This window comes from Tyto alba, unplaced genomic scaffold, assembly GCF_018691265.1.
Source record: "Tyto alba isolate M040663 unplaced genomic scaffold, T.alba_DEE_v4.0 Super-Scaffold_14, whole genome shotgun sequence".
NCBI lineage: Eukaryota > Metazoa > Chordata > Aves > Strigiformes > Tytonidae > Tyto > Tyto alba.
In genome coordinates this window covers 43461958-43602616 of record NW_024881276.1, presented here as the reverse complement: position 1 = coordinate 43602616, position 140659 = coordinate 43461958, and the positions used below count along the sequence as shown (strand labels likewise).

Sequence of the window (140659 nt, the reverse complement as noted above, 5' to 3'; positions counted from 1 at the left end):
ATGCTGCCGTTCAAAGGGATCTCAGCAGGCTGGAGAAATGGGTCAACAGGAGTCTCAAGAAGTTCAGCAAAGGGAAGTGCCCAGCTCTGTCCCTGGGCAGGAATAACCCCATGCACCAGTATCGGCCAGGGGCTGAGAGGCTGGAAAGCAGCTTTGCAAAGAAGGACCTGTGGGTCCTAGTGGACACCAAGTTGAACGTGAGCAGGCAGTGTGCCCATGGGGCAACAAAGGCCAACAGCTCCTGGGCTGCATTAGGAAGAGTATCACCAGCAGGTCAAGGGAGGTGATCCTTCCCCTCTGCTCAGCACTGGTGAGACACATCTGGAGTGGTGTCCAGTCCTGGGCTGCCCAGTACAAGACAGGCACGGGCTACTGGAACAAGTCCAGCAAAGGGCCAGAAAAATGATTAAGGGCTCGGAGTGTTTCTTACATGGGGAAAGGCTGAGAGGGCTGGGACTGTCCAGCCTGGAGAAGGGAAGGCTCAGGGGGATCTTATTAATGTGTATAAATACCTGATGGGGGTGCAGTGAAGGAGATGGAGCCAGACTCTTCTTTACGGTATATAGTGAAAGGACAAGAAGCAACAGGCACAAACTGAAACCCAAGGAGTTCTGTCCAAACATAAGAAAACAGTTTTGTTTTGCTTTGTTTTGTTTTGTTTTCCTTTTTTTACTGTGACCAGGGGTTGAACACTGGAACAGGTGTCCAGAGACATTGCAGAGTCTCCATTCATGAATATACTAAAAATCTGATTGGATACAGCCCTAAGCAACCTGCTCTAGTTGACCCTGCTTTGACCAGGGTTGGACTAGGCAATTCTCAGAGGTCCCTTCCCACCTCAATGATTTTGTGATTCTTGGGGACATTTTTACACATTCTTCCAAAGCATCCATGTGTGGCACCATCAGCAAGAGGGCACTGACTCGAGTCCCAGTTTGTACAGAAGTCCAAAGGAGGAATTTGCATTTTGATTTAAGGGAATGAGAGAAAGGTTGTCTGTTCCCTGTGTCTCTCTCACTTAGCAGAGACACCTCTACGTGTGCCAACTGATACCAAATTAGCATTTTACACATAACTAACTCTGGAAAGGCAAAAGGAAGTGGTGAAGAAAGCCCTGTGTGGTGTAAGCGCAGACCTTTCTGTAAGTACAGGTCTGGATACCTAATTAAGAATGCTCTCACTCAGGTATGCACTTTATCCATTTTTATTATTGTTAATGTTTTTCTATCATTATCTGGTTTTAATTACAGGTGGAGATGGATATGTAAATCATCCCCACTCTGACCTAATGATGAAGCAATTGCATTTTCTTTCCCGTACTGGGAGAGGACACAGATGAAGCCGGTGCCTCAAGCTGCAGCCCTGAGCACAAGGTAAGCCATTAGTTTCAAATGACCCATTTTGAAAGAACAGGGGACGGGGAGCTGGGGACCTGCCACAGGGAAGGGCTGCGGAAGGAGCTGGGAGCATGGCCTGGCAAGGGACAAGAGACATCGCTTGCTCCAAAGGCTGACTCCAGCTTCTGAAGAGGGAAACCGCCTGTCTTTGTGCATTTCCACAGAGTGTGGGGAAATGGGACTGGAATGAAAGACAGAGACTGTGTATCAAGAAGTGCTTTGCTTGATGCAGCTGATTTCTTCTCCACATTGAAATAACCCTCAAAAGCTAGGCAATGAGCAAACAGTATATCGGATTTTTCCATACAGGTATATTAACAGTGTGTATTTTTCTCAGCCTCTCAGGTAGACCCTCTCCTGTTCTATTTATCTCAACTTCCTTTTTTTCCCATTTGTACAGTCCTTGTCTGTCCGATAGGCCCCTGATATGTAGTTAAATGCTGCTCTCTGAAGGCATCTATAGGATCCTAAGAAATAAATAATTCTTTATTTTCAGTAGGTCAGGTTACTGCTGAAATGCAGGATTCCTCTCTTACTTTGGGGTGCAAAACCTGGAGCTCTGATTGTACTCCAACTTCAGGTTGTTCTGTGACAGAGTTGCTGGGGTTACCCTATAACAAAAGTAAGAAGGCAAACATTGTAAGGGTCATTTTAATGTGTACATAAAGTCTGACTGGTGTTTCCATACTGTTTCTCTATATCACAGAGCAGTAGTGGTCCAATCTTTCTATACTAACATCCAATAATTCTGGACTGAATTTGACGGCTGGCCTGATACTGGGATGTAACTGGTGCTGTGAGGGAGAGTAGCAACAGAGGCCATTATATCACTGCATCTGGATGTCATATAAATTTTCTTAATGACCTGTCACCAACAGTTGGCCTGAGTAACCAGGTGTTTTGAACTGGAATTGCAAAGCGCTGCCATGATGCTGGTATCAGCAAGTTCTGGCTGCAGAGGCATCAGCCTCTGTGTGCCACCTTCCGTGGAGCTGAAATGGCTTTTTGTGAGGGCTTTTCCAACAGAATCCAAGATGCTGTGACAACAGCTGTCTGCCACCATGACACCCAGACAAGGTAGCATACTCTCTCTCTGGGACCACTAGCTGCTGAGCAATCTGCATCCCAGCCCTGCCATCCTCACAGGACCTCTGCAGTAAAATAAAATGGCCTGAAGGTCTCTGGTGACGTTGCTGGAGCTTCTGCTATTATCCCAGATCTGAGGCTTCAGGAAGATGGAAGAATTTCTCCTTCCCAGAACAGTGTTTCTCATTAGCCCTAATTTCAGGCAAACAATTTTTGGATGAACTGGTATCCTTCAGCGGGACAATAATACCTTACATGTGCTCCTTTCAGGGCTGCCTGCTTTGTGCATTAGTCCTTCCTGCCCTGAAAGAAGAGATGTCTGTATTTACAGGTTTATCTAGACTCTAGACAGTGTTGTTGTATCCACATGGAGTAGCATACACTGAAACTTTAAAATGTGCCAGACTCCCTGCCTTTTTTTCCTTTAAGCCGTAGGGTGTTTCTGATTTGTTCTTTACTGTGCCCTCCTTAAAAGGGGGGAGTGTTGTGTTGCTGAAGTGGCAGCCTTGAGCAAGATGTGGTATGTGATTTCTCTCACCAGCTCTGGGGCTAAATGCCAGCATTCGGTACTCTGTCTTGCTCACCCCTCCTGTCCTTCTTTCCCTTCCTAAAAGTGGGGAGAAAATGCTGCCCCATCATTAACCCATATCCATTCAGGACAACAGGGCTTCTGCCTCAGTCTCCAGGAGAAGTGGAAGCAGCTCCTGCTGCTAGAGAGTCTTCAGCTGCAGCCCTGCAGAGGTGCCCCTCCTGCTGCTGAAGTATAAATCCCCAGTAGCTCTTTTAACCACCCTTCTCATACTACTTGAAAAATAACTTTCTCTTGTCATTAACGCTGATCTATAGCCGCATTAATGTGTGAAATCACTGGGTGTGAAAATAGTGTACTAACCACTACTTAATGTAATATTACCACAGTAATGTCTCTAAAAATATCTTGTCCACTTGATTGCTTTCATTGTGAACTAGAGATAATGTACCACTTACAGCTGATGATTAAAATTCATAAAGCTTTGGTTCTTAATTACAGCAACTTGCAATCAAAGTGAAATGTCAGATCCTGAATGTTGTTTATCTGTATACAAATTCACAAAAACAAGAAAATATACGGATCGTCTACACAACAAAGCTGAGCTGCTTTGCTTTAAGGTTAAGTAAAATAAATACCCAAGTGAGTATTTATTGAGACAGGTTGGAATTGGTGAGTGTGAGATCTTTGACACGGCACAACTCATCTCATATGAAATGCATGTCTTTGGGAATATTCAAACATTTAGATTATGGAAGAGATTTAGAAAATATATTGATGAAGATGGAAATGTAAACTTCATAGAAAACTGTTGTGTGTAGATGGAAGAAACTATTCAATGTGCTACGAATAGAAATTTTGCAATCCAGGCTCAAGGTTAAACCAATGACAGAGATATCTGAAAATGCTGAGATGGATTCCAATTGCCATGGGGAATTACCATGGTGGCTGGCAGGAGATGGTAGGGTCCTTGGTTTCAAACGTCAAAATAACGTAACTATAATCATGCTCTTGGTCAACAGTGGCACTGTAAACCAAAATCACATTATTTTGGGTGCTCTGCATTTCCAGAGCTCTGTTTTTTGGTTGGTTGGTTGGTTGGTTGTTTTTTTTTCAAGTTAATGCTAAGCCCTGAGGGTTTACAGTGCTCTGGGGTGTATCTTACCTTAAATTTACCAACATAAACTCTCAGCCCTAACTCCATGTCAGCATAGCTCCCTCACTTGCCTTTATTTTTTTTTGTTCTGGTATGTGAGATACAGGCATAACTAAGTGTAGAAACTACAGTTCTATTCCATTTATAGTCCTACTGGAGTTCTTCATTTGTTGTATCTGTCCTGTGCCAGTCTGGAAAAATCCAAACCAGAGGGAGCCAATTTCTCATAACATCAGTAAAACAAAGTAACATTAGAACAATAGGATCACTTCCTTGCTAAATCTGAGTAGCTCCATTTCTTTCTTCTGATTAAATGTCGCTTTGAAAGAGATCTGGCCCATTGTTTGGAAACTTCTTTAGAAAAGCTGTTTTTTTCCACAGGATGCTCCCACTGTCTACACACTTTTTGCCATTAGATTAAAAAAAAATCTTTGCATAAATGGGAAATCAAACCTTGACAATGGTATTCATTTTCCTAGGCTTTCCACACCCCATGTCCCTTCAGGTGTTACTCTTCCTGGTGGTTTTATTCATCTTTGCAGCAACACTGATGAGGAAAGTGCTCAATTTTAGAGCTGATCCAGTAATCCAAGCGTTACTCCTTTGGCAGTTTGTCTAGTAGACATTTACTATTTGCCCACCTCTGCTCCAGCTACACTGGCGAACGCTTTCAAAACAGGAAAGCCATTTCCTACACTGGCTTCATCATGCAGCTCTGATTCACTGTGACTTTACCCTGGCATGAAGTCTGTCCTGCTGGCTGTCGTGGCTTATGACAATTTTGTAGCTGTCTGCTGGTGTTTACACTCCCTGTTTATCGTGAACAGCATGGCTAGTTTGCAGCGGGAAGGATTTCTATGGCTGTGTGGCTTGGTGAGCTTCTTGGTACGTGCTCTCCTAATGTCAGACTTAGCCATCAGCAATTCCTAACAGCTCAGCACTTATGGGGTGCCCTGCTGTGACCGAAGCTCTCCTGCTCCGGCTGCTGCTGCAGCAAAAGCTGCTCTCCACGTGGACTATGCTTCAATTGGCGCGAGCCTGTTCCTTGTGCTCTTCTGTAACAGTTTCATGGGTGCCATCCAGAAGGCATACTCAGCCACAAGTAGAGCAGAAGCCTCTGAGCAACGCAGAGGCAAAGTAAGTCGCCTTCCCTCCCCACTTCTGCCCCATCACAACTTAAGCCTAACCCCTTTGCCCAGGGCATGGTATGAGCTTGCTGGGACGTTAGCTCTTTATAGCAGTTTCAAAAGGTCTCTCACTGAGTCCTGCTTGGAGCTTTCCCCTACTTAGTACCTGATCCCTGTTTCAGTGTAGAAGTTGGATGTGGCACAGTCCAGGCCAAAAAGGAACATTCTCATAATGAAAAAATACTGTCTCGTTCCTCCTCTTCACATCCCAGCCAGAAAACTAGTAGGAAATTTGATGCAAAGGTCCTGTTCATCTTTATGTTGCTGATAACTTGGCCCCTCACATCTCAAGCAACAGGTTTGCAATATATTATTTCCTGCAAAATCTGTAAGACAGTTACCCATCCTTTTTACTGCCAAATGCATTGTTTTATGTCAGGTGGCTTGCAGCTGCGAGCAGCATCTGTATGTACCCCCTAGCCTGCTTCAGAGCTCCTAGTCTACTTCCAGAGCCTGAACGAGTCCATTTGCAGGTAACTTGGGTATCCCTCCCCTCCCTGGCAGTGTGCACGCTGCACATACCTCTCTCAGCTTACTTTTCAGTCCCACTCTTGGGGCTGTTCATGGTCCCTGGGAAGTCTAGATGCTTCTCTTGGGATTTCACAGCTGTGGTAAGGATGTGAAAGGAGATACACGTAGCTAAGCTGTGTCTACACTGAGCACAGAGGTACAGATAAATCCCCCAATTTTCACAGTGCAGTTGCAGCAGGCAGAACCTGGCACAGCAGTGCAGAGACGGGTAACCAGGAGCTGCCTGGCTTGGGGGAGGAATCCAGGATTTTCTGAGCAACCTGAGCCCACCAAGGAACGTGTCCTCTAGAGGCAATGTCTGACAGCTATCCCACTCGCATGAAACACCACATGTCGAGGAATTTAATGTGAGCACAGCGGGCCAGGTTTGCATTTCGCCTGTTGCCTCTTCACACTTCCCGAATGCTGCAAAAAGGCCCAAGCGTCAAAGGGAAGGCAGCCCCTGGCAGTCATGCTTCGTGCCACTGGAAATCCTGCAGGCTCCCGCTGCCATATGCTGCAGGTTGCTCGAGGAGGGAAGGCTCTCTTGTGCCTCTCACGTTAGCCTTTTATTCCATGTAACAGGTTCGGGGCTGGCGATGACAGCTTTGCACCTAGGGGTAAGACAGTTAATTTAGATTGGGCACCTGTTGCTCCCTTGTCCTCTCAGGCTGAGGATAGAGCTCCTTTAAAGACTGTATTCGTTACCTACTCCATGAGCAAGAAATCAGACTGTGCAAAGGAGGCGAGGAGGTACAACATGTAAAAAACATGTCCTCCCACTCTCCCTTTTCTGCAGGATAGGCGATGTTTGACTTCACACTCAAGGAGGTAGCTGAGAAACCCTTCAGATGGTTAAACATTTCAAATGGTTTGGATGGGTAAATGTCCTAGATTTTTAAAATTTTGCAGAAGCACTCAAGTTACAAAGTGGACCATGAAATGTTTGTGGAGATGTTCTTACCCTCCTGCTGCTGACATCAGAACAAATAATGGGGCAAGGGAGGGGATGTGGGAATTTTAGGGTGACAGGAAAGTAAATGGGTGATGCTAGGTTTCAAACTGAATTTCTCATCCTTAGAAAGAACATACTACACTTGCCTGGTTCTGGTTTCCCTCGTTTCAGAGAATATTTCATTTCTGTGAAAATTTGGCATTTCAGTTTAATAGCGTTTATGTTTTGAGTGATGCTTTCTGTTTCAGAGGGCTGCGGTTCTGGTGACCCGGAGCTGAGGCTTGGGCTAACCGACGGTCACCGGGGAATCTGAAAGGGCAAATTGCCAGTGGTGGTAAATTACCATTTAGTAAAAGGAAAATGTGTATTCTAGAATACATAACACTGCTCCTCAATGATGCTCAGCTTCAACTTCTCATTCAGCAGCATGGACGTGAGTGATTTTTCTTTCACTCTGCAGTGAATATGATGTTAGTGAAAGGTCCTGGCCTGACCACCCTGGGAATTGAGCCCTGTGGAAGCCCTCAGCATAGAGGCAAAGGATCCTGGCTACAGGCTGTTCTTCTCATCCGGTTTCAATGATGGGAGAGGAAACAGAGTTTATACAAAACCTAGCCCAACCCCCAGAAACATCTTGCTTTGTTTATGTTCCAATCTAAGCCTGTGACTCTCGCTGTTCAGAAGAGCTATCCAGACATTTCTCCATCTGACTGACTTCACATCTATTCCTTGATCTCATCGAGAGATCTGGCTTTTAGCTCCCGCTCGTGACGTCCCACTTTTCTCTCTCTCTCGCTCTGCTCTCCAGCATCTGAAAGATCCCTGTATAACGTGATTATGCAACCATGCAAATGGACACGGTTCTTTTCATTTACTGCAAACCCCTCTTCGGGTCTCTTGTTACGAAAATAAAATCATCAGTGAGAGACACACTGTAGAAGGTAGCAGGAAGGGAGTTTTATGTGGCTGGGTTTGAATGCTTGAAGGTGGTATTAGAAATGAAATGACTATTTGAACTAAACCAGCGTGCCACCATCTCTCCACAGGAACCAGCATCAGTTAATAGACTCAGACAGTTTTCCCCCGAATCCTTCCCGCCTAGGAAACGGCAGATACTTGCCTTCCTGGTTGTTTTCCTCAGCTGGAAGTCCCCCCACTCCACGCCCAGCCCCGAGCTGCAGGGAAATTAGCTGTGTGGCTCTCCCAGAAGGCGGATTTGCACCCTCCCACGGTAAACAGGCAGTTGCCTTCTTCACTTCGCACCCAGGCGGGAAGGCCGCGGGGCCGGGGGGGGCAGTTAACCGCACAGGGGCTCCCAGCTCCCGGCCGAGGGCAACTGAGGGGGAGGAGGAGTGAGGCAGTCCCTTATACATGGGGGGGAAAAAAAAAAATAAAATACACAAAGCTTGTACTACTGTGTTAATGACTCAAGACACCTTGGCCACCTGTAAGTGAGGACGCCCCACTCCACCATGGTAGGAATGAGACCCGTTCAGTTCTGGTGGCCTTCGGCATCCCGGTGCCCAAATCCCCCCCTGGGGCCTCGTGGCCTTCACGCTGCGGGACGATGCCGTGGGCCGTCCCGGCGCTGCATGTGCTGAGGGCGAAGGTACAAGGCAGGCTGAGGCAAGCTGCAAGCTTGCGCCCGCCTTGCTGAGGCAGCCCCTTCCTCACCCTCCGGCAGCGGTGCTGCACTGCCAGCATACTGGAAGGGATACATTAGCGCTCTCGGAGCCTCTCCAGAAAAAGCTGTTTTTCGATTTCACTGCCCTTTGAGGAGGGTCTTATCTGTGCAAACAGTTCCCCTTATTGAGTAACCAGGGCCCCTCCATCCATCCAGTCCCCCTCACTGTGTAACCAGGGTTCCCTCCCAGATTCGGGCAGCAGTTTACAGCTCCCGTGTTACGAAAAAGCAGCGGGAGCTGCTCCCGGTGCGGGCGCCCGGGCAGAACAAGCTGCGGGGAGGGGGGGGGGGGGGGAGAGAACGGCGGAGAGCAGCGGGGCCCCTCACCACGGCTGCAGCGGCGGGTCGGGGGGGTGGCGCTGGGCCACCGGGGGGAATTTTGGAAAGGGGGGGGGGGGGCGGGGGGGGCAACAACGACAAGGGGCCGCGCCCCGCAGCCCCTCAGGGGGCTCCGCGCCGCGGCGGGGCCGGCAGGGGGCGGGCGCGGTCCCGCCGCTCGCGCGGCCGCCGGGCTGGGGCCTGCCCGCCCGCCGCCCTCACAGGCACCCCACACCCCGCCTCTCGCCGCACTTCCCTCCCTTTTTGTTTTTCCTTTTCCCTTCCAATTTCCCCCTCCTTTTTTTTTTTTTTTTTTTTTAATTATTTTTTTTTTTCCCCTTTTGGGGGGGATGCCGTTGTAGCCGCCTCTCCCCTTGGGTTGCGTTTGCCTCTCACTTTCCTCTCCGCCTGCCTCTCCATTTCCTCCCGCTCCCTCTGTCAGCTCCGTGTAGCCTGGCGTGTTGCTGTGTTTCTCTCCCCGCCACGCAGCCCTCCCTCTGTGCAGCTCTCTCCATGAAATGGAGCTGAACAATTGCACCAGAGCAGCTTTTTCTGTTACTGCCATATGTCCGTGCGCCGAGGCACCATTTCTCTTGCGGTATTTTGAATGCATTCGTGCTGGAAATACTAGGACAATAACAAAACTGTGAATTTCTGCCTGTGCCTTTTCGGATCGTAATGAGATTTGAAATCTAGTGTGAATGAGATTTGATGGATGGTTGTACTGATATTTTCAGCTGGTTTAGTTCAGAGTCATCCGAGATGCCCAGGCTGGATACCGGCGGGAGGAGCTTTCATGAAAGAGCACCGCCCTGAGTGTTACCTGCCATCCCAGCACCAAGAGAACATACCAAATCACTGAAGTGGCATCATCCTTTCTCTCTTTTTTTTTTTTCCTTTCCATTTTCTTTAGGAGATAGATACGGTTCTGCAGTCGAAGAACCTCTAGTAATTGCCCATGCCCTTAAATATGGAAAGATGGTGGCTGCCTTCCTCTGCAGGGTACCTGAAATGACAGTAGCTGTGATCAGTGTACGCTGCCCCATTCACCTTAATACGGTGTTAGCTGAGCCTGCCTCTCTAGCGCAGGACTCCCTCCTCCTGTCCCCTGATCTGTCCCCTTGAAATCCCTGCCGGAGCGCCCCGCAGGCTCAAGCCCTCTCACGCACGGAGGATGCACAGCCCTGTGTCCTTCCTCCTGGTAAAAAGGAGCTTTGAGACTGGGAGCTGTACTGCCCTGTGATTAATGTACACTCAGCCTCAAATACGCAGTGACAACAACTTAAATGTCAACATTCCTAGTTAATCCCTTGCGAACAAAATATGCCTGGAAAGAGATGGCTCTGCATAATCTCCAGTGAACAAGGTCTTATTTTAGCAGTACAAGCACTTGGGAGATTTCCCCAGTTTGACCAATGAAACTGAAAGATTGGCTTTGATAATCGCAGCTGTAAATGATGTGTTTGATCCCCTCAGTGAAGAGACCCACTGCATGTGGCAGAGCATGCTAACCCTCCTCTGCCCAAGCCCTCCTCCAGAGCAGCAGCAGGCTGGTCTTCCTGGGTGGTGTCTGTATGACAAGGGATGTGATTTCTGTTCTTTGATGTTTGCTGCTCTTCTCTCTGCTCAGTGAGATGTCCACAGACTCTTCCCGAGCTGCATTTTCCAGCCCAACAGCTAGCAATATTAAAAAGGAAGTTATAGGGGAAAACTGATTTTAATACCCTCTCTGGAGCGTTGGAGCAGGGACCACAGACATGCGGTGTTTGGATTCTGCTCTTTATGTGTCGAGGCCAGCCTCGCGCTTATCTCGGGGAGCCCAGGCAGACCCTGAGCGGTGTTCACGTCATCTCCCTGTGGCTGTTTTAAGCCTTCAGCGTAGGCGAAAGGCAGAGCACCCAAGGTGAGGAGACAAAGCTCCTCGCTGTTCAGATCACTCTGACGTTTTCAGCGCCCTGGCTCCCTGCAGGCAGGATAGCTGCGCTTCCGAGGCTGGCCCCCTCGGACACAGGACAGCAGCGTCCCCCCCAGCAGAATGCAGAGCCAGGGGGGCACCGACACAGGGCTTCTGGCCTGGGGTGGGTCAACGCCTGAGCTCTAGGCTCCGCGCAGAAACACAGTGGAAAAGGTGGTGGGCCATTCTTCTGGGGATCACCCCAATTTAACGCGCAGTCCTTGCATGTTATTTGTGTCTGTGGTGAGCAAGCATGTGTTGGGGAATTTTGCCGTTCTGCCTATGGTTTTCAATCACTGGTTTTCTGCACACCAGTATCACCTTACACTCGATGATAAAACGATAACCACTTTTTTCCCTTGCATTTTATGGGGTTTTTTTCCTTTTTTTTTCTCTTTGTCACTTTCTGAAGGATGTCTGAGGGGTGCTCTCCCCACCATTATTTCAGTCTCTCATTTCAGCCTGACTCCGTTCACGCTCTCTTTCTCACACTACCTCTCTTTTATTCTGCTTTGTTCTTCCACCACCACCTGTCACCAAAGCCTCTTCCTTCCCTACTGCATTATCTTCTAGAGACCCATCGATCTCCTTTTTCTCCATGTGTAATCTCTCCCTTCCATTATTTTCTAAAATATCTTCTCCGTCTCCCTCTTTCCCACTGCCTGACACTTGCCTGTGCCTTAGCCATCCCTCCCCAGCTCCCCGCCGTGGAAACACCCCCTCACTGAACTCGCAGTCACTCCACGCCTGTTGTATGCCACGACTGCGCAGCAATGCTTCCCTTTCGCAGCACTTCATCCCCTCTCGTGTTCACTCGCTGCCCCGCGAGGCCCAGCACAGATTTGCTTACGGGTGGAGCTACCCTCTTCTCTGAGAGTCCCTCCTGCAGCCTCTCCTCCCCCCAAGAAGTCCTTTCCCGAGGATGTATTTGCCCCCGTATTCCCCACTGCTCCTCTGCAGGGGCTCCCCGGGGCTGCAGTTGCTGTCCCTCTCCACCCAAGCTGCCTTCCTCTGCCTCTCCTGTTCCTTGCCTCTGGGGCTCCCAGCCCTGCTACAGCCCCCGTGCTGCTGGTTCTCTGGGCTCCGGTGGGGTGGCAATGCAAGGACCTTGTTGAGCTTAAGCCAACGTGCAAAGATGTGACTTCTGGGCAAGGATGGGCTCCCTAATTATTTAATAATGAGTCTAAGGTGCTTCAATCCAAACAACTGTTAGAGATGGCTTCACATAGCCCTGAGCCACCCTCTTTGCCATCTTGGTGTGCTGAAACAAGCGTGCAGCACGCTCAGGCTCTGGAGATAATTGCATATTTTTGAAGTCGCCATCCTTCTGCAGAACTTGTCGTGCTTCCATCCTTCCCTGCCCTCACCTTATTCCTGACTCTCTTCCCATCTACTGTGACTTTTCTATTTTTACTCTTGACAAAGGGTTGTGAGCTTAGAGGCTGCTCTTGTAGCTGGAGATGTAAAATGCCTGCTGTGTGGTGTTTGTAATGAAAGAACTGCTCCTGGAAATTAACTAATTCACAGACCTAACTAATTAACTCTGCAGCCGTGTGGAGCTGTGGAGGAGTGTCAGTATGGTTTCATTGCCGAGGGCACTGGGCTGGGGGAGAAGGAGAGAAGGGAGGAGGAGAGACCCGTGTCTGTGATCCCAGCTCTTCCCTGGCCCCTGCCACCATAAGCAAGTTGTTTCCCATCCCCGTCCCCCTTCCCCGTGCCCTTCCTCTCTTCTTCAGTCAAGCTGCCCAGGGCAGGAGCTGTTTCTCATTACGTCTATTCAGTGCCTTGTAGCAGGAGGCCTTGACGTTGGCCAGGATACCGATTGCTACTGTTGTGCAAAGAATAAATCCTGGAGAGACAAAGAATTGTGAAACCAGATAGCTCCAGATGTCAGTTTGTCCCTTTCTGGATTTTCTCCCTTTGCTACCTCTGCCTCCAGAAGAATGGCCGCATGGCTTTGACAAGGGCAGGTTGATTTCTCTGTGGTGGCACCACATCCCTTCTCTTCTCCTTCCCTCAGGCCCAAACCCAGTCCTCCCTGGAGCTAGTGAAGAGATTTGTGCAGAAATACACTGAAAGTGGACCGGGCTCTTCCTCCCTAAGCAGCATAGTTTTGACATCAGACCGCCAGTGTTTAGAGTATACCGGGAGCCAGACAAGGTCGCTCATACTATTTCAAGGCTGGATGTTTGATAGGAGAGGTTTCCCTCCATGCATCCTCCCACAGAGGTTCAGGACATCCACGCTACCTGCACTGGCTCACTCTCCCTTCCACGTGTGCCACTGGAGCTCCCTGGGGAGCTCCGCTGGGCACCTGTGCAGCAATCGCTGGCAGCACGTGGATGGGGCGAGCTGGGAGACTGCCAGGAGCTTCCCTGACCCACGGGAGGGTCACCCCCTCCTTCTGCCCACCGCCTGCCCCCGAGCAGGCACCACAGTAACTGCGGCTTTTCCTTGCTGGAACGGCAGTTAGGACTGGGGCTTGCTGAGTAATGCACAGCTCGGATGGGTTTCTGAGGCTCGGGGCAGCTAGAACGTGCAAATTAGGAAAACCCCGTTCCACTGAGTCCCAGCGGGTCGAGGCGGTGACAGCTGGGGATCAGGGATCGTGCCTGATGTTGTGGCTGCCTGTGCTCCCAGCCGGCACGCTGGGCTGAGCACTGCTGGGACCGCATCCAGCATGCGAGGAGGCAGAGGCGCTCGGGCTGGGGACCTGGAGTGAGGGGAGGAAGCAAAATAATTGCTGGATGCGGGAGGAGATATGTTCATCTCCTCGACTTAAGTGTGCCTTCCTGCAGGATTGCCGGGCTGTGCTTGCCGAATGTGAGCTCTGGCCACCAGGGACAACAGAGCTGGAACTTTTCTGGCGGTTGATGGAAACGCGAGGAGAAGGCTCAGAGCTGGGCGGTGCTCACGGAGGGGATGCACAACGATGACTGCCAGGCTGGGAGTATGTGAATGTGCGTGCTGAGGCATACCTGGCACTGGGGCAGGTGACAAAGCGTACCTGAGATCACTGTGGGATGAGCCCTCTGGATTCCCCCATCAGAAACAAAACTCCTGATGTCTCTCATGCCTCCTTTTGCTCCCCCTGGGTATTGCAAACATCTTGACACTGACGCAAAAGGTGGTGCAAGGATGTCTGTGCCAGAGAAGACCCAAGTCACGATGCCTGTGCAGCACCATGAAGCCCTGCAGGCTTCAAAGCTCTGGCCTTGGTCCCATGGAGCCATGGGTACCTTTTTGAAGCTGTTCACAAAGTAATAGGGGTAAGGCTTGTTACAGAAGGCACGCTGCTGAACTGAGGAAGCAGGACTAGTACTGGACCCAAGCTGACTCATGTCCTGCCAGCCCTGCTAGGCCTGTGTGTTCTGGTACAGAGTTAGCAGCAGCAGAGCTAACTCTCTGTACTGTGTAAGTGTCGGATGCTGCAGGACCACCCGGATCGGCTCTTCAGGGCACTGGCTGACCCACGAGATGTGTGAGGTGTATCTCTCCTAAGGATTGCCTTGTCACCAGGTGTCATCCCCATCACTGTAGAGATGTATCCAACTGTGATTCCCAAGTATCTTCGGACCTGCTCCTGGTTTGGCAACCCTGCCTTGCTTCACACGCATCACTCCAGTTATTGCTGTGGTTGGTGACTGTGAACCTGTAGAGAACCCAAAGTCAAATGGAAGTAACTGGAGCATTGAAAGCCTCCTCTTTGTAATTTCATCCTGCAGGACTTCACGCGTTTGTCAGAGCAGATGGTCGGAGGTCAACTATGAGGGCAGAGCCAGAGCTGAGGAGATGCAAGGATTAACAGAGCAAAACCACTATCTGTGATTCAAGACCACTTGTGCTTTCAAGTTCTGCTGGGCTACCAAGGCTGGAGGTGATGTCAGTCTCCTGTACCTGGCTCGCACATGATGTAGAGGCTGTGTTCCTTTTCACACTGGATCTGCCAGAGGTCTGGAAAATCAGGTCCTGCTCTGGTCCTTACTATGCCCACATAGGTAGGCTCCTTCTTTTGACCTGGCAGTGCTCAGCACCATGTGCCGTGTCAGCTTGGGTTTGGTCCCCAGCACCTCTGCAGTCCCTAGATGGTCTAGATACCAGCTCATGCTGAATCTGGAGCAGGTAGCTCAGGCTAACGACAGCAGAGAGCTATTACTGCAGCAGAGTTTTTTTCCAGCGACTGTGATTGTTAATTTGCCTGATAATGGGGCAGGAAACAATCATCAATAAAACACCAGTTAGCAGTTTGAAGTTTGAATTCCCCTACTGTCCCCACTCATGGCACCCAGCTTCTGTGCCCTCTTACTGTGGGTCCTAGCCGTACGCCCCAGCTTTGCTAGGTTTCTTTGGACCATCACACACACACAGGTACACGCCATTCCTCTGCCTCATCCCCGTCCCTGATCTGTTGTCCTGGCCTGATGTGTGCCCCTGAGCTTGCCCTGTGGCACTGCACCATCTCAGGGGCTTCCTTCGTGAAAGGTTGGGCTGGGGATCACTGGGGCTGGCAAGAGGGGACACAAGGGACCCTCCTACAGCACAGACCGTTCATCGCAGGTGACTTTGGAGCACCCTGCCCCGGCTCTGAGAGCAATTGGCTTAGCGCTTGAGCGCGATTGCTGGAAAACTGCTTTCCAGCACTGCACCTGAGACGGGCACAGCCCTGCCCGAAGCCCCAGCGCGCCCCTGCCCCGCGGAGCCCGGCCTGGGCAGCCGTGGCGGTGCCGGCCGCCGCTGCGAGCGCTGGGTGCAAGCAGGGGGAAGGCGGCCGGCTGCGCCCGCTGCACTGAGGGCCGGGAGCGGGAGGACTGGCAGCTCCAGCCCCGGCTCCACCGGCGGGGAGAGGGGCGTGTGTGCAGCTGCAGCATTGGGCAAGAGATGCTAATGGAAAACAGAAACAATTCAAGCTGCATGGTGGTGGGGGAAACACTAACAGCATTATGAGCCTGGAGCTTGTAGCAGTCCTGCTAGTGAAATCACTTTTTTTCCCCCCTTTTCTTTTTTTCATTAGGACGCAGAAGTTTTCCAGCTTGTTATACCGGGGCCAACAATATTCTTCAGTGTCAACAGGGTCTTGTGCAAGCCAACTTTTTTCCTGCTAAGCATGATCAAAGAAAGAAGAGCAGCATATTGTATCCCTTGCCCATGCGCTAGTCACTAGGGGCATCGCCTGTCTCCTGGGTCTGTGGGCAGGCAGGGGGTGCAGGGGGGTCCCTTGCAGGGCGGCAGCGGCTCTCCAGGGCGTGCTGTCCCTCTTTCCCAACAGAAGTCCCCAGGGCAAGCACGCTGCAAAAGGCACTGGTTGGAGAGAGAGGCTGGGAGGGCTGGAACGAGTCTTTTTTTTTTTTTTTCCTGTGGGAGGTGGCAGAGCACATTCTGGATAATCATTTCATGCTGCTTGAGAGTGGTGCGTAGTTTGGTTTCTCTTTGGTTGTGTTAATTGTGTGGTAAGGTGCCTAGAGCCTTCTACTGGCATCTTTATTTATTTAAATACAAATGAAGAAGGCATGAAATCAATTGTTCCTTTTTCTTTGCTCTCTCTTGTCTTATCATTGTTTCTATCGTGTACTCTTAGCTGTACCGGGCTTTTGCTTTTTCAGCTGAATCAGGTACACTACATGAGAGTCCCAGGCTGAATTTCCTGCAGACTCAGGGAGGCTGCACTGAGGAAGCACACCTTACATCACTGGCTTTCCCCTACTGCTGTTCACTTACATTTCAGGGCACTTCTTAACCTTATTTACTGGTCAAGGCTTTGGTCTGTGACCCCTTGCATGACTAACCCTCCCACAATGCAAAAATAAAGAAAAAAAAGCTGCACAGTATGGCATTCATTGAGACTAGAACACATTTTCTTACCCCTTCGGCTACTCTGGCTTTCATCTGGATAGGCTACCTCTATGTGACTTGGCTGGCCTCTCTGTTATTTTAACCTCTAGATCCTACAGCTAGAAGCAGAACCCAGGATTTCTGGGTTTGATCGTTCTTCTGCTATTTAGCAAATAGTTTGTAACCAAATGGCAAACTATGAGTCGAAGCCCTCTCTCCTCGCCAAACTCCATAAAAGATAATTACTCCAGGAGTTCAAGTGGTGGCATGTTTTGCGAGAGATCTGGAAGCCTAGTATGCAGCTTTTAGATAGAAGTTGTAATTGTGCTATGATACACCCCCCCCCTTTTTTTTTTCTCCCAACGATTTATTAAATTTGCACATTGAAAACTTGCTGGAAAACTGTGATGTCTGTCAGCGTGATGTCTGTTCATCACGGTGTGCCAGAGATCAAAATACCTATATGCTGATTTGGGGGCGTTTGTTATGTGTACGGACTGGTGAAATCAGAGGTGCGTGGTCCTGAGGGCTGAGGAGTCTGTGTCTACTGTCCCGTGGCAGTAGGAGGACAAAGGCTGACTCCGTCCTTCCCAGAGGTATGACTGTATGTCTGCACCATGCAGAGGTTGGCGCAAGGGACACTCTTCATTAGGGACCGGGTTCCCTCTCCTCGGAGTCTACACAGGATTTTCTTTTAAACTTTGACTCTTCTTTGTCTCTGGCGATATCTCCTACAGACGGATGCTGGCCTCTTTCCTTGCCCTAAATTCTGTTGTACTTACCTCATTACTCTCCTAATGATGAGCTGACAAATGCTTTTGCTTGATTTACTGGCGGTGTTACAGGTGTGTGGAACACTTGTCAGTACCTTGCTACTACATGTCTAATTTTTCCAATGGCTGGGTGTGCTAGCTTCCTTTGCAAAATGTCCCTGCGCATTTACCTGGTATTATTCCCCTCCCGTGGGCTTTATCACATACCTGCACCCAAAGCTTCCAGAACTGTGCCCTAGGATTTCCTCCTCTCCTCCAAAGAAAAAAAATCCGGCCCTACATGCAGGTGTTGATGTAACTGGCCTTCCGATAAGGAGAAGGGAGCAGAGGAATGACATGACGGAGCAGCCCTCCAGCTGGTTGCGGGTACTCTGGACCGAGGGTGGTCCGGCACCCACCCTGGGACAGGCAGCGGGGTGGTGTGCGTCCCTGCTCTTCCTACCCGTGCCAGGAGCTCCTGGCTGCCGCAGCCCAGGGCCCAGCTTTGCACCCCACCTCTCGCCTCTCATCTGTTGGCCTTTTTAAACCGGAGAAGGACGTTTTCACTGATCGAACCCCAGGAAACAGACCCTGCCACCACCTGCACGAGTGCATCGCTGAGATTGAGCAGAGGTTTAGAGATCTTGGAGCGAGGGAGCGGGGCGAGTGAGAGGTCTCCAGGCATCGCGCAGCAACGGAGCGGGAACTGCTCAGGAAGGGAGGAACATCAACATTTTGCGCACACATTTCTTCACCAGTTGGGCACAGCTCTTCTGCTCTTCTTCTGGTTGTGTTGCTAGGAGAGGAGCGCTCTGCCCTCTTCATGGCTATGAATAGCTCGCTCTTGTTTATTCAGCTCAGCTCCGCCTGCTGGTTACAACCACAACCGGCACCATCTCATTGTATGACACCACCATAAAACAATGCAACTGCAAGAGGAACAGTCCCTCCTCCGGCTGAGAAGACTTCAGGGTACCTCTCCAATGCACCGCTGCAGAGCCATCCTTCTCCTCTCACCACACTCCACAGCGCATGCTCTGCCTCCAGCAGAAAGGTCTAAAACCAGCCGAAGAGCACCCCGTCACCCCCAGAAACCCACGCTGAGAGGCAGGACCTGCAAATCAGGGCATGAGCTCAGAAATCTGCTTTGAAAATACATGCACAATCACTTCAGGGTCCTTTTCTGCTGTTCCACTGTTGGAGCCTTTCAAGAGCTAGAAAAGTTATTTTTCCCTTTTTTTAGTGAAGGCTGCATAAGCCCATGAATCCAAGATCAGGGACTTCAAGAAAAGTAACAGATGGCTTGAAATTTGGCAATAATGGGATTCCTGAGATTTTCTTAAGAATATTTTGTCTGAGGTCTGACCAGGAATGAAGCATTGATGGCAAGGGGATAAGAAGGGCTGTATTGACAATGGGAAAAACTAATGGGGCTGAGCAAAAGACTCTCCAAAGTGCTGCAAAACATGACCAAGCACAGCATTTCAGAACATCAACTCCAAGGGACAGAGGGACAGGCAGCAGTCGCAACCAGCCTACACATTATGAGACGGGATGCGTGCGTACGGGCAACCACAGAGAGCCATGCAAGTTCAGAGTAGCAGACTAGACACAAAACTCCCACCTTTCAGAACAGCCTGGGCACTCGACCGGGAGGAATAATTACTAGGTAAGGCAGAGCAGCATAGATCAGAAGAGATATGGATGGTTGCTGCACAGATGCAGATAATCCACCCCTTCCTTTTCAGCATCATGAGCTTCCACATACGCGTATTTCCCAGGACATCTCGTCTTTCTCCACCTGGGAATTTTGTTGGGATGAAATCTCAATACTGCATACATTTATCCAGAATTTCCACATGCCCATCAGGCCTTTCAGATAGCCAGGCGGCTGAACATCCAGAAATTCAGGATAGGTCGACTGCACACTGGGGAGGTGAACTGTATAGCACGCATGCACTATGTCTAACGAATCCAAAAATTGTCAGACCTGCTGTGCATATGCTGTGCAGATGATTTGCATATGTACAGTATGCCCAGCGCGCTCTAAAGGTTTCTGGTCTACCCTGCATGCACAGAACACCTATGTGGTGCAGGTGTATGTATTCCCGCTTGGGAAACAGGACAAACATAGAGGGTTTTTCACACATTCTCGATGCATTTGTAGAGAAGGGAACAGCTGAATGCTTCAGTGCAGTAGACAAGGAAACTTAGGTATATTCATATGTATGGAGGCTAGACTATCCTATTACATGCTACTTGTTTTACAGCAGCCACCTAAAGAATATAACTGAGGTTGGAGTCCTACTATACAAGATGCTGTACATGCACATAGTGAAAAGGTGTTATTTCCCTGCTCACCCCAGATATCTCCCATCATATAATCTAAATTAACTGAAGTGCAAGGAAGGGGCATGGTAATTTCTGCTTGACAGACGATGAGCCAAATAAAAGGAAGCTTTTAGTCTCCTAAAGTGGGACACAGGTGGATTTTAGACATCTGAGTGCAAATGATTACCCTGCAAACCCTTGTTCAGCTCATGCCTGCTGCTGGGTATGCTCAGACCCCTCAGGCCCCCCCCGATTTGACAGTGGGGCCCCATGGCTTTAGCAGCTCTGCTCCACACCTGCCTGGGAAAGCCTCCCGCTTGACAAGGCTAAGCACAACAGCAGCAGCAGGAGGAGCAGAACACAAAACGCCTCTTTGCCTGAAGGAGCACATCTCCAGCACGGGCTGTGTGCAAGCCCCCAGAGAAGATGATGCTTCTTTTTAAGGTGCAGTGTCCAAAGGGGTTAAAGCACCCATGGAGGATATGGAAGACCCAGGCTGCACTGCCTCCTCTGCCCCAGGGCTGCATCTCCCATGGATGTGTTCCAGCTCCTGAGCCGTTGGCTGTTTTGGAGAGAGGGGGCATGCTCACCTCTTCTGCCAAAGGCATTATTATTTTCTTAAAAGAGTTGTGGCTTCCCTGGGCGCACACACACACACACACACTGGAGAGGAAGCATCTGCAGGAATCGCCGGCCTGGCTGTTTGGGGTTTTGGTGGAGAGGAGGGGGAAGCCCATGCTCCAGTCCACTCTCAAGCAATTGCTTCTGACTTTTACCTCCTGTCTCTTTAAAATAAAATTCATAAACAGGCACTGGGCAAAGGGACCCATGTTTTCCTTCGTACATGGAGTGCCATGAGATCAATGAGATTAAACATGTGCTTACATGCTGTCCTGAATTGGGGCCATGAGGAGAGCAATGGGAAAGTAAACAGAAGAGAAACGTTATGGAAATGAAGGAAGAGGGAAAATCCACCCTGCCAAGAGCAGCAGCTCTCATCAGTTGCAAGAAGATATGGCCTCGCCCAGAGCTGATTAGGCATTAGGAAGTCCAAGGACTGGAGAAGAAGACCAAGTCATCTTCATCGAGGTTCAAAAATGACCTGAAAGGGCAAGATTTGGAGCAGTGGAGAAAGGCGATTTATCAGGCACAGCCGTTCCCAGAGAAGGTAAGTTCAGCCCTGGGTTGTTTTTCCCCACTAGGAGAATGTGGGTCCTTCAAATGGTCAGTGACAGTACAGAGAGGCTTTTGTTCTCCCTTAAAAGACTCGGAAATCTTGAGTTGGATGTTAGGCTCAGGAGATGTCTGAGCCTTGCTGCAGACCCTGCACAGCTGCTGCCCTACCTCCCGTTGTGGAGACTGCGGGAGATGAAGCTGGACGTGATGACCACTCTGCGTACAATCTGGCTTTGCTTTCGGCAGGAGGAGTGTGGCAGTCATCCTCTTCTGAGGCCCTGCAGTGCCAGCTCCCGGGACTCACCAAGGTGAGAGTCGTGTTGAGGGGAGCTCTTGGCAGCCTGCTCAGGCGGGTTGACTGACACCTTTGCCTAAGGCTTTGGTGAGAGTACGTTCTACCAACTCCCAAGTGCCTGACCGCAAATGGTTTGATTTGGTTTTCCTGCCTGTCAAATTCTAGACAGTGTGTTCTTCCGCCTTTTCATAATCTCCACATGGCCTTCAAGTCCTTTCACCCAGATCTAGTCGCGCTTACCCTGCTCTTCCAGCTGTGAAATATGTATGAGTGTCTCTGATTTTCCAGCCTTCTCTCCTGGCTTTCCTCTTCCCCTTCTCCCTTCTCCCCAGTCATTCTTGATCGCAGTCTTCCTTCCCTGCTTGACCTCTATTTCTCTTTTCTGGGAAGCACCTCATTTGCATCTGTCCTAGTATCCAAGCTACAAATTAGACCTGGTTAAAATTTCTCACAGTGAAACCCTGACTCGCATAAAACTTTTGAGTTTTGGAGGGATTGTAGGAGCTCTGTTTTTGGGAAGTGGCTTTTCTATTGAGCATTTGAGTCCAAAAATGTACGCTCTCCCTTCTGCTACAGGTTCAGAAAATGACCTTGGTTAGGTCACTTCATCTGCCGGAATCTGTTTTACCACTTGTTAAATTTAGATAAAAGTACTTGACTGGGTTAGTAAAATGTCTTTGAGATCATTGGATGAAGAAAGCTATCCAAGTGGTGATTACTATGATAATTATTTTTATTAAATGAAACCAGGTGATGCTTGTGCAACACTCTTCTGGGCTTTGCAAACCTTTTCCGCGGAGGCTCACAGGAGAAAACTTTCGTTGTCCCTGGACAGGGATGTGTTTTTTGAGACTGAGTTTTGTGGTTTTGTTATGAAACGTGTGACAGTCGGTCATGTGGTTTGCTTTCTGGGCTGACTGAACCCTGCTGAACCCATGCGTAAGGCAGCAACCGAGTTTAATCATTCACGTCGGCTATGTTTTGGTTTAGCTCTTGCTGGACAGAGAGAGCAAAAAACCTCTTAGCTGAACTCACCGAAAAAGCTTTGCTAAAAACATCCCTGCCAGCCTGAACTGAACACGGCCCGGCTGTTGGGCGAGACCCTTTCTGGGTGTCTTGGGTTGCTGGAGCTCGCCGTGCGGGGCGACTGCCAGGCTTGCCCCCTGGAGCACTAGGCCTCCGAGCTCATGGCGCCATGGGCTGCTAGAATTTTCGGGAGGGCTCGTTTTTCGCGATTCCTCTCCTCACCCTTCTCCCCTGCCTCCCGCCGCCCCGCTGCCGCGAGGCGGGCTGGGCGCTGTGGGGTGAACCCCAGACCCCCGGCCCCCGCGGCCGGGCCGACACCGCTCGGCCCGCGCCGTTATCTGCGCGGCCTCGCGGGAACCGGGGAGAATTCTCCGCCGGCTCCTCGGTCGAGGCGCGACCCTCGAGGAGCCGGAGTGCTGGAAGGCGCCGTTCGCGAGGGCGGACCCGCGGTGTTCACTTCGCGGGTTTTACCGCCCGCTCTCCCGCCGGAGGCCGGCGTGCGGGCCGGGGGAGGCTGCAAAGCCGGCACCCTCGGGGCCGGCGCCTGCCATTTTGCCGGGGAGGCGGCGGGCAGCCTCCTCCCGGCCCCCGCGCCCCGCCGGGTGCGAGAGGAGGCGGCGGCGAGGCCCGGCCCGCCCGCCTGTCACCGGAGTTGGGAGTTCGCATGGAGGAGGCCGGCGGAGGAGGAGGAGAAGGAGGAGGAGGAGGAGGGAGGAGGGAGGGAGGGAGGGAGGGGGACGTCTTGTTTGTGGCTTGTCAGCAGCCGCTGGAGACAAACCTCCATGTGTGAAAGCCGCTTGGCATGAATGCCTGGGCCGTACCAAGCGCCGCGGCGCCCGCGGGGGGAGGCCGCCCCGCCGCCCCGCCGCCCCGCGCAGACAATAGGCCCCGCAAGGGTTCCCCCTAAGTTGCCTTGATGCTGCCCTAGCGCCCGGCGAGCGCAGGCCGCGCCGCCGGCTGCCTCCCCGCTCCGCTCCCCGCCGCCGCCCCCCGGCATGCCGCTCCGCGCCTTCGCCGCCTGAGGCAGGTAAGCGCCGGCCCCGCCGCCCGCCCCGGCTCGGCCCCGCCGCCCCAGGGCTGCCGGCGGGGGGGGCCGATGGCTGGCGCCGCCGCCCCCGGGGCCGCCTCCCCGCCGCCGGCTCCCCCGGCGCGGCGCGGCCCGGCTGCCGGCGGCGGGGGGCGGCGTGTGCGCGCCGGCGTGTGTGGGAGCGGGAGCGGGAGCGGGAGCGGGAGCGGGAGCGGGAGCGGGAGCGGGAGCGGGAGCGGGAGCGGGAGCGGGAGCGGGAGCGCGGGGCTGCGTGTGCCGCAGTCACTGCCCGGATCCCCCGGCGGAAAGTTTTGCCGCGGTTCGGTCGGCGGCCGTCCCCGCCGCGCCGTGCCTCAGTTTCCCCACCGCCCCCCCCCACAGCGGCGGCGGCCCCGGGGCGGGGGGGGGGGGATCCCGGGAACAGCGCCGAGGTGGGGGGGAGAGCCGGGACCGAGCGCGGAAGGGACAAAAAGCGCCTTCCACCTGTTGGCTCCCGGCCCGGCGGCTTTTTTTTTTTTTTTTTTTTTTTTTTAAATTTTTTTGGGGGTGGTGGTGGGGGATAGCCGGGCCCCGCCCGCTGCCCTGCGCCGGGGTGAAGCCCCGCGGGGGCGACGGGCGGCCCGGGGGAGGATGGAAAGCCGGGGTCTTTTGTCACTCCTCCATCCCTCTGCCTCTGGAGCCGGGCAGACCCGGGAAGTCTGCCGCGGGGATGGGAGGTGTTTAGTTGTTTGGTTTTTGGTTTTTTGTTTTTTTTTTTTTTTTTTCTCCTTCCTGGATGTTAGGAGATTAAATGAGATGTATTTACAGTTGCCGTTTATCAGCAAGTAAATATCTAGCTCGGCGTGAGAGCAGCAATGTGGAGCCTGCTTGCTTGGCTTGCTTGCTGGAGGTTTTGTGGCTGTTAACCTACTGTTGGTGAGGTGAGAATATGCAAGAGCAAAAAAAAAAAAAGAAATAAAGGCAGAGGGGAGAGAAACCCTGATCCTCACGCCCGGCCTCATTACAGCATCGGCACTGGGTTTGGTTAAAATTGGAGGGTTATTTTTTCCTTTTGGCGTGAGACGCAGAAAGCCTCCCAGTACGCTAGGTGCATCCTCACGAGGTCTTTTAAGTTTGTCATCTGCCATCATCTAAGTTTTATTGATTCTAGTTGCTTTGTTAAAAAATAACCTACAAGAGAATCTGAGCTGCACAAATGTTCGTCATCCTAATGTCCTGACACAACCTATGCAAGGCTGGAGCCGAAAGAGGGGGAGAGAGTGAGGATATGTGCTTTCCCAGTCAGGGCTGGGAGGAGAGCATCATGTGTTGAGGAATATGAGCAGGAATGGGAGATGGGGGAGGGAGTCTAAATTGTCCTGAGACCCTATTCAATCCAGCAAGGAAGATGGAGGATCTTGCTGCTGCAAAAAAAATGTACGGCAGAAATCCCAGCCAGCTTCCCTTTGACTTGTTACCTCCCTTCAAAAAAAAAATAAATAATCAGAAAAAGAATCAAAGCAAAACCCCATGATTTGCTGTAAGGTTTTCCACAATGCCTTTATCCCGTACGCTTTACAGTCAGAGAGTCCAGTGATGGAGGTATGTGAGAAGCAGGGAGAAAGACTCTGAGGTTTATCGTCACAGGAGGGGGAGAAGTATCAGATCATGTTTGAGAGGAGACTTGTCAGGCAGCGAGGTAGGGAGAAAAAATGCCTGTTCCAGGCAGCTGGACCTGGGGAGGAGGCGGCGGCTCCAGCACCTACGGTTCTGATGCCGGGTGGAAAACCTGTGGAGGGAGGATGTAGACAGATGGGCAAGCAGGGAGGAAGGATGTCCGAGGAAGACCTTGGACCATCTCCTTGGAGGGCTTTAAAAAGGGGGAATTTTGAACTGAATCAGGACACGAGCAAGGGTGGAGCGTAGCTAAGCTGAGTGTGATGGAGCAGGACTTTTTGGCAGGGAAGAAAACGGAGGTTGAGTTTTCTGACTCGGCAGAGTTTGTGGCAGTTAGTAGGGGGAAGAGATCTTTGTAGCCAGCTCAAGGGGTGGTGGCGACTTGGGCAAGGATTGCAGCTGAGGGGATGGGGAGAGAGCATGTGGCTTGCCTTTTCCATAGATGGTTTCTCTGGTAGGGGGATCTTCTGTTAAAATGTCTTTTGTAAATTTCTGTTAATTATGTTGGAATCTGGCAACAGCAAGGACAAAATAACCATCCCTTGTGAAAATATGTACGGGGATGAAATAAAGCTTTATCCTGAATGCCTCTGCGCACCCAGCCCCTCCACATGCACGGAAACAGCAAGTTCATGCAAACACACCGGCTTGTGTAGCACATTCTTCCTCCTGAGGGGCAACGTGCACGTCTTGCAAGCATGGTTACTGCACAGACACGGCCCAATTCTTGTGTTTTCCTCAGCTTATTCTATTAGCCTGGTAGCGGTAGTATTTGACAGCCAACTTTGCAATGGCACAAATTACGATGTGAGGTGGCAAAGGCTTAAAACCAGTACGTTCCGTGTTTTAGCTTTTCTGTTCACGGCAGCGTTCCCGTGACAGAGCAGGCACATACCACAGACATCGCACGCACAAGCGACGCCATAAAAATGTTATGCACATACACATGCAGAGGGCTGATCTCGGGTCGAACATCCTCGAAGTCGCTCCCTTTGGGAAGAAGCTGAAGTGGCGCCTGCTTGCAGGCAGAGCTCGCACGCTGCTCCCGCACACGCAGATCACATGCGTGCGTGCTCCACCTTCCCTCTCCGGGATCACCTGTTTGAATTCCAGCCGGGCTGGCAGCGTGGGGAAGTTTTGCACCCCCACTGGATGGGGATTTGATGCCCTTTCTGTTCCAGCTTGGTGCTGGACAGGCTTGAGCCACAAAAGCTTAACAACAGGGAACACTAATGAGCCCCCGCTTGGCATGCTGAGAAGAAAGGCCAAGGGCTGAGCGGGCATAAAAACAGTGGCGTGGAGCCCCCTGGCCAGAGCCTGAGCCTCGGCATGAGGGCTGGGGAGGGAGCGGAGTCTCCGGAGTCGGGAACAAGACGGCAGCACTGCAGCAAAGGCGCGAGAGGAGACCATGTTGGGGGGAGGAGAGCAGGCTGCTGTTTCCACATCATCTGAAAACTCAACCTGCTGTCAGGACAGAAGGAAGGCTTGTGCATATTTTATGTCACTTTTCTCCTTCTAGGACAAGCTGCTGATCTGATCAGCTACGCGCTTTAAAATCCTCGACGCGCCGATCAGCGAGTATGACTGGAGGCCAGTAACCAGCCTTGGCCTCCTGCCTCCGCTCCTTTGTGGACAGTCGGTTGCATCCCATGCCGCCCTTCCCCGGAGAGCGCGTGCACAATTAAACCCTGCACGCCGCTCCTCAACTACGGCATGGGATGTGACTAGCTGCATGGAGACGGGGACAGAAAATGGCAACGTGTCAGGGCCCGGGGAGGGGGGGGGAGGCGGGGAGGGGAGTTGGCCATTTCTTATGCTGTTTGCTGATGTCTAGAAGGAGACTAAATGGGTAAATCGGTTTTCCTTTGAACTGGTTGTGCTTTGCCCCAGTCAGCTGCTCTTGCCTCCGAGATTTTCAGCAGCAGCTCAGGAGTCAGTGGGGCTGGCAGTAAATAAAATCTATTTCACTCCTTCAGCCTGGATTTTGTGGTGATGAGGGCTGTCAGACAAGAGGATTTCTCCTCAGCAGTTATTCGGTGCTGCTCCTGCGTGGCAGAGGCACTCGAGCCACCGACATTGCTCCTACCCACTGGAGATGCGTGCCCCCACTGGAGATGCTCCCTGCCCTACACCTAAGGGTGCGGGCATCTTGGGCATTGTAGTTTTGGTAACAGTCTCGTACACACAAACACATTATTCCTGTGTCCTATAAGCAAACCCACTGCCCTTTTTGGGACACATGGGGAAGCAAATTTATTTGCTCAGTGATGCAAAGTTATGTACTTAACTGTTGGAGTTAACATCACCCCTGCTTTATCCGTCGCTTGTCCCATTTGAGAAATGGTGGTCCTGGACAGGGAGGTCTCGGACACGGTGGTCTTGCAGAACTTGAGTTCCTGACACTGATTTGACAGGCAGCCTTAGGCAAATTGCTTTAAAGCTCAGGTCGATTTTCCTCCTGAAAAATCCGTAAAATGGGGGTGATGCTTGCCCGCCTCCCAGGAAGGAGCAGCACACCGAACTGCTGTGAAGTGCCGCGTGCTTCTGTGCAGACACTACGGCGGGCTCGCGCACCATCGCACGAACAAAGCGTGCGGTTTTGCACCGAGCGTGACTCATGCTATGATAAATTTTGCTAGAAGTATGCGCACACTCGGCGCTCTGTTGGACAGTGAATTCTGTTTTGTCCTTCCAGCAGAAAACAGCGCAACTTGCCAGTGACATGGACTGTACATGTATTCCCATAACAACAATATTACAAACATATGGTAAACCTGGTATAACAACTGCTGTCCGTGTCTCCACGCAAAACAAGGAGCCGATTAACAAAAACTTGAGGCTGTCTGAGGCTGTATCTCCCCAGACTGTGATCTCACCAGCTTTCCCAAGCTAACCGCAACCTGGTCACTGCTCGGATTGTAAACTTGGGGTGGGGGAGAGCAGTTTGCAGGAATAGCTATTTGTGATTCAGTCCGCTTCCCTCTGACTCAGTACTGAACCATCCCTCGGTAGGGTGTTTGGGGATAGTTCGCTTGGGACGTCGCGCATCACTTTAGTTCTTGGAGGAAATTCTGCAGTATAACTGAGTTTTGTCTCGGCATCTTTTGTGAAAACAAAACCCTAAAACCTAGTTCTGACTATTAAAGACGCCATGGTAATTTTTGCCAAAAGAAGGGGGGGGGGGCGGGGGTGGTCTTAGCCCTGGGCACTTTGCCAGGCTCGAGCTCAGGAAATTGCAGTCTATCTAGGTAAAACTCCCCTATAGTTTAAATGAAAAAAAGTATTCATCTCTTACTGTCTTAAAGGGTTAGCGCTGTGTTTCTTTGGAGCCTTAAACAGACAGTACATTCTCGCTGGAGAGGTGGTTACAGTCGCTTGCTGGGAGAAGAATTTTTTATGCAAAAACTGGGGCCTTTTTGCATTTTTGGGACGCTTCTAATTGCAAAATGCTGTATACATTTTAGGTTATTGCAAGGCTTGAGTGACTATGTGGATCAACATACAAATACAAGTGCAAGGAGATATGCTGGTGTGGTGTTTGCGCAGGGGGCGGGCAGCTAGCAAATACATGTTTTTTCTGTAGCAGAAAAATAAGGACCAGTTTTTCAGTCTTGCGCGTGTGCATCTGGGGGCTGGATTTTGTATGTTTAGCAGCAATTGCTTTTGTAAGCTGCTGCTAAGGCACGTAACTGGCCATGTGCAATTGCAGTAATGGAATGTGAAAATGCAACTACACACAGACCTGTAATCTTGCATGCAAAATACTGCTGGTCTAGTTCTCCAGGTACAAAAAATGGTCTGAGGTGGTACCTGCCTTTCCATTTAACTGTGTTCACCTGCATTTTTCAGGTGGCAGCTGTGTGCATGGAGTGCTGAATGATTATCCTTGCTATTTTTGCTCAAAGAAGAAGCAGGAAATTAAATCGTTACTAGTGATGGGGGCACGTGTCCTCCTAAGCACAGAATGAAGTTGGGTGGGGGGTTGCAATGATAATTTCATAACTCTTTGAAATCCCGGGGAAATGCATGGGTGAGGAAGGAGAGCGAAGAGGTGAGCTTCTCTTCTCACTACAGATGAGGAGCAGTGAACCATTGAGTTGGTCAGTGGTGTCAGGATCTGGCCTTGCCTTCTGCCAAATCCGGTCCTTTCAGGGCCACCCGAAACAGAATGTGCAACCGGGCACAGATGGATGCAGGGCTGAATTTCGACACCGGTGAGGGTGTCTTTGGATATTCCAGCCCAGGGCAATGCAGGACACCACCACCACCACCACCACCCCCCCCCCCAACCCCCCCGAATTGCAGAACAGGTTTCCTCCTCCTCACTCAGCCATGAGTCTCAGCCCTGCCCTGGGGAGGCGGGGTGTCGGGGGAATAGCTCACTTTCTCCTGCCACTTCACTCTCCGGCTTCTCTGGTGACAGCGATAACAAAGGGCTGCTCCGCATTAGGTGATATGGATCTCTCCTCAGCCCACTGAACCTGAGTCCCACGGGCTTCTCGGTAGCCCTTGGGGCTTGGGTGTCACTGCCTGCTCACTGCCTGGGGTGGCCTGGGACAGTCCCCCTGGAGACTGAGGGCTGCACCTTCTCCATGAGGTCTAGGAGCACAGATTTTTTCCTACTGAAAACCATGATTATATTTTGGGGTTATTTCTTGCCATCCCGGGTCCTTGACTGCAGTCCCTTCCATTTTGCATGCTGCTCTTTGTAATTGAATCTATTGATGTATATTTAATCCACTTGGCACCATGGTTCGTAACTAGGCACTGCTTCCCAGCCTTCTGTCACTTGTTTTCACAATTACCATCTTTAAGTTAGGGTGGATGCCTGCCGCTCAGCTTTTTGCCCGATTGCGATACTGTCTTGGAGGACCTGTGCTCGACAGTCAGGTCCACTGTCGGCACAGCTCCTGTCCTTTGATCTGGATGTCAGCCAGGTGTGTAAGACTTGGGTAATGGAAGCTAAGCCTGTTGGGTTTAATTCTCTCCTCTGCCACTGACTTGCTGTGTGTGATCACCAGCAAGTCCTTTAACCCCGGATAGCCTCAGCTGATTTATCTACTCCAGAAAGGTGTTGTAATGTTTAATTATTGCCAGCTCTTCAGAAACCCTCGGGGGAAAAAAAAAAATGCGTTTTATTCAGAAATGTGTCTGACCTCCCTGGCCTTTCTAAGCTGTCTTGGTGGTGCTAGGAGATATTCTCTTTCCTCCCTTAATAATGTTTCTTCAATTTTTCATCTGTATGTTCACCCACTCTCTCAGCTGCATGTAAAAATGCCAAGCTGTCTGAAGTCATGGAAATATTTTTATAAACTTGACAGCCACGACAAACATTCCTCCTCGGCAATAAACAAACAAGGTACACAACCTGCCATTAACATCAGTTTATAGCAGAGAGGCCTTCGTCACTCATTGATGAGGGAATCCTAGACAATTACTGCACTAGCAAGCCATAAAGTAGTGTTGTCTGAGGTTAGGAAAATACTGGATTTTTTGGGTTCCTGTGTGCAGTGAGTAACTGGGAAGCTCTGTTTGCCCATGTGTGTACGGGAGTGCAAGCAGGCACCACGTATTTGGTTTATTCAGGGCTCTTACAAACTATATTTGGCTTGGGCGTACGTGGCATTGGGGGGGCTTGGTGTTTGTACGCACAAAAAGACTTTTCTGGAGTGGCAGTTGAAACATAAAGGTGGTACAAACTAAACTGGATAAATATTAGACACCTAAAAAATAAAAAGCTGCAAATGAAAGGTGTTAGTGAGTGCTGCGGGAGCAGAGCCCCCGGGAGCACAGCCTCTCGCACACCCCTCTTAGGTTTTCCTTGCAGCTGGCTGTAAGCTGGTAGGGTTGGCACGTACCTGCACCCACACTGCATTGTCTTCTGCCTGTGGGTAATTCTTCACTTAAGCACTCAGACAGTGCTTGTTTTGGTGCGTTCTAGGTTAATTTACTCTGTACACGTTTAAATCTGTATCTCCAGAGACTTTGGTGCTGGCGAAAAAGAGCAGGTCCCGCTCTTTTTCCTATGGTACTTTGGGTTATCTCTTGTTCTTCTAGCAGGCCCTCTTTCTACCATCTTTTGAGTAGTGAGCTCTCTCCGGTGTGCTCATGAGAAGGAAATCAAGACTGTTCTACACCTCTGTCTTTGACAGAAGAGTCTAAGTAGGGAGCTAAGCTCCTTTCTACCATCTCACTCATTCACTGCCTTTCTCAGTCTCTGCGCCTTAGTTCCTCCCTTCTTAAAATGAGGATGACAACTCTTCACTCTGCTTCCACAAAACCTTTGAAAGCTAAGGAGAAAAACATGCAGAGTTTTCGACTTCCTTCTCCGGGAGACCATAAATCCATCTCCTCTCCCTCTCTTCTCCTCTCCTTTCTCTCCTCTCCTCTCATTTTGAGAGTTCTTATTATATTCTGTCCCTCTAGGTCTCCTCTACTTCCACCGCTCTCGCAATCTGTCTCTCTCTGCTGTTTCCACATCCCCTTCTATTTGCAGCTCCCTTCCTTCTGTTCATGTCATTTTCTTCTCTCACCCTGTATCTTCTACCCTCCCCCACTATTCATGCACCGCACACTTCCTATCGCCTCTCTCCAGTTTCTCCCCAAAATTCCTCCCTTACGTGGCTCTCTGCTGCAGACCCCTTTTGTTGTCCCCGGCTGCGTGTCCCTGCGGCCTGGCTGCACAGGGGGTGCCGGCGGGGCTGGCTGGCCAGGGCCCGAGTGAGAAGGGCAGGGGGTGGCATCGGCCGGCCAGCCCCCCGCCGCCGGCCGGGGCCTGCAGGGAGCAAGGTGAGGTTCCCTCTGCTTGCCTGCTGCTGCCTTGGGATGGGGCTGCCTTGGGTTTTGTTCTGAGCTGTCGCACGGTTGTCGCTTCAACGTCCGAGTACTCTATTTATGGCGGGGGGCCTGGTGAAGTCTGTAGTCTCAAATTTTGTCTCCTGGTGTCACACCTCACCTCCATGGACACGGCCTCATGACTTGTTCTGGTCCTGGCCCTGGCCCGTTGTCCTACTCCCATTCACCCAGCTTCCCCCTGGCTCTAGACACTCTGCCCTGAAAATGTGGGTTTTGTTCTGCCTGGCTGCTTGGAGACATCTGTGGTTGTCAAGAGGAGGGTGACTGTTCCCCTGCGTTGCTCCTGGCTGAGTTCAGGGTCCCATGCTCTGCCAGGGTAAGCCGTGATGGAAGGGGGAGAGGACTGGCCCCAGATATCTGGGGAGGCCTCCGCATCTTGTTGGAGAGTTGCATTGAGCCAGCGAGCCAGTGCCCAGTGGGTCAGGATTGCTGCGCTTGGTTCCTGGGAGACCTGTGCTTAGCAGGGGACGAGAGCTGCTCTTTGGATGGGACAGGGGCAGCAGGGTCACTGCGTTAGGGACAACCCCTCTCCCATCTGCCTGAGAGAGCCACCTGATCCCACGAAAAGGCCATCCCACTATCTGATGTGGGATAGAGTTTCCTCCAAGTCAGCCAGAGTGGATGCAGCCTATTTAACCACCTCCCTGCAGGGACAGGATTTTGGCTGCAGGGATCCTGGCCAGCAGCAATAGTTGAAAGGTGATGGTTTTTTTGGATATCACTTCATGGACTCTGTTTTGCCTCCTACAACGGGGACATGTGGCGTGGAAGAGTCCTTTCCCCAGGGCAGGGAGAGGTGGCTGCCGCTAGGCTGGTGGGAGAGCTGGCCAAATCAGCGCTCATCAGGTGTTGCTGACGGCAAGGCACAGAGAGGTCACGCAGATGGCTGTGCGTTGAAGTTCAGCCAGTGTCCTACAGGACAGGGCATGGTGACTTTCTGGCCTCCAGAAGAGTTTAGCTCTGTTTCTGAGTAGCACCACATTTGCCCCTGCCAGGCATGACTCAGTCACAGGCTCATAAAAGTCACGAGCCTCAGCTCTCCTAACCAGACAGTTCCTGATTTCTCCCTTCTGTCTCTGCAACAGACTGACTCTTCCTTACCTGCCGAGGTGGTACCCCTCGCGCTCCATGCAAGGTGCCATAGACCTTTTCCCATTTTTCCCACAGCCACTTCTCTCCCTCTCCATACCTGCTTCACCTGTTTTACCTGCTCTTTCCCTCCCGCTCTGCCTCTGGGCTAGGTCTCTCACCAGACTCTTTCCAAAATTGTGTTCCTCTGCCTTGTTTGCCTTCCCATCTGGCTTCCTTGTCTCTCTGGTCACTCCATGAGCTGTCGGCAGCTAGGGGAGAAGGGCTGTTGTAAAAGCGGGGCAGAGACCAGAGGGTGTTTGGGAGAGCAGAGGGGGAAGGCAGGGTATTACCAGGTCATGGTCTATCTTTTGCTGGTGTCTCTGGCCTCTCCCCAGTATATGCTGTTAGCAGCATGGCAGAAGTCCCCTTCCCCGAGAAGAGTGTTTTCCCATTGCTTCTACTTCACTATCAGCAAGCTCCTGAAAGGTTAATGAAGTCATTCACTGCAAAGAGAAAAAGCACGTCTTCCTGTGTTTTGCATAAATTAATCTTGGGAGATTATGGAGCAGCCCGTGTACAGGGCACGGAACATGCAGCTATGTCCTTGGGTCTTGTCACCCACAATGCAGCTCTGGGAGTATCATGCAGGTGATGCTGTCCACTCCAGTGCTTGAGATCAGCTTTGGTTAAAATTTAGGTAAAAAGCTGTGGCCTCCCCACCCATCTTTATTCATGTTTCTTGTGTCTAATGGGGATTGGGAAGGAGGTACCCAGGAGTGCCCACAGGCCTCCCCTTCCTCCCACTGCGGTGGATCCTCGTTTCCCACAGATCCTCTTTAGAAAATGCCCTGTATCAGGTTTCATTCCCACTGGATTTTTTCTGTCTGAGAAGTATGGAAAAAATCATTCAATTGGTTTTGAATCACATGAGTGGGAGCAGGCACCAACCCCAGAAGGTAAGTGTTCTGACCTTTACTGCACACAGATAACTGAAAATAATAACAAATAAATACATCTTGTTTCTAAACCTTAGGCTTAGGGATGCATCCCTCCCTTATGCAACAAGAGCCTGAGCCAGGGCTCTTGAGAGGGTTGAGGATACGAACCTGGCAGCTGCTTGCAGTAAGCAGCAGCCCCTTTGCTTTCCTTTTGGAATTACAGCCGGTAGCAGCCCAGATATTCAGGATGGGAGGGGACAGTGCCAGTGTCCCCTCTCTCCTGCCATCTTGCTGCTGGGACTCTGGGTGTTTTCCTGTGCTAGCGCTCCAGGAGAACAAGAGTTTGATTATTTCTGGCCTGTGCCTGCTTCCTTGCACTTTCAGCCTCTTCACATACAGTGTTGACCATGTAGGGCCACACAGGGCTGGCCACCAACCGGACCCAGAATAAATCCCAGAGCATGGGATTTGCTCTGAAAAAAAATTATTAAAACCCCCAAATCGGTGAGTGTTTGAAAATAACCGAGGGAACCTGTCTGGAAGGAGGACATACTGAGCTGTGACTCACAGTAGGCTCCCCAGTTGTGGGTCTTACGTCACTGGCTCAAATCTCCATCATCCCCCGCAGGTGCCCCTGGGGAGGTCCATCTGAGACGGCCTCTCTTTGCAGGCCACTGGTGACAGTAAATATTTGTACACTGCATAGTGAGGTGCTGATAGGGGACTGGGGACCCGTTGTGCTTTGTGCGGTCCAGACACCAGAAAAAGACAGTCCCTGTCCTGAAGTATTTATTGTAGTCCCAAATTAGAGCATTCGTGGTGCTTTCGGTAGTGGCTGTGACCTGATGTTCCTCCACCAGGACGTTGCTTCCTTTCTCTCCTCTATTACGTAGGGAGCTTGTTTGCTTGGTTTCTGCCATCCAAACCACTGTCGGCTGAAGAGACGCCTGTATGCAGAGCTTGGGGAGGATGTTAGGAGGTTTCTGGCACTCTGTCAGTGTAAAGCATCTTATTTATTAGAGTCTAATGCCCAGCTGGGATGCACTTCTGATCTAAAGCTACTGAATTCTTGCCTTTTAACGCTAAAGATGCCATTCAGAGAGGCCCCCTGGGCCCAATGTGTGCTTCTGCTGAACACTGCCCTGTTCATATATCTACCACTGTCTTGCTCAGACTTTGGGTTCGGTGATTTTGTTTCCATGAGAAGATCTCCTCCAAATCACCTCTTCCTGCAGGCGTTCCAGCAGATACCCAAATAAATATGATTCAGTAGGCTGTGGGCTACTGTACTGCAGCGCATGGAAGCATGTGCATTTTCAGCATGCAACCTGATATGTGTATGGATGCTTCCATTCGTGTTTGCTAGTGTATTTGGGCTGGAGGAGGTAGCTGTGAAGGCCTTGGCAACTGGGAAGAAAAGAATGACAAGCTTGCCAGGGGAGGGAGAGAGTTTGGTAGCCGAGATGAGGATTGGGTAACAACTGGAGGGGGAGATCGGATTTAGGATCCATGTTGCTCACTTAAGAAAATAGGAGAAGTAGTACATTGTTTATTGGGGATTGTGTTATTCCTGTGCATTATTTATTAATCTTCTGCTAATGGTACTGCATAAAGAAGTGGCACTTCTACAGAAATTTCACAGACAACTGGGGGATCAGTTCCAGGAGGTATTGTAACCGGGTCAGGTTGGTGTAGGGAATCCTGCTGGGCTCAGTTTTGACAGGCTTTGGAAAAGAGAAGAATGTTCAGGAGGCATTTGAAGGGGAGAAAGGCGGGGTGTATGTGACTCACCAGGGAACAGTGATCACTGTGAGGATAAAGGGGCAGGCTGGAAGAAGACCTGGAGGCAGTGGTGAATTCCTGGGGTCAGCGGCTTCAGGATTCCAGCCTGAAGTACAAGAAAGCATAAGAAAATTAAGTATTTAGGAGGAAGCTTTAGGAGAAATCAAGGCAGCTGGTGAAAGAAGGCCAAAAGTAGAGAGAAAGCGGGTTTTACTACATGCTGCGCCTTGAAGTGGATCCTGGGAGGCTTGAATTTGAGGCAGGAGTTGGAAGAAGGGATCTACAGAAAGAAGTGGCCTGTGCAGTGGACGTGACTAAACCATTCTTGACTTTGCAGTACTGTACGATAGCACAGACCCGCCAGTTTGCAGCTTCAGCAGACGTGCCAGGCTAAGCGGAGGTGTCGAGGCTCTGACCACCCAGGAACAGAACGCCGCGTAGGTTTGTCAAGTTCGTAGCGCAGACGGATGCGTGTCAGGATGGGTGCTCCCAGCCAGTTCTTAGATACTAGTTCTTCCTTGCATTTGAAAGATGTCCGGTCACTTTGAGAGGTGGGACTGGTATTTTCATACGTGGAATTCTTCTTTCAGTCAGCATGAAAGCGAAACCGGCAAATACTGTAGAGGAAATCATGCTACTGGTGCAGACCATCTTTGGGTGAGAAGTAACTGTTGAAATCCTGGGCAACCCATAGTCTCCAAAATACCCAGACAAAAATGCAGTGCTCCGAGGTTTTGTTTTTAAGCTTTGTTTTCACCCACCAGTTCAATCATGTCAACATTAGGTGGGGAACACCCTACCTACTGCCTGCCTGCGACTGTTTCCATAAGCCAAGGTCGGGTCTAAATGGCATCTCTTCTACCTGAGAATCTCAGTGCTGGGCTGGTGCAGAAATTTTGGGGTTAGGGGAGAGGAAGAGAATCTGCAACATAAACCCATAAACCTCATGGGCTGTCCTTTGTTTTTCCAACTGCAGTGGAAATCCAACTTTGTTAGACGCAGACAGGCTTTGCAAGGAACTCCGTTATCTACTCAGCCTCCTCCCTCAGCCATCCCATACAGCACAGTCGAGCCACTGTTACTAAACAGCGTTGGTGTGCAGTTTCTAATTATGCGCCGCATTGATGCAAATCATGCAACAAGTGCACACGGCTATCGGCGTGCTTGGGAAATTATTTTTTTTTGTAAGTTACTGTAAGTCATAACACTGCACAGCACCCTGCAGCAAACCTCCTTATTCTGTGCAGCAATCGTGGCAGTACAGGTAGCGCCAAGTGTACTCTGAAGCTGTAACCGTGGCGGTGCGGGAGCGGCCAGCGGGTGTGGAATGAAGCCGGCGGTGGTGGGTCACAGCTCTGTTAATCCACTGTGTCTGTTAGCCCAGAAGGTGACTTGGGCCAACCAACTGAAAGGCCTTCAGAGAGCGTTCCTCTACTCTGGGAAAATCTGAGATCATCTGAGATCTGCGACTTGAGTTTTAACGGGGCTTATTCTTCGGGGGAGGGACAGTCCATTTCAAAAGCAAAGTGGTGATGAGTTCAGGAATGATAAAATCACCCTTGGATTTTTTTTGTATGTGTGAACTCCTAGAAGTCATCTATGTTAGTATAAATGAGATCATTTGGCCTAATTAGTTCCAAGCTTAATTAGCAGTAATTATCCCAACATGGGAGTAATACCCGAGTAGGAAGTACTGAGTCCTCGATTAGATAGATCTCTAATTGGTGTTACAATATTGTAATTAAAGCATGCTTATACGCCTCTGCCTCTGCAAGTGATTTGTTTTATGTCTGATTAAACAGGGAGTCCGGCAGCCTCAAGGAGGCCAGGACATCACCACTGATTGAAACAGCGTATTATTCTTTGTTATAGGAAAGAAATGATGAATCACATATACTAGGAAACACTGGGGGCCAAATTAATCCTTTGAGTAATTGCTACTGGAGTTAGGGAAATTACAACACGGGTGAATTTGGCCTCAAGTGCATAAACTCTATCTGTATATCACACAGTTAAACAAATACTCATTTGAATGTGCAGTCTGGCAATTACACCATCAGACAAATGCAAGTAACTTAATCTGCATTTGCGATCACTGGATTGCACGGGTGAGTTTGTTTGGCTGCTGGGTGATCCTTATTAGATTGCACATTCTACTCAGATTTTGCAGGAGGTGGTGCTGTGTGTCCCAGTGTCCCGGGATGCGCTGCACCCCAGAGCACTCAGCAGAGTTTCAGATGGCTGCTGCTGGCTGCAGCGTCCTCTCCTTGTGGGGCTGAGACCCGAAAGGTACCGCCAGGGTCACCAGGAGCTCCTTCCAAATGGCAGAGATGGGCAGATAAAGCGTCCTCTTTTCATCCAGCACTGTCACCTTTATTCTAGCCCATCTGTCCCTCCCTAGCAGAAGACACTTCAGGAAAGCAGGTAAACAGTCATTTTTTGAAGAAGTTTAAGAAAAAGAGTGAAACGGGAACTTTCTGAAATTAGTCAGCTTCAAAACACCAAAGCTTCCTATGTCTTTTTAAGAAACCACCTCCTTAGGAGTTGGCAAGTGCTCTGCTTTATTACTTATCTGTTCGCTACATGAGTGGGCGACTGTACTTCCTGATTTGGTTCTTCAATATAGAGAGATCATCAGCATAGGTCTGTAGAGGACAGTAACTCCTCGCCTACGGAAAGTAACAAATAGGAATAAGGATGCATGTATCTTCTGGCTGTCACAAAGGATTTCAAAGCACATTGGAGTCATACCCGAAGTAAAACGTCAGCTTATTTCCATTTTACAGCTGCAGAAACTGAGGCACAAATCAGTTACTTCTCTTGCTGTAGCTCCTAGAGCTGGTGTGGAAGGCAACACCAGGAATGCGGTGCAGATCGCATCACCTTCTGCTTCACCCACAAACCCATCTTTCTTTTCCAAGTGGGAGAGTCCAGAAAGAGGGAAGTGTCCTGAGCAAGGAAATAAAATATACAAAATTCTGTGGAAGCAATATTAGGGATAAGAATCGAAACACCCCATATGCAGGAATTCAGAGCAAGAGTTTCCATAGCAGCATTGCTTGGCCATATTGTATATACACTATTTTGCATTGCTTTCATGATGTCAAAGGCATATTCTAATATCTGTGTGTGCAATATGTCTGAATCAGAGTTGCTATGAAACTTAAGGCTGAATTACACCACGGAGGCATATTCTTGTGTGGTGCTGGGAGGAAATAATAGAACTAGGTTTTGTTAGGATTTTTCTCCAGTGATACATTTTTCTTAGAAAATTGCTGATTTGCCAAAACTGTTGCTATTTTTGGGAAAAGTTGATTCCTGTTTCATGTCCCATCTTGAAAAAAAATGGAGAAAAGTTTTGAAGCTGTCAAAATGAAGTGCTTCAAGAAGTTAGAATGAAATGTTGCATTTAATTCATTTGGTCATAATTTCTAGTCTTGAAAGTTTTGAAAACTATTTTTTTTTCCCCTGATCAGATATAGAACAATGATTTGAAATCTCTGAAAAACCTGAAGGAATAAAAAGCATTCCCCTTCACCCTACATAGTCCCAAACTGTCCTGGGAGTGGGGGGGCGACAAGGGAGCGACTGTATCACGCGACACCATGCGTGGCTGCCCGGTGCGTTGCAGTGGCAGCAGTGGGAGAGGTTACCTCCCCAGTACCTCTCTGCCTACCGGGTATAGGCAGTTGTAAGGTAGAAAATAAATGCCTGTGCATTACTGCTCAAATCTTTCACAAGGCCCAACTCTCTCTAAAAAACCCCAGCATCACCTGGGTACCATAAGGTTAAGCTTCTGGACCAGGAGGGTTTGGGGTGGGAGGCACTGTCTCTCGCACGGTTAAACCTCGATTCTGCAGATGATGGGATTTCAGTGGGGGGGGAGGCGGCACCGCTCCCTAGCTGACACCCCACATTAGGGGTGGTGGGACCTGTCCTTCTTGCCTCCGTATGCAGGGGCAGAGGGCCTCCTGTGTGGCAGCACAGCTCTTCCCTGCGTTCGCCCCCCTCTGCCCACTGCTTTCAGCAGCTCGTCCATGCTCTGAAGCTCTTTCGGGGAGAAGGAGGGATGTTGTGCCCCCGGCTGGGAAGGAGTGCTCGCACTCATGGAAAAGCCCTGTGAGTTGGTTTGGCGTCACTCTTCCTGCTGGCAGCAATGTCTCCTCACTGCCAGCATTCCCAAATGTTGGTGTAGCCTGTATGCCAACGTCTGCCTTCTCCCTGCTCCCTCATGTTGCAATTGCTAATTTCTGTGCCCGTGTCTGAGGAGCTGTAGTTTAGACTTGCTTTGCCATGCATTGAAGCCATTCTTGTTTAGGAAAGAAACTGCAAAAGGGGTGTGAGAGAGAGGAAAAAAAGAAGAGAGCTTTTTTTTCCTATGTGGCAGCAATGGATGCTGGGTATTAGAGAGAGACGAGCTAACAAACATCTGAATGAGTGGAAGAGACTCCTAACCCAAAGGGAGGAGTTGTGGTTTAGGTTAAAGCCACAAAGGAAGTGAAGGAGGTTACCACTTTCCTGTCTGTGGGCAGGAGGTTCTCCTTGTGCTCATTTGAAGGCTTAGCTCGAGCTCATTCTTCCCTAGGAACATACTCATCTGTGTACTTCTTGAAAAGCATTCGATCTGGTGTCTGATCTTGGGAGTGACAAACATCCCCTTTATCCACAGAAATCAGCAGGAGCTGGGAGCTAAAGGATTGGGAATCACAGTCTAATTTATGGAGCCAGATATTCTAAAGTCTTGTTAAGCCACGTGTCTTGTTTGGTGCTACAGCATGTAGCATATTTCTCCTTGCCTCTTCCTCCTGCTGATTCCACTCGGATATTTTGTTGTAAATATCCATACCTCTGGGGCCTGCTGGCTACCAGCAGCTTGTTCCCGAGTGATTGGCAAATTGCGTAGCCATCCAGCCTGGATCTAGCAGTCTCCCGAGCTGATACAGGGCAGATTCTCAATGCCATCGGGTTCCTACCAGCATGGCCTGTGATCAGTATTTTCCTTGATTTTCACTGCCTGCTTTTCTTTTAATGACTCAGAGGCTCTAGCTGTATGTAGTCAAAAAGTTTGTTGTCTCTGCTCTATAGCTTCACTCTTCATCTGCGAGAAGAGAGTGAGCGGTTAGCCCTGGTGTGCTGCAGAAGGCGTGCCAGGAGGGAAATGAAAGAATACAGGATTGTTCTTACAAGAGCGAGCCGTGTCCTGAGACTGAGGAGTGCCGGCGTGCAGGCTGGCTGTCTTAACCCGAGCTATCAACTGGCGACTGCACACTTAGAACCGCTGTCGGTGACAGTGACTTTAGTATGTGCTGCCAGGGCCTTCTGATCACTGTGCGCTACTGTACAGGAAAAGAGCATCTGAAAGATGCTCCCTGAAGAGCTGTTATGTGGTCTCTAACCCTCCATTAACAGCTCACCTTAGCCCCTAACCCTGGCCTCGGGATACAGCAGAGTCATTTCGTTTACCAGGTGTGAAAATCATACTTTGCCATGTGAGGATGATTGCTCTATCAGGTGTATTACAGTATCTGTGGGGGTTTTATTTTTTTTTTTATTTTTAAAAAGGCTTTGTTAGAACTAAAGATATCATTAAAGATTTATATGTGGCAAATGTGTCCTTTTTTTGCAGAGTGTTTCCTTTTAGAGACCTTCACGATATTGATTTCAAGTAGATTTTCCTCCACTGTTTTAAAACATTTCCTTTGCCTATGGATTTTCAACATTACTTACTGGATCTGTGTGCGGTGCGTTCCCCAGACTCTATTATCAAGCCAAAGTCCCTTACTGCTAGCCTTCAGGGACCACTTCTGAAGCTGGAAAGACCATTCATTTGCTGTGTTCACTCAGTCCTGAGCAACTATCTGGCCTTACATCCTTCTTACTCCAGGATGCACGCTGTCACCTAACTGAGCCCTGGGTCTGCTTTCAGCGTGTGCCAGTGGATCTCAAACCTAGTTTGGTAAGAGCCTCGAGCTGCCCCTTGCTTGGAGTGAGCGATGTTTGTTTGGATGTTTTAGATGTAAAGGGGAAACAAGCTTTATGATGGGGAAGTCAAGAAGCTGGAGTGGTAAGCAGCTGAAATTGTAAGGTCATTTGGTTTTGGTATCAGCATTTTATTGCTCAAACTCATCCTTGTGGCCATTAGAGTGGGGTGTGGGGTTTGTTTTTGGAGAGGGCAGAGGACTCGCTCGGCAGGGAGGCCGGGAGTGCTGACACAGCACAGAGGAGCGAGGTACCGCTGCTCTCTCAAGGGGGAGTGCCTGTGAGGAGCAGGCTGAGGTCTGCCAGCCATGGCTCTGCCTCAGGATGAGGGATCCGTGTTCTGCTGGTGGGTGAAAGAGCTCCGTGACAGCCAGCTGAAGGTGTCAGTTCAGCCATCTTTTGGTGGATTATGTGTGTAAGATGTTGAAGACTTGGATTCAGACCTTAAAGCATCTGGCTTACGGTATCTGGCTTTGCTTACTGTAGTGTTATAGCCTTAGGGCCACAGAAAGTGCAGCTTTATCGAAATTGTTGGAGTTGTGCTTGCTTATGGCAGCAGGGAGCTGGGGACATGTTTTTTTGGAACGTGTTGCCAGGATCATAAACCCTTTTCTTTGAGAGATGCTTTTTAAGGATGGCTCGAGTAAGTGCCTGGGAAACATTGTCCTAATGGAAACAAGACGTGGAAGTGATCAGGTCTCAGAACAACTCTTCTTTCTTCCCCACATCTGTGACTTTCAGAGTCCACCATCTTAAGGCTCAGTCCTTCTCTCCTTCCTCATTGCCATCAAATCTTGGTTTTGAACATCATCTGTACCACCAAGAGCTGGGACACCGTGGGGGACGCTGCAGTCTCTGCACATAGGGACCTGGATGAGGAAGCCAGCGGACTTGCATGGGACCCAGGCAGCCTGAAGTTGTGTTACTGGACAAAGCAGCAGCAGTCTTTGTTACCTGATTCTTACGTGGAAGGTACCTGTGCTTCAGCATTTAAATGTTTACAAGAGATTTGTGCCACAGTCTTTGTTGCTGGATACTCATATAAAACCAATTACCAAAAATGCAAGTGGTTCTTAAAGACACTGTAGCCAGAGTATTACCTGCATTCCTGGGATGCTGGCTGGCCTGCTGGCATTCATTTTGTCTTAGTTTGACAGAAAGGACAGGCAAAAGGTACAGGTTGTGGGTAGGAACAACCCACCTTGTAAGCAAGCCAAGGCACAGAGGATGTATCCCATCAGAGTTACATCACCAAGGCAGGTCCCCTATGCAGCACCATCTTGCATGTTAAATGGATGCTCCAAAATATAAGGATGTAGACAGAAAATAAACATTCAGTCCTGGGTGTCTCTCAGGACCTGCTAGGTAGGTATTGTAAGCAGATGTATTCATGCTAGGGAATAAACAGATACGATTTAAAATAAGCTGGCAGGTTTCGTGCTCAGATGGACTAGGAACATTCATGCAGTCTGTTATTGCGGTTCAGCTGTGAGAGGCCAACACCTTCAGCAGAGAGGGACTAGCAAAATGTTTGGGCAGAAGTATGTCCAGTCATGACATCTGTTGCTAAAGTCCATTAATGGTCCAGAGTTTCCACCATAAAAGTGCACAAGTAAAAATTCAGAAGAACTAGAGTGAAGCATTTACGTAGCTAAGACAAAACTCTTGAGTGCCCTCTAATAATGAAGACTCCTGGTTTTGTTGGTATTGTGCTCTATCATCTAGGATCTTGCAGATCTGAAAGCTGCCAATTACTGGCGGAAGAAAGTCAGCACTACTCTGATGATAAGTCTAAAGAGCAAGGGGGAAATCTGCTTGTTTTCTTTGGAGGGATCTCACTGTTTTATGTAATCTTTGTACAGCACCTGTAAATCAGTGACTGGTACTTTTGAAATGTATTTCCTTCATCAAATCTATTTGAAACAACAGGTAGCACCTATCCATTCAGTCTAAGCTCCCTTGACATTTTTAAATGACAGATAATGAAAACTGTCTTCATTATAACTCAAGCAATTTCATCAGACTGTCACCAGCAAACAATGGCAAATTAAAGACAGAACAATCCTCAACTCTACTCTCCTAGGTACCTGTGCGAGAATACCCGAGGTCTTTTCCACAGCTTCTAGGAATTATAAGAGGTGATTTTTCAGGTGGGAAGGGTTCTGGTATGCAAGGCACTAAAGGCCAACAGGGACATGTTAAAATCTGTCTGGAAACCAGTGGTCAGACGGCTTAAAAATGGAACACAAATGTGAGAATGATCGTGAGTGAGAGACATGGCTTATCTAACAGAGTGCTGAGTTCTGCACTGCCTTCAGTTTATGAATGGATTTAGAGCATGGTGCCAAACAGAGCATATTGCAGTTGTCTAATCCTTAGGTGACAGAGGCAAGCAAGATAGTAGACAGAGCTGCATCCAAGAGGACTCATCAGAACAGCCCAGCCAGCCTGGCATTATTGCTACCTGATCTGCGGGAATCGGTCCAGGCCCCTGAGTCTGAACTGCCAAAGGGAAACGTAGCCCAAGGAGCAGCTGTGGAGGTGCGGTGCTCGCTTGTCTCACCCTGCCTGTCTCTCCCCAGCCAACACTGCTTCAGGCTTGCCCAGGCTGAGTGTCAATCACCCAGGTCCTTCCCTCCTCTCCCCCTGCCCCAGCCCCCCTTCCCCCCCCCAAATTCATAGACTTAACCAACCTACCACCTGCAGTTAGAGAGCAGAAGGGAGACAGAGGGCAGAAGGGACATCTCACCATAAAATATCATTTATATGAGATGGCCGCGGTACGGAAGAGGCTAGCACCAGGGAGTGAATTACAGGCGTCTAGAGAAGAGGGAGGCTGTGGCAGAGAGAGGGTTGGTGTTGGAGGACACGGGGAGCAAAATAACTGAGATAGAGCATGTAGATAAATAGTTAGAAATAGCTGCAGTGGTGTGGTTTGGAAGGAAAATCAGTCACTACTTCAGTCACTGGTGGTGTTCAGTTTAGGGAGCTGAGTGGTAAATTACAGGCAGGTTAGGACTCCAGGAACATCTGTGACCCTGTGAAATGCTGGAGAGAGAAAAGTTGCAGTAACAGTGAGTAAGATTCAGACCCTCATCTATCTGAGCATGAGTATCTCAAGGTGAAATAACAGAAGGAGAGGAGGCGGGAATATTGATTTCTGCCTCACAAAACAGACAACAACGCCTACTTTTTCATAGCAAGAATTTAACCATTCGCTTTAATGGGCCAGTCTGCAGTACAGTGGGGGCTTGGTTTCTTCTTCCTGTGCAATCTAGAGGGGAAATCATGCTGAAGTTATTTTTATTTTACGGCAGCCTTGCAGGAGAGACACGAGCAAAATTTCACCCTCGAACACCTGTGTGCTGAGTGTAGGGGCAGCTGTAGTCCGTGAGCGTAACCTGCCTGTGCTGCCGCCCCGGTGTGCAGCAGGCAGGTACCCTGAGCAGCCGGATGCTGGAGGAGCAGAGCTGGAAGGCACGAAAAGCCCGTTATGCCAAGAGAGCTGTTGTATGTGTTGGCGACAGGTGATTTCTTCTGTTTGTCCTTCTATTTATCCTGTGAGAAAGATGCTCCTAAGGAATGTTGCTTTCTTCAGCGGGTCATGGCTTTCTCAGAAATAATCCTTCGGCAATGAAATTTCATTCGGTTGGTTTTGCACCACGGCAGTGCACAGGTGTGTGCCTTGGTGCTGTGGGGCAGGCATTATGGAGAACGTCGCTGTTCAGGCGGGCTTGCTGTCTTGGACTTGGGCTTGTGCAGGTGGGCTTGCTTGCTGTCTTGGACTGGACTCAGCAGGTGGCTGAATGGAAGCAGGAGGTGCGTTTGGCAGTTTTCTGAGCTGCTGCCATGACTTTTCTCATTGAAGTCAAAGATGGTCATACACATACAAAGGGACTGTGAAGCCATGGTTGAGAATCCTAAAAGGCTCAAAGGTCAGGCAATTCCACGACCAAATTCTCCTGGCAGCACCACACCACTCAGTGTGTGTTAGTGGTTCCCTGTAAAACATGGGGACTGTAATGGGAGCAGTGTTCCTGGGAAAACATTGATTTTGGAGTCTTCTATATGCCAAAAGTTCCCACCTTTGTTTAGTATGAATTCATATTTTTTTGTGTGTTGCATAAGCATATGTTTCCCCAGATTCTGTTTACCTGATTTCCCTTCTGATTCAGTATCTCTTCTCTCCTCCTTCCTCTGCTCCTATTTTTTAATCATAGGAGATAAAGCTGAGCATTTATCTCTATGGCTGCGTGGTATTTGCCTCATACCTGCTTATTGACTTGAGATGACTTTCTAAATAGGGCAAGAGCTTCCTGCAATTGGAATGTTATTATACGTGGGATTTGTTCATCACGTCAGAGTTTTGATGTGGGATGATATCTTGATCAACTAGAAGGCTCTCTGGAGATCCAGAAGAGTATTCTAACCATCAGCCTAGTTCCATGCTCCAGCCCAAACGTGATAAAGGCTCAGGTTGTTTGGCTGTTCATGTGCGAATAGGAAAACACAAGATCAACCATTTCTCTTTTTGGTGTAGATAGGAAAAGTGGTGAGAGCAAGGCCTTCCTTGCCCAGCTGGATTTGTCGCCATCTGTATGCTGTTGGTGGAGAGTGATGTTGTGCAGCCAGTGCTGGTCAGGTCCATCACCCAGTCTCCTTCCCGACAGAGCTCTGTGCACTGTGCAGCCAGCGAGGTGGTAGAAATCAGCATAGGTGAGCTACAGGTGGTCTTACGCCAGCAGTGGGCGCAGAGGTAGGGGCATGTGTATGTGTGGTTTGGGGGAGGGGGGGGCATGGAGGGTGTGTACGTGGATACTGACATTGATACGGGTATATATGCATTTTCCTGCTCTGTGAGTCCGTGAAGTCCCACACAAGTCAGGGTGCAGAGGGACTGTTCACCCAAACCAAGTTACGAATGTTCTGCGCTGTTTGCAGGACCAAGGTTTGGCACAGCTGGGGAGACTCAGGGTAACGTCTGATACCAAAAGACACTGACCTAGAAAGCAAGCCATGATGATCTCTCCACCTACCCCAGGCCTGATTTCCTAATCTTTTAGGAATGATTTACAATAAATAAAAGACTTTCTGAAAGAAGGGTTTTTTTCCCAGTGAGTAGTGGATGTTAAACTACCTTTCCTGGTGGTCCTTTCCCATCTCTTTCACACTGTCCAGCCTTAGACTTCAGTCTGCAGACAGATTCATGAAGGCGGCTCCCCTGCACCCATGCAGAGAGGTGACGGCAGTATGCAAACTGTAATCACCTGGATCTTACAGAAATGGGTTGTTTCCTTTCGAGAACGCTCATTAGAGCATGCAGCCATGTAAAACTCAAAGCTCATAAGAAAAATATTTCATAGAGTCTGATCTCTTGTCCTGCAACTCCTCCGATCATTTACACCGGAGCAAAAAGAGGGCAGAACCCCTCTCAAATCTGAAGCAAACAAAGCAAAACATCCTCCCAGGGATGTTTGTTTTTCACTTCCAACAGCGACAGCACTTTACACCCATTTCGCGCAGGTGTACATGAATGCAGGAGTCAGGAGGCATTATAGAGAGCAAAGCTCTTAAGGAGTTAGTGGAGCTTCCCTGCTGGAAGTTTATAATCACACTGAAAGGGGGAAATCTTGCCTTAGCAGACAGGAAGTATGTGATGCAATTTCAGCGCAGAGTTGCTAGAGATAAAATAGCCTCTAAACTGAAAAAAAAAAAAAATGTAGGGAACACTTTGCATGGCCCACATGTGCCATGTCAAAGCTAATAGCAAGGGATCCTTTGATGGCAGAAGCAGTGGCGTGTTGGCTACGGATGCTCCTGGTGACTACATCCTTTACCTGCAGAAGCAGCAGACATCCCTGATCCTGGGTATAGTGACCGTTGGCAGGTTCTTCTTAATGGTGACAGATTTTCTTGAGGGAAGATTTTTAAGCATTAATGACTGAAAAGGCTCAATCTGCTGCTGCATTTGAGGTGAGACTTGTTTCATGTGGAACGGCTGTGTGGTTGGGGGAGAGGATCCGCTTCAGAGAGTGGATGGTCAGGAGCAGGGTGTAACTTCAGAAGAGGGTAATGCCTCCAGCCTTCACACTCTAAGGCTCCATGTCGCCATTTAGCCTGCCCTCAATCCCATCTTCAAAAGTTCCTGTTCCTCAGATGTTTCCACCTCCTCCAGTTGTGCCAGTTCAGCTGCTTGTGGGGATGAAATCTACATCGGAGCTGGTCTGGCATTAAGGATTTGTGCTTGTTAGTAAGGCTTTTTAAAAAAGCTGGATCTTTTAAACAGCTCACCTATGAGTGTGGCTACATAAATAGTTTAACTGGCACAAGTGAGCGGCAATAACTGTGAGAGAGTGCGGCAGGATTCTCTTAAACTGGGTCTGCTGCAGATGGAATAGTGAAACAGAGCCACAGCCCTACACGCTCTTAATGTTATTTGCATGAGTAGCTCCATTGTGTTTCAGTGGGACTCTACTTACACATGTAAAATAAAGTGTTTGCAGGGCCAGGCCCTTAAAGAGAATAAAAGCTGCGATTGGGGTGTGCCATGCTCTGAACCATATGTAGAAAGTGTAATGCAAATGTATTTTGCTGGCTGGCCTATCTCGTCTGATCTGTCTGCTCTGCAGAACTGGAGCTCCTGTGGCAACTTTCCTTAGGCTTGGTTTGCTCTAATGGAAGAGGACCCTGCTTTTGAATAGAAAGGCTGATCTTCTGTCCCTGATGCAGCCAGGGAGTTGTGAGAAGAGTGTACGCAGTGTGGTGAGAGCTGTAATGTTTCCAAGATGTTCTTGGATTTGCTGGAGTGCTCTAAAGAGCCGGGACAGCTGGATTCTCTGGGGCAGCTTTTACGAGCTTGGCCAAGGGAGGGCAAAGGCCCCAGTACAGGGGGGGGATGCTCTCGAGGTTGGCAGTGGTGGTCCTGTGGTCTGGGGCTCCGCTACCTGAAATCCTGCTGTACGACCTGTCATTGCAGTTAAGATAATTTGGGAGCCTGTTGTTGTCAGTTCCCATGGTAAAACCCTTCAAGAACAGCAGGAAGGATTTCTCAGCTGAGAATCCCTGCCTTGGGAATTCACTGCTCGTGGCAGTTTGTTGTGGCAGATTCCCACAGGTGGTGGGTGAAGTAGCAGCTTAACTCTTGAGAGTGAAGCAAAACACCTTGATAGTTGCTATCCGGAGCCCCAAAGAGAGGAAGGAAGAGACATAAAGCCGTTGGAGGGGAGAGGCTTGGTGTGGTTATTTGAGACCGCTGCCTGCAGAGTTGCACAGTCATTTATAACTGTTTGAAATGTGGGGGGATGGGGTCGGGGGGATGGGAGGGGAGTTGGAGGAACCACAGCATCTGCAAACTAGTAGCATTTTAGTCTCCTTTTCCCTGGTCTAACTCCTTAAGGGACAAGACAGCGAAGTACAGGGTCGGAGGAGGGAGGAGAACAAAAAAGGCAGTCCGCTAACACCTCATATTTTACTGCTGCTGTTGCACGCATCAGGATTGAAGTGCAGGGTAGGATTTTCAAAGGTACCTTCAGGAAACGGAAGTTGGGTGCCTGGCTTAGGCTCCTCAGAAAAATCTCAGCCTCCACTGCCCAGGGGAAACAAACTGCCTTTTAAGCAAACCACGACGGATCCCTGATGTTGAGAAGAGCGGGACTGGGTCTTCTGTCGAAAGCACTGCGAGGCCTATCTGTTCCTTACATCGTGTTTTGCTGCCTGGCTGGTCTACTCTGTACAGCTGCTGCTGTTGCAACCTTTCCTGGGCTCGAGTCCGCCGAGCTCTGTCTGGTGTGGGATGCATGAAGGAGGGGGGAAGTTGTAGGTGTTGCATTAAAAAAGGCCCGCATCAATGTAAAGATAGAGAAGGTAAAGGAGCGAGCTGAACTGGTGGCAGCAAAGGTGGTGGTTCCAGTGGAGCTGATCAGCTAGGTTTCACCAATGCTTCGGCTTTAGCAAGTGCTGCCATGATCCTTGGAAAGGTACGGGGTGGGCTAGCGTCAGCAGGATGAGTTGGAAGGACTGGCCAGAGACTACTGGGACTAACGGATTCCACCTTCAGGACATGGATCCCAGGAACTTGTAGCCTGAGGGACTTCTCTGGAAAATGCAACAGAGAGAAGCAAGAGGCATCAGTGGGCTGAAAGTCCCTCCAGCAGGAAATGTTTAGGGGATCTGGTCTGCACATCAGAAGGGACTGAAAATTTGCTGTTAAGAAATATCCCCCCTCAAGGAAGAGTATCTGCCTGGGGGAAGAGGTGTGACTTAGCTGGTGTTGCAGTGCTCAGGAATCTATGAAGAGTTCTTTAACAGTGTTACCAAGTGGGCATGGACAAGGCAAGGAGAAGAGAGGGACAAAAAGAAGAAAAGCCCCTTAGGGATTGAGGGCTGAGCAGAGAGAGGAGGTGGTTTTATCTGCCAGAGCAACGGCCAGTGTGAATGATCAGTGGTGAAAGGGTCTTCTTCTGAAGACCTGGGTTATTTAAAAGTGGGAGTTGGGCAGGGTAAAGAGTGGGTCGTTTCAGGATAAAGAGGCAGGACACTCTCTGCATTTCTATTCACTTATGTTGTATTGGCAAAACAGGTTATTCAGGCATCGCGGATATGCAAAAATGATCAGTCTGCTCTCTCTCGTTAGACTGCAGCAGTTGTGTGCATCCGAGTGCCACCGGTGGTTTGGAAAGCTCTTGCTTACAATCCGCAAGATCGCCCATTTTAAGAACATTTTGTGGAGGTGAAGGAGAAGGATTAGTGGATGTTGAAAGCGCTCTTTTCACAGAGTAAGTCGCAGGCTGAAAAGGGCGGGGGATTGCTACAAATCTTCAAAACTCTTAACTGCCAGCCGGTTTCAAACTGCGTTGTCGTTTAATCCCCCAAACACGGAGCATTTATTCAGGATAGGGCCCTTGAGCATATTTAGGAGTTGATAGGTTGTGTCTGTTTGTCATTACTATCTGGTTCCTCCCTGTTCAGTTGCAAGCTGCTGCTTAACCCAGTGCTTTCTCCCATCAGAAAAGGCCCTCAGATCTCTGAGAGCAGCTCCATCAACCCGCTGGCAGCTGATGGGCAGTCGAGTTGCTCAGCCACCAGGTAGGAGAAACGTGCTTCTCCTCCAGAAGTTCCCTCACGCTTTCTTCCTGCCTTGCCGGTGGCCAGCCGTCCCCTTCCTTCTTCAGAAATACGTGGAAGGGAAATTCCACGCTTGGTGTCCAGCGGGCCGAGCGAACTCGCTCCTCCAGAATGGTCCTGCCCACCTGCCCGCCGGCGCCTCCGGGCTGTGCCGTGCCCCCCCTTCGGGGTGACGGCTGCCGCCCGCTGCCCGGTGCCCGGTGCCCGGTGCCCGGTGCCCGCCTCGCCTGCCCGGTGCGCAGCAGCCCCCGCCCCGAGCAGCTGGCGCCAGCCGCGGGGCTGAGGCGGCGGCCCCCCAGCGAAGGTGCCGTGGCACAGGCTGCCCGGGCAGCCGCGGTGCCTCTGGGCAGGAGGGTGCCGAGGCGGGCAGGCAGGGGCACCCACCCGCCTTCCCGCAGCCCCACGCCGGGGGCCGTGCGCGGCCTCAGGGCTCGGCGCCGGGCGCCCCCCCCCCCCCCCATTTCCGTTAGGGGTGCCGTGAGGGGGGTGGGGGGGGGGGGTGGGCCCCCGCGCGCCGCCTGAGGGGAGCGCGAGGTGCTCGCGCGCCGCCGGGAGGGGCGGGGCGGGGGGCGCTGGCTCCCGCGCTGACAGGGGCCCGCGCTCCGACCCCTCCCCGGGCGCCTCCCCTGCGGCTGCGGGCACCGGGGGCACGCGCAGCCTCCCCCCCCCCCCCCCCCAGCCGCCCCGCCGCCGCGGCTCCGCCCGGGGAGCGTGAGGCGCGGGGGCTCTCGGCGGAGGGGAGTATGTGGAGGGGGTGGGGGGGGAGAGGGAAATAGGAAATAGCGCGCGGGAGGGGCGGTCCCTTTAAGAAGCGCCGTGGGCGCGCGGTCTCTTTAAAAAGGGAGGAGGAGGTGGGGCCGCCCCGAGGCGGGGGACAGGCTATGGTAATGGCGGGGGCGGTGCCGCGGCGAGCGGGGAGGGGTGGGAGGTGCTTCCCGCGGGCCGGGAGGGGGGGGCGCGCTCGCCGCGGCGGGCCTGTTCCTTTAAGGGCCCGGCTGGTACCACTGTGTAGGCGAAGGCGGGAGGAGAGCGTGTGCGAGGGGGAAGGGATGCAGTCTCCGCCCCCTCGCCGAGGAGGGCGGGGCGGGGGGCCGGGCGAGACCACTGCCCGGAACGGGGAGTAAGAGGCGGTCCCGCCGGCGGAGTGAGTAGGGGACAGTACCATTCCCGGGGCGGGGCGCGAGCGACGGGCGGTACCATTCCTCTCTCCGGGTTGCGGGACGCGGCGGGAGGGGGGGGGGGGAGGTGGGAAGCGGGGAGGGGGGGTGTGTGAAAACGGTGTGGGGGGGGAAAAAAAAGAGGGGGGGAAACGGGGGGGGGGGGGAAGCGGGTGAGAGGGGCTGCGATGGGCGGTACCATGTGTGCGGGAAGGAGGGGGGGGGGAGGCGCTGGCGGACAATGGAGCCTGTGTGTGTTTGCGGGAGGGGGAAGGACCCGCCGTCGCCGGGGGGAGACGCTGCGCCGCCCCCTCCCGCCCGGGGCTGAGAGGAGCCTCGACCCCGCCCCTCCCCCACGGCCCGGCGGTGAGTGAGGGGGGGAGGCGGCGCGGCGGGCACCGGGCGCCCACCGGCACCGGCCGCCGCCCGCCCAAAGTTTGAGAGTTGGGGGAGCCCTGAGGGCGGCGGGGGGGGCCGGTGTGGGGGGGGGGGGGGGTGTGTGGGGAGGGGGGGGGGGGGGGGGGGGTCGCCGCCGGCGGCTGAGGGCAGCGCTGCCCCCGGGACGGCGGCGCCCCGGCGGCTCTGCTGGCGGCCCCCGGGGCTCTGCTCGGCTCCGTGGCGTGCCCCGGGGGCTGCGCTGCGCTGCGTGGAGGGGTGTGGGGTGTCCCGGGGGCGTGCTGCGGGGCGGGGGGTGGGGGATGCTCTGAGGTGCCGGGGGGTGCCCCGGGGCTGCGCCCTGTGGGGTGCAGGAGGTGAGCCCCAAATGGAGGGGGGGGGGCCCTCCGTCATGCGGGGGGCACCCGGGGGCTGCCTTCTGTGGAGGGGTGTGTGGGGGTGCAGTGGGTGCCCGGGAGCCCCTCTCTGGAGGGGAATGTGGGGTGCAGGGGGTGCCATTGGGCTGTTGCCTGTGGAGTGTCGTTTGGGGTGCAGGGGAAGCCCTGGAGGTCGTGCTGCACGGAGGGGCGCGTGGAGCGCTTCGCGTTGCGTTGTGGTGCTTTTTGGAGGGGTGTATGGGTTGCCCTGGCTTGCATGGCGATGCCAGGGAGGCTGTGCTGTGGATGGATGCGTGGGGCGTCCGGGGTCGTGCTGCGGTGCGTGGGGTGCCCCAAGAGCTGTGCTTACACGGAGGGGCGCGTGGGATGGCCTGTGGTGCCGGGCTCCTGCTGGGTGGAGAGATGTGCGGGGTGCCCCAGGTTGGGCTGGGGTGCATGGGGTGGCCACGTTGCTGTGCCGTGGGGGGTGCCCTGGGTTGTGCTGCAGGCGCTGGGTGCTCGCGTGGCCGTGCTGTGTGGCAGGGTGTGGGGTGCTGTGGGCTGCAGCACTAGGGTGCTGTGTGGTCGGGTGTGTGGAGTGCCCTAGGGGCTGCGCTGTGTGGAGAGGACGGTGTTGGGTGGGTGAGAGGGGTGGTTCTGAGTTTTTAACCCCACTGAGGGATTGGGACACAGGGGCTGCAACGCCAGGACTAGGCTGTTGGGGTTGGTGGCGTGGGCTGTCCTAGGAGAAAGAAGCTGGTGCAAGTGGGGCGAGAGAGCTGGGTGTGTGGACGCTGCGGTGGAGCTGAAGTGAGGGGCTGGGGCACAAAGGTCTATGGTATGGATGTAGGGAGTAGGGTGTGAGGTGAAGCGTGCAGCGAGGGGATGGGAGGTGGTACGTGGGACACTAGAACATTTGGGATGTGCTGTGAGGAAGGGATGGGAGCCTTTGTTGCAGGAAGAGCTGAAATACAGGTGTCTGCAGAAAGAGGTGTGGAGAGGTAGATGAAGAAATGCGGAGTATGAGGTATGCTGGGGAGAAATAAGTTGAAACACAACGGGATGGATGTAGTGATGGGAGGATGTGAGGAGCTGGGACTTGAGTGATTGGGAGAAAGAGATATGGGAATGGGATGGTGGTATAGGGAAGCACTGGGTGCCAGAATATGGGGTAAGAAGTGCTTTCAGCACGAGGGAGGTGGTGCACGTGATTGCAAAGGGAATTGTAGGGGTCCAGAGCTGGGAAGCATGTAGTGTCAACCTGGTATGTGGGATAGGTGTGCGAGAGGAGCTTGTGGGATACTAAGAGTGTGGGAGAGGCCCTTGTATATAGGGGTTTTGGGGAAGAGCAGGGGAAATGTGTTTATTTGGAAGTATTTCTACTAGGTAGAGAAGAGGCACTGTGCATGTGTGCATGAGAGGGAGTCTGTGCCCTGGCCTACTGCAAAGGGGTGTATGGGAGGCTGTCAGTGGGATGAGAGGCTAAAGCTATAGAGATACAGCAAGTTCGTGAGGTTAAGGGTTGGACGATGAAGAAGACCCCCAACACTGGAGACCCTAAATGCTTAGGGAAATGATGGGACAGGTGGATGCATACAAGCAGCAAGCCTTGACTTCTAGGATGAGAGAGAACACCCTACGTTTCTGTTGTCCAACTTTATGTCCCTGAGGCCACTGTGTGGGTGACTCTATGTTGGGACTAGAAGGGCCTTCAACGACTGAATGTTTGGGATGTGGAAGGTGAATGTTACTCTGGGAAGGTAGACAAAGCACGAGGACACAGATGGGAAGAATCCAATGTGACAGTCAATTGTGGGTTGTTCTTTGGGTGTAAAATATTAAGGTGGGATAATTACCTGGTTAGTGGCTTAATAGTAAACAAAGTGAGAGATCAGGAAATGATCATGCAGCAAAGAAAGTAAGTATGAAATAATAAGTGGCAATAGGGAGCTGATTGTGGAACAGCTTAAAGCCTGCCAATGTGAAAAGGGAAGATTCCTTTATTCTCCAGATGTCAAATCTAACTCGAGCTCTAAAGCTGGTCTGGAAGTAACCATGGACCTCACTTTCTGGGAGAGGAGCATCAGATTTTTTAGCTCTTACCTTTTAAAGTAACATCTTCTTAGTTTGGACGTTAGCCTCACTGACTTTGGGGCAGAGAAAAGGTTGTGCCAAGTCAAGTTTGTCTTATTAAGCCTCCCTCTTGATGACTAGTTGCTCTACTGTCAATATATGGCTGGAGGAAGTGATGGAGACCGTTCTTTCAGTTTTGAGGGGTTCCAGTAACATTTTTATTTTCCTTGAAAGTATTTTGTCCTCGATTTCTCTGTGAAAAGCTCACACAGACATCATAGGATCCTCTGAAACATCCTTAAATGTATCAAGCTTTTAAAGCAGGAGGAAAAAAAAAGTGATGTAGATTTTTTTTTTTCTTCTGTCTTGTTGAAAGATAATATTTGGTCAGCGATTGCTCAAAATATTACAGAAACAAGTGTTGGAAAGCTAGGCAAAGCATTACATGAAATCAAATTAAAAAATAAAATCATAGGGTATGGAGTGAAAGAATTAACATAGCTAAACAGCTTTATTCCTGTCTGCCTTTTGTTTACATCTCTCCTGCTTTATATTAGGGCTGTAATGCCCGAATGCAGTCTACAGTGGGGTGTTACAGGTGTTGACTTGGTGAAGTTAGAGGCTAACACACAGTTGTTTTGTGTTCATCCTGTGCTTGCTGCAGAGCTGGACTAGCAGAAATGCACATGCCCATATCCCATAGCAGACTGGTCTGCTTTCTCCTGGGAATCACAGGAGTTGCTTTGGTGAGATATTATAGCCGTTTTGGACAAGTTGGCATGATGGCTCTGCTGTGTGCTGTTGTGATTTTCTTTTTTTATTTTTTTTTTTTTAACAGTGATCTCTAAAGAGATTATTTTTAATGAATGTGTCCTTTTTTCTTACTCAGAGCATAAAAATGGCTCAAGGGCTCATATTCTTTCCCTGTCTCCCTTGCTGGCCCCTCCTCAAACAACAAAAGAAAGGCAGCTTTCTTTTTTTAAGTTGGAGTTAGCAACGATGTCAGTTTTGGGATTTTGGAATTTTCCCGGTGGGGTGGGGTGGGTATTTTTGTTGATCTGTTTTTTGGGTTGTGGGTGTTGTTTTTTTTTTTTTTTTTTTTTTTTTTTTTTTTTTGTGGAGAGGGGTCTGGAGATCTTGGGTCTCGCAGCACTGTTGTGAACTCTTAACACCTTAATTGAAGGGGTGGAGATGCTGAATCACTAACAAAGACCTCCTTTATCCAAAATGTTAATCAATCATTGACGTTAAATAAGTGTGAACAAAACCAAACAAAAAACCCCCCACCCTAAACAAGTTTTTGTCTAAGTCCCCCTCCCATTCAGCTGCTCATCTTTGGTCAGGTTAACATCAGAACTTCTTTTGGGGATGCATTTTGTGTGTGTGTATACGTAGTTGGTTTTGGCAGTATTTGGTAGAAGTTCTGTTGCTGAATTCCCAGTACAGTTTTCCCAATACAGATTACTTAGCTTGTAGATGCAATGAAGATGTTTGGGGAGAAACTGCAGTCTCTTCTGGTGTGAGGGAAGTAGCTAGACTATGACCGTACTGTTGTAACCACCTCTTTGTGGGCTAGGGGTTTGCGTCTAGGTGTCTTAGGTTTTTGTGGTTTTGGGGAGATGTTTTGCTTTCCTCTCTTGTGATCAGTTAATTTGTTTATTGGTCAACACAGTCTTCTAAGCTAGGCAGGACCTGAATTTTAATGTGAAAGAAAAGAAATAGGTTTCTGTTCATACAACCAGAAATTTTGTAGATCTCTTTTGTATATTATACATACAAAGGGTGTGGACTCTTTCTTCCCTGTGCTTCTCCCCCTCCCTCCCCCCCATCTTGCATTTCATCCTTACAGTTCGTGTACTTGGATTGTTTTCAGTTAGGGTTAGTCTACAGCCAGAGAAACTACATTTGTCACTGAATGTCCAAATATAGAAACTAAGGCAACTATAAGTCACAAGGCTAAAATATTCATATACAGCAGCTTTTCTGAACAGTTAAGATGTTTGAGGTGGAATGGAGTACCTTTGATCCATATTTGCTAGCTATTCAAAGGCTTGCTACTCTGTAATATGTTGACTTCCCAGGCCTATTTCTACATGTATCTTTCTAGATTTTTTTTTTCTCTCTCTTGAGTTTCTGACATGCTGTGTCAATTCTGTTGCCTTACAAACTGGTTTAGGATTTTTTTTTTTTTTTAATGAATTCAATGGGAAAAAAAAAAAACAAAAACACACAACCAAACCCAAACCACAACAACTTTATCCTGTGGAGCAGTTTACACTCAAGTGAGTATTCAAACTGCCCATCTTAAGTGTCAGCTCTGCTGCCTAGCAGGGCTTGATCTCTTCTAGAATTTTACCAGAATTTCATCAGAGCAATGCAGGCAGCCTTCATAAAATCCTTCTATCTAGTTCGTGTGGCCTTGGACTTCACAGAAATCTCCGTGCCTCAGTAAGGTCTGTGGTCTGTTTACATAGATATGAAGTCCTTTAACCCAGCAAGATTTGCTGTGGGCTTGGATTTCCTGCTTACATGCTCTGCTGGAGTCCCTCTAGCCTTCCTGCTGGCAAAATGAAGGTGTTAACTCAGGTTCTTACAGCAATTTGTGAATGGAAGGAGATTTCACTGGTGAACTTTTGTCTGAGCGCTGCTCTGCCTATTGTATTTAACATAGTTTTCCCCCCTGTATCAGGGACCTTATTCATAATTAGGACTTCTGGATAATCTTGAAGAACTCTAGAAAAAAAACCCATCTGTTGTTAAGTTTCTGAAGAGTTGCCTTTAAGACTGTGAGGTCTTACAAACTAGTTAACAACAATAGCAAAACATAAGGTGAATATTTTAATGTGTGCTGAATCCAAATTAACTGTTCCAGTGTTGACTTCAATCTGAGCATTATCCATATTTTTGAAGCAGGGTTGTACTTTGTGACTATACCCTTACCTGTAGGCCTGGCTGCCTTCTGTTTGTATGTGGTGAGCATTTCTTTTGGTGCTGGAGCTGGTTTTTGAGGAGTCCTCAGCATTGCCTGTTTTGACACTGCACCACCCCTCTGTGTGTGCTGGTACTGCTGCTGGAGCGGCTGGATGCTGAAATGGATCAAGGAACTGATCTGGATTAGAAGTAGCCTGGCAAAAAAAATGATTATATTTAGCCTGCATCAGGTTGCCAGTCTGGTTCACTGTTTGGCCACGCGAACGGGCACATCAGACAGTGTGGTGCAGGGGTGGAAGTAAATATTGGTAGCAGCAGTTTTTTAAGCTGGTGTTGCTGCCAAAAGGAATGCTCATCTAACTATACCCCTAAGAGTCTGCTAAACTTGCTAAATGTTATTTACACCTATTTGTTACAGCTTCCCTTGCCTGAGAACAGTTTCTTCAGCTTACCTTGTTCTTTTTGCCAAAAATGTTTCTCATCTCTGAACATAAATGCAATGTATAAAAAGAGAAACCTTCTTTAAGAAGCTTTAAATGGGGTAAAAAGGAGAATATGGTGGTTTAGCTATGGAAAAGTTTCTGCTGCTTCAAGACTGTCTGATGATACAGAACATGTAGTGTAAATCGATGGTAGACTATTTAGTATGGTTGCAATTAAGCAGTGAAACTCATGCTGTGAGAATCATCAGGAGCAAGAATCCAACAAGAGTTAAAAAGGATCAGATGTCTCTAGGAATATGAAGAATATTCAGTTATCATAATCAGTGACAGTAGAAATTTTCGAAGAGGTATTAAGCCTGTGGTCTAAACCTTGATTTTTATTCTGCTCTAACAGATGTGCTTCTATGTTGGGCAACAGAGGTTGTGCCTGGGTTTGCTGTGGGGTTCTCGCATACTCCTCTGGAAACTCGATTGCAGCCAGTGTGTGAGATGTGCCATTCAACTGCATAAAGCTTCTGGCTGGATCCTGGTGACCCATCCTGAAACCTGGTCTGAGCTACCAAACTGTGGCTATTGTGAAAAGCAAACTGTTGCTACCTGACTTTCTTCTTACCTGCTCTTCGGCTGAGTCAGGTCTCGGTGCTCTGTTTTTGATCTACTTTGACAACACTCACTGAATTTATTTTAAAGACTGTTATGAACTTGCAGTTTACTGTATCTGAAGAATGAATGTTATCTCTTTGGAGTAGGTAGACGTGCTCCAAGATACCTTTTTTTCAGACAGACTTAAAAGCAGAGGTGAGCTTTTCCTTGTTTGGCCTCTGAGAAGGAGCTTGTGGAATAGGGAAGGGAGATGAAAAGTGGAACTGTTAAGGTAGTTGGCTTGTTTGTTTGTTTTTAAAGCTTAGGCAAAATCAATTAAATCTTTTTGAAGGAAGGAAAATGGAAAGTATGTTTTACCAGTGACATAATTTCTTTGAACAAAGCCGAGCTGAGATGTGGTAGAACAATGTCCTCTGAGAGTTCACTGAAAATTGGGTGCTGTCGTCATGAAAACAATACTGATTTTAAGTGCTCCTTACTGGTACAATCTATGGCAAAAAGAGTGTATGATCCATGCAATAATTTAACTGCATATAGAATTGTGGGAGAGCTTGCAGCTTTCTGTATTGGGTTTGGAGCAGTTGTGACTCGGGCACGGGTAGCCGTACAGCTGCCTGCTCAGCTCCCAGCGTTTGCAGTTACTCTGAGCTGGACATCCTGTTCTCATGGCTGTTTGGCTTCCGAAGAAAGCAGTGCCACTGTATTTTTGCTACTTGGCTTTCTGGCGGGGCTGTCTGCGTAGTAGCAGAGCAGGGGGGCTTTAAATCGCTGACCCATCTTGTCACCGGATGGTCTCCATGTGCCTGTTGTTGTCCTCTGTGCCTTCTGAACAAAGGGGTGCAGGTATCTGTTTTACCTTATCAGTAGGGCAGCTGGGGCCCATGGGCTTTTTTAAAACCAGGTTAGGTTGGATTTGGTGGTGAACTTGAGAACAGAACCTGGCTCTTAACGTGCCTGTGATTTAGCTACTCGACCACCTTACTTACGCTCTACAATTGCTCTAAATCTTTAAGTCTGCTTGTGTATGTTACATGAAGCCATCTTTGCTACCTTTGCAGTGTGTACACAATTATGCAAAACCTGAAGGAAAATTCTGGTTTAGTGCTTCACTGGTAAAAACACTGGGTAAGATCAAGCAGTAGACCTTTTTTCAGTTGCTCAGAGCTATGCTTTCTGCATTTTGCTAAAACTGACTTCTTCAGGTGTCTTATATCACTGTTCCACTGCCTGTGAAATGGCAGTATTTTATCAACGTACAAATCTGGTTTTGTTTGAGGATTGATTAGAAGTGTATTTGCAGGGTAATAGAAAACAAAGCTGTAGCCTGTTGAGGTGAGCAGCCACAGCTTCTACAGTGAGAGCTGTTACGATGGAGAGTTTAGGCAGTCTTAGTAGGGAGAAACTCTTGGAACTTTTGCTAGTGGAATTGAAGTTTTCCACCACATTTTATATGTATGTATGAGAAGGGAGTAGAGAGCTTCAGACCAAAATGGCTTGACAGCTTGTTAGCAAGAAAATGCTTTCTTCTGTCTCTTAAAAAAATTATATATATATATATATATATATATATATCTTTTAACCTTCTTGTGGTTGGGGATGGAAAGTTGAAACTGTCAGGCAAATAGCCACCATCCAGCAGAAATGCTTCTGAATGTTCTTGTGAAAGCTAGCTTTGATTTGACAGTTAAGAGTCTTTGAAAATAGCACTCTGTTTATACAGTACGGTAAATACTTTGAAGTACGGTAAGCTTTGCTGTACGTGCGTGGCTAACTAGAAGAATATTAAACATGTACATCTTCTGTTGGGTGAGGGAGGATCCTGCAGCAATTGGAATTGCAGGCTCTTCATACTTTTATAAGATTGTGTCAAAGCAGTAGATTTGATAATAGACCTGATTATACAGTTGCTTAATTTCTTGTCAAAATAACACTTTTACATGCAATGTTTTGAGATCTTTTAGGTGACCTCATGTTATTTATCAAATGTCAGTTTTTCATCCCAACAGCTTTGATATAATCATGTAGCATCGTGGAGCACTGTGTACATGCAGTCTTTGCTGGCTGGAGTTCTTTGAAGTGCCTTACTCCTGAGAAGAGTCATTGCTTTGTTGAAGATCCTACATTCAAGGACTAGGAAACCAGTGTACAGAAGCACTGCGCTGCGTTGCTAAAGGTCGTGCTAGATTTAACATGCCTAACGTGGGCCTAAAAGGAAAGAAATGAGAGGTTCAGTGCACCAGGAATGCATACCCCTTGACACGCATCTTACCCAGTGGTAAGCTGCGTGGGGTATAGTAGTAATTCTTCAGCTCTGCTCCTGTGGGAATGCCTGGTTTGCAGTGCTGAGCTCCCCAGGTGCCAGCGCCTGGTGCTGTAAAGCAGCAGGAGGGCTCGTGTGAGGGAGAAGAGCAGCAGGATGGCTGGTGGTGACAGTCCTGAGCAAAAACTGGTCTCGGAGGCAGTGCTGGAAGGTAGCAATGCTTGGGAGAGCCTGGAAAACCTGATCGTTTGGAATGAGGGAGAGAGAGAGAGAGCAGACACCCGTTAAGGTGAAGGTTAACATGAAGGGAGGTGCGTGGGCCACCCTCAGCAATTCTGGGAGGTGTCGTATGTGATGTCCCCTTACAGCATATTGGGGAATTACTGCTTGCTGTAGCACTGGGTTTTCCTCTGTGGAGGTCTGTCCTGTACTGACCCATTCCAGCCCCATTTAGATTATGAAAATTGACAAGATTGCAGCCTGAGGAATTATGCCTGCGGACTCTTTCTTATCTTTCATTCTGGAAGCCTAGTGAAAGGATGCTGAAATGAAAAGAAAAAGAGCGCTTTTTTTTTTTTTGTGCAGAACTGATATGTGGCTTATTTATCCCAAACCTTCTGCTTAAACAGTGTGGTGTTACTACATGTTGAAGAACAAACTGGTGTCTCTTCAGTCCTGTCTTCCCATCCATTATTTCTACATTGTTTTCTTCTTTTTTTTTTTTTTTTTTCCCCCCTTCTCCCTCTCCACAGATTAGTTTCTGAAGAATGGAATGCTGGCAAGCTTGGTACAGGTGTCTCTTACCTATGGTTGTTCATGCTGATGTCCCTATTTAAATTTTAGAAACAATAAACCCGGAGAAGTAAGGGAGATCACCTCTGGTTCCGAACACATTGCCTACTTCCTGAAAAGCAGATGAAGTTTTGACAGAAGGCAAAGCTATGAAAGCACCCTGCGGAAAGCTCTGACGTTATCCACCGGACTCCTGCATGTGATGCTGGGGCTGTTAACTGCTAACATGATGTAGTAAGCTGCAGAAGCCTTGTCATATGTTAGGGAAATACTGTTAAAATATTTCTTGAGAAATCCCTTACTGCTAGAGCTTTTGATCTTTATCAGTGTTAAGAATAGCAGGAACCCTAGAGCAGACAGGCTGCTGCTCAGGTAAGTGACGCTCCACGAAAAGTGCTAAAAACTCCAGTCGTAGGGTACATGGACTGCTCCCAGCATTGCTAACATAGGTGGAGCTGAACTGATGTTGGCAGCTGTGCTGGAGCACGCCGAGGCTGAGCTGAGGTCAGCGTGATGTCATGGCGCGCTACGGGTTACGGGACAGAGTGCCTGACGCCCTGGCAGCAGTCTGCCTGACCTGCACCTGCAAATGCAACCAGTGCTGGCAAGCTGAAATGGTGTGAGCAGCAAGGGGAAGCATTCATAGCATTCCTGTGCAAAAGCACATAGTTGTAGCTTAGGCTTTGCTTTTTCTTTGGTTTTTTTTTTTTTTTTTTTTTTTTTTCCCCAAACTGATCTCTGGAACTGTCAGAATTTGCCAATATGTTGTTCTAGTCCCAGGTGGACCAAGTCATTCAGGTTTTGTTGAATTTTTTTTCTTTTTTTTTTTTTTTTTTCCCTACATAATAGCAGCTGAGAAATTGAAAGGGACTTTAAGTGTCTGGTTGTGTATACCTTGAATCTGCTCAACAGTGTCCATAAGTGTCTGTCTCCTCCATTACTTTGGGGAAGGAGTTGTGGAAAGAGTTGTACAAAATCAGCAATTGTCTAGGACAGCTGTTCATCACTGTTGTATTAAAAACACACTGAAATGTTTTTAGATGCACTAAAAATAAAGTTTAATGGACATACAGTTGTCTCTGTGACAAAAAGTGTTAGTGTTCCAGTTCTTAAAAGTGATTGTTATGAGTGTAGTGAACAATGTGCCTGTTGCAAAAGATTATTTTAGAATGGTTTCTGTAAATACCTAAAAAGAATAATTAATTAAACAGCTTTTACATCATGGCTGCTGTTGGTTATCCGTGTGCTTTTCAGAAGGAGGAAGAAGGAGAATAGTCAGTGGAGATACCATTGTCTGAGAGCAGGGGATGGTTACATGAGAAGTGTCATAAAACGCTTTGTTCTCTGAGCCTTTGGGTTTGTATTGTGCTTTGTCAGTGTCTTGACTACACTTTTTAAGGATGGAGAGCAAAAAGTTGGAAATTCTGTGACTGTCCCTGTTTTGAATGGGCTTCCGGAGGGACTGATTCTTTGGGAAATGTCGGTGATAGTGATAGGGGCTGGGGGGGAGGGTGTGGGAAGCGTGGGAGAAAGAGTATCTGCACGGTCTTACTCAAGATATGTGGACAGACAGGCACAGGTAGGCTCAGCAGAGCTCCGTTTAGATGACCGTGCACATGCTGAATTTGCACGGGGGTGATGAGGTATATTCTTACAGTTTCTGTGAGGTTTATCCCATGATCCTAAGTTCTTTAATTTGAGCTAATTGAAGGAACTTCTCTTTCTTGTAATGGCATAGGGTCTTGCCTGCTCTTTCCCTGTCAACGTCCTTGTAGGTCATTGAGGTGTTAATTTTAAGTGAGCCTATCTTTTTACCCTTTCTCTGTGCTTCAAGGGATGAAGGTAGTTGTGGGCAATAACCTGCCCTTGCTTTAGAGGTTGAGAGGTGCATGCACATCGTGTGTACAAGAAGAGTTGTTTTCTCTGTAGAGGTTGTAATGAGCCTGGTGAAGATTGTGTAGTCCCCACATTTATGTAGCAGAATGAGTTTAGGTGACAAATTCTTGATTCTTCTTTTGATTGAGAGTCACTTCTAGTACAATACCCTGAGCAAAGACGTTAATGCTGTGCAGGCTTGGGAGTAGCAGTGATTTCTCTGACATGCCTAAGGAGGAATTCTTGGCTTTGGGAAACCATGAGGACTTTGCATATGGCATCATTTTTTACTGCCAAGACAAATGTAGAAAAGTCCATACTGTTTCAGTGTAAGTTAGGACCATCTAGAAATTGGTGACTGGCTGTGAGTTGCTATCTAATCAGCTTAATATTTACAAGTTAGCTACTGAGGTTGAGAAAGTTATTTGTAAGTGAATGGGATATGTGCCTTGCTAGGGAATGACAGAACATGGTATTTTCCACAAATCAACAGCTGTTTTGGGTGGAGTATGGTCAGTGTACGGTATGAGGTACCATTGGTGCAAGTGGCAGAGGGAGCACATGAGCAAATCAGCTGAAAGTCTGCTGTGTGATAACTGTGTAGTCTGATTAAAGGACAAGGTCTGCAAACCCTGCAACGGAAAGAGCCGGCACAGTCGGTGGTCAGGCCATCTACTGATGACTTGCTTGGACAAGCAGAGTTGTCTTGTATCGACATTATCAATATGCATGTCTTTAGCTCCAGCAGTTCTTTAGGTACCTGATGTTTTTTCTGCCCCTGTTTAAGAAAGAGTAGAGGGACCCGGCAGGAGAAGGATGCCAGTGTGTTTCAACAACCAGCTTAAGCCTATCTGTGCCTGTGCCATCAGCAGCTGCTGCCTCCTTTGTGCCAGCGCCAGTGAGCATGTGGCCACCTGGCTGGCTGAAACAGGAAGCTAGTCTTGTGAAAACTAATCACATCTTCTAGAGTTAGTTTTCATCTGGGTCACAAGTGCTAGCCGTGGTTGGAAGGGGTAGAGTTGGACAGAGTTAGGCTGGTTGAAATTGATTCCCTGGGTCCAGCGCACACTTGGTGTACAGGTGAGGCAGCGTTTTTGATAAACCTGTCTGAACAGTGGTGGGTCCAATACTAGTTGTGTTACAGGCACATGCTTTATGCATTCATGGGAAAGGATGAGGAGGACACCTTTTGCTAAGAGGTGGGGGCAGATTTAAAGGTGTAGTGCAAAGCCCTTAGTAGGAGCCGTATCCAGAAACTGGGACTGGTTCAAGGGATTGAAGGGTGTCCTGTACCCCTGTATCCTCAAGTGTCGGGGGAAGATGTGTGGGGTGTAGAATACTCATGTCAATTTATCTATTTGCTTTTACTTGTTTATGATCTTAAGGGAGTCTGACGGTTCAATAAAAGCACTGAATAACACTTCCTGCATCCTCCTTGTTTCCCAGTTGCACTCTTTATCAATGAGGTGTGTAATCAAGTACTTTATTAAACAGCAGCTTATTAAAAAGTAACATGCAGTTCAGCTAAGTGTTCAAAATAAGCATATGCTTAACAAAACTGGTAAGTGCAGCAGGTGGTGAAAACCAGCAGTAGCTCTTGGAGTGTCTTGGGTGTCATGGAGTTGCCTTTTGCCAGTGCAGCTCTTTTCCCTCTTACATGGTTGGGTGAGAATTGGAGAAATAGGATGTGCCTTTCCCAGTAAAATTGCACTGAAGGAGAGCATCGGTTGATTCATTGCCTTACCCCACCTCTCTGGTCACACGGGGAATCCACTGGTGGATGCACATGCAGATGTTTGCATCCTAGTGGCTGTCAAGATGAGCGGTTGCTCAAACAGCTCCTGCTGCTGGTGCTGCTGCTCTTGGTCCCTCCTGAAGCTGCTGCTCTTCCCAGAGCAGTCTCCTACTCCTCTCTCTCTCCTTTCTTGCCCACTCCACTGTCAAAGCTACAATCCAGGGTGCTGGCTCAGCTTGCGTTCAGAGCTATCATTTGTTTTCTGTGGCAGCAGGTCTCCAGCCTTTTTTCTTTTTCCATTCTGATTTTGGACTTCTCACCACCCTCAGTCCAGCACAGACTGAAAGTCTCAGAAAGGCCATGGGGAAAAAAGAAGTGTGCTCTTTCTTGTTCACACAGAAAGAGGTTTCTTGCCTTTAATGCTTCATGTCACAGTAAGGCCACAAGTTTGGTACTTTTATCTATTTGGTATGCCTTTATTTCATCTCTCCACATTCTCCATCTCAAAGAGGGAGAAAAGACTGAACTGAATCAGTGATAGCTGCAGCTGTTCCTGCTGAAGCAGCCATAATGCTGTCCAAGTACCTGACCACTTGTCACTATCAAGCTTCTGCAGCCTAAGGGCATAAAGGAGTAATAAGCTAGTCTGGATGTTTCTTTTTTCCTCCTGTTTCCAGTATAGCAGTGTGGTGGCTAGTTCATAGAAGTACAGGGATGGTTCATGAATACTTTACCAAAAGGTAAACTGAGACGTGCCTTTGTGTCTTGTTGGTTACTCTGTGGTAGCTGCTTCTGTACACGCTCTGACCCTTTTGCTCTTAAATTCACCATGAAGCAAGCTGTCTTGGGCCAACTGCAGGCTAAAACCATGCAGCTGAGCAGCAGAGTTGGTAAACTAGGGGGTGGAATTACATTGCAATAACCATCTGGGGCACTTTAAAGATGGATCCTGTCTGATCATTTGTGTCCCTCTTGCTGTCCTGAACTATGGTCTGTAAGGCTGCCCTGCTCCAGTGCTTTGCCACGTTGGACTTGAATATTTCAAGCAATAGAGCTCCAACTGTTTGCCCTGACAGATTCTCTCCATCCTGATGTGTGCTGGTGTTGACATGTTTTCCCTTCCAAGGGAAAAGGTGATTTCTGTCCCTGCTTTGCTAGAGGTATGTCGTCATTGGCACTGGCATGGCTTAGCCGGTATTGTTTCATTGGGTGGGGGAATGGGGAGAGGAGATATAACTGGGTAATTGGATTCAGGGGTGATTGTGCTGCTGTGGTAGGTTTTACTGGATGAAGCAGCTTGTTGCGGTAGGTGTTTGTTTCAGCTTCTGTCTGCAGGTGTGACTTGGCTAGATAAGGATGGTCTATCACCTTGATGATTTCATTGTTTGATTTGGCTGGACTGGGTGGAGAATGTAGCTGCATTGTTTGGGACTAGTTTTTGTAGTTTTGTTGAAGTGGATTACATGGCAGCACATTGCTATGTTATTAAGGTGAAGCTGCAGTAGATAATAGTTGGAGAATGTTGGAGGGAAGAGAATGTGCACAGGGTTTCACAATGCGTAACTAATTGAGCGTCGCAACAGCTCCTGTGTTCCTGTTGGGAGATCTGGTCAGCAGAATGCATTGGGATTACACAGAAAACCTCTGGTAGCAATTTCAGTTTGCAGTCGTACTTAAACTGCAAGGCTGTCCATGCTGTGTAAATAGCTGAGAGTGCTCCAAGAGACCATGCTGGTCCTGCCAGTGTGAATGTTGTCTGGATTCATACTGTTTTTGCAGCCTTTCCAGTTTTCACAGTGGGTGAGCGAGAAGCTGGCAGGTAGCTGCTCTGTTTTTCTTTACTGACATCAAATTTACCACTAAGCCATTCCTCAGAGCCCACGTTTCCTTGTATTACTGAACTTTCGGGTACTTAAACTTGCTTTAACATGTAAGTGAACATTAATTGTTGCAGAGTTGTCTCCATTACTCAAAGTGTGGCTGATCAGTTCCTGGGCCATGAGCTCTTTTGGCCTTACAGGAAATAACCGTAGTGCGAGATGGGGCCAACCCCTCTATCTTAAGCAAACTTACCGTGTATCTTAGTTGGGAAGGTTTGCAGTTGGATTCCCTTCTCCCTGTAGTGTAGCACAATGACGTGAAGTAGGAACTGCCAGAACAGTAGATAGGGCTTCTTCCTTCTAAAACCTGGTTTTCCCCTAGATGCGATTACCTGGCTTTACCTGATGCTTGGTGTTTTTATTTACATGTTGTCTGGCTGTGGAGGAGGTTGTATATATGAAGGACGGGGGTTTGGCAGAAGTTGCTGGGCACATAGTGAGGGGAAGGTGAGCCTTTGAAGAGAGATGGGTGCAGAGAAGGGGAGGTTACATGTCTGAGCTTTGTGCCAGCTTCTCTAAGCACAGATGAGCTCATGGGAATCCAGCTGGCTCAAATGTGGGAGTGCTAAAGCAGGTCTGACCTATTTCCCCTCCATGTGCAGCATGCATCTCCATACTCTTTCAGTCTGATGGTGGCTTTTTTTGGTGCTGACAAATCTTGCCAGTCTGAGCAGAGGCTTCCCCTTGTCAGTGGTTCAGAGCGAGTTTTGATTCCTGCTTTTGTGGCTTGATGCTTGCCTGTGCATTCTTGTTGGTGAAACTCTTCCTCTCTCTTTTTTTCCAGGTGATCTTTCCTTGCGAGACGAGTGGTTTGCAACTCATGGCCTCCACAATGAGTACTGCCGTGTCGTGACACCAGGGGTCTTGGTAAGCTACTTGTTGGAAGGGCGAGGACCTATCGTAACTCCATAAATGTGGGTGTGTCTCTTTTGTCTCTGCAATTGAGGTTTGAAGCCATTTTAAGCCATCCAAATTGTAAGTTGCAACCAAGTGGGATGAGGCTACGTTTCACCTGTTCTCACCTCCTCCTTTGAGCTTGCAGTGGCCCTGATGTGGTTACATGATCAACCAGATCAGGGGACTAATCCAGCTGAATAGAGATTTCTGCTGCTTCCCTTGGGTTAATTCCCATTCAGATCTTTCCCTGATGTGGTCAGGGGAGAGGTGGTGAGAATGAGTAGCCAGTTGAACCATCCCTTTTCCCTGTAGCCGTTGCCTGGCATACCTTAAAGCAATCCTGAAAATACAGCCTGGGATGTAGCTTGCCAAAATGTTTTGAAAATTGGCTTGACCATTCACTGTCAGTGACCCTACCTCTAATTTTAGAGCAATGATAAAGGCTTTGCTATAGCAGGCAGACTCCAGCTGCAAAAATACATTTCTCTAGAGCTTTTCCATTATTGAACCCTAGATTCCCAGGCATACATATGTTAGAAGTGCATTTAGAAAAATCATGAGGCATTCCATTTCACATTATAAAAGATGGTACATTCCCAGTGTGCAGAAATGAGAAGCCGAGGAAGTTGAGTTGCCGTTGTTCCACCAATGAATATATTGATGTATCCTTTATAGCTCTCTCTGGTAAGAAGAAATTTAAACTGAGATTGGAAAATACAGTTCCCTTGCAGAGCGCATCAATTCTAATAGATGGAGGATACATGTATATAGGGTAATAAAAAAGTAGGGTTAAAAAATTGGAGGTTTCGCCCCCCCCCCCCCCCCCCCCATGAAGTACTTTAAAGTTTGGTGATGTCAGAAATATTGTGCAGCCAGTGTGATCCTGATTCTTCGTGTTTTCTCACTGCACTGTGCAAGGCTAGGAGTCTGATAAAATTCTCATAATAAAAAGTAACATGATAATGCATAAATATCAAAAGTGGAAAAGCGGAGAATGAAACAATTAGAATGCTTAAGGTCATCACACAGGCATCTGCATTGTGCTTTTAGCATTGAGCTTTGTTCACTTTAATGCTATTGTTTCTCTTTTTTTTTATCTGAAATTCACCATATTTTCAGTCATGCCCTCACCTTAAGTGAGGACCCCCAAGTATCACTGAGTTTCACTAACTTTTACAGATGCATAGATCTGTTTTGAAAAGCAGAGTTAGGTGCTGTTGATAATGTTACAGTTTCGTTGTCAAAACAGACATAAGAGCCAAATTTGCATGCAAAGATGGTACAGTTCAGATACTTGTGAAGATGTTCTCTCTTGTCTTTAATGTATTGGTATAGCACCAGCTCCAATTACAGCATGGTAGTAGTGACAATAGTAGTAGAGTAACTCCAACATTGTTCTCAAAAATAGTGGGATAACCAGTTGATACTTCCAGAAGCATGTGTCTCAGACTGAAGTTCATGTTATTGTGCCTAATAGGAGGCATTAAAAATGAGAACTTTACTGCAGAAGCATTCCCCACATTACTGGGTTTGTGCAACAGAGTGGAGGTGAGAATAGGGAGCAGGATGATTTCTCTGGCTCATGAAGGAGGCATGTGGTATGGAGGAGAATTTTGGGAGGTGATGTAGAGCTTTATGGGACAACTGCAGTGTGGAACAGTATCCATGTTAAGGTACAGCAGTGCAAAGTCACTAAAAAGCGTAATGGCACAACCTCACAAGATTAATTTGGGGAACTGGAAAGCCATGGTGCTCAATACTGCAAATTCTGATAACTCTCCTTGGCCGGAGGTGGTCATATAGTGCCCGTGTTTCTTAATCCTCTGGTGTCAGCATGTAAGTAAACCAATTTTTGTTTTATAATGCAGTTTGAGCAGTAGTTTCTTCATAAAATTCAAGACACTCCCAGTCTGGTGAGATTTGTTTCATTTGATATACACAAGAAGAAACTGCTTCTTTGGTGCTGAGAAAGAATACTGGGAATATTTACATTTGAATAATATTTAACTAGCAATGCTTAATACATTAACAATAAATCTTGGTTAGATTCTAAATTAAGTGGATTTGCATCTGAGTAGGTGAGATGAACAGGAGAGATTTTGTTGAAACATAAACAAGACAGAAATTTGTTCCAAAATAGTTTAGCCCAAAGGACGTAAACAGTAATGTTCAATAGTTTCCTCCTCCAGAAATAGTTTCATGTGCCTTATTGCCTGCGTCATACATATTGTTTCTTAGAAAGAAACTGAAAAAGTGCCTTTTAAAAAAAAATCAAATGTCTTACTAGTCTCTATACTGTTGCTGAACAAATTTAGTAGGGTAGGTCTCTAGTGATCTTTCGGCCTTTCAAATAGATATAATGGGTGACTAATCTGGAATTTTTGGAGTAATCACAGCATAGCTGGTTGCTTACAGGTGGTCAAGAAGGCATTTTATTTTATTTTCCTCCCTTTGTGCAAACCTTAGCACACATCATTGAACATATGTCTAGTTATATTGGACCAAGGAGACAGAAAAGATTTGAGCAGTTTATGTTCTTAAGAAATATCAGATTATGGCCATTCACAGGGGAATTCTGGATAGCTAAGTCATGTTGGGGATTTGTAATTTTGGCTTCCTACTGACTGTCTGTGAGGTGTCTTCAAGCTGAGCACAGATGCGGATTCAAAGTGTCCAGATATGAAGCGCTTCCCTGTTTTGTTGACTCCAGAGTGATTTGCTTTGAATAAAGGGAAGGTGGCCTCACTGCCTGCAAACTGACTGGCCAGCCAGGGCTGTCTCCGGTTTGAAATACACAGGTGTGCTGAGCCATCTGAAAACTTTTCTCCTGTGTCTTCTCAGTAATGGGGGAAGAATTGCCGTTTACTGCTTCACACCAGACACATCTGCTTGGGAAGTCTCTCACTGGTTTTCTGTTCTCTTCTTGTGGGCCGGTTTTAGCAGTGTGCCCTGGAGATGCGAGACTTCCCCTGGGCAGCAGGAGGCACGCGTCTAGAGAATGCTGGAGCTGCAGGAGGGAAGCACCCAGTGCAAAACCAGCGAGGAGCAAAGAGAAAAAAGGCAAGCGGGCAGCCAGCATTGAGAGAAGCGGGTGGCAGAAAGGGCTTCGACGCTGCCTCTGGCGGCACGCTCTCCAGAGGAACTTGACGAGAGCCCATCTGCGTGCGTGTGGGACTGTGAGCTCAGGATTTCTGTCAATGCATTCCAGTAACCCCAAAGTGAGGAACTCCCCGTCAGGCAACACACAGAGGTAAGGAGAGGAGCCCGCAGTTAGCTGCTCTGGATTGGTGCATGATGCTGTCCTGCTCTGCTGCAGGAGTAGCCAAGGACTGGTGCATGTGACTTACTGGTCCTCCCTTGTGCTCCCATCGGACCTGCCGAGTACCTGAGCACTGGCTGCACAGTGCTGACGAGCCTCCACATTTGCTAGGCTCGGGGTGAGCTGAAAGCTGTCAGCCCGTGAGGTGCGAGTGCTCCATTCCTCACGCCCTCCTCCCTCGTGTCTGAATAGGCTGTAGGAGAGTAAACATGCTGTTTCTATTTTTTTTTTCTTTTTTTTTTTTTTCCCCCCAATTCTAATTATCCATTTCCCTGAGGGATAGTTGGGCAGCAGAAGGTCTCTCTGCCTGTGCTTTCACACAAAATGCTTCCTCCATATTACTGGCCTGAACAGCCTGGAGAACTGATCAGCTGTGCACTGAGATCCTCTGCATCATTCACCTGCCAGTGCAGCAGGTCAGCATCTCTCCTCTGCTGATTGGGAAGGAGAAAAATAGGGAAGTGAAGCAGTGTCTAGGGACTCACGATGGTCTGATTGACAGCATTCTTGGGTTTGCTTATTTACTCCTAGAGGTCATCTGGAGCTTAAGAGTAATTCAGAGGCAGTGCCACTGAGTCAGATGCCTGTCCAGAGGAAGAAACGGCTTGTGCGGATCCCGCAGTGAGGATGCTAGCAAGTGCTGCCTGTTGGAAGTGGTAGTGATGATGGGAAAACACAATGCAGAAGATGCGCTAGCAATGGAGTAACTGCAGGGTGAGGGGGAAGGGGTGGCTAATACCTCTGCAAAACCCAGAGGAGAAAAATATTTTTAGGATGCAATTTGCTGAATGGAAGAGGGAAGGAAAGGCTAAATCTCCTTTGGCAAATTAAAGAAGCTTCATCTGCCCTGTTTTGCAGGAGTGTGCAGGGAGATGGTATCCTTCTCTTTCCTTATTCAGAGGCAGGTTGTAGCTGGTTTAATTGTTTTCACGGTCAGAGGTTTGTGTTTTCCTGGCAGCTCGCCCCAATGTATGATGAATGCTGCAGTAATGCTGGGTTTTCCTTGTGCTCCCTGTAGAACTGGATAGGGAGGTGCAAGGGAGGAGGTGGGGGGGTTCTGCTCTGTTCAGAGCTGCAGCATATAGTTGGGGTCCAGGAGAGTGGTGAGGTGAACTTTATTGTGCCTTGTTTGTTTACTCTGAGCTGGTCTTGGTGTGAGGCGCTTCTCTGTGCACATAGAAACCGTTGTCTTTATTGACAGAAGCCCCAGAGGTAGGTCCTCATGTGACAGCAGTTCCTGGGATCTGGCAGGTCTGTTGCTTGCCCTGGTGCCTTCTTGAGCAATGAGATCCCATCTTGGATAATAACCCTTTCAGGGCATGTTCAAAAAAGCACCTGCATGACTCTAAGCTTGCAGGCATTTTTTATTTGTCAGCAATTGTCTTAGCTTGCAAAGGTGGCAGTGGTTGTTTCTGCTTCTCTCTAATCTGTTCCTACAGGGTTGAATGAATCAATGGTGTGATTTGTCACTTTTTTTTTTTCCTTTTCCTTTCTTTGCTCTGTCCCCAGTAGCCCCAAATCAAAGCAGGAGGTGATGGTCCGTCCCCCTACAGTGATGTCCCCGTCTGGCAACCCCCAGCTGGATTCCAAATTTTCCAACCAGGGCAAACAAGGGGGCTCCACCAGCCAATCCCAGCCCTCTCCCTGTGACCCCAAAAGTGGAGGTCACCCCCCCAAAGTGCTCCCTGGCCCAGGTGGGAGCATGGGGCTGAAGAACGGGGCTGGAAATGGTGCCAAGGGGAAGGGGAAGAGAGAGAGGAGCATTTCGGCAGACTCTTTTGAGCAGAGGGAAGCTGGGACTCCTAATGACGACCCTGAAATCAAAGGTACGTTTGCCAGGGTTCGTGTGCAAGTGCAGACAATTAGTCTGAGTTCTCTGAGATGGAGAATCGCTATGCAAGTGTTAGCGAAACATTTATTTGTCTGATGTTCTCTAAGTTCCAGCCAATGAAGTCTAAAGGTCTTGAGAGCAGGCGAAGAGGAGAGATTGTCATAGCTGGCATCGGTAAACGTCCTGTTCATGCTAAGCTAAAGTGCAGACCTGACTCTGGTGGGAAAGTTTCTTTGTAACTCTGAAACTCCCCCAGAGGATTTGAAAGTACAAATGCAACCTGTTGGTTTCCTTCTGGCCTTTGGCCTTTCAGGAACTGCTCTGTTGTAACTGGAGGTTTGAACAATATGCAAGCCTGTTTTGTCAACACAGATACATAACACATAGCACCCTGACTGGTAACACAAGCCAGAGAGTTGGGCTTTCTGTGTTCTGTTCCTGGCTCCAACATTACCTCTGTGAAGCAGTGTAAAAACAGACTAGATGTGCAGTTGTCCATCGTTCCTTTACTGTCCATTTGCTAGGTCACCTGGTTAAGGTGGCTGAAGGAAAAAAAATTAAAGTTTTGCACAGAGGGTTCTTGGGCACAGACATATTTATGCTTGTTCGTTTTAGTGTGTAGTTTTCCTGCTATTCTGCGTGGCCATTAGAAAATTCAGAAGGATCAGCTCTGGGAACTGCCACTTGCCTTGGAAAGGGACACGATGAGTTTTCTTCCAGAGGTTGCCTGAAGGGCAGCATGGCATTAGAGGGAAGATGCATGGTGTAATTAAAGAATTGCCTTTCGTGGTGCTTGAGGGAGAAGTGGGAAATTTCAGAGGAGGAAAAGCTCTGACCAGTTTCCAGAAATGGTTTCCGAAGAGCTCCCAAGGCAGTGATTCCCCTCTTTTCCTCTTTCTCCCCTTCCAGACTGCAATTCTGCTGATCATGTGAAGTCCCAGGAGTCTCAGCACACAACACACTCCATGACTCCTTCAAGTGCTTCAGCCCCAAGGTCTTCCACACCTTCCCATGGCCTGTCTGCCGCTTTGGAGCCAGCAAGTGGGCAGAAGACTCCATCCAAAGTGGTTTACGTCTTTTCTACTGAGATGGCCAACAAGTAAGTAGGTAGATGCCTGAATGTCTTCAGGGAGCAGGGCTTATATTTGTGCTCCCTTTTTAAGAGATTCTCAAGTGCGCTTTCTCTATCAAGTGTGTTCTTGTAGCAAAAGGTCATTACTTATTTTGAGGGATGCTGAAGGGGCTGAACTGGAGAATGTCATTACCTCTTGCCCTCTGAGAAGTGATTTTTAATTTTTTTTTTATTCCTCCAAGGTGTGGGTTTGGTTTTTTTGGCAAATGCAGCTTGATATTGTTTTGCAATCCATGCAGTGAGTAGCAGCCAGGATGGCTTAAACTGAGACATGAACCCTGAATGCTGATGAGTTCGTAGATGTAAGCATTTTTCTTTTGCTACTCATCTGGAGTGAAATATGTGTGGTTAAGTCTTTCTCCCTTCTGCCAGCCGAAGGATAGAAGGGAGGGCGGTAAGGAAAAATTGATTCTTAGCTTTGACTGGATATGTGCATCTATCTGTCTGTCTTTGCAGGGCTGCAGAAGCTGTGCTGAAGGGACAGGTGGAAACCATCGTGTCCTTTCATATCCAGAACATCTCAAACAGCAAGGCAGAACGAAACACTGTACCCTTGGTAGGGAATACCTGCATGTGGGTGGGAAGGGAAATGGTAAACGTGCTTGTGTGTGTCTGATTCAGAGAGGTGGATGATTATTCACACTCTGAAATAAGTTTTAGGGTGGAAGAGAGAGAGGGGGAGACAGTTGTTGTTTTAGCCTTCTGCAAATAAAGGTCTCGGATCATCCAGAGACGAGCTTGAGTCTTGCAGTATTTGGATAGTATATTTCTGACCCACTGCTCATGCAGAGCTAGCACAGAAGCAAGGGGTACCTGCTGTAATGCTTGAGCAAAACAGGTTTCTGCGTACCCCAGATGCTGCTCTAATTGCTGCATGAAGGCTACCCTTCCTTGCAAGGTGTGGGCTGGAGGGGTTGAGACACAGGGCGTTTCATTTGCACTGCTGCTTTTGTGACACGGCTGTAAGAAGAGCGAGTGACAGCATGTGGCTTTCTCTTGCAGAACCCCCAGATCACTGCACTTCGGACTGAACCCAAGCCCCTGCCGCAGCCCCAGCCCCCCGCTGCCCAGGACCAGAACCCTTCCCAGAACGCCAAAATGCAGCCGACTCCACCCGTGTCAGCGCCGGTTTCCAAATCCACTGGCCCCCCGTGTCCCATAGATCAGGACAGTCCCAGTGTGGAAAGCAAAGTGATGTCTGTGGGCAGCCCTGCCAACTCTACCCCGTTGCAGACAGAAGGATTTGGGCAGAGTTCAACCCCAAATAATCGAGCAGTTAGCCCAGTTTCCCAAGGTAGCAATAGCTCCGCTGCAGACCCCAAAGGTCCTCCCCAGCAGGTGTCTGGTGGGGACCCATCCAGTTTGGGCGAGAATCCAGATGGACTGTCACAGGAGCAGCTGGAGCATCGAGAGCGCTCGTTGCAGACCCTGAGAGACATACAGCGCATGCTCTTCCCTGATGAGAAGGAGTTTGCGGGAGGGCAAAGTGGGGGGCCACCCCCAAATGCTGGGGTGCTGGATGGTCCCCAAAAGAAACCTGAAGGGCCGATACAGGCCATGATGGCTCAATCCCAAAGTTTAGGCAAAGGGTCAGGGTCTCGGACAGATGGAGGGGCTCCGTTTGGCCCTCAAGGACACAGGGACATGCCTTTTTCCCCAGACGAAATGGGGCCACCACCAATGAACTCCCAGTCAGGACCCATAGGCCCAGACCACCTGGACCACATGACTCCTGAGCAGGTGGCCTGGCTCAAGCTGCAGCAGGAGTTTTACGAGGAGAAGAGAAGAAAGCAAGAGCAGGTGGTTGTGCAGCAGTGTTCCCTGCAGGACATGATGGTCCATCAGCATGGGCCCCGTGGGGTAGTCCGAGGCCCTCCTCCTCCCTACCAGATGACCCCTGGGGAGGGCTGGGGACCTGGGGGTCCAGAGCCCTTCCCTGAAGGCATGAACATGTCGCACTCTCTGCCCCCCAGGGGCATGGCCCCTCATCCCAACGTGCCCGGGAGCCAGATGCGCCTGCCTGGTTTTGCAGGAATGATGAACCCTGACATGGAGGGCCCCAGTGTCCCGAATCCCGCCTCCCGGCCTGGGCTTTCGGGAGTTAGTTGGCCAGATGATGTGCCAAAAATCCCAGATGGCCGAAACTTCCCTCCCGGCCAGGGCGTCTTCAGCGGCCCTGGCCGAGGGGAGCGGTTCCCCAATCCGCAGGGCCTGCCCGAAGAGCTCTACCAGCAGCAGCTGGCTGAGAAACAGATGGGCCTCCCTCCTGGCCTGAACATGGAAGGCATCAGGCCTGGCATGGAGATAAACAGAATGATGCCCTCCCAGAGACACATGGAGCCTGGGAACAACCCCATCTTCCCTCGCATGCCAGTGGAAGGGCCAATGAGCCCCTCCAGGGGGGACTTCCCAAAAGGAATACCCCCACAAATGGCCTCTAGCAGGGAGCTGGAGTTCGGGATGGGCCCTGGCAGCATGAAGGGGGACATGGGCATGAATGTCAGCATGGGCACCAACCCACCCCTGGTCCCTCAGAAGCTGAGGGAGGCAGGAGTCGGGCCGGAAGAGATGATGAAACTGCGGCCCGGCGTCTCGGAGATGCTCTCCTCTCAGCAGAAAATGGTGCCGCTGCCGTTTGGGGAGCACCCGCAGCAGGAGTATGGCATGGGTCCCAGGCCTTTCCTTCCCATGTCTCAGGGCCCAGGAGTCGGTCTCCGAAATCTCAGAGAACAGATTGGGTCTGACCAAAGGACTAACAACCGGCTCAGCCACATGCCGCCACTACCTCTCAATCCCGCCAGTAACCCTAATAGCCTCAACACTGCTCCCCCTGCGCAGCGCAGCCTCGGCCGCAAGCCCTTGGACATCTCTGCAGCCGGTCAGGTGCATTCGCCAGGAATCAACCCCCTGAAGTCCCCCACGATGCGCCAGGTCCAGTCTCCCATGATGGGGTCTCCCTCGGGGAACCTCAAGTCCCCTCAGACGCCCTCCCAGCTGGCAGGAATGCTTGCGGGCCCCACTGCCGCAGCTGCCGCTGCCTCCATTAAGTCCCCCCCTGTCTTGGGGTCTGCTGCTGCTTCTCCTGTCCACCTCAAGTCTCCGTCTCTCCCTGCACCTTCTCCCGGATGGACTTCATCTCCAAAGCCTCCTTTGCAGAGCCCTGGGATTCCCCCGAACCACAAGGCATCTCTCACCATGTCTTCTCCAGCCATGCTGGGGAACGTAGAGTCGGGTGAGTGCTGCCTCTGCTAGCTGGATTGGGCTCTTTGGTTTGCGTCGGGTTACCCTGGGGTGTGCCACAAGTTGCTTGCAGGGTGGCAGAAGCGAGACATTGCTTTGCCCCTGTGAGGGGGGCTCTGCAGAGGGCCTGGTGGGTGGCTACGTGAGTGGAGCGCAAGTACTTTTCCTCCTCCTCCTCCTCTTGTATTTGTGGGTTTGCACCGTAACTCCTGTGTGTCGAGGTGAGGGCTGGTCACTCGGAGGACATGAAAGTGAAAGGGTGGGGTCAAGGGGTGTGACGAGATGTGGAGTACTGATGGGAGAAATCTCTCCTCGGATGGGTTTTTGGGTGTTCTGCCGTAGTTCCTGGTGGTTCTAGCTTTGTGAAGATCTTGCTGATGTCACGAAAACACCTTGAGATAAAAGGCTCCTACAAAGGCGTGCTGAGCATAGTTAGACAGTTGCGTATCTAGGTATGGTTAGTGCTTTCTAGGTTTGCCACTACAGACAGGGAGGTGTGCTAACATTTGTTCAGGCTTGATCTATTTTGGAGAGAGCTAAACGCCACCGTATGTAGCGTTCGGTGGCGTGCTGGATCCGTTCCACGCCCGGGACCTCGGGGTGCAGCTGCTGGTGCTACCCTCCCCGCCCCTGAACATCCCTGGGCTGTTGGCAGACGCCTCTGCCCTCTCCTTCCCGCTGCCCAGCCCTCCCGGAGCTCACCCTGGCGCACATCGGGGCCTCCCAAAGCCCCGGCGGCCGCTGGGCCCTGGAGCGGAGCCCTTTGCCCACGTTGCCCTCTAGTGCCGCTGTGGCTACAGCGCGGTGCCCGGCCCTGGGGGTGGCCGGCCCTGGGGGTGGCCGGCCCTGGGGGTACCCGGCCCTGGGGGTACCCGGCCCTGGGGGTGGCCGGCCCTGGGGGTACCCAGCCCTGGGGGTGGCCGGCCCTGGGGGTACCCGGCCCTGGGGGTACCCAGCCCTGGGGGTACCTGCTGGAGCAGGGCCAGCAGCCGGTGGGTAACCCCTCACACCAGCTGCCGCCCCGGGCTCTGTGCTTGGCAAGGGCCAAGCCTGGGTGTTGGTGTCACTCGGGGCTGCTGAGGCCCTGCCCGGCGTGAGCCCAAGCGCCTCCAGGTCAGAACCTGGAGTGCTTTAGTCCGTGCTTGATGTTCTCCTTAACGAATGTTTTTACGTGCAGCTCTTCCGAAGCATGAATGTGTTGGCATTGCAGGGTTTTTGTATTCTCTGTTCTCCTTTTTCTTGTCGGAGGGGGGGTGGGGAGGCTGAGGAATGTGCGGTGAATTTTTAGTGACTACAGCTTCAGTTTAGCATCTTTCCTTCACACGTGGTCTGAGTAGCATGAAATTCACCTGTGAAGAACAAAGGAGTTTGGAAGTGCAGTTATTTCTAGTTTTGGGAGAGCAAAGGATGATGTTAAGCTAATAGGTGCAGAGAAGGCTTCTTTAACTGGAATGAGCAATAAATACATGCACATAAAACCTGAAATGAAACATAAACAGGAAGTTTTACTTGTTGCTGCTGATCGAGCTTGTCAGAGATCTGCTCGCATGTCTCAGCATAGTACCTGCTACAGCTTTTGTTGTGCTGCCCGTGTCTTCTGTGCTTGTTTACCTCCTAAAGAAAAAGGGAAAAGAGTTACAGTTGACATTTGGTGAGTGCAGGAACAATTAATTGACTATAGATTCTGATTTTTATGGCTAGACCTGGTACTTAAGTCTGTCTTCAGTGTATGGAAGTTGAATAGTAGGATTCTCAGACTTAAGTGCTAATTACTCGTAGGGATTTGTAGAGACTCAAGATAGTTCCAGTGGAAGTGCCGAATCCAGGATAACAAGTGTTAACCATCTTGACCAATAGGCTTATTTGTCTGGTTACCTTTTGCAGACATTGACTGAATTAGTCAGATGGTCTCTTGCAGTAAAAGGGATTTCTAGTTTTTAAAATTTCTCGGAGAAAAGGATGGGATTTAAGGAAAAGATAGTAAGAAGGGAAAAAAATTAAAGTGTTTTTTTTCTCTCGTTTTCTTTTCTTTTTTTTTTTTTTCCCTAAGGTGGTCCACCTCCTTCCACAGTCAGCCAGTCTGCTCCTGTGACTCTCCCTGGAAATCTTCCCTCTAGCAGTCCTTACACAATGCCTCCAGAGCCGACCCTCTCCCAGAATCCCCTCTCCATTATGATGTCCAGGATGTCCAAATTTGCCATGCCCAGCTCTACACCGCTCTATCATGATGCCATCAAAACTGTGGCCAGCTCGGACGATGACTCCCCTCCAGCGCGCTCCCCAAACTTGCCACCTATGAACAGCGTACCAGGTAAGAAACTCAAAGGACCAGAAGCCCAAGCTATCAGTCAATACAGTGAGGATGCTTTTTATAGCAGCTTCATCAGGTGAAGATAGGGAAAAAACTTGAAGAATATATAGCCAGGGGTTGTTTTTGAGGAAGGCAGTTGCAAATCTCTAAAATGGAGAGACGGAAATCCTCCTTGCAACCATTTTTTTTTTCTGTCCAGAAAGTGCCTGTTCTTCAGAAAGTGTCTAATCTGGAAAACCCTTATGTATTGGAGAGATTTCCATTTAGGCAGACTGGAATTACATGTGTGAGTGAAGGCTGCTCATGGGAATAAGGGTCAGACCTACAACATGTTTTCCAGAGGAAACCATTCTTCCCCTGTCTTAAGGCAGTGCCGTAGAAGCTTCACAGGTTTTTTTTGGTTCAGTGGGTTTTTTTTTTTTTGGACACTGATTCAATCATCTGGTCTTTTCCTGGGTTTTGTGTATTGCCTTTGTTATAGAAGAGAATGTTAGAGTGCTTTCTCAAAAGGTACATCTTTTCATATAGGGAGTGTGCAATGGCAGGTGACCTCAGCCAGAACTGAGGAAAAGTGTCCGGGTCCCTACCTGAGAGTTAAAGGAAACGTAAAATAAAACATTGTCCTTTGGGGCTGTCTTGTGGGTGAGCATGTTTATATGAGAAATCCAATCCCTGCTGATAGCTTAATATTCATGGGTGCACATTTAGTACGAAAGTAGGCTGTAGCCCATTCACACAGTTGAAAGAGGGGATGAGTGGATGTTTCATGAGAGTGGCAATTGGTAATGAATTCCTGATGAGTTTACCTGTAGCTTTGCTGTTTGTTTCACGCAGTAATGATCAGAGTGACTGAATATACCTGGGGAAGCTGGCTAATTGAATAAATTTTTGATGATAGCTCATTAACCTCATTGATCGCCACCTCCTAGTCTTACAAGGGTTACCTGATTTATCACTTCTTGAGTTTTGAAAGGAGATTCAGTCACTTCCCAGTGGACGAGTGTCCATATGCTGATAATCTGTCACAGACATGTTTGCTACTGCCTGTGTCATCTAGCCTGCCAGGGAAGTAGTAAAGGTATGGGCTGGATTGAGATCCTACTTACAGAGCAGGCTTTAGTCATTTTTTGATCCAGCAGTGACAAGCTTAGAGAGGCAGCTGTGCAGGTGGCATCAATTTTCTGGTTAAAATCACATTTTCCAGAGCCACTACTGATACTGGTTTGTTTTTTGCCTTTTTTTTTTTTTTTTAAACTAGCATTGATTTTTTTTTTTTTTTTTGTATGTGTGCGTGCGGACTTGGTAACCTTGCGGAAAGCTCTCTGATAGCTTTATTGATTATTATTGTCCGTTATCTAAATGTGATTCCTTATTTCTTCCCTAGGAATGGGCATTAATTCTCAGAATCCTCGAATTTCAGGTCCAAACCCAGTGGGTCCAATGCCAACTCTTAGCCCAATGGGAATGACCCAGCCTCTTTCCCATAACAACCAGATGCCCTCTCCAAATGCTATGGGACCCAATATACCTCCTCACGGGGTCCCCGTGGGACCCGGCCTGATGTCACACAACCCGATGATGGGGCACGGTTCCCAGGAGTCTCCAATGGTACCTCAAGGACGCCTGGGCTTCCCACAGGGGTTCCCTCCCGTACAGTCCCCTCCACAGCAGGTGCCATTTCCACACAACGGGCCCAGCGGTGGACAAGGCAACTTCCCAGCGGGAATGGGCTTCCACGGAGAAGGACCCCTGGGGCGTCCTACCAACCTGCCCCAAAGTTCGACAGATCCAGCACTTTGCAAGACTGGAGGCCCTGGCGGTCCAGACTCCTTCACTGTTCTTGGAAACAATATGCCTTCGGTTTTCACTGATCCAGAGCTGCAGGAGGTGATCCGTCCTGGAGCCACGGGAATACCCGAGTTCGACCTGTCCCGGATTATCCCGTCGGAGAAGCCTAGCCAGACACTACAGTATTTCCCTCGTGGGGAGGTGCCAGGCCGCAAGCAGCCGCAGGGTCCTGGGCCGGGGTTCTCCCACATGCAGGGGATGATAGGAGAGCAGACCCCGAGGATGGGACTAACGTTGCCTGGCATGGGGGGCCCCGGGCCGGTGGGAACTCCGGATATCCCTCTCGGGACGGCTCCGGCCATGCCCGGCCATAACCCGATGAGACCGCCTGCCTTCCTGCAGCAAGGCATGATGGGGCCGCACCACCGCATGATGTCACCAGCACAAACGGCGATGCCTGGCCAGCCCGCGCTAATGAGCAACCCCGTGGCCGCCGTGGGCATGATCCCAGGCAAGGACCGAGCCCCCGCGGGGCTGTACAGCCACCCGGGCCCCGTAGGGTCACCGGGCATGATGATGTCAATGCAGGGCATGATGGGACCCCAACAAAACATCATGATTCCCCCCCAGATGAGGCCCCGAGGTATGGCTGCTGACGTTGGCATGGGAGGATTTAGCCAAGGCCCTGGAAACCCAGGGAACATGATGTTTTAAGCTGCTACCGTAAGACTGGATGTTCTGATCCTTGTCAAGATGAGATTCCAAGTCCTGAGGGCTTTTTCGGGAGCTTCAGGAGTACCGTTTGGCCATGCAATAGGTGAAAAGAGACCAGAGGATGCTTTGGGAAATCTCGAATGTATGGAATTACCTGAAAAAAAAAAAAAAAAAAAAAATTATTCATTTTAACAGGTTGGTTTTTTTTTAAGATTTATTTTTTAAAAATTATTTTTGTGGACTTGGGTATCCCGTGACGGCACCTGCTTTGAGAATCTGTAGCTGTATTTTGAGAATTGCCATTTGTCACAAGTTGCACCATTCTCTGTATGTTTACGTCCTTCGGACTGGCTTCTCCCAGGACTCTCGGTTATTTTTGGGGTTTTTTGTGTACTGTACTATATTGTAAAAGGGATTTTAGCAGAGACTTTAGTCTTTGGGGTGAGAGGAGAATGGGATTCTAGGCTGTTTACTTTAGGTGGAGAATCCATCTTCAGAACTTCGGACTATTTTCCTTCAACTCCAATGTATAGAAAAACCAAACTACGACCTCAGAGCAGAGTATTAATGAAAAGCACAAAAAGGAACTTAAGTTCGGTGAGGGGAATCTTTTAAAAGAAATAAATAATAAGTTAAGGACATATTTTTCAAATTATGGCGTGCTGTCCAGCACCTTCTGTCTCTCCCTCCCACTCTTTATTAAATAGGCTTCTCTCTCTCTCTCTCCGTCCCCCTTCTGTCTCCTCCTATGGCAGCTGCAATACATTGTGTTATTTTGGGGAGTAAATCTAGGAGAGCCTCTCCTCATGTGGGGACTCTTCCCACTTTTAGGAAGGGGCTGGACTTGGACACTGTTACATCCTACAGTAGTCTCTCTCACTGTTTCCTATTCTCCTTTTCTTAGAAACCCCAAGTGATTTTATTAATGTGGGAGTGGAACAGACACTAAAAGTTATCCAGGATTTTTTTTGTGGTTATTTTTTTTTTTTTTCCTCCCCAGCGTAAAACGTTCTGTGTAACCTCCATTAAATTTGGTACAAAACCACTCGCCAGGGCTGTGGTGTCAGAAAAATAAAATATATTGTTTCTTACAAAAATGAACTGTTGTCTTTATCCAGTCCAGTTGTTTCAGTGTGCATCACACAGCTGGCCAGATGACTGTTTGCTCTTCCTTACTATCACAGCTGGCCTAGAGGCCAGGTGGGGTAGGCTTTTGCAGCTCCTAAAAGTCTGGTCTGTAGGCAGCTGTGTGCTCCTTGCAAGGCACTTCTGTTCGTTTAATCCTGAACTGAGCTTGTTTTCCCTTGGAGTGAGGTCTTATTTCAGAACGCCCTAGGGACAACAGTTACGGTCTGTCTTCCTCCGTTTGTTGACGGTCAAGGAATAGATGAAACTTGTCTCCGTCACTTCCTCCTGGTGTGTGTTTGCAGCACTACAAGGTATGTGGGTTTTGAGCTTTCCCTGAGCAGCAGCGCCTGCCTGCTGAGCGCCGGCGTCCAGCACTGTGCGGGGCGCTGGGGTTGTGTGTCCCCGCGGGGCCTTTGGATTGGGTAGGGCCTCTGACAGCCGGCACTCAGAGGCCGAAATAGCAGGGAACGGATGGACTTAAATAACAAAGGTGAGAGAGAAATTGTCAGTGAGCAGATTTTTATCGAGACAACCCTGCTGGGTAAATTGTTGCTTTGCCGCAGTTTTCATCGATCGCTTCCTAATCCCCTGTCTTTTCAGACTTGCCTTTTGAGAGAATTTCAGCAAGAAGGTTTTATGTTTTTTCTATGAGGAGTGAGAGACTGGATGCTGAAGCATGGTTTGCTCCAGGAACAGCACTCCTGGAGAAGACCAGGATGAGCCAGAGGTGGATCTGTAGGGCAGGGTGTGGGCTCTGCTGCTGGCTGCTCTGTGGTCCCCAGCACTGTGTATGGAGTGTGTAATCTCTGTTCTTCCTTCCACTTACTGTTACTTGAAATGATTTCAATGAGTAGTTTCCTCAAAGGGCTGGCTATTGTGGAGAATGAGTACCTTTAATATGCTTGTGCGTGATAGTACTTCAGAGTTAACTGATCCTTAGCAGGTGGAAAAAGAATTGCTGCCGGCCAGCTAACCAAAGTTTTGCTGCTAGTATTACAAAATGAGTGAAGCCGTGCGCAATTGGGGGCACACAAGCCTCAGAGCCTTCTATTGCCTGCTTCCAAATTCACCTTTGTGCTGTCATGCAAATTTGCAATGAATTTGGGTGAGAATTACTCTTCTGACAAAGTGTAGGATGTATGTTGTGGTGCTTCCCTCTAACAAGACAAGCAGCGTGCCTGAAGCATGGGCTTGTCAAGATTTTAGAAAGAGTTGACAATGACACAGTAAGTGTTATTTCTGCAGAGTGGAGTTACTTCTTCTTTAAATGGTTGCACAGCTCCCTTTTGAGGACCTTGCAGGGGAATTGTCACAGTGCAACTTCTAAGTGTTGCCACTTCTGCCATGCCTCCTGACTTTTTTACCATGCTGAAGAAAGCGAACTTCTTGATCAACATAGAAACCTGGAGGGTTTGGGGTTTTTTAACAATCTTTCTCAGTGCCTCCCGTGCCTGTTGAGGTATTTTGAGTAGCAAAGGATTTGGATTGACTGTGACTTATTCTAGAAAAAAATAGCGTAGGGGATGCACTGTTTCAAAGACATTCGATAGTGAAAGGATACATTTTAAAGATGCTGGATAATTAAGGATCCTTCTGTGTCCATCTACCTTAAGATGCTGGCATTTCGGTATCTTAACAAGATTTTTCTTACAGAAAATGCAGAAGACATGGATTATCCTGAGGCCATATAGGTGCACTTAACCTCAGTGGCGTTGCCTGGTTCGCACCAGCTGATGGACGAGAGATGCTAATGCCTTAGCTGGCTCCGGTCGGAAAAACAGCTCAGTAGATACAGACTGAACTTCTTTTGTTTTGCTCTGATTCCACTTCTCCCTTTTTTGCTTCGCAAATGAAAAAGCTTTCTAGCTGCCAGCCTTGCAAATTTACCTTGGGATCTGTAAGTCAGGCTCTGTTCTCTCCTGCTTATTTATAATCAATAGTAACTGTGACTCAGCTCTGGTAGTCATGGTGCAGTTGAAGACAGAAAGTGGGGTTGCCATTTTTAGTTTTCCTCCCTTCCCCCTCTTTTTTTTAAAAAAAAAAAAAAAAAAAAAACCAACAAACTTTCAAATCATCCTCCTCCACCTTTGTTTGAAAGAATGAAATAGACTTTATTCATACATGCTTGGCTGCTCTTCCTCTCTAGTAACATGGGAGGAAACAGTCTGCTGTTCAAATTATCTCATCCCAGATGGCTGCGCAGCCGGAGTGCAGAGAGACTTAAAAGGTAAACCCAGCAGATGGTGAACTTCTGAAACGTAAAGTAATGCGCCTGCTAAATCAAAAGTTTAAGATATTTGAAATCTGTTTGTTTTAAAGTAGTAGACTCTTGCAAACAGGTCATCTGTGAAGTACACTGGCAAATTCAAGCACCATCCAGATAAACTCGAGCTTTATACCTGTATCATGGCCTAGCTAATCTACCAAAGAACATGACAAGCAAGTAACCAGCCTTACAAGTTGAGTCCTGACCTCCTAGTGGTATCTAATGGGTAACATTTCAGAAGACAGACCAATATGTGGAGATCTAATCTGTATCAGTCTTGGCTGGGATTTGAATGCTGGTGGTGCTTCTGGTACAATACATGTATCCTGTCTTGGAGTACATGTGGGTGTCCAACTCCTCCAGAGGGTAAGTGTGAATCCTAAACATGCTGCTTAGACTGTTGGAATGCATCATTTGTTGTGCTATAGTGTTGGGGCTATTACAAATATGGTATACACAGAGCTTAATTTTGTGGTGCTTGGTATACTGACCGTCTGCTCTTCCGGTTTTCACTCTGGTGGCAGAAAAGGTTACATTTCATTCGTGGTGCTCTTCTGCACTCACAGTGGTGAATGCTTTCCTTGTGCAGCCTTGTCAGGCTGTTGGCTGAAACCCATTCCCTATCTTGATACTTCTTGAGGAGAAATGATCCATGTTTGATAGAGGCCTGTATTTAGTAGAGCACACTTCACTGTACTGATTGGTAGTAATTCTTAACCTAAAAAAAGGTAAGCTGTCTTGCATGCGTGCTGGGTCATCTTTCCTGCGAGGTGACCTCTGACTGAAAGTTTTTTTCAGTTTTCAGCCAGTCCGTGTCGTTTCCACTCATTTCTGGTAATGCTGTTTGTTGTGGCAGATGCGTAACACCTAGCTTTAACCTTAAGCAGAAAGAGCACGGTAAAGTGCATTATCAGGAGTGTTCTTCAGGCCTTAAAAAGACCCAAACTGCTAGCTTTATTATGTTGAGTTTTTTGACCCCAAAAATTCTCTTCATCTGCTTTTGACTTTGAACCAGCGAACCTTTTGTGCTGAGAGATGTAGGTCTTCATGACTCGTTGCGTACTCAGGTTTTAAGCTTATGGTTGTTTTTTTTTTGAGTTGGATCACGAGGCAGGAAAGAAAAGTGATGCTGTTTTGTCTGGGATACTGGAAACTTTAGAAGAGGATGCTTTACATGAGGAGAAAACAAAACCCTAAATTTAAGTTGACATCTATCCTGCCAATTACCTACTATATTAACGTTGTCTTAAATGAAACATACTATATGAGGATAGGTTTCCAATGCAAAATGAAAAAAAGAGTCTTTAATGTTGAAGTTGACCAACCTGCATTAACTACAACAGACTAAACTAGCAAGAGAGGCAGACTAACTTGGTTTAGCAGCTCCAGCTCAAGTTTGAGGACACTTGAGGTCGGACACGTTAGCTGCTCGTGTCAGCAGTTCTCATATTAACAGCCCAGGGTAAGAAAGTTTTGGATTTCTTTTTCTGTCCTTTGGGATTTGTGTCTTTCCCAGTTCTTGCAAAGAGTCAGCCTATTCATGTAAATGCACTGGTTCCTTGGGAAATTGTTGGTTTCTGGAAGTTTTTATTCCATGTTCCCAGAAATTCCTCGGCTCTTCCATGCTGTGTGTGCAGTTCAGCACTTCCCACTTACCTCTGTCCTTTGATCTTAAAACTCTTCCACTGTCCCACGAATCCTCTTCTGAAACCATTGTTTATGCTAGTTGTAATCAGAAGTAACTCCTGCATTCTGTGGGCCATGACTACCGTGGGGTTGCTCAGTGGGATGAGACCGGTGCATGGCCCAACCACTTCCACGCTGAGAGGAGGGGTAATGCTGGAGCGGGGCTCACAGGGTGCTGCAGAAGACCTGTAAGAGGCAATGATGAAGTAACCTGTTCCCAGCAGAGGCTTCTTCCTAGCCACTGCCAAGAAGCTGGCCTGTTTTTCTGAGTTCTTCTGCTGTTACTGAAATGCGTATTATCCTACCTAGTGCGATACGATTATTTTAATGGTGTGAATGCAGGGCCCTTTAACAATCTCAGGTGTACTAGGACAGCTTGCGCTGCCGAGCTCTGTGGGTCTTGACTGTGTTGCAATTTTTAACATGGTTGCTGGTCAGTTTTGTTGGGAGGTGCTCCTACCTCTCGTGTAGGAGAAGGTATGTGAATTCCCCTTTGTCTACTGGTACGGCCAAACCTTCTGATGCTGTTCCCCAGTACCCCTTTCCCAAGCAGTCTGTGCCTCACAAATAACTTGCAATCGTATGCCTCATGGTTCCATCACCATTCTCCAAATACTTTATACTGTGCATAAGAGAGAGCTTGATTAGAGCAGAACACACTGTTCTTAAGCAAGGTAGGCCATTGATTTTTATATAATGGCATTATGTTTTCAGGCTGTATAAAAACTTGGCGGAAAATAACAATGTTTTGTTTGCTTTTTTGACAGCTTCTAATAGCAGTTCAGTGAGACCTCCAGCAATGTATTTAGTATTCAAATTATTCTGTTCACTGTGCGTGGTGTCAACATGTAATTGTGGTGGGGGCAGGCTAATGAAAGAGTAGAGGTAAATCCAGCCCACGCTTCTCAGGGAGAAGGTACTGTACTGCCTCCAGTCACATATCTGTCAATGGCTTGCATTAACATCACTGCAGTCTGTTTTCACCGAGTGAGAAGGGGTAATGCAGAACCAAAACTACAGTGCCATTTTAGTAAGTGGTGCCCCTATTTTAGCCTTCACATATCCCAAAGAAAGTAGGTCAGGATCCAAGTTTTATTTACAGATTGAAAAATGGGGATTTTTGGCAACATAGTGATCCTTAGTACTGTCCTGCAGGAAGAAGCGTCATCATCTCAGCTAGAGGTACTTCTCTGGGCTATGCTGGGGTATTCCTGTTTCAGCAAGTGCAAAACAGATACAGTGCTGCCCAGAGCTGAAGTCAATAGCAGCGCCCTCAACTTCCTTGCACATGAAACAGAGTTCACCAGGAGTGCATGTTCTTCTACTTGGCCCACTGCGGTCGTTTTGCATGTTCGCAGCAGAATTTCCATAATTACAGGAGTACTGGGAAGAGGTTTGGAGGCCTTCTGTCCCTTTGGAGAGGTTTTGTGTGCACAAAAATGCCCTCGAGAAGATGGGGTAGCTAAATGCTGTGCCATTTGGGAGGTTCATCTGTCTGCAGAGCAACCCTCCAACATGACAAAAGAAAGGCAAAGGCACAGTGGCTTCTGCAGTTCGCCATACATAAAAGCCATCATTATGTCAAAGCTCTCCAGTCAGGTAGCACAGATCATCCCACAGTCCCAGCATTTGAAGAACAGGTTATGTTTTTTCTTGTATTCCTGAAGCAGCAGGGCAATTTAAACAGGTCTGTTCTCTCCCGTGCTGTTTTCAGCCTCTCCATGCTTTTGTGTGGCTACCTCAGAAGTGAACTGGTGCCATTCTGTTACGTGGGTTCTTTCATCTTGCTGCTAGCAGTAGAAGGTGACACTGTGCCACCCTGTGTCTGGTAGGAAAAAGTCGTCTCATCCAAAATACCTTTAGAATAGAGAAGACTGGCAGGAATATAAAGAAAAATACTCAAGGATTGTGACAATAAAATAATTTTAATTTAATTTTAACTTGATTATGACTCAGTTTGCTGATTCTCCTCCATTTGAGAGCACAAGTTATTGTACTCCTCTGGACTAACTGAGTACTGTGAAAGAACTTCTAGAAATTCTTTGAGTGGGCAGAGGCCTTCTTTACATCCTTTTACCACTTGCTCCTGCAAAGGCAAAGAGAGAAAATCACAGATCTTGTGTAGTGCCAAAGCCTTTTTTTTGCTGATACTGCTGCATTCTGTGGCAGGGAAATATGCTAGTCGAGGCAATGACGCAGAGTCAGAGGTTCAGAGTCTTTGCCTAAACTCACCCTAGATCAATAGCCAGCTCAACAGAAATCTTGGCTACCATGGATGTACTCTAGGTGTCTTTACTCTGTTATCTGGCTTGACAGCAGGCTTGGAACAAGTCTTGTTTCACAGCTTTACATGTGTGCGTGGCAAAACCAAAAGCCCAAGGTCTGTAAGATGGACTTCCCCTGGGGTCTTACCTCTCCATGGTAAGATGTGTGAACAAACCACTCTTTAGACTGCCGGTGCTGATACAGTTCCAGGGTCACATCTGCAGCATAAGGTGGCCACTTGTGATCAAAGGTGCCCAGTGCCACCAGGAGAGGAATAAGGGTAATGTCATGAGAAGCATAGAGAATGAGCTTTCTGATAAAAAGGGGGAAAAAAAAATAAACACAAACACAAAACAAAACACAAAACCTAAAATATTAGCTCATGTTCCTCTATGGATAGCCAGTAGCACTCAAGTTTTTTCTAGCAGATGAGCACTTATTCTCTTTACCCCACACATTCGACATCTTTCTGAACCAGCTTTTCACACCAACAGCGAGTCAGAATTTGTAACAATTAGAGGAAGATATCTGCCCTGTACCTGGCCTTCTCAGCTGGCGTCGAGGGATCCACTGCATCTGTAATGTTCTTCTGTAAGGTATAGAAAAGGAGACCAATACTCATCCGAAGAACTTCTCTATAAAAGAAGGAGAAATAAATCTACTAGTTTTTAAATTTTCAAATTAAAGAATTTCAAACACCTGGGAACCTGCTTTTCCCTTACAAATTGATAACCTATTGAGTGTAGTTAAGAACTATTAAATGTAATTCCGGTGGTTACTTTTTACTTGAGCAGTTGCATAGTCACCACAGAGATTCCAATGTGATTGCAGATTGGGAGGGAGAGGTGTTAACAAGGAGTCTTATGAGGTGTGGCCCACATAAAGGGAAATCTAGAAACACCTGATGTTCTCCATGCTATTTTGTTTCCCTGGTGATGATTTTTGGATGCAGGGTTTTCAGGTAGGGAGGATGACTAGTTGGCTGCAAAACTGCAACTGAAGTGGTTGGAGTCTTTGGGAAGGGGAAGGGTGGGATTCAGGAAGGTGGCAGCTATTTTCAAAAATTAGGTTTTGTCCCTGTCTTTGAACAAAGAGGAGGTCTTCAGACAACTTCTGGTATGAAGAAACTCCCTCTACCTAATGAATACATCAGTGAAAATGGAGGATGAGTGTGACTGGCTCTCCCAGGTGTTGTAGGACTGGGGGAAATCAGTCTTTTGGTACCCGAGATCTCTAATGCAAGTCAAAGAAAAGGTGAGGGGCAACTGCCCTAACAAAAAAGGCAGTCCTGTATCACCACCTGAGAAGAGCTGGTGAATATGGGAGCTGCAAATGAATCTGAAAGGAAAATGGCTGCTAGGCTGGCAACTTGGCCACCTCTACAAACAACTGTGGAGGAGGTAATTAACTGCATGTAGCAGCAGATTCTCTTGCAAGTAGCTACATGTGTGCAGGGCCTGGCATCACCTTCTCCTCCCTCTAGCACCACCCCTCCTCAGCCCAGCTGTGCAGGTGCCATCCCTGGGATAAAATGCCCAGGTTGGAATTCAGATTGTAGTGGTGCATCTACAAAGGCAGCCTTGGTGCTCAGGCTGGCAGTATCTCTTACTCCCCTCTGCTTTTGCCTTTGACACAGGTTCACTTACACAACTGTGGCAGCTGAGGCATTCACTGCCTTCCTCAGTGGCTTACTACTGTTCCTTGGAGACTCCTCTCTCCACAACCGTCAGCAAAACAGGCTGTAAGCCCACATCTTGGCCTCTTCAGTGCAGACTTACTTTTCCTAGCTCGTGTTCCTGACTCAAGACGCTGAACTCTACACTGAGATGGCTGAGGCACAAACCTTGTGAGGGGGATGCAGCAGATCAGAAAGGACTTCTGTCTGCCCCAGTAAGCTGGTGTAGCTCATCCACCCTGGTGAAGCCTAAGACAACTGCTAAGGCTGGAGGGATGGATACAGGCACTCACCTTGAACTGTCTTCCAGAAGGAAAAGCAGCGAGTCAACACAGCGACGCTCAACTGTCTGCTGGAAGTTCTTCAGCACGGGGCAGCTTGGCAAATTGTGCACCTGGAAGGAGAAGATGTAGCGTAACAATAGGGTTTGACCCTTTCTGAACCCAGCCTGAAGACACGTGGACAACTGCCCACAGAAAACAGCTGTTCATGTCACAGCATTTGTACTACGGTATTGTACCACGGTATTCAGGTGAGGAGTTCTAGGATGGTTTTAAACATACAGACTTGCTCCGTGTACCCAAAGGACGGATGTTTGTTCTCAAGGATGTATTTCTATGTGAAGGGAGTGTGATGCCTCGAGCTATTCAACCGACAGCCAGACCAGTTATGATTAGCTCCAGGAAAAAAAAGTTACTAAGAGGGTTACAAATATGCTCAGCTCCCAGTAGCAGAAGCAGTCTGTCTCATGGGTAGTAGGCTGGAACCAAGATTAAGATGACTCTGTTAGGTGCTGACTGCCTAAAAAGGGAAAGCACTCTGTAATGGGGTAAGCAAGGCCCGACTGGTCTCTTAGATCTGCTTCACTACACTTAGAAGAGATACTGGATTTCAAGGTAAGCACATAAATATTGGAGATCAGTCTTCATCCACCGTAGAACAAGGCTGGCACCACAGCTGGCTTTTTAAAAAGGCCATGCTATTTCTATAAACTTTCTGGATTGCATAGAAAGGTACTGGGGTACCCACTGGTATCAGTGGGTGTTGGCCCTGTGGTTTCTTCCATATGCGTGGTAAATCAATGTTTCTTTCTGTGGCAGTGCAACAGAACTGCTCGGCTCACCTGCTCAGCAAGAATGTTATCAAGGAGGAGGAAAAAATCCACAGACTTATCACCACCAATACCCATCTTCTCTTTAATTGTTTTCCAGTCATCAGAGATACCTGGCTGTTGCAAAGCATTCTTCAACTTATGCCTGTCAGGAAATTAAGAAAACAAATCAAAACCTTTTCACACATCAGACTTTCTATCTTGTTTTGTTTTGTTCTGTTTTGTTTTGTTTTGTTTTTTCCATGACCCCAGTCCAGTGGAGTTGTCTCACATCAGTGAGGGGTAGAAGAGAAGCACCACAGAGTAGTGAGGGATTCCTGATATTGGGGAGTCTAAGTTGCAGAGCAGACAGTGTGTCTAGATGTCAACGATCAGAGCGGGTTATCTGCTGTCACAGAGGCGGGGATAAAAATTAAGGTGAGATGTGAACACCTCAGAAGTGGTTCCCATAAGCAAGGCCTGTGTATCAGTTAACAGATCTGGTTGTACTGGAACAGTACAAGTCTGTCTTCGGGGAGTAGCCTTTAACTGCCTCATGAAAGAAGAGAAGGTAGAAGCTTTGAACTGATTGCTGTAGGGTGTGGGAAAAGGGAAGCACCTAGATACTCACTTGTAGCTTAAATTCACCTCTTGCTTTGTTAGAAACCATTTGCCTCTTTACACTGTTTAAAATTTTATTTTAAAACGTTTAGCTGAGATTATCCCTGCTAGCCATGTACTTCAAGCAAGATACATTGCATAGGTTTTGTTTTCTTTGACCCTGATCTGTTGAGGAGGAGGTGGGAATTTTAAATTTGCTTTTTATATTTTTAGGAACAGTTCTAGTTTCTGTTTGAAATTAAATGTGCTAGAAGTTCTGGCATAGGTAGCCTGTAAGATGAAGCAGTGCTTCTTACTGCAGCTTAAAAAAAATTCCACCTTGACATGGTCACAAGATGCTCAGTTGGTGGGCTGGCAGGGAGGAAGAGCTTGCAGTTTACAACCTTTTTGGATAGCTGATGCTACTAGAGGAGGCTGAATGTACTGCTTCTGTGGGCTATCACCTCACCCTGTCAAGAACAATCCTTTGCCTGCAGAGTCAAGTATTACATAATGAATTTTTATTTTACAAGTGAATTCTGACAACTCTTGAATTTTGGACAAAGATATGCTAATGTATAATCTAACCAAACTGTAATACCTTTACCTCTCTTGTTCAGTTTCCAGCCCATGCCCAACCTGGCATAGGCATTTAGAGCACCTGACTCTGCAAACATGAGTGTTCTTTCTATGCAGGATGTTCCTTATTTCACTTTGTTTGTCTTTGTTAAATGTGTCAAGGCTGAGTATATTTCAGTTTCTTCAAGGTATAAATGTGACAGGAATCTTGTAGTAACCCCCAAACCAGAAGTTGAATATAAAAAGGAAGCCCAATATGTTCACACTTGAAAGACTTGTTAAGGGATGTAGATGACATTAATTCTGCCCTGCAGCAATGCTGCAGAATAGCTGTACATTAGCTAGTAATGAGTGTTTGCTAGACACAGACTAAATTAAATTGGTCTTTCAAGAAAAAGTTTGGGGTTTTTTTCTTCTGCTGCCATTTCTTGGTATATGACTCTGCTCACCAAGTGTTTTATACAGCTAGTTAACCATTCCCAAAGAACAGTAAGTGGCAGGGGAAGAAATTGGGAAATAGGTAGAAAATGTGCTGTTTTAAATTACTGCTGAAATGAAACAGCAGTGAAATCATATGGGGAGGTAGGGCTGGCAATTACCTGCTCAAGCATTTCAGGCGCTGGCAATTGTGGTAATTGGGGTAGAGGATTTCAGAGCTTGCTTCATCAGTGACAATGACAACAGATCCTGTGGAATGAGAAAGGAAGCTTCTGTGATCACTAGTGCAGCTATGTGTCTTTAGACTGCTTTATCACTCCCACAGTCTTTGTGCCCAAGTCCATTGTTGTCAACTAGCAATTCACCCTGAGCTATCACCTGCAACACAAGCCCCTGCGCTTGTTTCTGTGCACACAGCGTTTAATTCCACAGGGATGTCTGCTGTGCACCTTGTAAAACTTTCTAGTTGTGTTTTCATTTTTTCTAGTGTTTGTACGTGCCAAGGATTAGTTTCTGTGTCATGAGCTGTAAGGAGCTCTGGCAAGTCACTTCTACTCTTTGTTCCTGGAACTGAATAGGGAGGGAGCAGAGGCAAGATCTTCAACACCCAGAATGTATTTCTAGGACATACAAGTAGTTGTCAATTGTAGGATACAGCTGAAAGTTACTCTAGATACCAAACTTGGAAAGCATCTTGGCTGAGAAACCTGGGTTTCTCTGAGAAACGTTTTTCACATGTGCATCCCGTGAGCACTGGATCTCAAGCTTTTTGCCCTCTTGATTCTGAAGTGGGTTAATGCTAACCTCCACAGTAGGTCTGAAATTGCAGCATTCATGGCAACAGATCCAAGCTGAGTACCAGCAGAAAGCTACTCAAAGAGAGGGAGCAAGCGACAAGTTGATGAAGAACATAGAGAACCAGGAGAGTATGGGGAAGAGGGCCAGGTGCAAAGAACCAGAGAAGAAGTATCAGCCAGGAGCCAGAGAGAGTTGTGATGTGCAAGGCGTGTGCATCTAGGGAAGACTAGGAAAGGAAAGGCACTGGTCAGAAGTCAGCCTGACCTTCTTTCTGCTGTTGGTACAGCCCAGCTAGCAGGCAGCGTGTGGACTCCAGATTCCGGAAAATATTAGTGGAACGGATGCTGAAAGAGAGAAAGCGGTTTGTGAGGTAGCACTTTCTCCTTCATGTTGGATGTGGCTGCAGCTGAGGAAGACTCGCTGGAACTGAGGGCTCTGTTTTCACTGTGGCTTTGGAAACTTGTGGAGGGATTCATCTTGCCTCACTCTAGCTATATGAAATAGACATCTATATCTGAACTGCCCTTTAACTTCCCTTTAGAGACAGCAGAGATAACGAATTGGCACTTCTCTGGTATATTTTTCATCTTGGCCTAAACCAGGCACTCCCAGCATTACTGATGCGAGTAGCAGGGGTGCGCTTCATCTCACTGAATTTTAGCTATTTAATCTAGTGAGTTAAAACTGTGCTCCAAAAAATGCCTCTTTCTCTTCACTCACCATAAAGGTGCATAATCCCACTGTCAGTGGGTAAACCTAGGTGAGGTGAATCTGTCCCTGGCATCACTCTCAGGACTGCTGGGGAATCGGATGCTTTGTGTCATGAGTGAGTTCTAGTGCTGGGCTCTGCAGCCTGAGCAAAGGTGAAGGCCCAGGGGCCAGGCGGTTTGCTGTAGGGTGGAGAAGGGTACGCTGGTCATAAAGTTTCCCTAGCACAGGGCTATGTGTTAGGAGGGAGGAAGCAATAGATGGTCCAGGAGGGAACTGAGACACTCACAAGACCTCAGCAGGCTTAAATGTCGGTGAGAGGAAGTTGGCTTCTTCCACATAGCTTCTCCTCAGCCTTTCCCCTAGGGCAAACATCTGCTGCATCCCTACAGTTGTCAGCTGTCCTGCAATTGCACCACCCTAAGTGCAAAGAAAAGGATGGGTCTCCTGTGGAATACAGAAACAAACAAGTCTACAGGGGGAACATGAAACTACCACAAAATACAGCCTTACCTCCAACATTGTCTTTTTGTATCTCTCCTCATAGGGTGAGGGAGGTTGAGGCCCTCCATTTAGGTCAGTCACCGTGTAATCAAGCTTAGTCTGAGCCGGCACATCTAAAAGAGTGGGATGCCATTCCACCTGTTTCAAAACAAACAGGATGAAAACCAAGACTTTGAAGTGCGTTAAACCAATGCTGGGCTGTGACCGTGCGCTGCCTTGCCCCTTCCACACCCCAGGGCCCAAGGGAAGCGCTTGCCGGGTGCGAAAACGGCAGCGGCGCTGCGGCTTTGCCCGTCTGCTGTGCATCTCCCCTCCCGCCAGCGGGGCCGCGCTGCCGCCGTCCCACCTCTAACTCCCGGGTTCCCATGCTTTTCCCCCAATTTACTCTCGGTTGCGCCTCGCGAAGGGCGAAAAAAAAAAACCACAAAAGCAAAAAAAAAAAAAAAAAACATTTCCAGGCTGACGGAAGACCGGCAGCGGCTCGGCGTGAGGGCTCCAACCGCAGCCCCGGCACCCCGCCCCGCCCCGCCCCGCTCCTCACCGGCGCTGCCCCCGGGAGGGGCCGCAGCGGGGTGCGCGCCCCGTGTCGGAAGACCACCTGCACCAGCTTCAGCTCCAGGTCCTGCCGCTGCCTCCCGCCGCCGCCGCCATCCCGGGCGGCCGCCGCCCGCCGCTGCTGCGCCCACAGGGCCAGGCTGCCCAGGAGGCCCAGCCGGCTTCCCCAGCCCATAGCGGCGGCGGCGGCCCTCTCGCTGCTGGCGCCGCGGGGGCCGACGGGAAGCGGAGTCCCAGCGGTGGCTGGGGCTAGCGGCAAGGGCCCGGCGGCGGACTACAGCTCCCAGCGGGCACCGCGCCGCCGGGGCGGGCTTCCCGGGGGTGGGGGGGCCGGCCCCTCAAGGCGGGCAGCCCCGTCCCCCTGCAGCCGGCCCGGCCGCCGCTTGTCCCGTCTGCTCCTTGCAGTTATTGCTCCGGGGGGAAAAGGGCCGGGTGGGCGCTTGCTGCGGGCGGACTCACCGGGTGCGAAGTGTGCGGCTTCCTGGGAGGGAGAAATCCTTCTGGGTTGTTTGTTTTGTTTTGGGTTTTTTTTTTGGTGTGTTTTTAGTTCTGAAGCTGCGCATGGCCGCGGGTGCTGGGTTGAATCCAGCGCTGAGGGGGGAGAGTGCCCGAGTTCTTCCCCCACCTGCTTGCTTGCGCCCTGCTGTTAACAGCTGCTGATGAGGAAAGTTTTGGGGAAGGGGGGGGGGATGTTGCATTCGGCTCAACTCTCATATGGACCCGTCACCTGTGCGCGGCGCTCCGGTCGTCAGCCGGCCGGTGTGGATGTGGGATGAGCACCGGGAGCAAATTCCCTCCCCTAATTGCCTCCAGTTCACCCGTTAACGGCAGCACTTCGCTGGCTGGGGCGGCAGCTCTGCCCCTTAACCCCCCCCCCGCGGCTTGTTTCTCTCCCCACCTGCGCTCAGCACCACCAAAGGGCTGCAGCTGCCCATAAACGTGGCCACGGCAATCTGTTCCTTGCTCCTGTCTCGGTGAGGGCCTCTCCCACTGTGAGTTTGCTAAACGAGGCCTGTTGCGGTGTGGGTGCCCTAGGGAGGGGGCAGTGGGCACTGACCTAGTCTTGCCCGGCCTCTCGTTCCCACCGCGGCTCTGGGTGCCAGCACGGTGCTGGGAGGTGAGGCACCGCAGCGAGGCGGGTGGAGGCACGGCCCTGCCACCCAGGTAACCTGATGTTACCTGGAGGGAATCGGGATTCTTTGTGACCTTGGAGCTACCTCTTGGCATTCCCCTGGCGAAGTTGTCCCAGGGTGAATGGGAACCCAGTGCCTGGAGGTGCCCATTCCACCCCTTGTCTCTTCAGACTGTTGCTCCTTTCCTGGCAGTGATGTGGAGGACCAGTGAGTCTGTACAAATTAACGCTTCAGTGCTATTCAGCATCTCTTTAGCACAGTAGCTAATAACTTCGGTGTATGTGAAGGCTAGAGAGCTGTGCATTCATAAAGCCTTCCTTGGACATTATAAAACAATCAACAGGCTCCTGTCTGCTTGGTTCCTGTGAACCTTCTGGTTCAAGACTTGGTGATGATATCACTCTGGCATAAGTAATTGTTTTTTCAGGGAACCAGCAAAATGTTGACCACAACAAACCTTAGACCACATCCATTTGACTTAAATTTAATAGGGTTTCCTGTGTTCCTCCTTGGCTGTCATCCTGCACCCTCATGTATGTTATAGGATCCAGTACTCTTTTGCCTGTTTTATCTCTCCCTTTCTTCTTACTTGCGCTGATGGGTTTTGGTGACCTCCATTTCCTGGTTACCCTTGTCCTCTGTCTTCCTACCATTTCTCTTCACTCTTTTAGGATGTCAACATTTTAAAACTCTCCAAGGAGTTCAGGGAAAGTTTTACAGCAATTTAGGATGTTGATGGAAGCTATCAGACAGTTACTTTACTGTCTGTAAAGATCAGTTCTTTAACTTGTCTGTAGACAACAGCAGACCTGACTACACTGCACTATCTCCCTCTTTATGATTTTCCCATTTGGAAGCAGGCACTGCCTGTTGGGAGCTGGAGCATTCCCTGAAATGCCAGAACTGGTGGATTGTGGTCCTTGAAAGGTAGCGTGCCAGAAAAATGCTGTGGAGACTGGGCCAAAGAGGGTGTCTACAGTAAATGAGGTCTCCAGGAAAGCTACAGAGTGGAGATTGCTGCAGCGAGACATCGGTGTCTGTGGGGCCTCGGGGTAAAGGAGTCCCTTCTGTGCTTCATTGCTGCCCTATTCCGGAGCATCCCTTCCTCTGGGGAAGGTCTTGCCTCTGTTTCTAAGGTGCCGATTTTTTGCTTGGTCTGAAACATGCAAGTCTGTTGCCTGCCTGGACTCTGAGCTTTCTGGTGTCTGCATGCTTCCTGCCGCTTCTCCTTTGGTCTGCTGCCAGTGGCACACCGTGGGTGGTGCAGAGGGTGAACATCAGAAAGCCATACCCAACATTGAACACTAGGGCCGACATCACAGTTGCTGGCCTGGCATCAGCAGCCCTCTACACCAGCAGAGACCCTTTTCTTGGCACCACTGAATTCAAAAGCTTAGCACCTACAGCGAGTGCTGGCAGCTCATAGGTGGCCTGTGCCGTCTGGGGCCAGCTGGGACAGTGAGGATGAGAGGACACAGTGTCCCCATCCCCAGCATACCCTCCTATCCCATCTACCTCTCCCTGGTTCCCAGCTGCCCCCGTTTCCATTTTTTTCTGCTGCAGGCAATTGAAAAAATCCTGAAAAGAGAGACGAGATTGTGTCCCAATAGGTCGCCGCTGAAAGGAAGAGGAGCTCTGTGTGGGTGCACGTGGCACAGGTGCCCCACTGATGTCTAGGCTGGGACAGAAGCTTGAGGCAGGCTGAACGTACGTGCCTGCAAATGTCCACTTGGCAGATTTGGGTTCCCCTGCTCCTGGGGGGACTCCCTGGAAACTCATCTGTGATCCGTGTCCCCAGAGAGCTTCAGTGCTTGCCAGGCTTTAAAAGTAAGTACCTTCAAGCCATTCTGAGGTACAAATACCACATTATAGATAGAAATCTGTAGCAAAGACAACTGAATAATTTGCCTTGTGTTGGAAGGAAGACTTGGGCATAGAAACCAAGTCCCTTGAGTGTCCATTCTGGAGATGCCTTTATCTGTCTCTCAGGAGCAATATCCAGCATTGATTCAAGCAGAGCTCACGGGACCTCTGGTTGGAGAGGGGTGGTGGCAGGAGGCACCAGAAGAGTCACAGGCAGCTGGTGCGTGCAGGGAGCGGGAGAAGGGTGAGGGAGGGAGAGGAGGGTGACCTGCACAAAGGCCAGAGGGAGGAGCTGCTGCAGGTGGTGAGAGGCTGGCACAGCCACCAGGATGTGCAGATGGGGGGATCTAGTGACCTCCTCACGTGTCTCAAAGCAATGCTGTTCTGCAAGGGTTATCTCCATTTTCTGAGCTTAAAGCATGAGAAACACAGAGACACGACAAGAGCAGAGAGAGAAGGAAAATGTCTTTCAGAAGCCAAGGAAATAACAAATGGAGGAATCAAGCCTAAATCTTGTGTTGTGGGAGAGTGAGGGGTGCGAGAATGATGGGGGGAGTGGGAATAGGAAAATACAGTTAAGGGGAGGGAGGGAAGAAGGAAGAGAGTGAGAGGTAATGTGACAGAAATGAACAGAGGTGGAACAAGGAGAGAGGCTCACAGTGAATTTATTTGAATTTCCATTCAAATGTTACCTTGGAAGGAAACCCCAGTTCCTGTGAAGTTGTGAAGACTGGGACTGCAGAGTCCCTCCTGGGGGGACTTGGCTGCTGCCAAGCAGCATTACTGTTGAGATATATTTTAGAATATACCATGCCACAGCAGGTGCATGCAATTAGAGGAGAGCTCTCCAAAATAGCAGGCGGCTGTCAATTTTTTAGCAAATGGCGCTGCCCTTTTTTTCCTTTGTCCAACTGTGTAGAAATTTATTCTAAGATGCATCATCTTTACAGAAACATTTTCAAAGGACCTGTTATTTTTACCCTTCTGTTGCTTTTTGTGACCAGATGAGGAGCAGAAGGCTAATCCAGTGGCCACTGTGGGTGAGTTTTGTTCCACTGAGGGAAGTTAACGAACTCTAATGAACAAGCAAGTTTCAGGAAACCGTTCGTGATGAAAGCAGAGTGCTAATTTCCTCCTGGCTAGAATTTAACCAAATTACAATGATTGCTACCTTTGCAAAATATTACAATTGCTATAATTTGCCTTTTTATAGTGCTTCACAAATGTATCGCACCTCAACACACTCTTGTACAATAAGTTTGTATTTATATCCTCATTTTCTTGAAGAAGAAACTGAGTCACAGTGAGTTTTGAAGTTTGACCAAACCACACAGTCACTGTGTGGCTGATAGATTGATAAGGTACGGGACCAACTTTCACGGTTAGATTTTTGTTTTACGACATGGATTGAAATGAAATATTGTTTAAAAAATACCCATCAAAGAAAGAATTTAGCCTGGTGAGTTCCAGTGTTTTATTGTTGCTTGGATTAGGTGAACACCTTTTCCCTGAACAGAGGGCTATAGCTCTTTGTGGTGTAAATCAGAGATTCACCATAAAAATCTGCACTGTAGAGACACAAATAGCATTTGGACACCCCTTAGGTACGGTGGGTTCTTTTCCCCCTGAACGGTAGGGGTCAGAAAATAGACTTGTATTGCCTTGGCTTCTTTGGTTCCTTCCCAAGTGCTTTTTGCTCAGCAAGGGGAGCGGGCTGGAAACGTTTCTCACACAGCTCTATGAAGCACAGGCTGCAGCTGTGCTGGGAACCTGGCAGTGGTGGTGGCTGCTGGCGGAGGGTGGCAAAACCAGGCTGCTGTGAGTGCCCAAGGTGAGCCACGAGCAGCTCCTGCCAAACAGGACATCTCTGTTTTGGGGCAGCTCTGTGAACTGAATGGAGCGCACGGACTATGTTCTTAGTGGCCAGGTACTTTGCTTACCAGAGCCACTTCTGAGTGGAGTATCTGCTGCCCTGCTCTGGAACAAAGTATTTTCCTACCCTTCCAAATACCCCTTCCACCCTAAAATGTTCCCATGACAGGCATGGGAAGGTGCTTTCACTGTGGTCCCTTGAAGTGACCATGGCTACTGAAATCTCAGGTGTTGTAACTGGCAGGTATTGCAACGTGGTCAAGAATAGATGCCATATTCATGTTCAGATTCAGAGGCTGCTTTACCCTGCGGCCAGAAGAGCTTTTGCCATTCCCAGCTGTAGAGCTAATGATGATGTCTTTGTGCCCTGCAAGGATCTGTGACCACAGTGGCTATTACAAACTAGTCAGTCTGGGCATGTAATCTGTATTGCGTTCACAAAGAGCAGAAATTTATTTATAAATTTCTCAAGTGTGTTGTATTGCTTCCTGTGGAGCTGTATCACTCTTGTCTGCTCCAGTCTGTCTGTCATTGTGAACCTTGTAGCCAGCTGCTTTGTGACCAAGGCGCCTGGGGAAATGGAAGGAATGTTTCCACTCCTAATTTCTGTGATCCTTTGGGGTGGAATCAGCAAAAATAAACTCCTAAATGCCACCGCAAACCAAGCCCTTCTTGCGAGACACCATTCATGGTACAGCGTACAGATCTATGCATCTCATCTCCTTTTCTGCGTGCTTTCCCATCAGCAGTTTACCTTCCAGCAGTGAAACAGTGTGTGTCGAAACTTGCAGGTCATAATTTTATTTCTGAGTTCCTGCAGGTGATGTGAGATTGTCCTGGAAGTCAGACTTGTGTTATTTAGGGTCGGTATCATGAGGACATTTTTGGAGATTTTATTCTGTGGATTTTAGAAACAGGGTATCAGACAGTCAGTTGTTTCATGTCCTTTTTGCCTGGGACCACATGATTTTCCCTCTTTTCCTTTTAAATTTCAGGCTTGGGCATTTGGTCATTGTCGGTGAGGCAGCGGGAGAGCTGGGAGCCAGCTGTGTGCTGGGCGACCTACCGACTGTGTGAAGGTCCATCCCCTGCCCTGTAACCTAGTGCAGAAGAAACGCTCCCTGCCTTCTGTTTTTCTTTTGTTCGAACTTTGTCATCCTAAACTGGATGATGCCTACAGCCATCTGCTGCATTTGGTAGTCTGCGGCATCATGCCGACTCAATTATGCGCCTCTCTGGGATAACAGCAGGCCAGTTTTCTCTTCAACTTGAAAGAGTGTTTTTTCCGTGCAAATGAAGGCTGAGATAAGTAGGAGCCTCCAGAAGCAAGCTGGATAAGCTGTTCCCAGCCACGTCGGGTGGACTCTGTGTCTGCGTGGTAGAGCTGTCGGATGCGGTGGGATTGCTGCTGGTCTGTCACTGTGGCTGAGACGCTCCATCCCGGGGCTCGGCACACTGGCACAGTGGTAGATGTGCTCCTCTGTTGGCAGCATTTTACCATTTAGCACTTTTAATTTTTACCAAGTCCTTTGCTTTTTGTGAATATATGTTACGCCAAGTGGTTTGGGATTATGTGAAATGAAAGGAGATGGTGCAAGTGTAAATTCCAGTTTCTCTTTTTGAAGCGCTCAGGGGAGAAGGGCTACAAAGAGATCATGTTGAGCTTTGCAGTGGGTTCCTAGCAAAGTTGTTTCATTATGCTTTCATACTTGCACAGAAGTGACCAAGCAGTAGGATTTATGTGTGTGATATAACCTGTGACCTCAGGCTTCTTCCTCAGGTGGGTTGGGGAGACATAACTGGAATCTGGGGTAAAATGTTATCCTTTTGTGTTGCTGCAGACTTAGGATAAATTTTGAGACTCCAGGACTGCTTCCAATTTTCTTAGTTGCCTTCCTTGCAGGTAGTGGATCTGATGGATTTCAATACCCAGTCATCCAGGCTTGCTGTTTGAGTCCTTCTGGGCTGTCCATAGTGCCCCAATCCTTCTTCCCTTTCAGTATGTATTTCTTTTTGTTATATGAGGGTAGGGGTCAGATCCAAGTGGTGGGGAGCTAGAAGGGAGGACATAAACCTCATTTCAGGGACCTGTGCTATTTACATTCAAGACGTTTCTGGCCCCACCAGCTGTTCCATGTGTGTTATTTTCAGAAGGGCAATAATCTGCAGGAGGTCAGGAGGGTGGAATTGTGTGAATACATCGGGTGAAGGAGATCAAGACGCTTGGAAGTCCTCAGGCCTTGTCATGACAGAGTCAGGATCCCAGATGATTATGGCTTGCAGACTGGGAGAACTCAAGGAGAGCTCTGAATGTGCTGCTCGTATGGCGAGGAAAGGCTGCTTAGCTGGGTGTTTGTTAGCTGTTTTCAAGAGTCATCTGTGTTTACACTGCTGGCAGGACCACCTGTTCTTTTTTGAACAATTATATATATATGTGTGTGTGTATATATTGCTGCATTTCTGCATTTATTTTTAGCCCTTTCTAAAAACCCCCAACAGGTTTGAAAGATGCTGTGGATTGTGAATGATGCCTGGCGGCATTGCTCACATTGACGGTTGTCAGAATTTCCATGATAAATCTCTGCTTTGAAAAGCTTATAACTCATCCTTCTATTCTTGGTCCTGCAGCTCTCGTATCCTGGGAAAAAGCCCCTTTTTTAAAATCTGCATTTTCCTCACAGGTGGTGAAAATCAGTTTTGTTGGCCTAAAGCAGACATTGAGCCTTGTCACTTTATTTTTCAGTGCCTAATTGCAAATGTGTGGCAAATCTCTTTAATATGTTTCATATGGTCAAATGGAAAAACTATTTTGCATATCAGGCTGACACAGACACCGGATGGTGTAAATCAGTAGAGAGCCAACAACAGTTAGCTCCCCACCACCAGCTATGAGGAAACACAAAACCAGCTGAATTATGGCAGAGTCTGGGCAGTCTCCAGATCTGGTGTGACACCAGTTGCAGAATTACAGGGTGAATGCTCCTCATATCAAGAACTGGCAGAGAGACAAGACATACCATGTTTTTTTTGCACTCATAAACAAAGGACATGCATATTGCTATGACATGCAATCAGGAAGAGAAATCCAGTAAAATCAGCAGCTGATAATTTTAATGAAGAAATACATAGTTATCTGTTATTAACTTTATGGTTCATATGTCTGTAGTGTCTTCCATCCATGCAGTGCAAACCAGTTTACAGTCATTAATCTGTGCCATTCCCCAGTGGAGTTGTACACCCATCATTGTGATGTCTAGTGCACACCCAGGAGAGACGGTGTTGTGAGGAGATATAATGATGTGCCCTGGTGATGGTGTGAATCCATGGCAAAACAGAGAACAGCGCACAGGAACCCGAGTCATGCAGCAGTGCTGGAGGGACCGAGCTGCATCTCTGCTGAGTGTTTTCACAGTTTTTGAAAGCTGCTGAAATGTTAACTTGAAACAGTGCATTTGTATGCAGATGGTAGGTGCTAATTCAAAACATGAAGGTAATGAACTTGAAACTGGGTCCTGACACACAATGAGAATTGTGGAGGGAGCACTGGGAACTTGAGCTGAATCAAAGGCAGTGTAATTTCACATGCAGCATTCAGTGGGCCATTCAAACTCAGATTATCTTTTGGCAGATGGGAGTAACACTTATTCCCTGCCTCACCAGGAAGGCTGTGAGGTAGCAACGTACATGCAGAAGGCTTTGTGTATGCAAGAGCTCAGCTGTTTTTCAAACTGTGTTAGTAGCTGTTTGAATGACTGATATGACCTTTCCTTCAGGTCTTGCCTGACAGCTCTGGACCCTCATGGTTACAAAAATGCTGCTATTACAAAATGGAAATAGTCATGTGTTGCTTTTGTGCGTGTTGCTTGGGTACGCACACGGTGCCATATCTGTGTTTTACTGTAGCTCTAGACACAGAGTTTAAACTTTTTTACCCTGATTTGTCTTCCTCTGCAACTGATTTTTCCTTTGGACATAAGGTTGGGTTTTTTTCTTTTGTTCTGGCTCTCCTGTCCATCTCTTGTCTATCTCAGGGCATTGCATTCCTGTAGGATCTCAGCACCTCCTTAACAGGGGGCAGGGGCCACTGTATTCATTTTCCAGGTGGGAATTCCAGGCAAAGAAAGGCTCGGGTGACTTGCCTGTTGTCAAGCACAAAAGTTGCTGGAGTAGGAACCTGAGGGTACTCTCCAAAGTTTCAGGCTGATGCCTGAGCTGCTTGTCCAGACTCAGTGTTATCTTTTGCTGCCATTCTGATCCCATCTGGCTGTCAGCTGTACCAGCCAGCGCTCTGTGGGTATTTACGCTGCTGCCAGTTCTCATGTCTCAATTGGGAGTCATTTAATGCGAGTGACTGAGATTCCTTGAGAGGGAGAATTTGAAGTATCCCAGACAATGGTATGGTTAACATTGGTTTTGTCGTAAGACTGTTTTTTAGTATTTATTTTAAGGATTGTTGACACACATGAGTGTTTCTAGGGCTTTAGTATGTGTGGTTTCAGCCATGAAAAAGGGTCAGAGGCAAAACAGTCTTGGCATTGGAGTTTAATATCCTTTCCTTGTAAGATAATAGAATAAATGAGAAATGTATGATTTAAAATCTTCAGTTATAGTGAGATCGTAAGACAGGGACAGCACAACTTTTTTCATGACGCATTTTGGCATTTCTGAAGAAAGATTCCTCGTAAAACATGACTGCAAGTCAACAAAGTCAACCAATGAATAGGGAAGGGAATGGGGCATGTCTCCCTTAGTAAAAAACCTTTCTTACATGTTCTCTTACCCTCAGTTACCCTAATTTGAAGTGGAGAGCTAATGAATATTGCTAAATGGATTGAAACAAACATCAGCACTGTGGACAAAAAATAATCATTTTGAACTGCAGTGTATTGACCACAGTGAATTTTTCACAGATTTGTAGGTTTTAAAGCTGGGGTAACTGGTCTGAGTGTCTGCTTAATGAAGGGAAGAGGACCTTAATCAGTAGTTTCCAATGGGGTCAGTAACTTCTATTAGTACCAATGTATACCTTTTTAAACCCCATTGCAATAATTAGAAATTACCTCATCCCTAGACTGTGCTTTCCAATTGTTAATGAAAATAGTTCTCATTATAAGTGTGCTCCTGTTAGAAGAGTAATTGGTCGTCAGAGACATTGTCCCCACTGCACGTATTTGCATATCAGGATTAACATGCGTAAAACAGAGCAAGCTGTAGACTCCCATTGCAGGCCAGTGCGTGGTGCAGAGGTGCTGGGGTGGTGCTGGAGCTGGCCTCGTGTCCAAGTACAGTGCAGCCAGGCTTGGCCGTGTTTGTGTTTGGGGGTCTCAGACGGTATAGATGTGTGATGCTGTGATATGATGCACGTCTGTATGTGCACTGCAGCCTTCCTGCTTGCTTAGAAATGGACGTGGGGCAGTGGCAGCCTGGATTAGAGTTGCGGGGAGGAGCGCTTTGGAAAGCACCATAGGAATCGGGCTGTTCACCTTACCCCCAGGTAGGCACTAGGAGAGGAAGAGGGCTAAAGTATCTCAGTGGTTTTTCCTTTGATGATCTCCTCAAGCTCTCAGGTACGTCACTGTTGGGAGCTGTGATGTGCTTGTGTGGTCAGAGATACCCATCAGGAAACAGTGAGGCTTATTCTGAGCTCTCTTTCATTGAATTAATGTCTTTATTGTTGATTTAGGACTGGGTACTTCAATGGACTTTTCAGAAAGTCCTCAAATTTGGCATTTCCCTGGAAACGCCAGAGGTGGAAGGAATCTGGAAGAACTAGAAATATAGAAAGTGTAACTGTATCCTAAGAAAATACAAAACCACAGAGAGGAAAAATAATCCAAAGCCTAATTTCAGGGGAAAAAAAAAGTGAGAAAAGAGTTCTCATGATCTGTAGGGGGGAAATTAATTGAGGAAAAGCCCATTTTTCAGTGAAATACCAGCTACCACTTATGCTTTTGGGTTGACAGTTCATGTTAGGCAGCGAAGGTGACAGTAGTATCTGCTATACATGTGTGTACCTAAGTGCTTTTCTTGAATCTGGGCTGAAGTGGAAGAAAAGCAAGGTGGGAACTAAACATGGCTTCATTTGACTATGTGATTTAGCAATGGCTAATTTTAGACACTTGTTTCTGAAATGTATTGCCTGTAGCCTGGCACTCATCAAACTAGTTCTGTCAGAAGCACTTTTCAACCTCAAACTTTGTTCCCAGGCTGAAGAGCTGGCACGACATTTACTTAAAAAACAAACCCAAACAAATAGCAGCAAGTTTCTGACCTCAGGCTTGCCTCTCCCTGCTAATCTGATTCCTTTTAAGGGTAGGAGCTGGTGGCTAACATGATATCTAGTGAAATTCTGTGTGTAGCTGAATATGAGAGTGTTGGATTTTGCTGGGGCTGCCATTAAAAATGTCATGTTCTACCAGCCCATATCCAGTTTCTGGAAAAATCGCTTGATGTGTTTTTTGCTTTCTTTATATTGTCATATAGCTGACTGTTGCTGACATGCCTTTTTAAGGTTAGGTTCATGTCTAACATGAACAAGAAAATTTAACTCTCTCATGGGTCACTAACAGTTCGTTTTGATCTCTAGCTTGGATCCATCTGTCTTACCCCTTCCTGTCTAAATTAACCTTACGATAACGAGAAGCTCTTGCATATGAATAGTGAGACACAAGCCCCAGCTCTGAGTAAGCAACTTCCCGCTGTGATTCAGCCCCAAGAAATGGAGATCTCTCAAAAAATAACAGTGGTCTGCAGGGGGTTTGGTCTTGCTCCTGCAAACACTGCAGTGGGGCTGTCGCCTCGCAGGAGCTTGTTATAGTCCAGCCAAATAGAGCTTGTAATACTGAAATGAAAAAAGAAAAAAGGTGCCTGATCTACTAATAAGATGTAGCCACCTCAAGGGAGGAAAGTGGCTTAATGTAGGAGTCCGACAGGCCTCAGTCCAGAAATAATTTTAAAGAAATACATAAATATTGCAGCTTTTCTGAGTTTTTGCTTCCAGGCTTGCTCGGGGGGAATATTTTTTTGCCAGCAAACGTGGTATGATTGCTTTTATTCATCCAGAGACTGATGGTTTTGCTTTAATAGGTAGGCTACAAAGCCCGGCATGGCAAACTGTGTTAGAGGACAGGGGAGCGTGTTTTATGCTGGTACTGTAGTGCCTTCACGGTGCTCTTGCTACATTTGTGCCTGGGAAGGGTAGGGGCTTGCGAGGGGGTGACAAAACCCTCTGTGCAGGAGCAGAAAGTGGTGAAAAGTGTTCATGTGTAGAAGCTGCTGAAGGACTTGAACCCTCCCATGGGAATTTCATGAGCAGCTGAAGAAGGAAGGTTTTCTGCACCCCGTACCCACTTCCATCTGTGCCTGTGTGGGATTCGTGCGTGGGCATCAAGGACTCCCAGCCACGTCGCGGGCAATGCCTAGGGACTTGTGGAAGGGACCTAAAAATGCGTTTGAAGTAACCACCATTTCCACCAACCAGTACATGGCAGATCTCTCAGATGTTTGCTATTACTGATCTAATGCATAACTGTCTTTAAAACATCGTTTGGTGTGTGTTTATTGCACGTACTCTCTGGTGGAGATGTGTTGTTTAGTTTGTGATCGACAGGATTGGTCATGCAATGTTGTTTGTGCTTCCAGATGGCTGGAGGAACACGCAGCTGCCTCTGGGGTGGATATTGGCCCGTATGAATTTAAAACTTAGTTTCCATGACTGACATTCACTTTCTGAAAACTCTGTTGCCCATCAAACTCAATTGCTCAAATGTCTGTGGGAAACCAGTGGTGGTATGCAGCAAATTAATTTTTAAAAATGTAAACCAATGTTCAGTGGAGGAAAAATGAAGCTTTTCTGTATTATTTGGCTAAAGTGAGTGTTATAAGCTCATTTGATCCTCTTTCTTTTCCTGTCATTGCATTTCCAGGACAAAGTTACATATATATACACATATACATATTACAATTCCTGTAGTCCCCAGAAAGATCTTTAATCATCTAGACCATATATGCAACAAACACTTAAGGCAAAAGCAAAGCTATTAATTTTGCATTTCAAAGTCACAGTTTCCCCCCCACCCCCCAAAAGTGTATCTTAAGAGGCTGCCACTCTCCATCCGCATTCTCAGTCCATCCGCGCCTCTGCTGCAGCTGGTAACCTAATCACCAAAATGTTGCGCTTTATTCACAAATGTGTGCACAACCTGCCATCAGCTCCGTACAGGATCCCCTCCTGTAACCCCTGCTGGGAGGAAGGAAGTGCCAACCTCCCTTGGGGCAGTTAGACCCTGCTGAGACCAGGCTCATAAAGACCCTGGGCATCCATTTGGCCAGACTGCGTTGTTGCCGAGAGCCTCCCGAGGGAGCAGCGAGGGGGGGGGGGGGGGTGTCCCCGGGGGGCCAGCAGTTCCCCCTGTGCCTGTGTGAGGCAGAGGCAGCGTTGGCATTTGGGCTGCTCCTCCGCAGCTCCCGCCGATGCTGGCAGTCAGCAGGGCCTGCCGTTGCATGGGTTGGGCGCTCTGCTGCGCTGCGCTGACTTTCTGAACGGTGAATTTCTGCATTCTTCGTACTTTGGCCATCTGCAGTCCTGTCAAGCATGTTCTCATTCCTATGAACATGTAGGGCTTTCGTTCTTTGATTTTTAGATCCTCCTAATTCCTTGGCTTCATTGGTACCTTGTGGAAGAGTGTTGGAGGGGAGATTGTATAGTTGGCATCTTTTTACCTGTTCCTTTTTAACAGTCTGAATGTTACCAGCTATGGGTTTGCCTCAGTGTTGCCTCGTTCACATATTCTGAAAGAGGAAACAATTTGCTCGACCTATGTGCTCTAGATCAGCCATTACTTATAAGTATCTCTCTCAATTTCTCCCTCATTTGTCTCTGAGCCCGCTCAGCTGTCCCACTGTGCTGTTTGGGGAGAGGGACTTACAGGCATGACCTTGTCTTGATTCATTACTTTGTTAGTTTTGGCATTCTATGTATTTTTAAATATAGCTTTTCCTTTTATAGGATTAAGTATTTCTGTTTTAAGAGCTTGTTGAAACACACGTTTCCCTTTTCTCCTATCTTAGGCTCAGCAGCTGATCAGCACAAGGCTGTAGATCAGAACTGGCTTCTGCCTCCTTCAAACACCAGTTAGAGGAGGTAATGCTGAAATGGTTTGAGGTGTGCTGACCAAGGAGAAGACTGGGGCCAGTATTTCTGTTAAGTGTTGGTTCCAGGTATTGCTGGAGAAATCACAGTTTTGAGAGGCTGAGAGGACCCCAACAGGTAAGACTCTGGAGAAAAAAGGGACAAGAGCAAAAGGAAAAGCTCTCACATTGTCTTCACCCTGCCCCCTCCCCCCGCTCAGAGCATTGTCTTTGTAATGCTGCCATTTAAAGATTGAAATTAAAGATTAAATCCTGTCCGAGGGCTGGATTTAATAAATAATGTTGATTTAGGTCACAACTATAAGACTGTCCATCCATCCATCTGGTGCAAAGCAATAAATACAAAATCTCTCTGAAATGGCAGGCCAGCCTCTCTGCTCACTGGCAGAAGTAAATGTACTCCTGTTGTGGTGTGACAGCCTGGCTGGCCTCAGCACTGTATTCCAAGAATCCCAAGTTTATGGTCTGTCAGCCAGTGCAAGCATCCATTCATCAAATATTCACCACTTGTTGTACCTAGAAGACAGAACCAGGGAGGCATTAAGAAGTGAGTGACAGAGGGAGATTATCTGCTTTTATACATGTATTCTCTAGGCTGGGAGGCAGAGAGCTGGTATGGTTGTACTCTGGTCTCAAAGATCATCAAAACCACCTGTGAACATTCTTGGATCACAGAGATCTGAAATGGCACAGAGGAGATCCTTACCCTCATTTTTTGGCTATACCTTGCTCTCCGGCAGAGGCTGTAGCTCAGTGTTTTTAAAGTTTGGGCTATTGCCTGTCATAAACCAGGAATAATTTATTGGACAAGGCCTGGGTTAGTGCTTCAGTGGCCTTATGAAACAGTAATATCACTCAATAGCCAAGTTTTCCAAGGGAAGTGGTCCTGACTTACTCATTGCGTATCTCCCAGCATGGTGGCACACCCTAAGTGACAGGTGTGCTCGGGGCTGTGCACATGCCAGTTAAAAACCTCAGTTCTGCAGGACTAATCCTGCCTCCTTGCTGCACGGTGTGGCTGTGGATACTCAGGTGGCATCCTCCTTTTGGGTTGAAAACCCCCAAACCAAGGCTCCTTTAATCGTTAAGAGTCCCTGCGGTTTCTAACACAGTTAAAGGTCCATGCCCCAGTGTCCTCATCAAATTCCAGTTTCATTTTTATGCGCCCTCTCAGGCTCTTTGCTGGGACCCAGGACTTTACTGGTCTCCAGCTTCCCAGCCTGCAGAGTCCCATGGGATGGGAGATTGTGTGGAGAAAGGAAGGAAGGGCTTCCTTTGGGTGGACAGGGGGATCCAAGGTCAGAAGGAGGGAGCCTGTGAAAGTTGGAAAGTGGGAGCAAGGGATGAAGTTCAGAGAGGCATCAGTTGGGGGAAGAAAGGGTTTTCTTTGGGCTGGGTAACAACATCTTAAGAGAGCTGAGTACCCACAGGAATTCTTTGCAGAGATGGTTTGCAGTGGATTCTCAAAGTCTCTCCAGACCTTGCCTCTTAAAAAGCCTTTCAGGGCCCTGTTACTGCATGAACAAGTGATGAGATGCCCAGGGGACAGGTTTTGCTACCCTTTTCCCACTGAGTTGGCCTCACATTGCAGGTGGCCTCTCTGGGTGCAGCAGTGTGCTAGGGGGTGCAAGGGGTGAGCGTTTCCATTGCAAGAGGATGGAAGCTCTGCTCTCTGGTCAGATCTCCCCAGTCTTCCTTGGTAATGCAGAGGCAGCAGGGGAGCTGGAGGGGGGTTTCTGTTAGCCAGTCAATCAGTCATTTCCTGATGTTTATTATTTAGCCCCCTGGCCAAGCCCTCTCCTCATCCCTGCCACTCTGGGTGATGGGAATTTTTGTGATGTCTGAGCAGCAGGGGCTGGCGGGCAGCCTGATCGATGCTAGCAGCTCATTCTCAGACACGTGAGAGGGGAAACATCAACACGGAAGAGAGATGGAGTTAGAACTTTATTAGGAGAAATCTAGGCATGATTGACTAAAATCTCATGTTAAGGCGAGCACGCAATTGTTTTCAGAATTAAAAAATACACATATATAAAACACCTTACAAACAAAAAAATGTTCCCCCCCCCCCCCCCCCCCCCCGCCGTGTGAATATGTATGTAGGTGTACAGGGAACTGTACCAAAACTATGTATCAGGAGCAAGGATTCACAGTCCCTTTCAGTGGCCCTAAGAGAGGGAATGGCTCAGTTCCCTCATAAGCTTGTCCCCAGCCATTTGTTCATGCACTCCAATGTTGTGAAGCTGTGGCCCATTTCTGAAAAAGCAGCTTAGGGTAAAAAAATAGGGAGCAGCTTAGCTCTGTTTAACAAATCTCTTTGAAAGAGGGATGTCAGCTCTGCACTGAGAGAACGTATCTAGAGTGGGAGCTGCCTACAGACCTCACCCACCAGACTCACTGTGCGATGTTGGGCCCCAATGGCTGCTCTGAGAGGCTACAGTGGTGGAATGAGATAGTTCATGAGTGGTTTCTCACGCCACATGCACTAGGGATGGAGTGGAGATGAAGATGATCTGATGGCACAACAGGGACTTGCTGCAAGGACGAGTGGCTTGGCTTGCACTGGCTGGCAGGCTTGAGAGAGCAGCCAAGAGCTGAATGATGTGCAGGATCTGGAGAGGACTCTTGCTCCTTTCGAAAGATGCTGAAGTGTTTTGGTAGGTTAGTGAGGAGAAGACATAGGCCGTACCTCTTCTGCGGATAAACAGAGGATGTTTTTCTCTCAGGTTGGCAGCTGGCAACACACTTTCAGCAGCATTCAGGTTGCTTGAAAGATGAGTTTAAAAAGGAGGAAAACCACTTTGTTTTCACATGATAATTCCTCTTTTTTTACTGGTAAGATACGTGTTCTCATAGGAGAGTCTCTATTTCAGTTAATGGATGTCTTGCTTAGAACTGATGACAAAAGTATCTTGGGAAAATTCTCTAGTCTTCATCAACTGGTCATCTAAGTGGTACCTCTGGGGCCAGTCTGCTGTGCTGACTTCAGAATGAGGAGGGGATTCCAACCTTAGACATGAGGCAGCTGTGTGTGGGGGACCTACAGACTCCCTTATTTATGGGGAAGAGTTATATACACAGTGTCAAAAAATTCAAGTAGGATTTATTGTATAGGTAAACTGGTATAAAATATCTGGGCTCAGGTAGAGAAAGGGAGGGTTAGAAAGAGCGAGAACAAAGCAGATGAGAAAGTCTTTCTTTCAAAAGCCTACCAGTGTGTTTCTGCTCCCTGCAGGTGAGAGAAGCTTCAGCTCAGTATAATTGCCAAGCTGATGCAGCAAATATTGAATAGATACCAAAGAAGATGCGGGGCGATTGAGGTCCAGTCAGTCTGTGGCATACAGTGTTGCAGTGGCTACCTGCTGGGCAGCCTCAGGAGTCTGCTGGCCTGTGCTCTGCCAGGATAAGGACGGTGAGTCTCCAATCCCTGTGGGTCCCATGATGAAAATATGTCCGAGAGCTCCGTATCTCGAGATCGGTGCCTCTCTTCAGTGCATGTCTCACAGTGGCTGCCCCTGCCTTAAGCTGTGGGAGGTGCTGTCTGCAATGTAACAGTGACGTTCACTGAAAAGGAGCAAGAGGGTGTTAAAACAGAGAGAGGTTAGTGGCAAGAGTCTGGAGTCCACTTTGCAGAAGTTTTACTAAGTGCTGAGACCGCTCCTTCTCCTCATTCCTCCTTGGAGACAGGTCACACGGACAAGTCATCCGACCTTGCCTTGCTGCTGGCACGGCTGGTCTTGCTGAACCGGCGTTTCTCATTGAAGTAGTTCTCGGGGAAGGCGGGTGCTGCACATTCGTTGGCCGTTTCCGGACTCTCCGCGTAGCTGGACTTAATGAAGGGCCCTTCACCAGCAGCATCCTCCTGGCCGTGGACCCTCTCGGTGGCAAAGTTGGCGGTGTTCTGCTGGGAGGCCGTCTTGTTGCTGAAGGGACTGATAAACTTCCCGTTGGGACTTGACAAGCACTGGTTAAAATCTGGTGGAGGAGTGTACATCTGCGCCCTTTCTACTTGTGGGGCGGACTCCAGTCTGCTGACGGCTGCACTGGGACTGGGTTTGTAAGACCGGGAGCACCTCTCTTTGGCTTTCTTCCAGCCCAAGTGGTACAACTCGGCCAGACTGAGGAATAAGGAGAGCACTGCTACAGCCAGCATGAAGACAATGAACACGTTCTTCTCTGTGGGACGGGAAACATAGCAGTTGACGGGGTGCGGGCAAGGTGACCGCTGGCAGATATACAGGGTCTCCAGGAAGATCCCGTACAAGATGTACTGTCCCACAATGAAGGCCACTTCCATGGCCGTGCGAATCAAAATGCTGTAGACGTAGGTGTTCAGCAGACTGCCCCTGAGTATGATTTTGCCTCCTGATTCATCCCAGCAAGACAGCTCAGCCTTCTCTGCCACGGGGCACTTCTGCTGGTAGTACGTGTCACCGCTGTTTTTCATCTCCCGGGCCTCTATTTCTGCCTCCTTCATCTTCCTCTTCTCTTCCATGCGCACTGTATGCATCGCGTGGCCCATGTACACCAGAGATGGGGTGGAGACAAAGATGATCTGGAGGACCCAAAACCGGACGTGGGAGATGGGGAAAGCCTTGTCGTAGCAGACGTTCTCGCAGCCAGGCTGCTGGGTGTCGCACATGAAGTCAGACTGCTCATCCCCCCAGGAGGACTCAGCTGCCGTACCCAGCACCAGCATCCGGAAGATGAAGAGCACGGTCAACCAGACTTTCCCCACCACTGTGGAATGTTTGTGGACCTCCTCGAGGAACTCTCCCAGGAAACTCCAGTCCCCCATTTCTGCTCACCAGGAGGGATGAGAGGTCTCAAAGGGTGAATTGGGCACAGCCTCTGTGGGAGAAAATAGAAGAGAGTGGTTCTAAGGAAGGTTAGGAAATTCCCAACTGGGAATGCATGGAGTGAAGTGGTTTGTTTTGTGTCAGAGGAAATATTTTAAATTGAACTGAAGTGGATGAGATTTAGTTTGTTGAAAACTTTGTTTCACATTCACTGAAAACAATGTGTTGCTGTTTTTTGGTTTGTTTTTTTTTTTTTTTTATTAACTCGGCCACTGAAACAAAGTGTTCTTTTTTGCATAACCCAACTACAACCTGTTAAACAGGCTGCTAAAACTCTGAGGGTGAGCCACATTGGTTCAGAAAGTCCTTTCACAGCAGTCTGCATATTGTATCCTCTGTGGACCATGTAGCTAAAGCAGCATTTGTCTGTCCACAAACTGCGCTCTGGGGAATCCTTAATGGGCTGATCCCCTGGGATATAAGACTGGAGTCTACAGCCTAGCCTGAGCTGAGCCTTGGCCCTTTCACACATTGCCTTTGTGTAATACCTGCACCAACACCTGGAACGTGAAGTGCTCGCAGCTCTGGGCTTCATTTCTGAGCTCAATGCCACCACTGAAAGAAACAAGGACAAAACCTTCCTGGTGCCCACCTGCCCTTTGCCCATAGGTTTTGCTTTGGTTTTGCAGTGCTGCCAGTTGCAAGTGTTTTGTTTACAAGTTACAAATATTTTGGGGAGTGTAAAGACTTTGGTGAGCTGTATCAGTCCTGTAAACCTAATCTGCTGCCACCCTGTCATGCCTCTCTGAGGGGGAACTGCTGCAAAATCTAAATGGTGGATCTTGATCCCTCCTCTTTTCTTAAGCTCAGACAAAATACACAGTTCAAAGGACACAGACAAAGAGAAATGCTTCCTTTGAAATGCCTCTCAAGGACCAGCAGCTTCTGGGAAGTGCTATTTGGTAGGTGGTCTGATGAGAGGAAAGGTTGGTGTTCCGGTAGTAAGGTTGCAAAGTGAAGATGTGGGAGAGCCTGCTTCAGTTTTTTTTCTGACAGTCTGTTTCTGGCCAAGTCACTTAACCTCATGTATAAAAAGAGAACGATGGATTTAATCCATCTTTTGTGGGGCACTGTGGGAGTGCTTGAGCAATCATTTGATCCAGTTATTCTCACCATACTTACCTTCCTAGGGCACTGCAAAGCTCTCCCTTGTGCATGAGTTAAGGGCTAGGTGCTATAAAGTGTGCAGTATTACCTTGGAGATAATATTCTCCCACAGTCACTCTTTTTGAAAATATCCTTTTAATAAATACATGAAAAAATAATCATCATAATGAAATATTAAAAGCACTAGACAAGGTAAATCCCAAAGCTGTAGGGACCAAATTGTTAACTCTCCTTCTTTATTGTCCCTTGTCTTTAAGAGCCAATTATTTTTACTGTGCAAAGAATGTCTGTGGAGAGTAGACACTGTTAAAAGCTGAAAATTTACTGCAGCAATATTGTGTAGATTTCCTGTGAGCAAAAGCTGGAGAACAGAGAGATACGCTTGTTGGGGGAACAATATCCCCTCCTCTGGTTATGCGAGTGATATAATTTAACATAGCAGTGCACATGATGATTTGTGCCATCACTTGTGTATATGCGGTGTCCATCTGCAAGGATGGATGGGACAAAGATCAAAAGTTGAATCCTTGAACTCGTGGTGCTGCTAAGGGCTGCATGGAGGTGGGTGAGGATTGCCCAGGTAGGGAGACAGGGAGGTGACTGCTTGCTGCCCCACTGCCTGTTGGAAGCCGTGTGAGGAGGGAGAAGGGGCGTACCAGGAAGCAAAGGATGGGGTTTTGGCTCGCTCTTGCTTTGGCAGGCATGCTGCAATCATGCTGATGTAGATCCTGGTGGCTGCTTGACGTATGCAGAAACTTTCATCTGCTGCCAGCCCAGAACTGGAGGAGCAGTAACACAGAAAGTCAGCTAGTCTTTCTGACTCCTCTTGTCTGCACTGGTAAAGAGAGGCAAATGCGGGGGTCTGTCTCACTTTCTGCAATGGCTTTAGTGCAGTTACTGCATTCTGGAGAAATTAGCATATGGCTTCATTCTGTGAGCACCAGGGGATTAAATACAGGCAGGTAAAACAGTGATAGGAAATATTTACAGACTGTTTCACTTAAATAGGGATTTTTAGTTTTTTTTTTTTTTTCCCCAGAGTGCAGACAAGGCAACCAGCTACTTATAGTTCAATGTACAGATGTGTCCAACGTCAGTATGCTGTAGCACAACTGTACAGGTGGAATATTTCTTTCAAGACAGCGTGAACAATGGTAGGTGTCCTCATTTTTCCAGGTGAGTTTATGTTGTTTGCAGGTGCTCCTGTTGCTCCTGCTGTTGTTAACTGACATCTGCCTTTTCTTGATTCACCTTGATTGTTAGGGTAAAAATGAGCAGAGTTCTCCCTAGCTGTGCCAAGGCTGAGTTTTCCTTCCTGTCACGGGCATATGCAGTCGCAAGCTGAGCACCTATTCCCATCAGTTCTACCATGTACGGGTAGTTTGGGGTTTTACTATGGCTTGTTTTCCCTAGGAAAGGCTACTAAAGCTAGAAACTTGCGAATTGTAAAAATCAATGTGTACAGAACACAAAGTAAAGTGAATGTAAATGCAAGGGGAGTCCAGAAATAAAACATGTTAATGGATGTGAGAATAACAGTAATTCATCTGCCTCACACATGCACAAAATTTTCCAAGAGGATGTAAATCAGAAGGATCCAAGGCTGGCAGCCATGGAGCTTAGGCTAGATAACAGGGCCATTTCCTCTGCCCTTCCTTGCTGGCTGTCCCCCTTTACATGCAGTTTAAAGGAGAGGCTGCCCAAAGATGCCTCCTGATCATCCTGCTGCAGCCCCATAGAGGGCTGAGGTGGCTGTTGCAAGGGGATAAATGGCCACAGGAGATCGGGTTTTGGAAACCAAGAGAAGGAGTTTCTCTCCTAGAGCAGTGTTTTTGGCTTAGATGTTTTTTAGTTATTAGTGAGCTGTTCTTGCAATGCCAGACCAAGGGCCTTCTAGAGCAACAGACGAGAGCATCCAGCTCTCTGCTGCCAGCAAGCAAAGAATGATTGTTGTCACCTCCTGACAGCTTTTCCTGGCTATGCAGGACTGCGTCTGACCTAGCCTTTCTCCTCAGGGCTTTACTATTCTTGGGAATTTTCCATATAGTTCCCTTTCTTCATTCCCAGACTACTGTTGTCCTCGCATGCTTTGACCTCTCAGCGTGTGAGCATCTGCGGCCTTTTATGTTCCTAGTTTGGACTCAGTCGGACAAGTCTTGTCTCACTCTGGCGTGACTCGGCAAAAAGCACCTCTGGGTATCTGCGTGGGGTCTCAGCACCTGATAGCACACTGTCTTGACATCAGAGTCATGCATATTCATGCGGAGTCGTGGGCTGTGCCTCTGCCCAGATGTGCTTTTGGCTGACAGCTTTCCGCTGGATCCACAAAGGAGCTGTGCGCCGTCATGGGATCTTGGCACTGGGGAACGCGTATGTGACAAAGACCAGGGCGGCCTGGCACAAACCCAGCGACACGGCCGTCCTGGCTTAATCATCACCTGGAACGCTACTGAAGCTGGGGAAAACCAAATATCACACTGCAGGCCAGGCGTGGAGTCCACTCGGCTCTAGGCTGCCTTGTGACTGCCAAATTCCGTGATAAAAATACCCCAGCAGGGACGACACCTGCTAGTATGCCACGCTGGCTCACCCTCCGCAGGCTGCTCTCCCCCATTCCTTTTTTGCGCTACCTTTTTCTGCAGGAGGGGAAGTGCCTGTTGCTCTCGGAGCAGTTCAGCCCATCCTCTTGGTGATGCCTCGTGTTCTGTGGGACAGGCGAGCATTTCGAATCGCTGCTGCTTGCTCTGGCCGGCACGCTTGTTCTGGTCAGACTAGCCAGGGCTTTGAGGAACAGTTGGGAAATTCACACCAGAGAGCCAGGAGGGCTGTTCCTGCACAATCATCGTCTTTACATGAGTTTATTTCCCCAGGGGTCGTTAGGAAGAAAGTTTTCGCCTCCTTAGAAGACAGGCAAGACTATCAGCAGCGATATAAATAGCTGAGCTCAACACTTCACGCTAACTTTTCCCACAAGGAAGGTGACAGGAGGTCGCCATCTCTGCAGGATGTTTCTAAAATAAAGTGGAGAGCCTGATTATAACACTGTTTCTGCTCTCCCTCGTGGGGCTCACCTCTTCCCCTTGGCAGGTGCCAGGAGTGTGCGGTGAGGCTTTCCGAGGAAGGCTCCGTTATGTGGGGGAGGCACGGCTCCTGGAGAGGGGGAAGGTAACAAAGTCAAAGCCATTGTATTTTTGCCCAGTCTGCATGTGTGATTTGCTCAGTTGGATACAAATATGTATATCTGATAGTTAATCAGATGTCCTAATGAACTATAAGGCTGGGGCCTGAGAGGCTCACACACCAGACACGGGGATGCGTGTGGAGGCCATGCAACAAGTCCTTCCTCTCTGAGCTACCAAATGGGGAGGCAGCTGTCTCCTTTAGGTGCTGGGCACTTGAGAAGTGGCAGCTCTGTGCAGCAGAACATCCAAGCCCGCTGTGGTGTGGTCAGTGCCTAGGAATTGCTTGTGGCCTTCCTTCCTCCAGTTGTGTCACGTCATACCAGGTCTGGGCCAGCATGTGGCACAACAGGTAGCTACCATGCAGGGGGTGCAGGCAGAGATTTTTTTTCCCTGTGTTGACAACCTTCAGGCTGCAGCCAGACCTGAGTGGTCCTTGCACAGCAAAACTTGGACACTCACACCTGTAGACACTTAGGAAGGACGCTTTCAGCTCTGCACTGGAGCTTAGTTAACGCTGCTTTGCTGTACAGCTGTACCTTCCCTTAAGGATCTTCTGCTCCCTGTTAGCAGTAATCCAGCCTCACAGCATCCCACGCAGTGCCGATGCTGTCATCTTTATCTTGCAGTTGGTGATCACTGGGGTACAGAAAGAGCAAACTGCTTGTTCAAGGTCACTGTGTCAGTGGCAGTCTGGGGACAGAGCTCAGGGGTTGTGACTTGCAAACTCATGTCCTTTTTTTCTGCCCTCTTAGACTTGGTGATAGTGACACAACGCTGCTTCTACAGCCTGCAGCCCTTCTCTCCTGTGCCTCGGGAGAATACTGTCTTGGTCACCTGAAATAAATCCCTCTCATACTACCCTTCTACAGCAGGTATACCTGGCAGAACCAGAGGCTCTCTTTTTTTTTTTTTGTTTGTGTTTTTTTTTTGTTTGTTTGTTTTTGTTTTGTTTTGTTATTTTGTTTGTTTGGTTGGTTGGTTTGTTTTTGGTTTTTTCTTTTTTTGTGCTTTTCTAAAAGATGAACATCTAGTTATTGCTGGCAGAGCCCACAGCCAAGATCAGTGCCCAAGAGGAAGAAGCAGCCTTTTAAGTGTCCCCATACAGTGCTCCTTTGTTGCCAGAACCTGGTCAGGAAGCATTTTGGAGGCACGTGGCTTACAACAGTAAAAGATGAATAGTTAGAAATGCACTGTCCAGCAGGGGTATGATGCTTTGAATTCCAGAGGCTTTTCAGAGTTTGGTGACATAGATCCATGCTAAAGCCCACCTCAGCATGTACCTTTTTGATCACTGTTTACTAATGTTGGCTCCTTCATTTGTGTATACAGTAGACAAGCAGCGACTCATTAGGCACTGTTGTCCAAGCACCATCCCTCTGGCTTCATATGTGCCTGCATGTGCTTGTGATTAAGTTTCTGCTTGAAATAGGCCAGTTCTTTAGCCAAATCTGTAACTCTGATCTGTGCATGGATCTGGACTAACTAGGCTTGTACTTCTTTATGCTTTATTAAAAAAAAAAAAATAAAATTCTGACATGTTTGCATAAGTACCTTTCTAGTTCCTTGTGTTCAAAGTCAGGGAAAGTGACTTTGACTCCAGTGCTTAAATCTCATGGGAGAAGCAGAGCTCCATGTTAACAGCTCCTATCATAGAGGAAAGACATCCAGTGTTTCTCATCTTTCTGCTCCTCCTGAGTTCACTGCAGATTCTGGAAGGGTGATGCTAGTATCCAGACCCCTGGCCCTGCTTGCAGTTGCAGACAGATCGTTATTCCTTCATGAGGTATGCTTTCCCCCTCCTCTCCAAATGTGGAAAATCTCAGAGTTAATAAAAAAAGAGAGTGGGTGAGAAGATAAGGGAGTTGAATAACCTGTCACCTCCTGAACACACACCCACCCTGACGCACACAGACACACAGACAGAGGGAAATCACTCAACACCTCCAAGTGTGTACACCAGGAATGTGTTACACACACAGATGACAGTATTATGTAGAATATTTTCATCTGAAGTGATGGTGGAAGCTGCAGACTCACAGTTAGGTGAATTTTTGTTATCTGTCTATCCAGGCCATCTAATGCTATTTTTTCCCCTCCTTGGCCAGGGTCAAATTGTGCTTTCATACCTCCAGATATTAGGGCCAAGGTCTGCCTGATGTAGATGCAGGAGACCAAGAACAGAAAAGACCTTGAACTCGGATGAGTCAAGCTGTGCAATTGATTTGTCCCACTGTGTTTGAAAAGCCTGCATCAAATAGTTATGTGATAGTGGTATCCAGGCTTACATTTTGCAAGCAGGGAGCATCCTCTAATTCTCTTGGAATTATCTCTGTGCCTTAGAGAAACGTGGGTCCTTAGGGAGCCCAACAAATACAACAAAACTGGACTTGGGATAAGCTAAAGGTTCACATGTGCTTTTTGCTAGAAAAAACCCCATCAATTCTCTCTGTGATGTAAATGCTGCGAAGAGGTTAATGGATATTACTCAGCTTACTCCTTAACTAACAGGATGAAGAGCACCCAGTTTGGGATTACAGAGCTTGATTCTCTTGCTCTTTACAGTTGCTTTATGTTTCCAGGGAGAAGCTACTGTACATGAATTTGCAGCTGATGTTAAACTGGGCGGTGCTGTATACAGGAGAGAGGACATCTAAACAGCACAGAGGGAGCTCTGGAAAACAGAAACATGATGAAAAATTTGGGGACCGCTGTAGTATAGCAGTTCTTGAGCTCTGCTGAGAGAAACTGATCTTAGGCACTGCTTAGGCAGTGCAGGAGGCTGGGATAAGGAGATGTGGAGGTGATGGCAGGCATCACGTTGGGCCCAATATAGCAGCAAAAAACCCATCCATGTGATTTTGGGCTGGTACATAGACTGCATGAGGTGCAACTTGTCATAGTGTTGAAATAAAACAGACTGGAGAGGTAGTGGGAGAAGGAGAGGACTCTCATTCAGACTTTTCCTATCCTTTCTTCCCTCCTTTTCCCCCAGTGTCTCCCTGCCTATCACTTCCCTGTTGCTCTCCTACAGTCAAGCTCCCCCCCACCCCTTTTTGGCAGTTTTGACCACTTAACTCTCTACAGCACCCAGACTGCTAACACTTCCAGCTTTAAAAAGGGGATTTTTTCAGTATCTACTTCCCACTTAGTACTGCCTTGTCAAATCTCATTTATTCTTTCTTTCCACTCCAGCCTCATTGCTGTATCCCTGCCTCAAGTATTTAATTTCTTGTTCAGGGCGAAGTCTGAATATAGCTTGAGTGGATTATTTTGTATACCCCATGTATGTACATATATATGTACATCTGCCCCCCCTCAAAACCAACCAATATTAAATTTGCAAAACCCAGCAGTAGGGAGTCAGGAACTGCTGGAGTTACTGTTCTCAGTCACCTTAATTCAATCTCTCTGTGCCTGTGCCTCATAGCTATGAGTCTTTAACCACATCCTCACATTGTCACCTCATTCTTTGCACAGGATGCCTGCTTTATTCTGTGCCAGCCTGGCTGGGGCTTTCTTGAACGGCAGCTATTCAATGTTTTGTTTTCTCCTCATTGTTCAGTGGGTGGCCTGTGCCTCATTTACTGTACGTTATTCAAGTCCAGTTCTAAAGACAGAATTATTAGTTTCCTCATGGGTTTTTCTATGGCTTTCATCACACCAGTATCTGGTTGCTTCACAATTATTAATTTACTTATTATCATTACCACCTGGAGGTGAGGAGATGGTACTAGATCAGCTTTACAGTTGAGGAATTAAGGCAGTGAGAGATTAAGATAAAACATGTTCATTAATTTTGTAAGGTGTTTGGAGGTGTTGCTAATCTGTTTTTTTTTTTGGTGTTTTTTTTTTTTTTTTCCCCAGTGTATTTAGCACTATATAACATATGTTCAAAGCACAGCTCTATCTGGCTAACGCTGGAGTGGGAGAGTTTATCAGTTCCACCAGCTGGACCACATCTAACAGTCAGACATCCAGAAGATGAGAGACACCACTGAGAGGCCATTTGTGAAGAAATGTGGCTTACGTAATTTGCCCCATCAAGACAGAAGAAATTGGACTAAGAAGCAAGAATTAACCCCGGTCTTCTTGGACAGCCTTATCTGATTTTAAAGTGGAAACACATTTTCTCCTATCCCACTGTTCCCTCTCTTCTTCACCAGGCATCCAAATGCAGCTGAAGAACCTGGAGCTCTGCAGCAGTCACCCTTGCCAGACTGCTTCACTTCCCCAGCGACCCTGTGCCCTGACCAAGGCATCTGACAGCTTTTCTGCTTCTAAGGGAGAAGAGTTTCATATGGAAATTCTCAACCATTCTCAAGGCATGTCCGTAATGACAAAGATAATGAAGAAAGACAGAAATGTAAGTGTAAACCCCTTAGTTCATACATGAAAAACCACTGGCCCCTCTTTAAAGATACAGTAGAGAGTCTTAGAAGCATGCATCTCTATGCTTATTATGTACTGTCTGGCATGAATTTTTCTTTGTTTTAGGAAAGAGCTGGCATGCTAGAGTATTGTTCATAGAGATCTCTCTGTTGCTTATCAATGGCCGTAAAATTGATTTTTTTCCTCTGTTCATGAATTCTTAGACCAAAGATTGAAGTTTCTCTGGTGCCTCCTGGGAACTATTTCTAATTTTAAGCCTCTGTCCTCATGCTTCATACAACAGCACCTGAGGTGTCGAGCAGTCTCTGAAATGTGCTCCCTAATGACTTGGTATAGTGCTGAATTACTCATTCCTTCTTGTCTATTTTCAATGCTGTGAGATAAGTTAGAAAACAAGGGCAAACGTGCAGAATATGTGAAATCTGTCTGAAGGTCAAAATGAGAAGAGAGGCTAGGGTATGAAGCTCTGTATTTTCTGGCAAGGTTTAAATTTTTCATGTGAAAGCCCGAAATACTAAAATATTGTGATAATATATACTGCTGAGTGGAAAAAAACAACCACCCCAAATAGTTATAGTAGCAGGAATACTTAACATAGTTCCCAAGCGACCGAAGACTGATGAGTATTTTAAACCCTGAAGCCTCAGGAATTCTCCTAAACTACTGTTCTGCTCCCGAGGAAAGGGGGAAGAAAGTTAGAAGTCTTCTGTACTCTTCTCAGAGTAGATTTTGAAAAGACCAGCAAATGCAGAATTGTTTGGCTTCTGGTGCAAATACTGAATAGTGAGACGCTTCTGAATAACAGTTTAACCCGCTCCTAGCTGCACACACTTATGCACACATAAATTACATGCATTAAGTTCTTTAGCCTTAAAGAGAGGATCACGTAGGCAGCAGTAGGGGAAAACTCTCACACATACTGCTTCACCAAGGTATTTTGACAGGTTTATTAGCATGGAGGAAGAGTTCAACAATTAAGGGTCATTCACCCTGTGACTTTTTTAGCTGAAGTTTGTCCAGAAATGCTACTTACATGATCCTCTGATGGTTTTTATGGTACTTCATGGACAGAGGCACTGCCTCAGTTTACCTGAGCTGTTAAAATCAGAGTGCCCCAAAGCTCATAAGTCATAACAAATGGCCAGCAAAATGACACTTTAGGAAATCAAAGAAGTCACCACAGATCAGATGTGGCAATTATCAGGCAACCTTTACACTCATTGTTATTGCCTCTTTCCAGGTGGATGTATAGGGATATTGTGTTTTCAAGCTGGGCTGTTCTTTGCAACATGCGGTGGCAATGCTAGAAGTATTAAATTAGGGAAATGTAATTGAATAATTATTCCAAGTACAAAAAGGGGAAAAAAGTTAAGAAGGCAAATAAAAAGAAGCAGCAGCTGCTAGTGGGAGACAAGAGGGAATTTGTCCTTCTAAGTCAGCCTGCCTCTCTGCCGAGGCTGCCCTGGGCAGTGTTGGGATGGAGAAGAAAGGCATTCTCCTCGCGGCGTGCGCAGTACGGGTGGCTGGGAGATCCGAGCAAGGCACTTCTCTACATTTGAGTTCCACGGCTCTGTGTCACAGACCAGCCAGGATGCAATACTCTCAAGGAAAAGACACTGCAATATTTAGAAACCATCCTGCGTGCTTCAGAATATAGGCGGTTCACACAGTCACTTGATAAAGTGTTTATACCCTGAGAGCCTCTCATAGGTAAGAGTTCCTTTCACCGCCCTCCCCGGAGCAGCCTGACAGCATGCTGAAATGGGGTCTGACAGAAACTGCAATTTGCACATTATACTGTCTGAGGATACTTGGGGCTCTTATCCTGCTTTCCTGTACATTTAAATCTATCAGTATCCATGTTCATTGCAGGGAGGATTCCTTGGCATTTCTGTAGCTGCCTGTGGCAAAAAGAGTTTAATTTTTAAAATGTCCCAAGCCCATCTTGTTACTTGGGAATGTTTTGGAGAGAAATTGAAAGAAAAAGCAAATTTCTTAAGTTATTTTTGGCCATCCTTTTCCTGCCTCACCAAGTCCTTCTCTCCCCTCATGCTGCTTTCCCCTTGAGTGTAACAGCTTGATCTGCCATCGATGCTTCTGCAGTTCTGTTATTTCCCCCTCATGTTACTTACCTGATTTCCAGGGTCTTGTCTTCTGTCTCTTTTCCTTGCTTTAGCCCTTTTCCCTTCTGTAGTTGAGTTGGACTCCTTGTTCTCAGTTGCTTGGTTTTATTCCTTTAATATGGTTCTCTCTCTCTTCCTCTCTTTTTCTCCACCCCCTTCCTATGTCACTTTCTGTCTTCCCCACTGCCTCTCTGCCTGTCCCCCTCTTCTTTCTTCACCTACTTTTCTTGTCTCTCCCACCCCCTCCAGCTTAATCTTTCTATTTTCAAATCTAGTTTCCCGTTGTTTTTCCTTTAAAGACCATGGATCTCATTCCTTCCTCTCCACTCTCAGCCTCTCCCGGTGCCACCCTCCCCATGCCGACAGGACGCGCTCGCTGCCGGCTTCGTGCTGTCCCTTCCAGTTGCCGCTACCGCTGTTCCTCACACCTCCTCCCCCAGATAACATGCCATGGTCTAAGCCTTCCTTAAATGAAAAGAGACAAGGTTGCCCCACAGTTACACCAGCCAGACCCTGGGAAGCTTTTTCCATGCAAGACATCAGTGAAGGACATTTTTCTGACTCGTTCAAGCTTAATCTGGCAAAGCAGAGTTCTTGTGAAGCAGAGTTCTCCACCTCTTCAAATAACATAGGACTTGCTCTGCTGGCTTGGACCAGGGGCCCAGCACAGCTGCCACTTTGTCCCAAAGGTCACCTAATGCTTCCCAGGAGCATTTTACAGGCCCCCTTATTGATAAATAAAGAATAACCTGCCTGCCAAGAGACATACACAGTCTGATGCGTGAGCATTTGGGCCTTTCTAAAAAATGCTTTCAGCACATCAAGGACATGAATTTCTTGTATTTCATGTTTGTGTCAAGTGGAGCCTCTGATTGATTCCTGCACATCAGGCCCCAGAGAGGTGGGTGAATCAGGGATGCTTTCTGGCTTTGATAAAGGCTGGTCTCAAAGAACCGGTGTCAGGAGAGTGAGATTTGCACTGAAGACCCTGCCACCCTGAGAACCAGCTTGCTGCGCACAAGCTTTGGTGGGTGTCCCTCCTGCAATCCATCCTGGGCTAGATATCTCCCATCCAGAACATAATTGCCCAGTGGTCCCTATGCAGCAGCTAGCATAGATCATGAAGCAAAAGCAGACCAGAGACTAAAACACAGGGCTAGCAATTCTTCTAATCTGTTCCCTCAATAGTTTAGTATCCCCTTTAGTCGCAAGATTGAAATCCAGCCTACATAGAGACAGTGCTGTGCAGAGGCTACCTCTGGAGGCATGTCCTGCGTGGACAGTCTCACTCTGAAGTTAAGAGTACTGCTCCTTTTCAAGACGGCTGAGTCCTCACTGATGGTTAGTGCAGGACGTATAGTACACAGTAAATTCCCATAGTGGCTCAGTAAACTCTTGGTATGGAGAAACCCACAGTCATTTGCTGCTTCATTTCTACCTTTATTGAAAGGCCGCCTGTGACTTCAAAGAAAATGGGAATGTTTCTGGAGTTATTTCTTGCTCTTTTGCCTGGCAGTTGTATACCTGTGATGGAATTTCATGGGAAGGAGAGTATGACTGTGTTCTTTTGCGTTTCTGGAGTAATTTCCATAAAGCATTATTATGTTAAGTCCTGTTGATTTTATGCCAGTGAAACTGTCAAGGACTTCATCATAGAAGTGTCCAAAAAAAAGTGTTAATAATACAGATCTAGCTCACAGATGGCTTTGGGATAGACTAGCTAAGGCTTGTCAAGTGTTTCTCACATGCTATAGGGAGGCAGGTACTGTCGGTGAGCTGTCTGAAATGTAATCCCCTCCCTGCGTGGCTGACACTTTGCTGTACACTTGGGGTGATCAGGTCTGATTCTCCCTGCTCGTTTCTTTGTGTTTCCTATCCCAGTGTTGTTCCTGAGTGGCATACTCATTTTCCTACAGTTAATCTCTGAATCCAGCAGATCCAGTCTAGTTCTGTTGAATGAAAGAGAGGAGAAGGTTTCTGTCCAATACATGCATCATGCACGTGAGGTAACTGTTATGAGCTTTTTTTTTTTTTTGGTGGTGGTGGTAACTATTTGAATTTTGATGCCCAAAAATGAAGCGGGTAAAGGCAGACAGGGAGAGAAAAGACAGAAAGGGGAGTAGAGATGTTGTATGGATACCTCAGCCAGCCCCTTAATGTGTTGTCCCTTCTCTTCTCTTCTCTACTCCACCCCTCTTCAAGGCAAGACAGAGATGTCATGGCAGCTTCTCCAGCTCCACAGCTAGAGAAATAACTGTTTTGCCCACTGGTAAACTGGGAAGAAGGATTTTCCCTCCCCTCTCCAAGAGACTGCTATGCAAAACTTGTATGACTTGAGTGAGGAGAGCAAGTGGAAGAGACTGCTCCCCCAGACAGTGGGAATGAGGAGAACAGCTGACAGCTTGCCATGTGCAGCTTGCAGATCTCAGCAGTTTATGATGCTGTGGAATGGATTTTGAAGGAAAGGAGAAATAAAGCCAGGAGGTAAAGGGAAAATGGGAAGACATGTACCATTTTTTGATCAAAAGTGAATGGCTTTCTTGGGGTAAGATTCCTGACCCTCTTGGTAAAAGAAGCATAGTAGACCATATCTACCTGGACTTCAGTAAGTCACATGATGTGGTGTCCCAGAAGCAAATTAGTGGAGAAGATTCAGTTTAAGAAGACAGGGATTATCAGGGAAATCCTCAAGCGGGTAAGAGACTGACAGAATTGAGACACCACTTCCCTAATAGGTTGAAGAGAAGTTACCTGTGAGGCTGCTCAAAGAGTGCTCTTAGGACTAATCTTTTTAAAAATGTGTTAATTACCTTGGCACTGAAAGTAGAAATGCTAATGAAATCTGCTGATGGAACAAAGCTGGGATGTATCATCAGGGTAGAGGTAGATTCCAGCACTAGGAGAGCTGAAGGCTCTTTGTGACTGGAGTGATTGAGGTGAGGTTAAGTGGGAGAGTGAAAAGTCACGCATCAGGAACTTGTTGCTTAGAGAGTAACAGGAATCTCTCTTAGCAGTTGGGAGTTCCTAGTTGTCAGGACTGACACGGGGAAAGTCCTGGGTGAAGGTCACCAAAGGAGGAGGAACCAGCAATGCTATGTGGGGTGAAAAAGGCAAGTGAGCTTTCAGGATGTAGCAGTATTTCCAGTTGCAGTGAGTGAGCTTAATGTCATCCAAGAGGATGTGAGACCCCACCAGAATAGTGTGTGCAGTGCTGCTCACCCTCGTTCAAGAAAGATATTCAGCCTGGAACAGGTGCAAAGAAAGGCAACGGGGTGATCAGAGGGACAGAGGGTGTCTCTCAGCCAAGAGTATGTTTACTTGTCAGTCGCAGAAGTGACTGCAGAGAGATGTTTGAGCTGATTTGAAAATAGATGCGGTACTAGTTTGAGCTTTTCGGCGTTAATTATTTTGCACTGAACTTCATGCTAGTGCAGCTACCCAAAGTAATTAAAACACGGTGTGATGTGCCTGCAGGGTGAATACTATAAGGGAGTTTAGTTACTTAGTGTGGCAGAACAAAGGTTAAGAGAGGAGAGACTTGCCGCCTGTAAATACTTTCAGGAATTGGGGGTTGGGAAAGTAAGTGCTAGGGAGAGAGGAGAGCTACATAAGCTAAAGGACAATGTGGCACAAGAATAAATAGATATAAATTGGCCATGAATGAATTTAGGTTGGAAATCAGGAGGTTTCTAAGCAACAGAGCAGGAAAGGAGGTGCTGGAACAGCGTTCTAGTAGCACAAGTGAGGGTGGAAACCTAATGAGATTTAGGACACAGCTTAGTAAGTTTAGAAAAGGCCATTTGTTTTGTACTTGCCTGTTATTCAAACGGATTGAACCTGATAAGCCAAGAGGTCCCCCTTTCATTCTATTTCCTCTACTTGCCTTATTGCCTTATCAGAGCTGCTCCCTTTCACACAGAAGGGAGCAGGTGAATCCTCAATAGCGTTTGTGTGATGAGTTTTTTGGCATTTTGGCATTGATCCCATGGATATTTAATGGAGGATTCATTCTGTGTCAGGGGTTTAAACAAACAAAAAGAGCAAACCAACACAATGCATAGAGGTCTACAAATATGCAGTAGTATAAGTGAGAGCTCACATATGAAAGAGCTTCTTCACATAAAACAGATGTTCTTGGAGTATCTGGATTTGCTGGAAGGCTATTTCAAATGCGGGTAGGTGCTCTCCTGAGATTTGAGAACTTCAGGAGGTTGTCTGAAGGGAAATCATCCTGTACTTTCCTGCCATTACTGAGGACTTTGTGCTTGGGGAGGCTATCAGATTTACTGCTTTGGGAAATTTCAGAAAAAAACATCACCCAACAGTGTTCGAGATAGAAACTTCTCTTATGTATTTCATCTATGATGCCTGGCCACAGCACTGCACTTATTCTGATTCTTCATATTGTCCCATGCTGGACAGGCACCTCTAGTACCTTCTCTAAAGCACCAATGGAGGCTACATTCCTGGTGAAACATTTTATCTAAAATCCCCATGTGTGGATATGATTGAAAGAGGAGGAGGGAGAGGGGAGTTCTCTGTTATACATTAGACCTCTGGAGATAGCTTGAAGGCATCCTTCAGCAGGAGGCAAATTCCCAAGGACAGGTTGGGCCCACGGGAGCAGGAGTAGCATGTGAAAATGGGTCCCTGAATCAGGGAGAACAGTTTTATAGTCACAGTTCCTTATTTAGTGAGAAATCCCAAATTATTCCATTATAGATGGATGTTTTCCCCTTGCCAGCCCAGAGTACCAAACCAGCACAGAGTGAGAAAAGAGGAAACAAGAAACAGCAAGGCGTGAAATGTCACTGTGTGTCAGTGTCATTTGCCAGTAAAGTTTTCAGCAAGAGAAACCGGAAGAGGATTGCATCTCATTGAGGAGAAATGGCCACCTATCCCAAAATAAATGCTTAGCTGTCATCTTTATGTTACTGGAAATAAAGCACGGCACTCTCACAGCTACTGCTTCCACTTCTCAACTCTGCAGCATCTCTGAGTAGATGAGAAGTGCTTTGCAAATGACAATGTAATTACAGCTCCTGTAAACACTCTCCTTGCTTTACAGGTGGAGGAACCAAACCATGGAGAGTGTAAAGGATTTGTCCAAAGGATCATCAGGTCATTTTCAAGCAAGGAGCCCTCATCCACCTAGACACCAGACATTCATCTTGTCCTGTACACTTCCAACTAGATGAATTGCTGCTTCACAAAAATATATGTGTGTATACACATATATGTGTATATATGTTTCCCAAAGTGAGAAGAAAAGAAAGAACAGAGCTTTACCTCTTTTTGCTGAGCCTGCACAGGTAGAGGGAGGAGAAGGTGAAGTTGACTGAAGGATGAGCTTTAGCACAGCCCCTTGGTCTTGCTGGAGCCCACCTCTTTGTCAGTGTTCGGCTCCCAGAAGAGATCCGTGTCTGAGGGAGGACACTCTGGACAGGGTAAGCAAACCCCAGTCAGCTCCCAGGAGCTCAGCCTCCTGCTCTGATCTGACAGTGGCTCTCTGGCTGGAGGTTCCCTCAAGCCTGGAGGACTGATGCTGGGGAATACTAGTTCCCGAGCTGCTCCTGACATGCACTGGCAGCTGTCTGCCTGCTATTCTTTTAAAGAGTCTTCATGGATCAGGATAAAAATGTGATCTTACGCAGGCGGCATTGTAAGCACAACTTGGCTCAAGTTCAGCTCTTCCTCTGGCTCCCAGCTACTCTATTTTTATTGAAGGAATTTGAGGCTATCAGAAAGGAAGTCAAATTGTTTTAGGAAAACAATAGAAAAGCAACTTGAAGTTTATTAGCTTCCTGCCCAGGGCCTGGGACCAACTTGTCAAACTTATTAGAGCGATGGCAGAGCTATTTATTTAAAAGGGCTAACGACAAGACTCACAATTTCATTCCTGTTTAGGCCTCAGTGAAAACAAAGGAAAGCCATAAAATAATATCTGAAAGGAGCAGATGGCAAACTGGTAAATGGTGCAAGTAAGGTTGGCTAGTGGGCCATTTGTGGTGTTCACCAGTGAAATGGCTTTCGTGGGATTTTGTTATCAAATGAATGCCCGGGCTTGCATTCATAGGCTAGCTCCATCACCCCAAATTCCTTATTGTGGCTCAAATTTTCAAATGGAAGCTTCACACCTAAGATTACAAATCTGGCAGGAAAAAGTTTTCATTTAGAGCTACTGAAAGGAGCAAAACAATACGGCAGGTCTGCAGAAGAGCCAGGAATAGAGAGCCCAGGTGTCCCTGATCCTGTTGGACTGCTGGACCCCCCCCAACTGTAAACAATATTTATATCCTTCAGAAACAGCTGCAGTCTGCTTCCCCATTCAGCTACCCCAAAGTAGCAGTGCCATTAAGTCACTGAAAACACGCTGGCATGCAGCTGGTGAGAAGAATGGACAGCCAAATTATTAGACTCACGAGCAGAAAGTGTCTGTGCTGCCTGAGCCTTTCTAAGGACTTTCATCATGTGCAAAGCAACAAGAAGAGAATAAAACAAGTAACTGAGAAGCATTTACAAACTCTGCTTAATGCAAAGCCATATCCCTCTTTCAGAGGCCTTTCTGCTAACTGAGTGTTTAACCTGCTTCCAGGGAGCATATAGGAAGAACTCACCTCTCCTTTCAACGGTACAGTAGCAGTCTCTAGAAAGTCAGGCGCTGAGAGGTAGTGAGCCCACAGAGCTAGGCACACAAGCTTTGAACAACTCAGTAACTGCTTTTGAGATGAAAGGAAGAAGAGCCCACCTCAAAAATTCTCTTTCTTCTTCTCCTCATTAGCTTAACTAAAAGGGTGAATGCAAAGCTACAGTTCTCTCTGAGGCCTAGGGCAATAATGCATCTTGTATTAGCAAGTGGTAGAAGATCTTTGTTTATATGTTCCTTTTAATTTATCCGGGTTAAAAGCTTATAATAGGGTCAAAGTGAGTGCAGGATCTCTGGAAGGGCCTAAGAAACTGGGTCTTAAACTTGGTAGTTTTGAAGTAAATGCAACAATCTTGCATTTATTTAAGATATTCCTACAGATTTTAGAAGGTTTCTCTAGTTTCTGTCCCTATGAGATATTTCCTTGGTAAACAAATCAGCCAAAGAAGCACACAGAGCAGTGCAGCATCCTAGTTCATTACAGTCCGTAGGCGTTTATTTAATTTTAAGTACATTCTTGAGTTGCATTGATTTCAGTGAGATTTAATAGCCTGGAAGTTAAGCACCCTACATTGCCAGCTATGCCAGCTTTGCTGGGGGAATTCCGAGGCAGACAGCAGCTAGTCTCAGTCATCTCAGTTGAGAAGATATCAATCGCCTCTGCTCTAAGGGATGCCACGTACAAATCACATACGTTATCAGGTTCTGACAATGGAAAATATTTTATCTGCATTTATTTGGAATCTGTGTCGTCTGAACTGGCATCACTTAATTTGCACTTTGTTCTAGTAAGCAGTGTTTCAACCCCAAAAGTATGCTGTGAGAGTCTTTTTGTCAGTTGCTCAGGACTGTTGGACTTTCAGTAGCATCTGAGTCTGGGATCCTAAAAAGACTTGATCATGTGAGTAACTTGATATAATTACGGCTTGGGGCCATTCATGTGGGTAAAGGTCCCTCTGTGTACAAATGTCATAGACTGGAAAACGTTGTAGCTCTTGTTTTTTCTTGTTTTTCTACCAGGAACCAATATGGTTGCTCAGAAACTTCTGGGATGACAGATGTTACTAGCCAGCTGGACACGTGGATGCTGGGGGTCCTCTCACCCCAGAAAGCTGTGACATGCTGCCATGTGGTGCCAGTGCCAGCACCCAGTTCCTGGGACGTGCTGTCCTGTGGTGGGGTCAGATAGCTGTGCTGCTGCAAGATCTCCCAGCTCTAAAGCTTGAGGTTTTAGAAAAAGGCTGCTTAAGCAATACTGCCAGTGTGGAGAGAATCACAGGCACACTTCCCATCATAAAGCAAGCCGGCTTCGCTGTGGGGTGGAAGGACCTCAGCCTGCTCTATATGTTCTCTGCAGGGGGAAGAGAAAGCAGGACTTGAATCAGCTCCGAAGGCCAAGATCTCTAGAGCTTTCCCTGGAAGTCAGCTTCAAAGGAAGAAACAGTAAAAGGATTTGAGGAAAAAGAGACATGTGCTTGGATGGTGGTGAGTGTAACTGAAAAATAAACAGCCTGAGTTATGGGAGGACTCTCAGATGGTGCTTATTGCTCCCAGCCAGCTTGTTCTCCTTTGTGATGGTCTGAAAGCATTTCAAGACATGACCTCCTGGGTAAAATTAAGAACTTAATTAATTGCACAAATTTATGAGTAATGATTCTTCCCACCAATTTTGTGATGTGTGTTGGCTGGATTCTGAAGCCTTCTGTGAACAATGCAAATTACAGAAAATGAAGGGGGCAGGAGGACACTGCTGGCCCAAGCAGATTAGAAGGGTACATTTTATATTAGAAGACCAAATATCCGTGCGTTAATCGTGCGTGTGTGCACACACACACACAGATGCACGTAGAATAAAATTTTATTTCTTTTGTTGGCAAGAGCTCCTGAGCTAGACTAACTCCCAGCAATACTGTGGTGCACAGCATGCAGGGAAGGTGCCTTACAGGGGTCTTCCCTTTCCAAAGTGTGCCATGAGGTTGACCTGAGCTGTGCAAGGGAAGCAGGCAGCCCTGCTCCTTGCTGCACCTTCTGTGTGGCTGTATAAAAGCGAGCAGGCTCACAGGAGTGCACTAGGCACCTATATTTGTCAGCCTGGTGTCTTGAGTATTTATTAGAGGAAAGCTTGGAGACGGTTTGCATCCAGTTTTGCTTTCTGGAAGGGTGAAGGATTTGGTCAATTCAAATCTCCTTAATTGTGTCTCTGGACACCTGGGTTTCCTAGTAAAACGCCGGCTGCTTGATTTTTTCTGACAGCCCCCCCTGACCAGAAGAGGGGACAGCCTGCAGAGGAAACGGGTGTGCGCCTTAGTCACCTACAGCCACAAAGGCAAGGAAGTGAGTGAGTGCCCCAGCTTCTCTGCAGCAGACAGTCGAGGCCATGCAGGGATCCACGCTGGCTCTCCAGGTGGCCACAAGCAATGCTCATGTTTAAAGCCACGAGGAGTGGGGAGCAGGCTAGGAAATTCTCTGAGCACTGAAGTCCTGCCAGTGGCCAAATGTAGGGCTTTGCCCACTTAGTTTCCCAGTTAATTTCATTTAAATTCTCTCCCCTTGCTCCTCATACATAGCATGATGCACTCTGCTCCGTTTCTAACTGCCAACTGCTCTGTATAAATCCAAGCACTGCATTCTCACGGGGTCCTCTGCACACTGTAGCTTCTTGTTTTTAACGCTAGTAGAGGCAAAGATGAAATGTGATCATGGGACACCTAGCAGAAAACTATACGCAAAATTGCTAGTTTGTACTGAGAGGTTTCATTTGTGGGCCACTGTTTTTTCACCTCCTTGATTTGGTGATCAACAGATGATATCAAAGTGGGCTTGCACTTTGCTAAGACCCCCATATGAGCTCATGCAGAAACCTGGTGATAAAATCTGACCGGTAAGTGATGTCAGACAGGATTGTGTTTGATTGCTGATGTTTATTGTTTTCTTTAAAATGGTGGAAAATGAAGAGATATTTAAACTTGATTGAAACAAGTTAAAGGAGCTATACATTCACAGGTTTTGAGCTGAATGTTGCAGTTCTGTACTCAAATACAGAGGCTGGCTTCTTGGTGAGAAAACTGAAATTTATTTTCCTTAAAAACTACTCCCCACTCCCAATTGAGATATGACAAAAATAGCTTTTAAAATAATAAGCAATTTTTTTCCTGGTCGGAGATGATGGGTTTTGGCTTTATGTGCATGTGAGAAACAGAGATGCCTAAGTAATGCACGTTAGTAGGATGGATGGTTTTTGCATGTGATACCCACATGGTATGATGTGGGGGCTTCCTATAATTATCCTATGCCTCTTGAAGGATAAAAGTAAATTGTTTCTTTCAGACCAAGAGGAACCCAAGACTGATTTTTTGACAATGCACTCAGTATTTGGGAGTGTTGTCACCAAACTAGGCACACCACAGGATGTGCCCAGTGAAAGAGCACTTCAGAATATGAATGGCAGTGGTTAAAAGCCATGCAAGATTGCTCACAAGAAGCAGAGAATAGGAAAATGGGAAGCCTTGATGTTGTCTACTGTTCCCACACTCTTTCCCCACTTCCCTCTCAGGCCAGCTTTATGAAGAACCACATTTCTCTCTCAGGGAAAGTAACAATTTAACACAGCAGGGAAGAAGGAGGTTTTGCGATGTGCTGCATGAAATGATGCAGTATCACTCAACTAACATCTGGTAAAACGTTCTTAAATAGCCTCATCTTCCTGCATCAGCATTTCTAACATCAATAATTTTATTGGTAATAATCAGTGAGATCTGAGATTTGTTGGAGGAAGATGGATGGCTGCATTTGGGGAGAAAATCTAAAGGGCTTTGAAGTATGCTGATAAAAAAATGCTGAGGTAACATCACAATTACTGAGCTAAGAAATCTGCACTGATTTGCAGTTCCCAAATTGTTTGGAAAACATGAGAAACACTGCCTTGAGAGTAGTTGCTGATGCTTTAATGCCATCGGATTCCTAAGAGCCCCAGATGCCACAGTCCGGGGTAAATCTAAACCTGACTTAAACCTTTCTCCTGGAACTCCTGTGGCTGCCCATACTGGTTGCATGAGGTGCTTTCTCTTGCACTCCCTACAGCCCCATCCCCAAAACTTTTGAAAATTCTTCTCCCATTCCTGTCTGACAGGTCTGGGCAAATCCAGTCAAATTCTTTACAGTCCAGGTCACACAACTTTCCTTCCACCTGAGCAATCCTTTCCATTTTTCCTCTTCTGCTCAGAATCATCCTTGTGTTAAAAAAGATACCTTGAGAAATTGCTTCATATAGTTAAAAATCATTATTTTCCACTCTGAAAAGTGGACCCATATGGAAACCCCCGCACAGGGATGACACAAGATTATCTTTTAGCTACCAAAGTGATGTGAAATAGCGGCCTGCAGCTGTGTGAGCAAATAGACCAGCATTTCAGGAATTCATGCAGAGGTCATTGGTGATCTGTGGAATGGTACCTGGCCTGCTTTGTGCAGGCAATCTACTTGGCACCGAACTGGATGGGAACTCACATTTTGTTTCCAAGTGCAACAAAGCTGTGAGATGGTTCAGCTATGAAAAAAGAAGATGGAGCTGAAGAAAATTAATGTGATGCCAACATTAACAGTATCTGGCCTTGGCAATGGCCAGAGATCTCCAAAGATGGAAGTTTCTGGGCCTCTTGCTTCCTTTAGTCTTCTGCTGTTACCTCCTGTACAAGTTGCTGAACCCAGCTGGTAATGGTCAGAAATGCTCTGCAGCATCTCCAGATGCTGGAACAGGCGGTAACATCGTAAGTGTGGTTAATGTGGAGAAATTCATTCTGGACTGGGTTGTAAGCTGCAGTGAAGGAGAATGGGGACACAGCAGAGAAAACTCACCACTTCCATACCTTAAGGCATTTTAAAGCCCTCTGAGCTCTGGAACTGTTTGAGGCTTCTTGCATTACAGAGAGCAGCCTCCAGGTTGCTCTATCTGATAATAGGCTGCCCTCTGAGCTATACCACTCCTCAGCTTTGCCACAGTCCATGCTAGACACCTAGTCTGTCTAGTACTGGTACTAAAGATGAACTGCTGGGGAAACTGGTGTCAAAAAGGCAGGCTGGTCTTGACTGATGAAGTTAAAGAACAAGAAGTTCAAAACTCCTGATGTCCCTTTCCACCTGAATAATACTGTAAGTTGCTGGGAGCAGATGGTCTGTAGCAGGTTGAGGTCAGTGGAGCAGCTCCTGTACAGGTAAATCATACCAGTGTTCAGGATTTCTTCAGCATATCAGGAAAGTAGTAAAAGGAGAAATTATTTATCATATTTTTCAAAAATTCCTCAGATGAAGCTACTTAGGAGGTCAAGTGACCATGGTGAAAGTTTTGTTATAGATTGTGAACAAGTAAAAAGAAGGAAATTACTGAAGTAGTTTGCCGGTCTAACATAGGAAAAAAAAAAAATAAAGGGACATGTCCCAAAGCATATTGTATCACATATGATGTTTAAAATATATAGTAGTGACCTGGATAAGGACAAGAACACAAGCAAATTCGCAACTAGCATAAATGTATCTATCTACCTATGTATGTATCTGGTGAGTAATATTATACATCGACACATATGCCCCATGGCATCAATAACTTTCCTAATTTGGGGGCTCAGATTACTCACTGAGGAAGAGTCCTCTGTGTTTAAAAATGCATGTTATTTGCTTTTCTAGACGCAGATCTGTCAGAGTAGCTTTTTTTTTTTTGTGTTGGTCGTTTGAGTTTTCCTGATTAGAAAAGTGTATCAATACTTACTTTCACGGACAGCTTTTCTCGACAAGAAAGACTCCTAACAAAAGGGTACCTGCATTCTGGACTTGTTTGCTTCCTTGTGGAAGATTGTGCCATGATCGGCACTCCCTTGGCAGAGGATACTTTGTCCCCAGGTTTCACATAGACTATCTTTGCCTCTGAGTTCTTGCTCCAGTTAGGAAACAATTGTTGTAGTGCTTCATAGATTGAAATCTTTCTTTTCATGTGCCAGGGTATTTCTGAGGCAGTCCCAAAGAGCCATCTCTCCTCCTGCCCCAAGTCCTGTGGGCGTTGTGGCCTGCACTCGTGATGGAATAATTTTAAAATGGCCAGGAATCATATCACAAAGCAGTGTGGTAACACGTGAAATTCATGGGAGGAGTACGAGCCACTGCATAGGCAGAGGAATCATATCGATCTTTAATTATTCCAGGCTCCTGAGTAAACTTAACTCCTCATAGAAAAAGTTGTAGGAAACATTTTTGTGACTAGCTCCCTGACAAAAGAGGCATGATTGTCCAAATGTGGGGCTTATTGCTGCAGGCAGGGGATCTGGGGTTTGATCAACATCTTAAAAGACAATGTCAAAAAGACAATGCTTTAATATTGATGAGAGACTGCTCTGCTGGTCTTGAGAGCAAGTGGCATGACACAGCTTATGTCTATTTGGCTTTCCTCTCTGTCCTTCAGACCCCAAACAGGGTGCTTTTGTCCATGCTGCCTTGTAGGAGCCGTTATTCATCAGGCCAGCACCCAAACTGTCCTGGGAGAGCATCACTGGCCTGGGGAGAAATTGCCAGGGAGCATGCTGGTTGTACTGATGATAGCAGGATCATATTGGAACCTGTGCCTTGGTCCTGTTAGTTTGTGAGTTGTAGGTGGACCTTCACTGTCTGAAAGCAAGCTAGGTTTGGAAGAGGAAGAAGGTCAGCAGTGAAAATATGACCACACCACTGAACTCTCAAGGAGAGAGGAGCTGTACCTTAAATTGCAACCTGTTGCATTTATTGGATTGCTTTTGGACTGTGGAGTAATGGGTAAAATGATGGATTCCTCAAATCCCAACTGCCCAGATATGTGGTTAAGGACATAATTGACATCTTTGCTAAGCTGGTGAGCTGATGCAATAGCTACTTTGTTTATCTCTGGACTGATGTGAAGGTTAGTGCTAGAGTAGGGTTTGTTTTCACAGAGCCAAGTGGCTCCAGCCTGTTGTGTCTATGGTGCCTGTATGGGCAGAGAGTGCCGGGCCCTGGGCCTCAGCTTCCTGGTCCGGTGCGTGGCTTGCTCTGTTCTAGGCACTGGGTACAGCTGGCACGGAGACAGTGTAAATAACCAGCCTTGAGATAACATGTCCATCGTCTTTGAAAAACAGTACTTGTGTGCTAACATGGTTCTTGTAGAAGGGGGGGCTATTACCTATTAAAAACCATCTAAATTTAGCTTGGTTGTCCATTTGGCAGAGACTGGAAGAGGAGAAGAGGAGAATCTTGGCTGAGTCCTGACTGCTTTTAAACTTTAGGAAGGTGAAAAATGCATGGAAAGGTAAAACTGAAGCATGAAAGCTGCAGAAGAAGTTGGTACAGTCACACTATTATCAAACTGCGTATTCTTACACAGACACATGAAGCAGTGTTGCAGAGTGTTTCTAGATGCCGCAATAAGTGTCTAGTGTCTACAGAGAGCATGCCCTATGCCTGGAGATCCACTCTGCAGTGCACCATGCGCTTTCATTTGGGTTGTCTTTGAATTGAATTCATATGTTAATGTTTGTCCAGTCAGTGCCTGAAGAAATTTCATTTGTTTATTTTATCTGAAGAGTAGATGAAAACAAAGACCCTCATAAGGCAGTTACATGTGAGATTCTGTTGCAAATTAAGAACAAACACAGAGAATATAAAATCAGGAGCCAGCTGTACAGTGCTAAGGGGAGCCA

The 140659-nt window shown here is 47.9% G+C and overlaps 3 protein-coding genes across 17 annotated transcripts; 1 reads left to right on the top strand and 2 right to left on the bottom strand.

The window, feature by feature from the left end:
* Window positions 1-22964: 22964 nt before the first annotated feature.
* BCL9 (BCL9 transcription coactivator) lies at window positions 22965-83446 on the top strand. 9 transcript variants are annotated; one of them, XM_042788612.1, is made up of 9 exons: window positions 22965-23212; window positions 67902-67984; window positions 70955-71264; window positions 72843-73159; window positions 74074-74263; window positions 74753-74852; window positions 75299-77528; window positions 79587-79847; window positions 81232-83446. In XM_042788612.1, the coding sequence occupies exons 3-9, from the start codon at window positions 71212-71214 to the stop codon at window positions 82347-82349; spliced, it is 4269 nt and encodes a 1422-aa protein (XP_042644546.1). In that variant the 5' UTR covers window positions 22965-23212; window positions 67902-67984; window positions 70955-71211; the 3' UTR covers window positions 82350-83446. The 9 variants fall into 9 exon arrangements, with proteins under 9 accessions (XP_042644546.1, XP_042644547.1, XP_032844111.2 ...); XM_042788613.1 differs by lacking the exon at window positions 22965-23212 and adding an exon at window positions 51726-51760; XM_032988220.2 differs by lacking the exon at window positions 22965-23212 and adding an exon at window positions 51768-51809.
* A 5889-nt stretch (window positions 83447-89335) lies between these two features.
* Window positions 89336-96846, bottom strand: ACP6 (acid phosphatase 6, lysophosphatidic). 5 transcript variants are annotated; one of them, XM_042789010.1, is made up of 10 exons: window positions 96628-96846; window positions 96096-96224; window positions 95872-96002; window positions 95139-95218; window positions 94238-94325; window positions 92493-92625; window positions 91663-91763; window positions 90234-90329; window positions 89842-90007; window positions 89336-89515 (listed from the first exon to the last, which is right to left on the bottom strand). In XM_042789010.1, the coding sequence occupies exons 1-10, from the start codon at window positions 96814-96816 to the stop codon at window positions 89375-89377; spliced, it is 1254 nt and encodes a 417-aa protein (XP_042644944.1). In that variant the 5' UTR covers window positions 96817-96846; the 3' UTR covers window positions 89336-89374. The 5 variants fall into 5 exon arrangements, with proteins under 5 accessions (XP_042644944.1, XP_042644945.1, XP_032844157.1 ...); XM_042789011.1 differs by having other exon boundaries at window positions 96685-96846; XM_032988266.2 differs by lacking the exon at window positions 96628-96846 and adding an exon at window positions 96433-96491.
* Window positions 96847-112590: 15744 nt separating this feature from the next.
* Window positions 112591-133007, bottom strand: GJA5 (gap junction protein alpha 5). Of its 3 annotated transcripts, none has more exons than XM_032988272.2 (2): window positions 132937-133007; window positions 112591-115510 (listed from the first exon to the last, which is right to left on the bottom strand). In XM_032988272.2, exon 2 carries the CDS (start codon window positions 115455-115457, stop codon window positions 114348-114350), a length of 1110 nt encoding a protein of 369 aa, XP_032844163.2. In that variant the 5' UTR covers window positions 115458-115510; window positions 132937-133007; the 3' UTR covers window positions 112591-114347. The 3 variants fall into 3 exon arrangements, with proteins under 3 accessions (XP_032844163.2, XP_032844161.2, XP_032844162.2); XM_032988270.2 differs by lacking the exon at window positions 132937-133007 and adding an exon at window positions 131609-131884; XM_032988271.2 differs by lacking the exon at window positions 132937-133007 and adding an exon at window positions 126329-126529.
* Window positions 133008-140659: the final 7652 nt, after the last annotated feature.

Excerpts from the sequence above, each read along its gene's own strand:
- BCL9 (XM_042788612.1), top strand. The coding sequence starts at position 71,212 with ATGCATTCCAGTAACCCCAAAGTGAGGAACTCCCCGTCAGGCAACACA. Across the intron at positions 73,160-74,073 it reads TGACGACCCTGAAATCAAAG|ACTGCAATTCTGCTGATCAT; the intron begins GTACGTTTGCCA and ends CTCCCCTTCCAG. Across the intron at positions 79,848-81,231 it reads ACCTATGAACAGCGTACCAG|GAATGGGCATTAATTCTCAG; the intron begins GTAAGAAACTCA and ends TTTCTTCCCTAG.
- ACP6 (XM_042789010.1), bottom strand. The coding sequence starts at position 96,816 with ATGGGCTGGGGAAGCCGGCTGGGCCTCCTGGGCAGCCTGGCCCTGTGG. Across the intron at positions 94,326-95,138 it reads GTACCAACAGCAGAAAGAAG|GATCTGTTGTCATTGTCACT; the intron begins GTCAGGCTGACT and ends CTCATTCCACAG. Across the intron at positions 90,330-91,662 it reads CTTCTGGAAGACAGTTCAAG|AGAAGTTCTTCGGATGAGTA; the intron begins GTGAGTGCCTGT and ends CTTCTTTTATAG.
- GJA5 (XM_032988272.2), bottom strand. The coding sequence starts at position 115,457 with ATGGGGGACTGGAGTTTCCTGGGAGAGTTCCTCGAGGAGGTCCACAAA.